Source organism: Salvelinus fontinalis, chromosome 28, assembly GCF_029448725.1.
Source record: "Salvelinus fontinalis isolate EN_2023a chromosome 28, ASM2944872v1, whole genome shotgun sequence".
In the NCBI taxonomy this organism is placed as follows: Eukaryota; Metazoa; Chordata; class Actinopteri; order Salmoniformes; family Salmonidae; genus Salvelinus; species Salvelinus fontinalis.
The window spans coordinates 29,686,407-29,827,819 of NC_074692.1; the positions used below are offsets into that span (position 1 = coordinate 29,686,407).

The 141,413-nt window shown below is 43.0% G+C and overlaps 2 protein-coding genes across 3 annotated transcripts; both read right to left on the minus strand.

The window, feature by feature from the left end:
• Window positions 1–31,307: 31,307 nt before the first annotated feature.
• On the minus strand, window positions 31,308–97,693 carry loxl2b (lysyl oxidase-like 2b). Its single transcript, XM_055887454.1, has 14 exons — window positions 97,233–97,693; window positions 94,108–94,498; window positions 93,558–93,733; window positions 67,567–67,778; window positions 64,585–64,801; window positions 51,226–51,409; window positions 49,166–49,317; window positions 48,826–48,993; window positions 37,867–38,032; window positions 35,966–36,206; window positions 34,346–34,461; window positions 33,922–34,058; window positions 33,515–33,626; window positions 31,308–32,781 (listed from the first exon to the last, which is right to left on the minus strand). The coding sequence occupies exons 2-14, from the start codon at window positions 94,466–94,468 to the stop codon at window positions 32,711–32,713; spliced, it is 2,313 nt and encodes a 770-aa protein (XP_055743429.1). The 5' UTR covers window positions 94,469–94,498; window positions 97,233–97,693; the 3' UTR covers window positions 31,308–32,710.
• A 1,063-nt stretch (window positions 97,694–98,756) lies between these two features.
• LOC129826569 (lysosomal membrane ascorbate-dependent ferrireductase CYB561A3) lies at window positions 98,757–119,794 on the minus strand. Of its 2 annotated transcripts, XM_055887455.1 has the most exons (7): window positions 119,636–119,794; window positions 117,961–118,111; window positions 117,041–117,248; window positions 105,706–105,914; window positions 105,365–105,519; window positions 100,115–100,283; window positions 98,757–99,768 (listed from the first exon to the last, which is right to left on the minus strand). In XM_055887455.1, exons 2-7 carry the CDS (start codon window positions 118,096–118,098, stop codon window positions 99,745–99,747), a joined length of 903 nt encoding a protein of 300 aa, XP_055743430.1. In that variant the 5' UTR covers window positions 118,099–118,111; window positions 119,636–119,794; the 3' UTR covers window positions 98,757–99,744. The 2 variants fall into 2 exon arrangements, with proteins under 2 accessions (XP_055743430.1, XP_055743431.1); XM_055887456.1 differs by lacking the exon at window positions 117,961–118,111.
• Window positions 119,795–141,413: the final 21,619 nt, after the last annotated feature.

The following is a 141,413-nucleotide window of genomic DNA, read 5'->3' on the forward strand; positions in this document are numbered from 1 at the left end:
CCTCCCTATCGTTGTCTGTGATCAGGCCAACTACCATCGTGTCATCAGCAAACTTAATGATGGTGTTGGAGTTGACTGCAGCCACGCAGTCGTGTGTGAACAGGGAGTACAGGAAGGGACTAAGCACACACTCCTGAGGGGCCTCGGTGTTGAGGATCAGCCTGGCGGATCTGTTGTTGCCTACCCTTACCACCAGGGGATGGCCTGTCAGGAAGTCCAGGATCCAGTTGCAGAGGGAGGTGTTCAGTCCCAGGTTCCTGAGCTAAGCGATGAGCTTAGAGGCCACTATGGTGTTGAACAATGAACAGCATTCTCACATAGGTGTTCCTCTTGTCCAGGTGGGATAGGGCAGTGTGGAGTGCATTAGAGATTGCGTCATATGTGGATCTGTTGGGGCAGATTTCGAATTTGGATGGCCCTGGGATGATGGTGTTGATGTGAGCCATGACCAGCCTTTCCAAGCATTTCATGGCTACAGATCTGAGTGCTACAGGGTGATAGTCATTTAGACAGGTTACCTTGGCGTTCTTGAGCACAAAGACTATGGTGGTCTGCGGATGGTGGTCTGCGGTCTTGTGAATGTTAACCCTTTTTAAAGGCCTTACTCACATCGGCTACGAGGAATGAGATCAAACAATCATCCGGAACAGCTGGTGCTCTTATGCATGGTTCAGTGTTGCTTTCCTCGAAGTGAGGATAGAAGGCATTTAGCTCGTCTGGTAGGCTCACGTCACTGGAAAGCTTGCGGCTGGGTTTCGTTTTGTAATCTGTGAAAGTTTGCATGCCCTGCCACATCCGTTGAGCATCAGAGCCGGCATAGTAGGATTCAATCTTAGTCCTGTTTTGACTTGTTGATGGATCGTTGGAGGTCGTAGTGGGATTTCTTATAAGTGTCCAGATTAGTGTCCCACTACCTTGAAAGCAGCAGCTCTAGCCTTTAGCTCAGTGTGGATGGTGCCTATAATCAATTTTATTTATTTTATTTTATATAGCCCTTCGTACATCAGCTAATATCTCGAAGTGCTGTACAGAAACCCAGCCTAAAACCCCAAACAGCTAGTAATGCAGGTGTAGAAGCACGGTGGCTAGGAAAAACTCCCTAGAAAGGCCAAAACCTAGGAAGAAACCTAGAGAGGAACCAGGCTATGAGGGGTGGCCAGTCCTCTTCTGGCTGTGCCGGGTGGAGATTATAACAGAACTATGCCAAGATGTTCAAAAATGTTCATAAGTGACAAGCATGGTCAAATAATAATCATGAATAATTTTCAGTTGGCTTTTCATAGCTGATCATTAAGAGTTGAAAAACAACAGGTCTGGGACAGGTGGCGGTTCCATAACCGCAGGCAGAACAGCTGAAACTGGAATAGCAGCAAGGCCAGGCGGACTGGGGACAGCAAGGAGTCACCACGGGCGGCAGTCCCGACGCATGGTCCCAGGGCCCAGGTCCTCCGAGAGAAAGAAAGAGAGAAGGAGAAAATTAGAGAGAGCCAAGATTTTCAAAATGTTCATAAATGACAAGCATGGTCAAATAATAATCAGGAATAAATCTCAGTTGGCTTTTCATAGCCGATCATTAAGAGTTGAAAACAGCAGGTCTGGGACAGGTAGGGGTTCCATAACCGCAGGCAGAACAGTTGAAACTGGAATAGCAGCAAGGCCAGGCGGACTGGGGACAGCAAGGAGTCACCACGGCCGGTAGTCCCGACGTATGGTCCTAGGGCTCAGGTCCTCCGAGAGAAAGAAAGAGAGAAGGAGAAAATTAGAGAGAGCCAAGATTTTCAAAATGTTCATAAATGACAAGCATGGTCAAATAATAATCAGGCATAAATCTCAGTTGGCTTTTCATAGCCGATCATTAAGAGTTGAAAACAGCAGGTCTGGGACAGGTAGGGGTTTCGTAACCGCAGGCAGAACAGTTGAAACTGGAATAGCAGCAAGGCCAGGCGGACTGGGGACAGCAAGGTGTCAGCATGCCCGGTAGTCCTGACGTATGGTCCTAGGGCTCAGGTTCTCAGAGAGAAAGAGAGAACGAGAGAATTAGAGAGAGCATACTTAAATTCACACAGGACACTGGATAAGACAGGAGAAGTACTCCAGGTATAACCAACTGACCCTAGCCCCCCGACACATAAACTACTGCAGCATAAATACTGGAGGCTGAGACAGGAGCGGTCAGGAGACACTGTGGCCCCATCCGAAGAAACCCCCGGACAGGGCCAAACAGGAAGGATATAACCCCACCCACTTTGCCAAAGCACAGCCCCCGCACCACTAGAGGGAAATCCTCAACCACCAACTTACAATCCTGAGACAAGGCCGAGTATAGCCCACAAAGGTCTCCACCACAGCACAAACCAAGGGGGGGCACCAACCCAGACAGGAAGATCACGTCAGTAACTCAACCCACTCAAGTGACGCACCCCTCCTAGGGACGGCATGAAAGAGCACCAGCAAGCCAGTGACTCAGCCCCTGTAACAGGGTTAGAGGCAGAGAATCCCAGTGGAGAGAGGGGAACCGGCCTGGCAGAGACAGCAAGGGCGGTTCGTTGCTCCAGAGCCTTTCCGTTCACCTTCACACTCCTGGGCCAGACTACACTCAATCATATGACCTACTGAAGAGATAAGTCTTCAGTAAAGACTTAAAGGTTGAGACCGAGTCTGCGTCTCTCACATGGGTAGGCAGACTGTTCCATAAAAATGGAGATCTATAGGAGAAAGCCCTGCCTCCCGCTGTTTGCTTAGAAATTCTAGGGACAATTAGGAGGCCTGCGTCTTGTGACCGTAGCGTACGTATTGGTATGTATGGCAGGACCAACTCGGAAAGATAGGTAGGAGCAAGCCCATGTAACGCTTTATAGGTTAACAGTAAAACCTTGAAATCAGCCCTTGCCTTAACAGGAAGCCAGTGTAGGGAAGCTAGCACTGGAGTAATATGTTCACATTTCTTGGTTCTAGTCAGGATTCTAGCAGCCGTATTTAGCACTAACTGAAGTTTATTTAGTGCTTTATCCGGGTAGCCGGAAAGTAAAGCATTGCAGTAGTCTAACCTAGAAGTAACAAATGCATGGATTAATTTTTCTGCATCATTTTTGGACAGAAAATGTCTGATTTTTGCAATGTCACGTAGATGGAAAAAAGCTGTCCTTGAAACAGTCTTGATATGTTCGTCAAAAGAGAGATCAGGGTCCAGAGTAACGCCGAGGTCCTTCACAGTTTTATTTGAGACGACTTTACAACCATCAAGATGAATTGTCAGATTTAACAGAAGATCTCTTTGTTTCTTGGGACCTAGAACAAGCATCTCTGTTTTGCCCGAGTTTAAAAGTAGAAAGTTTTCAGCCATCCACTTCCTTATGTCTGAAACACAGGCTTCTAGCGAGGGCAATTTTGGGGCTTCACCATGTTTCATTGAAATGTACAGCTGTGTGTCATCCGCATAGCAGTGAAAGTTAACATTATGTTTTCGAATAACATCCCCACGAGGTAAAATATATAGTGAAAACAATAGTGGTCCTAAAACGGAACCTTGAGGAACACCGAAATGTACAGTTGATTTGTCAGAGGACAGACCATTCACAGAGACAAACTGATATCTTTCCAACAGGTAAGATCTAAACCAGGCCAGAACTTGTCCGTGTAGACCAATTTGGGTTTCCAGTCTCTCCAAAAGAATGTGGTGATCGATGGTGTCAAAGGCAGCACTAAGGTCTAGTAGCACGAGGACAGATGCAGAGCCTCGGTCTGACGCCATTAAAAGGTCATTTACCACCTTCACAAGTGCAGTCTCAGTGCTATGATGGGGTCTAAAACCAGACTGAAGCATTTCGTATACATTGTTTGTCTTCAGAAAGGCAGTGAGTTGCTGCGCAACAGCTTTTTCAAATTTTTTTGAGAGGAATGGAAGATTCGATATAGGCCGATAGTTTTTTATATTTTCCGGGTCAAGGTTTGGCTTTTTCAAGAGAGGCTTTATCACTGCCACTTTAGTGAGTTTGGTACACATCCGGTGGATAGAGAGCTGTTTATTATGTTCAACATAGGAGGGCCAAGCACAGGAAGCAGCTCCTTCAGCAGTTTAGTAGGAATAGGATCCAGTATGCAGCTTGAAGGTTTAGAGGCCATGATTATTTTCATCATTGTGTCAAGAGATATAGTACTAAAACACTTAAGTGTCTCTCCCGATCCCAGGCCCTCGCAGAGCTGTGCAGATCCAGGACAGCTAAGCCCTGGAGGAATACGCAGATTCAAAGAGGAGTCTGTAATTTGCTTTCTAATGGTCATGATCTTTTCCTCAAAGAAGTTCATGAATTTATTACTGCTGAAGTGAAAGCCATCCTCTCTTGGGGAATGCTGCTTTTTAGTTAGCTTTGCAACAGTATCAAAAAGAAATTTGGGATTGTTCTTATTTTCCTCGATTAAGTTGGAAAAGTAGGATGATCGAGCAGCAGTGAGGGCTCTTCGGTACTGCACGGTACTGTCTTTCCAAGCTAGACGGAAGACTTCCAGTTTGGTGTGGCGCCATTTCCGTTCCAATTTCCTGGAAGCTTGCTTCAAAGCTCGGGTATTTTCTGTATACCAGGGAGCTAGTTTCTTATGACAAATGTTTTTTGTTTTTAAGGGTGCAACTGCATCTAGGGTATTGCGCAAGGTTAAATTGAGTTCCTCAGTTAAGTGGTTAACTGATTTTTGTCCTCTGACGTCCTTGGGTAGGCAGAAGGAGTCTGGAAGGGCATCAAGGAATTTTTGTGTTGTCTGAGAATTTATAGCACGACTTTTGATGCTCCTTGGTTGGGGTCTGAGCAGATTATTTGTTGCGATTATAAACGTAATAAAATGGTGGTCCGATAAGCCAGGATTATGTGGAAAAACATTAAGATCTACAACATTTATTCCATGGGACAAAACTAGGTCCAGAGTATGACTGTGGCAGTGAGTAGGTCCAGAGACATGTTGGACAAAACCCACTGAGTCGATGATGGCTCCGAAAGACTTTTGGAGTGGGTCTGTGGACTTCTCCATGTGAATATTAAAATCACCAAAAATTAGAATATGATCTGCTATGACTACAAGGTCTGATAGGAATTCAGGAAACTCAGAGAGGAACGCTGTATATGGCCCAGGAGGCCTGTAAACAGTAGCTATAAAAAGTGATTTAGTAGGCTGCATAGATTTCATGACTAGAAGCTCAAAAGACGAAAACGCCATTTTTTTTTTTGTAAATTGAAATTTGCTATCGTAAATGTTAGCAACACCTCCGCCTTTGCGGGATGCACGGGGGATATGGTCACTAGTGTAACCAGGAGGTGAGGCCTCATTTAACACAGTAAATTCATCAGGCTTAAGCCATGTTTCAGTCAGGCCAATCACATCAAGATTATGATCAGTGATTAGTTCATTGACTATGATTGCCTTTGAAGTGAGGGATCTAACATTAAGTAACCCTATTTTGAGATGTGAGGTATCACGATCTCTTTCAATAATGGCAGGAATGGAGGAGGTCTTTATCCTAATAAGATTGCTAAGGCGAACACCGCCATGTTTAGTTTTGCCCAACCTAGGTCGAGGCACAGACACAGTCTCAATGGGTATGGCTGAGCTGACTACACTGACTGTGCTATTGGCAGACTCCACTAAGCTGGCAGGTTGGCTAACAGCCTGCTGCCTGGCCTGCACCCTATTTCATTGTGGGGCTAGAGGAGTTAGAGCCCTATCTATGTTGGTAGATAAGATGAGAGCACCCCTCCAGCTAGGATGGAGTCCGTCACTCCTCAGCAGGTCAGGCTTGGTCCTGTTTGTGGGTGAGTCCCAGAAAGAGGGCCAATTATCTACAAATTCTATCTTTTGGGAGGGGCAGAAAACAGTTTTCAACCAGCGATTGAGTGCTGAGACTCTGCTGTAGAGCTCGTCACTCCCCCTAACTGGGAGGGGGCCAGAGACAATTACTCGATGCCGACACATCTTTCTAGCTGATTTACACGCTGAAGCTATGTTGCACTTGGTGACCTCTGACTGTTTCACCCTAACATCGTTGGTGCCGACGTGGATAACAATATCTCTCTACACTCGCCAGATTTAGCTTTAGCCAGCACCATCTTTAGATTAGCCTTAACGTCGGTAGCCCTGCCCCCTGTAAACAGTGTATGATCGCTGGGTGATTCGTTTTAAGTCTAATACTGCGGGTAATGGAGTCGCCAATGACTAGGGTTTTCAATTTGTCAGAGCTAATGGTGGGAGCCTTCGGCGTCTCAGACCCCGTAACGGGAGGTGTAGAGACAAGAGAAGACTCAGACTCAGACTCCGACTCGCTACATAATGGGGAAAACCGGTTGAAAATTTCTGTCGGCTGAATGAGCGACACCGGTTGAGCATTCCAACAGCATTTCCCTCCAGAAGCCATGAGAAAGTTGTCCGGCTGCGGGGACTGTGCGGGGGGATTTTTACTAACGTTACTATCTGTACTTACTGGTGGCACAGACGCTGTTTCTTCCTTTCCTACACTGAAATTACCCTTGCCTAACGATTGCGTCTGAAGCTGGGCTTGTAGCACAGCTATTCTCGCCGTAAGGCGATCGTTCTCCTGTATATTATGAGTACAGCGACTGCAATTAGAAGACATCATGTTAATGTTACTACTTAGCTTCGGCTGTTGAAGGTGTTGACGAACCATGTCCAGATAAAGCGTCCGGAGTAAAAAAGTTGAATGAGGGAAAAAAGTTGCGATGGAAAAACTAAAAATATAAACGGTAATTAAAAACAAAAACAAAACAAAAAACGTAAAGTTGTCAGCTAGCAAAGTAAAGTAAAGTTGGCAGCAAAACGCACAGCAACACGTCTGCAGATTCAACAGGAAGTGACGTCAGGAAGTGTGTCCGTCAGGAAATCCATGGCTTCTGGTTGGGATATGTACGTACTGTCACCATGCATTTATTAATGAAGCTCGTGATTGATGTGTTAAACTCCTTAATGCTATCAGATGAATCACGGAACATATTCCAGTCCACTAGCAAAACAGTCCGGTAGCTTAGCATTGGCTTCATTAGATCACTTCTGTGTAGAGCGTCACTGGTACTTCCTGTTTGAGTTTTGCTTGTAAGCAGAAATCGGGAGGATAGAGTTATTGTCAGATTTCACAAATGGAGGGCGAGGGAGAGCTTTCTATGAGTTTTTGTGTGTGGTGTAATCGTGATCTAGAGTTTTGTAGCCTCCTAAAACGAATTTCAGTTTCCCTGCTTTAAAATCACCGGCCACTAGGAGTGTAATCAAGGATAACTGTCTTGATAAATAGTATAGTCTGCAGCTTATCATGTGGTATTCCAAAACCTCAATACTTCCTTAACATTAGAAATCGCGCACAAGCTGATAACAAAGAGACACAAACCTCCCCCTTATAAACCTTACCCAAAGCTGCGGTTTGGTCTTGACAGGCCTGGACCGGATGGAGCGGTACGTCCAGAGCTTCCGACTCGTTGAAATCAAAATCTTAATCCAAATCAAGGTTAGTGATCGCTGTTTTGATGTTCAGAAGCTGTTTTTTTGGTTATAGGAAATGAGGGTAGAAATATTATGTAAAACAAAAGTTAAGATCAGTGTAAAAAAAAGACACAAAATGGCCAGTAGCCCATAAGACGGCAGCTATCCACTGCAGCTCCATCTTCATCGCGTTACAACATTTTTACGTTTGACGTCAATGTCGTAGTTGTACATTTTCGGTGAAAATCACTGCAATAAATGTTTTTTAGCTGTCACCCTGGCCTGATGTTGGCTACACTGCTACTTCCCTTTCCTTAGTGCTGCCAGTGGGAGCAAAGGACACTGCCGAGTGTTGTAGTGTTGTTGGCTTGCAGCGCAAACTCTCCACATTGAGCTGTGTAGACTGTATCACGGTGACAACAGATGGTTACTACCATTATTACAAGTTATTTTTCGTGAAGGCTGCTTTCCTACTAAAAATAAAATCAAGTGGGATGGAACAATTTGGAGATGGTGACCAAATCCAGATGGTGATCAATACTACAAGTTATTTCTCCCTCATCGAAAAATAAACATCACATTCTTGTGCAAGTTTCAACGAGCACCATGCTGTTGCCAGCTAGCCAGCATAAACTAGCTGGGAAGGGCAGCAAGGGCTTATCAGGACCGAATTCATTTCTACACTCACCTGCAGGCGTGTCCGTATAGCCTCTCCCCACCAGCATCTAACGGCGGGCTCTAAGCAGGGACGCTTGTGATTGACCAGCATGTGCATGCTATGCAAAGAGTGAGAGAGCTTGCTTGTGATTGGTCTGCTTCCTCTGTGCATGTAAAGAGTGAATGAACAGAGTCTAGCACATCTCATTGGAGGAGGTACCGTATAGTTTTTGTTGTATTTTCATTTATCAGACACTCTTATCCTGAGTGATTTACAGTAGTGAGCACATAGATTTTCATATTTTTCATACTGGTCCCCTATGGGAATCAAACCCACAACCCTGGCATTTCAAGTGCCATGGTCTACCATCTGAGCCACATTGGACCCTGGTATAAATTTAAAATAGCCCCCTTTTTTCAATTTTCGCCTAAAATGACATACCCAAATCTAACTGCCTGTAGCTCAGGCTCTGAAGCAAGGGTATGCATATTCTTGGTACCATTTGAAAGGAAACACTTTGAAGTTTGTGGAAATGTGAATTGAATGTAGAATAAAACACAATAGATTTGGTAGAAGAAAATACAAAGAAAAAAACAACACAACATTTTTCTACACCATCTTTGAAATGCAACAGAAAGGCCCCAACTCTAGCCATCACTCTGGTTGTAAGTCTGATGGTGTCCACAAGATGGAAGCAGTGTATGTCCAAAGTGTCAGACGGATAACTTGAAGTATGAGCAAACTACATGCCATTTAGTCTCCCAGGTACTCCCAGGTACATTTGGGCAAATCGTGAAGGAGACATTTACATTCACATTACATTTTTTTGCAAGAATATTGTCAAATCTGTATACTTGGACTTTGATTTAGCTTTCCAGTATTAGTAGCCATATTATAAGTTCAACATTTGCAAAACACCCAGTTTTCATAACTTCCTAACTCTCCATATTCGTATAATTTTTGTCCAAAAGGAAAAGGCTTGCTGTCGCACAAGGTTAGCAAAAACATTTTGTGACAGATACGGGGTTCCCATAAAGCCCAGCTTTTGGCTATCTAGCTATCATTGTTTGACCCCGATTGGTGCTTATTTGACAAAGTTACAGTCAATCAAGTGAAGTCCGCCCGCGTCATCGGCGTGCTATGAAGGCGTCGCTCTCTGACCAAATTTGGTGTCCTATAGGATATGCTACACTCCAAATGATATAGTGAAGTCTGGTTACGTTCTAGGATCTCTGAGATATAAATACGAAAATGATTTGACTAGTTGAAACAACGTTTAGGGTTAGATTTTCACAGATTCCTTTCTTTGCAAATTGAATGAGTGGAAATGCAAAATCAATCGTGCATGCTATATGGACCTTTTTAGGATATGAAAAAGGATTTTAACTAACAAAACGAGTCTTCATGTTATTTCTTGGACCCTTTGAATGATAAATCAGAGCAAAATTTCAGAATGTAAGTATACATTTCACCTTCAGAGGTGAATTTATCAAACCTATCGCAGTGTAAAAAGTGTTTTGTTGTTAGGAGCTCTCCTCAAACAATAGCATGGCATTTGTTTTCAGTAATAGCTACTGTAAATTGGACAGTGCAGTTACATTAACAAGAATTTAAGCGTTCAGCCGATATGAGACACTTATATAAACCGACATTTGCTTTTTCTCTAAAATCTGCAATCGTGACAAACAGCGTTGCAGGATTTACAACCTAATTAACAGGGATAGGCGTGTGTCAAAAAAATGAGAAAATCGCAGCCTCTTGCGAAATGGCTATTGCACATGTCAGTATAGCAATTTCGATCTGAATTCTATTAATCCTGTAGCCCTAGTGCACAATTGTCACGTCCTGACCTTAGTTCCTTTTTTATGTCTCTATTTTAGTTTGGTCAGAGCGTGAGTTGGGGTGGGCAGTCTATGTTCTTTTTCTATGTTGTTGTATTTCTGTGTTTGGCCTGGTATGGTTCTCAATCAGAGGCAGCTGTCGATCGTTGTCTCTGATTGAGAATCATACTTAGGTAGCCTGTTTTCCCACTATGGGTTGTGGGTGGTTGTTTCCTGTTTTTGTGTTTGTTTCACCATTCAGGACTGTTTCGGTTTTAGTTGTCATTCACTTTGTTATTTTTGTATTTTGTCGTGTTTAGTTATATTAAAATATCATGGACACTTACCACGCTGCGTATTGGTCCGATCCTTCATACTCCTCGTCTGAAGAGGAGGAAAGCCGTTACAACAATATAGGCGATAGGGTGCTATTTGGGACGCAACCTCAGTCTCTTCAATGGGCCTGCTCAGGAGACCAGATTGGAGACTCGCACCGACAGTCTTCACTACTTCCGGTGGTCCAACACCCCTTGGCCTAACCTGGCATGATGAGTTAATGTTAGCCACCCCTTACTTCCACTCTGTACGTAATTAGGGAGTGTGATTGCTTGAACTCTGTCAGAGCCACATTGCATCTCTCATATCAGCAACACCTATCATCACTGGTTTGATGGAAACCTTGGGAAAGTTTTTTTTACAATGCTAGTCTCTAAGGAGAGATTCGACACTAGAGGTTTTGGTGTGTCCTGCAGGGGTATGAAGTGAAAACATGTGGTGAGCACAAGGCCAAGGCATCCTAATTATTTTGGGGGCCTTGGCCAATAGTGTAGAGGGATTGCAGCATTCTCTGATTCAATAGATTCTGGGAATCAAGCTACTCATTTATCCCAAGGATGAAAATAATGGAAAAATTGTACTTGCCATTTGTTAGATATCTAAAACTCTATTTCATCATTTAAAATAGAAAAATACATCACTTGGTTACTAGCTTGATTGCCTTCCCTTAGAGCTCAACATATGTATCATCTTCAAGGGTACAGATTTTGATTTAACATGGGATGGGTTGCTTCCCAAATGGCTCCCTATACAGTGCCTTCGGAAAGTAGACCCTTTGACTTTTTCCACATTTTGTTACGTTACAGCCTTATTGTAAAATGGATAAAATACTTTTTTTCCCTCACCAAACTACACAGAATACCTCATAATGACAAAGCAAAAACAGGTTTTTTAGATTTTTTTTAAATGTAGAAATTTGCAACTGTATTAACAAGAAACAACAGAAATACCTTATTTACATATTATTCAAACCCTTTGCTATGACACTCAAAATTGAGATCAGGTGATCCTGTTTCCATTGAGATTTTTCTACAACTTGATTGGAGTCCACCTGAGGTAAATTCAATCGATTGGACATGATTTGGAAAGGCACACGCCTGTCTATATCAGGTCCCACAGTTGACAGTGCATATCAGAGAAAAACTAAGCCATGAGGTCAAAGGAATTGCCTGTAGAGCTCTGAGACAGGATTGTGTCGAGGCACAGATCTGGGGAAGGGTACTAAAAACTTTCTGCAGCATTGAAGGTTCTTCAAGAACACAGTGGCCTCCATTCTTAAAAGGAAGAAGTATGGAATCGCCAATACTCTTCCTAGAGCTGGCCTCCCTGCCAAACTGAGCAATCGGGGGAGAAGGTCCTTGGTCAGGGAGGTAACCAAGAACATGATGGTCACTCTGATAGAGCTCCAGAGTTCCTCTGTGGAGATGGGAGATTCTTCCAGAAGGACAACTATCCCTGCAGCACTCCAACAATAAGGCCTTTATGGTAGAGTGGCCAGACGGAAGTCACTCCTCAGTAAAAGGCACATGACAGCCCGCTTGGAGTCTGTCAAAAGGCACCTAAAGAATCTCAGACCATGAGAAGCAACATTCTCTGGTCTGATGAAACCAAGATTGAACGCTTTGCTCTGAATGCCAAGTGTCAAGTCTGGAGGAAACCTGGCACCATCCCTACTGTGAAGCATGGTGGTGGCAGCATCATGCTGTGGAGATGTTTTTCAGAAGCAGGGACTGGGAGACTAGTTAGGATTGAGGGAAGGATGAACGGCGCAAAGTATAGAGAGATCCTTGATGAAAACCTGCTCCAGAGTGCTCAGAACCTCAGACTGGGGCGAAGGTTCACCTTTCAACAGGACCATGAACCTTAGCACACAGCCAAGACAATGTAGGAGTTGCTTCGGGACAAGTCTCTGAAAGTCCTTGAGCGGCCCAGCCATATCCCGGACTTGAAGCCGATCGAACATCTCTGGAGAGACCTGAAAATAGCTGTGCAGTGACACTCCCCATCCACCCTAACAGAGCTTGAGAGGCTCTGCAGAGAAGAATGGGAGAAACTCCCCAAATACAGGTGTGCCAAGCTTGTAGCGTCATACCCAAGAAGACTCAAGGCTCTAATCACTGCCAAAGGTGCTTCAACAAAGTACTGAATAAAGGGTCTGAATACTTACATAAATATAATATTTCCTTCTCTTTTTTTGCAAAAATGTCTAAAAACCTGTTTTTACTTTGTCGGTATGGCGGTATGTGTAGGTTGATGAGGGAAAAAAAACTTGAATACATTTTAGATTAAGGCTGTAACGTAACAAAAGGTACAGTACAGTGCACTACTAACTACTAGCTGGTCAAAAGTAGTGCACTACATTATGAATAGGGTGTTTTTTGAGAAACAACTTTTTTTCAATTGTGGTTGGTGTTTGATGAAACTGTGAGGACATTGAACAACCTGTATGCTTTGGCAGAGATGCTGGGAGGCTCGTCGTATCTGGAGGGCTGTCTGGCCTGCCTCACAGCTTACACCATCTTCCTCTGTATGGAGACACAGTACAAGAGGGTGGGAGACCCTCACCTATCCACACAACTTGGGTTGCAAAATATGGTTACTTTCCCCAGATTCCCAGGTTTCCAGATATCGAGATTGGAAGTACAAAAAAAAGTATGAATGTATGCACTGACTACTGTAAGTCGGTCTGGATAAGAGTGTCAGCTAAATGACAACAACAACAAAAAGATTCCATGAATCAGAAGGGAATGAGAAGGAAATGTGGAATCCTTCAAGGATTTCTGGAAACCTGGGAATTTTGAGACACAAAACAGAATTCTGCAACCCTGCATGCAACTTAATGTATGCTGACTACAAAGCTCCACCAAGTAGAGCCAATGTACTTTAAAAAATGCTTTGAAGTTATCAAATTTAGGTTGAGGACAAACGGACTTAATAGATGTTATGCTAATCAGCAGCCCTATTTTGGAGTTGGAAAGAAAGCCCCCCTCATAGAAATTGCTTGAAATTAAAGGGTATTTTGTTCCCACACTGAAGGTCTTTATTGCTGTCATGTAACCAATCAAGAAATTTGATCAATGGCTTTATCTTCATGTTGCAATTTAGTAAGTCTGAATTAGGAGGGAGGAACCCAAACCAGTACAGTGAAGGGAAAATGAGATGTCAGGCATTGATATTAATATAATCACCTTTATGATGTACAGTCAGATAAAATGCAGCGAGCAGTGCAGCTCTAACAGTAGAACCCATACAAGCAGATATAGACGATCTAATTTTAAATGTGATGTACCTCTTTAGTAATTTAGCAGACACACTTATCCAGAGCGACTTACAGTATACTATTACTACACAAATGCCTTTCTCAGATCCAGCTCTACCAGTTGGCACAGACAACCATATAGGATTTGATTTATTCCTGTGATCCATTGATTTAGACTCCTCGTGGGAGTCATAAAGGAGCTTACATGTTAACGTCATCCTACCTGGAAATAATGTGGAGACTTGGTCATGTGCCTAAAGGAAATCCTAGTGGGAAAATAGATCATTGTAATTTAGGAGGATAAATGCTATTACTCTTGGCCAGTCCTTCGCATGTAATGGGACCCCAATTAGCGATATGTGTTACGTCCCAATAATCTCTCCATCCTCTTGAAGTGTGCACTCGTTTACTACACCCAACAAATATAAAAGTTTTAGATTGGTATAATGAAAGTGTGTGCCTGCCTGCCCCTGTACCTGTTTTGATGGGGCCTGCTGCCCCACGAGGTCTTCTCCTCACCGACCCTCTAGTGAGCCACTCTCTCTCTTTTCCCGGGGGAAAAAAATGCTCTGGGAAAAAACAAAGTATTCTGATTGTATAACAACGGTTGGAGAGAGGAGGTTCTCAGATTTCTGTAGGTATACATTGTATTTCACAACTCTAAATTTTGAGGTCAGAAGCAACTATTTTACAAATAAGATATTTGATATGGCGTTGAGATGCACTAGCACATGAGATACGCATTGGCCATGGCATTGGGCAGTAGGATACAACTTCAATGTTTTTTTTGGAACATTACATGTAATCCATGGCTACTAGCAGTGGGTATTACATTTAGAGTTAGTGATCTAGCTACTGTGTTTGAAGTTTCCACTTTCTCAGGTGGTGAATTAGCCCCAAATAAATTGGCCTATGATATTAGATCACATAAAGATGCAGGCAAATTCATCTCTATTAAAAATAGTTTTTAAAATTGGAAAATTCTAGGGCCCTATTTTAACAGTAAAATACAACAATACCTTATTTATTAAATACCATCTCGGTAGTCTATTACACTTTTTAATAAAGCACAGTGAATGACTTTATAAGACTATAGTAATAATGTACCATTTAGCAGATGCTTTTATCCAAAGCGACTTAGTCATTGCGTGGCTACATGTTATGTTTGGTTGGTCCCAGGAATCTAACCCACTATCCTGGCATTGCAAGCACCGTGCTCTACCAACTGAACTAATGATTATTTTCTATTGTCACACCGCATTTATTTTTTGGTGCAACCAAATCATGGGCTGGTGCCACCAACTGAAAACCAGGTGAAAATGTTAGTTTGGAGCCCTGGGCTAGCTAGAGGGAATGTCCATATGCCAGTCATTTTCTTTCAAATCCATGAAGTGAACAAGTGCACACTTTGGGAGAAAGGTGAGATTATTAGGAAGCAACCCATGGGCTCTCGTATATTGGTAATATATTGTTATGTATGTCCCAGCATTAAGACTCCTTTATGACCTATCAGATAGCTGGTTGCATAGGCCTACAGAGTACAGCCTACATCCCAAAAAGGCCCAATAAGGCTCATGATATTAGAGACTGTATCGCCCCTTAATGAAAATAAAGTGACAGAGACTTTGTGAAATCATCCATCACTGTTTTCATAGACGGAAAAGGAGTCTTAATGGAGAGCATCTATGCGGCTTGGATGTAAATCGACATTTGACAAAGTGATTTATATGAATTTGGTACCATAGAAAAGTTATAGTACACTATGTACAGGAATAAGTGTGTCATTGGTGTTCCAATCTCATCTGGATTTCTATTCGACCAGACAGGTTTGATATGGGATGATTTGAACCATTGGCTTGATTTTATATTTTATGAGGGCTCATAAAGATAGAAGTCAAGATTAATGATTTGAAATGACTTCTCAACTGAGCACACCCAAAAGATTAACTACAGTAAATTTGACAAATTGTACATCATAAGTTGATTATTATTATGTATTTTTTGCATTTTAGCTAACCCTAACCCTTTTCCTAACCTTAATCTGATTCTCCTAACCTGCTCTGATATTTAACCTAACCTGCTGCGTAAGTTCTCCTAAACCTGCTCCAAAAAGTCAAGTCTGACAAAAGCTTGATACAGTACCTTCTAGCCATGAACCTCCTTCCAGTCCACTTAGAACATGAGGGGATTAGGTCAAGGTTGAGAGAGACACAAGTCTGTCAGAAATGGTTTACCTTGCAGATGTAAACACAGAAATACAAGCTGCTTGTATTACAATAACAGCACAATGAGTTGCGTGATGCAGCCTGATATTAGATATTAAAGTCGGGGCTGGGCTAGCTCCATATTGATGTGCTGTGCAGTGCTAGCTAGAACAATGAAGTTTTACAGTGACCTGCTGACGATGTGCGACCGAGTGGTTATGTGGTATTACCACGAGTGCATCCCAAATAGCACCCTATTCTCTTTACAGTGCACTACTTTTGACCAGAGCCCCATAAGGAATAGGGTGCCATTTGGGATACATCCCCAGAGCACTGTGTGGTATACTCCCCTCCAGAACCCCTTCCTGCCAGCCTGTAAATGTAAACCAGGAGTCTGGTCAGCTCACAGGAAACCTAGTGGTACCCTGTAATAACACCAGATAAAAGTTATATTTAATCCATTTCATCTGCATTAAATCATAGGGTGCAGAAACCGTCTCTGTTCTCCAAGTGTGTGAGGTGCAGCCTGAGTGACTGACTCAACATCCAAATTATTTGTACAGAGGGCTGGGGCAGGCAGTGAAATATGACTGAAATTGTTTGCAGCTGAGGACCTCCTCCTCTTGTATGATTTCATCTGCATCCTAAATGGAACCCTAATCCCTATATAGTGCACTACTTTTGACCAGAGCTCCATAGAATCTGGTCGAAAGTAGTGAACTATAGGATAGGGTGTCATTTCTGAAATAGACCTTGGCTTTATGGAGACCTCCTGGATTATTTCTCCAGCACTGCAGAGCGTCTGATTTTGGCCTGGGAGCGGCAGGGATAGCAGAGTGGAGATGGACAGAAATGTCACACCTGCCCTGTTTTCCCTCCATGCCCTCTCAATGCACCCAAACAAATTAGATGTCTGCATTTTCTAATATCTGATATGAAGTCTTGACTATTGCTGCCCAAGTGCTTTACTCATAGCAATATGTGTCTGTTGATGTACATTTATAGAGGAATTTTGCATTGCCTTTAAACATTGTACTTTAACTGAACATAAGTAATCATCTTTGAAGACAGGAGCCTGGACAGATAACATCTACAGTACTGTGGTGAGTTTCAATGGAAGCATTTAGCTGCCCAAACTCAATTGGAAATTAAATGGGAAAATCACAAATCAATATCATGTTGGCAATTCCTTTTCCTAAATGTGTATGCATTTTCTGTGACAAAATTGTAATTGTAATGCAAAAGAAGAAATCGCATTATCATTTTCATGATTGAGTACGCATAGAGTCTGTTAATTTTGTTTGATATTTAATTTCCATGGTTGTCACGACTTCCACCGAAGGTGACTCCTTTCCCTGTTCGGGGGTGCTCAGTGGTCGTCGTCGCCGACCTACTAGCTACCACCGTTCCATTTCTCTTTTTCGTTTGTGTCTGTCTGTTTCTTGCACCTGTGTTCTAATGAGTTCGTTTCTGTGGGTTTATTAACCTCGTTGCCTGCCGTTATTTTGTGCGGGATAATTTTTGTGTTTGTTTGGTGCTAGATTGCGCCACAGGCTATTCTCACGGTCGTTTGTGCCATTGTGATTTGTTTAGGAGTAGATTGTTTTTTTCCCTCCCGTTGTCACTTCGAATTCCTGTTTTGTTGGGCGCCTTTGTTGGGTTTGTTTCCTGTTTGTTTCCCGTTTCCAGTTTTGTTGTGTTTTGGACTTCCAAAAAAACATTTTACTACTTGGACCTCAGTGCGCTCCTGGTCCTGACTCTTGCACCTACCTCGTCCTAGTAAGGCACCTTACAATTGTATTATCTAGTACAACACTGACACATTTAAAAATTAAATGTAAATGCTTAAATGACAAATACTTTCTCATGTTTGCCATTTCATTTCCCTGTTGTGATTGCATGAATAGTTATATCAATAATATATTTTCCCTACTCTGTGGTTTAAGACTGTCAATATTAAAATAATCAATTAAATGTTTAATATGCCATTTAGTTTCCTAATTTCCTCGTTCAACCTGTGTTGATTGTCAATTTTGTGGATTTTACCCTTTCCAAAGTAAAAAACAATTGCGTTCTTTAGAAGGAGTGCAAGGGCGAAATTAGTTATTGCAGTTAGAGTAGGCGTTTCCTAATAGAAATATGAAAATACATGATAGAATGCGCCAGTAGGATCTCACTAGCTCGTGCTTGGCTCTGCCACCCTCCTTGATTGTTCTGCCCACTGTGACACATGTTTTCCCATTGGAAACGTCAGGCTTTGGTCTGTCTATCTTGGTTTGTTATAAACAAATCTTTGATACAGAGAAGGAGCTACCAGATGAGTCATAATTGCCTGGAAGTAAAGGCACACTGGGAGCCACATTTTAAAGGAAATACATGGAGCAGGGTGGAAAAAATTGTATGAAAACACAATTTAAATGTATTTTTTTCTGAAGAGCTCACCATTCAATTAATACATTACATATATACAGTGCCTTTTGAAGTATTCAGACCCTTTGACTTTTTCCACATTTAGTAATGTCACTTTCTCCAGAGTCCATAGAATAGGTAAGGCCTCTGGAAATAGGCCACGGGCTATTGCATGTTTTGACAAATTTAAGCAAAAGGAAATGACGAAGAACATGGGCAGAGAACTCAGAAACACTGATTTTGGAATGAATGATCACTTCCCCACTGAGATCAATGAAAGGAGAAAAAAACTATATCCCATCATGAAAGAAAAGCGTTGCCTGAATCAACGAGTCTCCATGGTAATGGATCAACTCTATATCAACGGGCAATTGTATCGGGACTCTGGAGTAACTCCCTGGCTATTTTAATTTAAAATTCAAATCTGAGTTTGTGTGTTGTAGTGTATCATGACAACTTCAACTATAATGAATACAAGCTCTATTGATCTCCACTATAATGAATACATGCTCTATTGATCTCCACTTGATAAGGAAAGGGTTGCATATAGCTCAGGTTAATGTATGTAGCCTTCCTAACAAAACACATGAGGTTTTAAACTTGGTCAACATAAATAATATTCATATTTTGGCTTTGACCAAAACACATTTAGTGTCTGTAAATGATGGGCAAATTAACATTCATGGATATAGTCTACTGAGAAGAGATAGGAATAGGAATGGTGGGGGTGTAGCACTGTACATTCAGAATCATATACCTTTTAAGAGAAGGGATGACCTTAATGTACACTGCTCAAAAAAATAAAGGGAACACTTAAACAACACAATGTAACTCCAAGTGAATCACACTTCTGTGAAATCAAACTGTCCACTTAGGAAGCAACACTGATTGACAATAAATTTCACATGCTGTTGTGCAAATGGAATAGACAAAAGGTGGAAATTATAGGCAATTAGCAAGACACCCCCAATAAAGGAGTGATTCTGCAGGTGGTGACCACAGACCACTTCTCAGTTCCTATGCTTCCTGGCTGATGTTTTGGTCACTTTTGAATGCTGGCGGTGCTCTCACTCTAGTGGTAGCATGAGACGGAGTCTACATTTACATTACATTTAAGTCATTTAGCAGACGCTCTTATCCAGAGCGACTTACAAATTGGTGCATTCACCTAATGACATCTACACAACCCACACAAGTGGCTCAGGTAGTGCAGTTCATCCAGGATGGCACATCAATGAGAGCTGTGGCAAAAAGGTTTGCTGTGTCTGTCAGCGTAGTGTCCAGAGCATTGAGGCGCTACCAGGAGACAGGCCAGTACATCAGGAGACGTGGAGGAGGCCGTAGGAGGGCAACAACCCAGCAGCAGGACCGCTACCTCCGCCTTTGTGCAAGGAGGTGCACTGCCAGCGCCCTGCAAAATGACCTCCAGCAGGCCACAAATGTGCATGTGTCTGCTCAAACGGTCAGAAACAGACTCCATGAGGGTGGTATGAGGGCCCGACGTCCACAGGTGGGGGTTGTGCTTACAGCCCAACACCGTGCAGGACGTTTGGCATTTGCCAGAGAACACCAAGATTGGCAAATTCGCCACTGGCGCCCTGTGCTCTTCACAGATGAAAGCAGGTTCACACTGAGCACATGAGCACATGTGACAGACGTGACAGAGTCTGGAGACGCCGTGGAGAACGTTCTGCTGCCTGCAACATCCTCCAGCATGACCGGTTTGGCGATGGGTCAGTCATGGTGTGGGGTGGCATTTCTTTGTGGGGCCGCACAGCCCTCCATGTGCTCGCCAGAGGTAGCCTGACTGCCAATAGGTACCGAGATGAGATCCTCAGACCCCTTGTGAGACCATATGCTGACACATGCACATTTGTGGCCTGCTGGAGGTCATTTTGCAGGGCTCTGGCAGTGTACCTCCTTGCACAAAGGCGGAGGTAGCGGTCCCGCTGCTGGGTTGTTTTCCTCTTCCGTCCTCCTCCACGTCCTCTGATGTACTGGCCTGTCTCCTGGTAGCGCCTCCATGCTCTGGACACTACGCTGACAGACACAGCAAACCTTTTTGCCACAGCTCGCATTGATGTGCCATCCTGGATGAACTGCACTAACTGAGCCACTTGTGTGGGTTGTAGACTCCGTCTCATGCTACCACTAGAGTGAGAACACCGGCAGCATTCAAAAGTGACCAAAACATCAGCCAGGAAGCACAGGAACTGAGAAGTGGTCTGTGGTCACCACCTGCAGAATCACTCCATTTTTGGGGGTGTCTTGCTAATTGCCTATAATTTCCACCTTTTGTCTATTCCATTTGCACAACAGCATGTGGAATTTATTGTCAATCAGTGTTGCTTCCTAAGCGGACAGTTTGATTTCACAGAAGTGTGATTCACTTGGAGTTACATTGTGTCGTTTAAGTGTTCCCTTAATTTTTTTGAGCAGTGTATAATGGCAAGTTTGTGGGTGTACTATTTTTAGATTTCAGTGCAGCATTTGATTTAGTGGATCATGAAATAATTTTGACAAAATGAATGCATTATGGTTTAAGGATGTATCATTGAATTGGGTACAGTCATATCTAACTGACAGGAAACAGTCCACCTATATCAATGGTTCATTTTATTCCCCTCATGTGTTAAACTGTGGAATACCGCAGGGCAGCTGCCTTGGGCCACTTCTCTATTTAATATATACCAACGACCTTCCCTATGCCTTAGCTGAAACCCAAGCTACTATATTTGCAGATGATACTACAATTTATGCAGCAAGACAATCGGTTCAACAGGTACAGCAAGCTTTACAAGGAGATTTGGAGTATATTAGGGAGTGGGTTTGCCAAAACAAACTTGTTTTAAAGACCAAGAAAACCAAAGTTATGTTGGTCTGTTCCACTGGGAAAAGGCCAAAACAGCATGGGATACAATTAAGTATGGGAGGAGTACAAATTGAAGAAGTGGCAGAAACCAAAATATTTGGAGTGCAGCTAGACAACTGCTTATCATGATCGTCTCAAATAACTAATCTATGTAAAAATATATATATTAAAACAGCATGCATAATCAGAAGGATAGCTAAATATTTACAAGGGGAAATTCTTCAGCAACTAACACAAGCATTAATTGAGAGTCAGGTGAACTACTGTTCTGTGGTCTGGGGAAATGCATCATCAAGTGAAATTAGGAGGCTGCAGATTGCACAGAACAAAGCAGCAAGGACTGTTTTAAGGTGGAGATATGGTTCTTCTGTTGCAGTCATGCACAATGTTCTTGGTTGGTCATCAATCGATAAGATAATTGAAAGGAACATGCTAATTCTATTTCATAATTACATCATTTAAAATGGCCAAGTTCTATTCACAACGGTATTCAGTTGGTAAGAGACAGACATTCCGTAAATACTAGGAATAGATTGTCCACCATCTATGCATTGTCCAGACACAAAAGAGAAATAGGCAAAAGAACATTTCGATTTAGAGCAATAAAGAAATTGAATAAATTAACTGAGCAAACCAGAAACCTTTCACTATATACATTTAAACATTATTTTAAAATGATTTAAATATAATACATAGAAATGTTGTGGGACTATAGTAGATGAAGAATCAATATTTTTTTAGATTGAGTATTTATTGGGTCATTTTGTTAGTATATTATGTATGTTTGTAATAGTGTGTTATATGTGGAAATATGTTCGTATTATAAATTGTATTTGAATGTTTAAGGGCTCTTGGAAGATTAGTCCAAATGGGGACTAAAAGAGATCCAAATGAAGTTACGTTACAGCCTTATTCTAAAATGGAATAAAAAAAACATTCTCAGCAATCTACACACAATACCCCATAATGACAAAGCAAAAACAAGTTTTTAGAAATATTTGCAAATTTACTAAAAATAAGAAACTGAAATACCTTATTTACATAAGTATTCAGCCCCTTTGCTATGAGACTCAAAATTGAGCTCAGATGCATCCTGTTTCCATTGATCATCCTTGAGATGTGTCCACAACTTGATTGGAGTCCACCTGTGGTAAATTAAATTGATTGGACATGATTTGGAAAGGCACACACCTGTGTATATAAGGTCCCACAGTTGGCCATGCATGTCTGAGCAAAAACCACGCCATGAGGTCGAAAGAATTGTCCGTAAAGCGTCAAGACAGGATTGTGTCGAGGCACAGATCGGGGGAAGGGTACCAAAACATTTCTGCAGCATTGAAGGTCCACAAGAACACAGTGGCTTCCATCATTTTGAAATGGAAGAAGTTTGGAACCTGCAATACTCGTTCCTAACCCTGCCAAACTGAGCAATCGGGTCACTCTGACAGAGCTCTAGAGTTCCTCTGTGGAGATGGGAGAATCTTCCAGAAGGACAACCATCTCGCAGCATTCCACCAGACAGACGGAAGCCACTCCTCTGTAAAAGGCACATGACAGTCCGCTTGGATTTAGCCAAAAGGCACCTAAAGGACTCTCAGACCATGAGATTCTCTTGTCTGATGAAACCAAAATTGATTTCTTTGGCCTGAATGCCAAGCATCACATCTGGAGGAAACCTGGCACCATCCCTATGGTGAAGCATGGTGGTGGCAGCATCATGCTGTGGGGATGTTTTTTAGCGGCAGGGACTGGGAGACAAGTCAGAATTAAGGCAAAGATGACCGGAGAAAAGTACAGAGAGATCCTTGATGAAAGCCTGCTCCAGAGCGCTCAGGACCTCAGACTGGGGTGAAGGTTCACCTTCCAACAGGACAACGACCCTAAGCACACAGCCAAGACAACGCAGGAGTGGCTCAGGTACAAGTCTCTGAATGTGCTTGAGTGGCCCAGCCAGAGCCCGGACTTGAACCCAATCGAACATCTCTGGAGAGACCTGAAAAAAGTTGTGCAGCAACGCTCCCCATCCAACCTGACAGAGCTTGAGAGGATCTGCAGAGAAGAATGGGAGAAACTCCCCAAATACAGGTGTGCCAAACTTGTAGCGTCAGGAAGACTCGAATGTAATCGCTGCCAAAAGTGCTTCAACAAAGTACTGGGGAAAGGGTCTGAACATTTATGTAAATGTGATATCATTTTTTATAAATTAGTAAACATTTCTAAATCATGTTTTTCTTTGTCATTATGGGGTATTGTGTGTAGATTGAGTGAATAAAAACATTTGCACATCTGTGCCATTTGGGAGCGATGTTAGGCTGCATATAATTGTTTCCTCTTCAGAGCGTACTGTGCACAAGTAATATATTGTAGAATTTCGCTTGACCGTGAGTTCCACAAGTTCTGTTCCACAATTTTTTTTAAATAAAAATGATGTGTGGGTATTTACAGTATACACTCGTTGATGGGGTTGGACCCTCAAAAAAGTGGATCTCATCATGAGGTGGCTCATGGTTCTGCATACGAGGAGTGACAGCACATATACTGAAGAGAATTTATAAGATTGATTTGGCTTCATTCTCTCGTTGATAGATTTCACACCTTCCCAATCCAGACCAAAACACACATTTGAGTTACACACACGAGGACTCAGAAAATTGTAAAGTAATAACATTAGGAAACAAGAATATCAACCTACAGTGGTCAAATTATTTATAAGTAGAAGCAAGCAACAACAGCTTGATAAAATGTGTGAAACACACATGTGAAAACAGAATTATTATAATAATATTGGGAATACATCTATGATAAAAAAAGAGAAAGGAATATAATTGGATAAATAACCAAAAAGACAAGTTGAGTTGCAGCCACCAATCGTGTGTGGATCGCTATTTCTAAAATCAATATGGACAGCGCCTGGTGCTGAAAATTAAATTGGCAAATTTACTAACAAGGCTTTGTTGGAACACTAAGACATAAGAGGTAGGCTTACTTGTTTGACAGACTCAATTATGCCTTCCTAAAATTGAGTTGCACCCCTTTTTGCCCTCAAAACACTCAATTCCTCGGGGCATGAACAATACAAGGTGTCGAAAGCGTTCCACAGGGATACTGGCACATGTTGACCCCAATGCTTCCCACAGTTTTATCAAGTTGGCTGGATGTCATTTGGGTGGTTGACCATTCTTGATACACACGGGAAACAATTGAGCGTGAAAACCCAGCAACGTTGCAGTTCTTGACACACACCGGTGCGCCTGGCACCTACTATAATATCCTGTTCAAAGGCACTTAAATCTTTTGTTTTGCCTATTCACCCTCTGAATGGCACACACACAATCCATGTCTCAATTGTCACAATCCATGTCTCCTCCCCTTCATCTACACTGAATGAAGTGGATTTAATAAGTGACATCAATAAGGGATCATTGCTTTCACCTGGATTCACCTGGTCGGTCTATCTCATGGAAATATGTTTTGTACACTCGGTGTGTATAGTGAGTTGTTCAGTATATAGTACAGCTTCGCTTCTCTGTCACTGATCCATAAATACTTTAGAAATTAAGAGTATTTCTGTCTGTGCATAGCTAGCAAGACCAGGCAACCTCTTCTGCCTCACGTTATCAAAACCCAGCCCACCGTGTATAATTGACAGGTCAAACGCAGAGGAGCAATGAGGAAACTAAATAGCAAAATGAAGCATTGCGATTGATTTATCTAATTTGATTGATCATTCGAATTTGGACAGTCTTAAACCACACAGAGTATGGAAAATCATTTTCAATTGCAGTTGAGAATTCATTTTCTTTTTGTCACAATTCATGGTGTCACAACAAGGAAATGAAATGGCAAACATGAGAAATGTATGTGTTGTACTGGATAGTACCATGGCAATGACATTTTTGGGCATTTCAGTTTGAATTTTGTCACCTATTTAGGAAAAGGAATTGCAAAAATGATATTGATTTATCATTTAACCATTACAATTTAAGATTGAATGATGTCACTCAAGGCACAGTCATACCACACGGGATGTGTACAACAGATTCCATATGGGCAATTCTACGGGTAATAGAGGGATGCTGAGACTCAGATTCTTCACTTTAAAATGTTTGTCAAACAAAAAACAATGATTGCAAAGTTAAATAAACCATACAACTCTATGCACAAGGACTACTTTTAACAATTTACACTGACATTTTTTTATAAAAAACACAATACTTGAAGAAGAGTTGCAGATGAAAATTGTGCCTTCACTCTGTAACCAAACGTTGCATCTGCACTGTTCTTCAAGTAAATGTGTTTTTGTACTATTTTCTGTGGAAATTCTTAAAATTATTCATTGTGCATAGAATTGCCCATATGCCTGTCCTCATAGTCTTTCTGTACTGCGTACCAAATTACTCTGTAGCAATCGAATACCATCAAAAACTGCTCAATGGGAGAAATCTAAAAGTATCTGTGAGTAGTGAGACTGCGTGAGAGCAATTTCTGTAATCTAATGATGGATAGAAATATGTGGCATGTTATTGAATTGAAATATGGCTGGTCTTGCATTCCAAGACTGACATTATATTTTTCCTCGTTCACCCCATGCTGTAACTAAATCCAGAAAATCTTTGAGACCATGTCATTGCTCCAGAGCAATATGTATTTACTCTCCTGCTGTGCAGTTCCCATCTACTCTGTTTTATATTGGTGGAATCATATGACAGTATTACAGCCACTCTGACAGCACAGTGTTTTTGTCCCAAGATTTTCAAGAGCACTAAAAATCATGTCTTGAATCTATTTACCTCACTCAAGCACATCTTTACAGCTTGTGTAAGTTATTGCATATCACAAAAAACATAATTTTTCCATTGAGATCCCAACCCATTTTCATCAACAAGTGTTATGCTGTGAAATGTTTACTAACTCTTAATGACAACGTCTCAACTTAGTGTTTTTCAACACTCAGTCAGGCCTAACCCAAACTGTCTCTGTGAATTTTCTGCCTGTAGAGAGCCATTGTTTTTAATGGATCGGCTGAAGAACATACAGTAAACAGTGCTTTCGGAAAGTATTCAGACCCCTTTACTTTTTACACATTTTGTTACACACGGGAAACAGGCCATTTAGCAGACGCTTTAATCCATACGTATGGGTGGCTCTGGGAATTTAACCCACAATCCTGGCTTTTCAAGCACCATGCCTTACCAACTGAGCCATACAAGACCACATAGCCCTATTTGTTCATCGGGTGCTGGCGCAGCCCTGGTCCTGGTGGAACAAAGTGCATACACAGATTATTATTTTCATTAGAACTTCATAGAAACTATAAACCACTCTTAGCAAAGGGAATGTGTTCGTGCTGTTTCAGTCATACAGTCTTTTATGCCCACTGGACAGTGTTGCAATAGTGTCGTCCCGCTGCTCTGCTGCTTACTCGTTCCTGCTTCTCTAGCAGAGCAGAAGGCCCTCAGTGGACCTGCCGTGGAATTTCACAGTTTGGGGGGGAAGTGTGTGATGAACGGTCCTCTGGTGTAATTGCTCCAGACCGCAGTGTAGGAAAACAGACGTTGAGCAGTTAATGGTTGAAAAATGTGTCATTAACAGACGACCGTGCCATGTCTATTTCCACATGCTGCTTCTCCTGTTCCACCACAGTATTGTCTCGGAAAAAGACCAATGCCCTGGGTGTTTTCCTGGTGTCAACCTGCCAACATGCTGATCGCTTTAGAAAGCTGTCAGATGTGAATATGGTATGTAAAATAAAGATACATGTAATGAAATACTTGATAGTTGAGGATTTTTCTCAGAACAGCTTTAAAATAACCGAATGGCTTTGATATAACCAACATACATTTTTCCTTTTTGCACCTCAGTATCTCTACTTGCACATCATCATCTACACATCTATCACTCCAGTGTTAATGCTAAATTGAAATTATTTCACCTCTATGGCCTGTTTATTGCCTTACCTCCCTACTATTCTACATTTGCACACACTGTACATAGATTCTTTCTATTGTGTTATTGACTGTACGTTTGTTTATGTGTAACTCTGTGTTGTTGGTTTTGTCGCACTGCTTTGTTTGATCTTGAACAGGTCGCATAAAAAAATGGTATAATAGAGTGAGGTAATAAATAGTGGTTGAGCACGGTGATGTGTGAGGTGTAGTTGTGTGATGGTGAAGTCAATAGTGTGTGATTAGAGCCATAGAGATGAGAGTAGCTAGCTAACTGACATTTGTTTGACAGATCCCCAAAAAGATAGAACAATTTCACTACCTGCTGTTTAGGGGGCTTTTGTTTCACTGAGCTTTTCTTACATTTAGCAGATCCCAGGCTGTCTGGACTGGAGCTCTGAGGAGGCCGGGGCTGGTTTCATCTGGTTCTGTCACAGCATCACCTGGTCTTGGGTGGGTGGGTCCTCCTCCACACCTCCAGACTGAGGACCCCCTGAACCTTCAGCCAGCTGAACATCATACCAGCCCTCCTGGCTCCCATTCTGACTACTGTGTCTCTACAATCTCCCCTGTACTCTTCTCCCTTGCACTGTTCTATACTCCACTTTACTAACCCAGCTACAGTAAATGATGCTGGGGACATAGTACAGAACAACATTTAAATCTCACCTTAAAGTGAGAGAAAATGGGATTTGACAATTAGGATGTTTCTGTAAAGCATCCCCTTACTCCTACTCCTCTAGTTTTAAACTCGGTTTCCTATCATGTACAGTATCCTGTATTATGCTGGGGCCGTAGTACAGAACAAAATCTTAAATGATGTCCTAAAGTGAAATAAGATCAACTAGAATATGACAGTTAGGATGTTTTTTGTAATACGTCCCCTGACTCCTAATCCTCTAAAAGGTATTTTCTCTCTCTGTATTCATGCATTCTACTTGCATGTTGCGTCAATGCTCAGATGGTTATTTTGTAAAATGTACCTGTGCCATGCATAGTGTTTGTTTTGTGACTGCTGTTCAGTTTGCCATGCATTAATTGACTTGTGTGTGGGTAGGCTATGTATGCACATTTGGTTCCCTCAGCGTTAGGCTCAGAAGTGTTGTCTCCAATGCCTGTAGTTGCTGTGCAGATTGCCTCAATCAGTTCAGTGGGTTCAGGGCAGGTGCATCTTAGCATCACAGGTGGCACCTTAATTGGGGAGGATGGGCTCATAGTAATGGCTGGAACATAATTAATAGAATGGTATCAAGCATGGTTTCCATGTGTTTGATACCATTCCATTCTCTCCATTCCAGCCATTATTATGAGCCATCCTCCCCTCACCAGCCTCCTGTGCTTAGCATACTATCCTAGCATCCATCTTATTTAGATTATCCTAATTTGTGCTCACTTTACTCTATAAACTTGACAGCAAGCAAGTTAAAAACCTAAGATGATTATTAACATCCCCAACCTCTTGATTTCTTTGTTCTTGTATTGATCAAGTGTATGAAAGATGGACATTAGATTGATAATATTTTTGCTAATGATATAGAGATGCAATCACCGTAGGACGATTGAATATGACATTGCTCAGTGGAACTACATCCATTTCATAGCAATTCCTATAGAATGTTAAATGCTGAGGTTATTTAGTCAGACTGAAATCTCAACGTTTCCCTGTTAGTGCTATATTATTGATAATCTAACACTACAAAATTCTTTAACTCTAGATTTTATGCAATTTTTTGAGGGTAGGTAATAATGAAAGAAAGATATAACTAAGTCAATCACATGAACTATCCTCATTTATTGCAAATATCATTTAATTGTATTCTTAAAATGACAATGTTGACCAACATGAAAATGTATTGAATTTGTCCTTTTTAACTTTTCTGTTGTGTTTGATAAATTAGTATACGTTTTATATGATGTTTTTTTACGTTGAAATGCAAACTGTTTCTTAACTTGTGAATTGTATCACAATAAATCAAACGTGTACATCTTCTACACCTGGATGCTGCAGAAGTTCATCTGGACTTTTTTCACTTAAAGAAAATAAACCGTACACAAACTGTAATCTGTAATAGAAATGTTATCTGTAAATTGACATCACGTCGTTAAATAGATTTTGGGATAGGATATTGGTCTGAGATCAGCCCTCCTCTTCATCCATACACTAATAGCATACATGGACTAACACTGGTTTCACACAGACTGTGTGTGTACTGACGTCTGGTCAGAGTGTAATTTAGAGAGGAAAAGTTGCAACCAAGGGTTGGAAAAACATTAGGACTTTCCAGAGAGATGTTTTCAGTTCCAGGGAATATTTTCTCTTGTCCACAAGAGTTATGGAAGAGCACCAGCACTAATAAATCTCACTGAAAACAGTAGTATTTTTCTCTGTTAAACTAAACATTCACAGAAAAGTCATTCTGGGTATAACTAAGGAGGTGGAGAGAGAATTCTAGTAAGATTTGACAAAGGGACACAGCTACGGCTACGGTCAAAAGTAGTGCACTACATAGGGAATAGGGTGCAATTTGGGACGCAAACACAGAACTTTCCCATGAGCTCTGTGGTAACTCTTGACTAAGAGAAATAAGAGCCCATCACCTGTTCTGGTTCCCTGTCCTCTCCCAAGCCGAGCCAGAGAAAGAGACTGCTGAACCATATCCCCTCTGGTTTTAGCTCGCACATCCTCTATTCAGCCATGCCTCAAACATAATTCGATCTCCCTTCAACCTTTAATCACATGAATGCAGCTCTTTGTTACCTCATAGAGTAGAAGGAGATTTTCTCTTGCCCAAGCATGTCTAGTCAAATGAATGTATGTTGTTAGCCACTGAACTCAGTCTCAAGTTACCCGTGACATTCCCCTCCTGGTGGCATAGCATGGTAGGTGGTCTTCCCTCCCCGGCCACAAAACAAGACCCTCAGCTGTGTGAGGAGTGTGGTTAGTCTATGTGTCTTGTTGGACATGTGTGTGTCTATGTGGACTACAGTATATCAGGGGAATAGGTGGTCTTGGTAGTTGGAAGGGGATTAGACAAACACTTGGATACTAAAAACTAAAACAGTCAAAGGGTGATAGGTGTGGAGTTTATGGTCCTGGATGAATCACATCTTCCATGGTAGTAGGCTATGCATGGCTGGGGCTAAATTCTGTCTCTATAGTTGCGTCCCAAATGGCGCCCTATTCCCTTTTTAGTGCACAAGGCTTTTGACCAGGGCCCATGGAGCTCTAGTCAAAAGTAGTTAATTATATAGGGAATATATAGGGAACATTTGGGGCACAAACCTATGCTTGAGACCTGGAGCATTTGTCTTAACCTGACAAGCTGCTTCACAGTTTTCTTAACAGCCCTGTTCCTGGGGGTGCTGGAGATAAACCTTACTAGACCTGAGTAATGCCAGGCTGCTTACATTTGCACAGGAGACAGTCCTAACAAAGAGTAATGAGGCCTGGATTTACTCCGACCAATGTCAACGGGACGTCCATCTCTCTCTAGTTTTCCCTGAAAGCAGTTACCCAGTGAACAGCTCCAAACGAAATGCATACCATGCTCCTACAAGGCTTGTCATTTGGAGTAGCTTGCTGCAGAAAGTCCAGAACTTTTGTAGTACGTCAAACTCATTCTGTCATTTGCTTTATGGACTATGACAGCGTGTAATATAACTGTATTCCTCTCCTCTTTAGGTGTGGCACAATGCGCACATAACTCTCTAACAAATGGCAAGGAAGCATAAATGAAAGAGTTAAAATAGTTGTGAGAATGTTGCTGATGCCACACTAAAACAAAGTCACTCCCGTTGAAGAAATTCAGAATTCAGATGTTAAAGGACATCCCTTGGTCATACTGTAGAAATTATATTAAAGTCAACAGAGCAGTGAAGAACAAACTGTAATGACTATAAATGACCAGAGGGTGGAGATCATATATCATCTTTGAGAATGATAGAGGCCTCTAGTGGCCAAAAGGCCATATTAGTCCTCTCTATCTCTGTATATACCAAACAGTAGTAGACTACTGCTTTACGGTACATTGCCAAATCCCTACCCTAAAGTAAAAAAAACAGAAGATGGCAGCAAATTCAAGGACTGAGGAAATCAGCACAGCGTGTGATCATGAGGATGGTGGCATTAGGCATCATTTATATCTGGGTGGCAGATAGCAGTTAAGAGCACTGAGCCAGTAACAGAAAGGTAACTGGTTCGAATACCTGAGCCGACTAGGTAAAAAATCTGTCTGTGCCCTTGAGCAAAGCACTTAACCCCCATTGCTCCTGTAAATTGCTCTGGATAACAGCATCTGCTAAATAACCAAATATCTGAATATCCAACCAACAACTTAGATTTGTTTGCTTTAATATAGTTATCAAACAAAGGACATTATGGATTTTTACACTCCATTCAAGTATACAGTTAGCATAAGAAACTGTAGCCATTCAGCTGTCACTGTACTGTACCCTCATAAAACAGAGGATAACAGTTTGGTAGCACCATTCTTTTTTTAAAGTACAATACAATAATGAGACACACATTATTGTACAAAAAAATTGAAAGGAAAAGGGGAAAAAATGCAATTAAAATCCCTGACTTATACAACAATAAGTTACTAATATGATGTTTGCTTGAAAATATGAGATTATTTGTGAATGTTGAAAAGAAACATATGCATGAGAAAATAAAAAAAATACTTTATTTCTCTCAATATAAGGCACTGAGGGGCATTAGTTGTCTCCCTCCATTTTAACTACCGTACTAACGCCACTACTGTTGTGGCGTGGAGTAGACTAAGGAACTTCTCAGGCACTTGGGATGGGTACTGGGGTTGAATACAGATGTCAGAATGGGAAACATGACAGAATAACTTAAAGATAGAGTGTGTTGACCATAGAAATCTATACCACAGACTGAAAGATTGGTGAGGGTAACAACCTTGTACTTCAAAATAATGATGTCTAAATTTCCAAAGAAAAAGAAAATAGAAGACAGGTGAAATTACTACATCACAGGACATCTGTTTGTTAAACACTTCACAACAACAACGCACTTACTGGCAGTTAGTAATTGGATCCTATTGTATTGCATTGTATTATACTGTGTCCTCAATACTCATCTTCATTAAGCTACTTAGAGAGTAGCCTATATGAGGCCCTTACTTTATAAAGCCATACAAATCTATTTTTAGATAATGATCAATGAAGTCTGTAGTATTCCCAAATATGTCTTTGTTCATAGTTCAAGAAAGATTTCTTTGTCAGAGATATCCAACCTCTGCAGAAATGACCTTTGACCTTTGAATGTTTTATCATTAAAAAAATAAGAAAGTGCAGCAGGATTCACTTTCATTACTGTACATCAGAGAATTTACACAGCACCCAATAGTGCACTATATAGGGAATAAGGCGCTATTTGGTCCCATCATCACCTCTAGCGGGGAGAGTTGGGAATGTATATTTCATGTCTCTAACCCAGGGGTGTGAGAAACTGCATCAGTCCCTTCTTGATATGAACCAGAGAGCTGGGAGAAGCTGCCTGCTTTTGGGATAAACTAATGAGAGGGGATTAAATTTGAGATGACAGAAGGATACATCAAATTATCTGCCTAGGAAGGAGAGGGAATGTCTGAAAGAGGTGGGCAGTGGCCGGTGGGCAGCTTGTCCATATAGCATATAGTCTAGTGGTTGGGGACATTTTGGCAGTTTCTCTGTGGTGGTGATGGTTGCTCTGTTCTTCTCTTCCATCCTTTTACCTGTGGGTCACCTGGTTGTTCAGTAGCCCAGGGAAGGACTCCTCAGTCTCAGTGCTTAATGATCCACCTGAACACAGGAAAGGGACAAATGGTCACACATTGTTACAATTCAACATTTAAAAACGTCTCAACACTTTACACTTTCAAATCAAAGTTTGTCAGACGTTTTTTCGATTACTTAAGTAGTGTAATGTCAAGATGAAACCAAGTCCCATAACATCAGTTTTTTAAGGGCAACTACGCCACTTTTCAACCTCATTAATTATCTCCAGTACCAAACCAGTGTCTAAATATGTGAAAAGGGTGTATTTCTATGATCTGTAGTAAAATTATAAGAAGATTGGTCCAAAACAATGCTTGTCTGTGACATCATAGGGTAGGATTAAAAGTAAGAAAAGCAGTGATTTTCAAAACTTTCAACAAGTTTCTAGCCAGAGGGAGGGTATTTTATTGCTCCCCAAGTCACTGCGAATCTCATAGTGTTTGAAAATCACTCAAATGTTGTAACTTTTGATGATGTCATCTGGTAGAACTTATTTTTTTCTACAACACCGTTTTCACATATGTAGACACTGGTTTGGTGCTGGAGATAATGAATATGAACTTGCCCTTTAACATCCAGCAACTGTATATACCTCCTGCACAAATGAATGGCTGGATCTATACATATTAACATTAGTCTACTTGTGAGGTCTGCAAACATCCAACTTTCATTTATGAAAGTGGTTGCGGAGCAATGCAGTAACACAGAATTTCTGAGGTAAAACAGTCACACAAATTGTGGCACTCCATTGTCTTACCATTATGACAGCTGTACATCCATATACGGTGGCCGTCGTATCTACATCTACACTTCATTAAGTTGTTGGAGTAGTCGGACTCAGGCACCTCATAGTTAGGGTTAATAAAAACCTGTTGGAGAGAGCAAAATGCTGTGAATCATTATCCAACACAAAGAATGGAAATTAACATTGAATGAAACATCAGTTGAATGAAAAAACTCTATATGCATTTTACATTTGTCCAATGAAATTAATTAATTCACTTTATTAGACTTAATAGTGTAGAGGAATGACCTTGGTTGCGTCCCTAATGGCACTACTTTTGACCAGAGCCTTATGGGCCCTGGGATATATAGGCAATAGGGTGTCATTTAGGATGCACTCCTTCACTGGAAAGACCTTACGTAAGAAGAAAGGTAATTTACCTGGAATATGTAATCTCCGGGCTTGATGTCTGTGATGTCAATCCACTGGCAGTCAATATCATGTCTGTACGTATCCCAGCAGCCAACAGTGATGCCTTGCTCTCCAAAGTTGGCACACTCGTATCTTTTCTCAATACCTGTCAAGATGACAATAAATCAAAGTTAATCAAAGTACATACATTGGCACAGAATCTTTTGTGAGTGAAAGAGCATGTTGAGCTATTGCTCAGGCTGTATTATATATGTACTATGCAAGGAGTGAGGAACACTAGGTAAACAAGATAGTATACGTAGCTAGTCTGTCTGTGTCCCAAATGGAACCCTATTCATTATAGAGTGGACTACTTTTGACCAGGGCCTTATGGGCTCTATGTAAAGAATAGGGTGCCATTTGGGACACACATTTACTTATCCAGGCTCTTACCTTCTTCACAGTCAGTGTCCTCCAGACAGAAGCTTGCCTTGTGTCCCTCTGCCACCTTGGTGCCGTTGAGGCTGAGCAGGTCATAGTGGGTGAATACCTCCATGCTGTGGTAGTGCCTGGGCACAGCGAGAAAGAGAGAGACACTTCATTTATAAATAGATCTGCCATCTACTGTAGAGTCTATTATATTCTCTCTGAAGCAGATATGTTTGTATACCAGAGCTAGAGACTGATGAAACATATGGCACTAAGGCAGACACTAAGAAACCCATAATAAACATTTGCTTTCAAAATTGTATATGTTTAGCGATTCAGATTATATGCAAACTCCCACAGGCACTGAGGGTTTTATTTGTGTAAAACTGGTGACTGTGTGAAGCTGCTGACTTTGCTTAGTTCACCCAATGCCTTGACAGAAAACATCTGAGACGTTTCAGTCCGTGGCCAATTACAGGGCAGAGAATGTATGGAAATGGAAAATGGCTCAAGAGCGGAGTTATCTAGAGAGTTCAGTAGAACGTTCCCTTAACGTCAGTCACCTATAAAAAGACAACTAGGTAGTCATGGTGACCGACACAACTATGAGGTCAAATACACTCAGTGACCAGTTTATTAGGTACACCACCCAGTTCACGAAAATGGATCACTCCTACAGACAGTGAGTCACGTAGCCGTGTCTTGCTTTATTAAGCAAGCAGACAGGCATCGAGGCCAAGCAAGCAGACAGGCATCGAGGCATTCAGTTACGGTTTGATTAAACGATAGAACGGGCAAAACAAGTGATCTAAGTGACTTTAAGAGTGGTATGATCATTGATGCCAGGCGTGCCGGATCCAGTATCTCAGAAACGGGTGGTCTCCCGGGAGTTTCACACAGGACAGTGTCTAGGGTTTACAGAGAATGGTGCAACAAACAAAAAACATCCAGTCAGTGGCAGTCCTGCGGGAGACAACAGCTCGTTGATGAGAGAGGTCGAATGAGAACGGCAAGAATCATGGAAGCTAACAGGCGGGCCACAAACAGGTAAATAACGGAGCAGTACAACAGTGGTGTGCAGAACGGCATCTCGGAACGCACAACTCGTCGATGCTTGTCACGGATGGGCTATTGCAGCAGATGACCACACCGGGTTACACTCCTATCAGCTAAAAACAAGAAGCGGCTCAAGTGGGCACGCGATCACCAACACTGGAAAATTGATGAGTGGAAAAACATTGCTTGGTCCGATGAATCCCAGTTCCTGTTGAGTCAGGATTTGGTGCAAGTAGCATGAGTCCATGAATCCATCCTACCTGGAGTCCACGGTACTGGTGTGGGGAATGTTTTCCTGGAACGCTTTAAGTCCCTTGATACCAATTGAGCAACAAACATTTCCGACACCTTGTAGAGTCCATGCCCTAAAGAATTGTGTCTGTTCTGGAGAAAAAAGGGGGGTCCGACCCGGTACTAGATGGGTGTACCTAATAAACTGCTAACTGAGTGTATATCACCATATTAAACAAATAATACAATTCTAGCCTGGATAACATTGAGCATAGCCCTGGGCTAACAACATGCTGTGTGAACAAAGCATATCTTTCAATTTCACAAACAAACAGGAAGGGCCATGGAGCAACTTGCCTATGGCAGTCATGCCACACCCAGGAGTGGCGTCCAGCCTTGGGTCTGAAGTCTGACTGTCCGTTGTTGTGGATCTGGGAGGAGAAGCGCAGCAGGCGGCGGTAGGAGTTGGCAGGGGTCTTGCTGGAGGTGGTGGATAGGCAGTTCTCTTCATAAGCACACTGCAGCATGAACATGGGCCTGTCCTCCATATAGGTGGTCTGCTCCACTACCTGGGGGTTCAGGACCAGGTCAGGGGCCGCTGAGGGGGAGAGCAGGGAGGGAAGAGGGAGAGAGAGACAGTGGTTAAAAATGTGAGCATACTTCATCATTACAATATTACAGTTATTATAGTTCTTATGTTATAAAAAGGCCAGGACAGACAAATTCATGTTTTGGTATTCAACCATTATTATCAGCATTCAATGCAAGGCATCTAGTACTGGTAGACTACTGACAGGGAAAGCTGCAAGGCATCTAGTACTGGTAGACTACTGACAGGGAAAGATGCAAGGCATCTAGTACTGGTAGACTACTGACAGGGAAAGCTGCAAGGCATCTAGTACTGGTTGACTACTGAGAGGGAAAGCTGCAAGGCATCTAGTACTGGTAGACTACTGAGAGGGAAAGCTGCAAGCCATCTAGTACTGGTTGACTACTGAGAGGGAAAGCTGCAAGGCATCTAGTACTGGTTGACTACTGAGAGGGAAAGCTGCAAGGCATCTAGTACTGGTAGACTACTGACAGGGAAAGCTGCAAGGCATCTAGTACTGGTTGACTACTGACAGGGAAAGCTGCAAGGCATCTAGTACTGGTTGACTACTGACAGGGAAAGATGCAAGGCATCTAGTACTGGTAGACTACTGACAGGGAAAGCTGCAAGGCATCTAGTACTGGTTGACTACTGAGAGGGAAAGCTGCAAGGCATCTAGTACTGGTTGACTACTGAGAGGGAAAGCTGCAAGGCATCTAGTACTGGTTGACTACTGACAGGGAAAGCTGCAAGGCATCTAGTACTGGTAGACTACTGACAGGGAAAGCTGCAAGGCGGCATCTAGTACTGGTAGACTACTGACAGGGAAAGCTGCAAGGCATCTAGTACTGGTAGACTACTGAGAGGGAAAGCTGCAAGGCATCTAGTACTGGTTGACTACTGAGAGGGAAAGCTGCAAGGCATCTAGTACTAGTTGACTACTGACAGGGAAAGCTGCAAGGCATCTAGTACTGGTAGACTACTGACAGGGAAAGCTGCAAGGCATCTAGTACTGGTAGACTACTGAGAGGGAAAGCTGCAAGGCATCTAGTACTGGTTGACTACTGAGAGGGAAAGCTGCAAGGCATCTAGTACTAGTTGACTACTGACAGGGAAAGCTGCAAGGCATCTAGTACTGGTTGACTACTGAGAGGGAAAGCTGCAAGGCATCTAGTACTGGTAGACTACTGAGAGGGAAAGCTGCAAGGCATCTAGTACTGGTAGACTACTGACAGGGAAAGCTGCAAGGCATCTAGTACTGGTAGACTACTGACAGGGAAAGCTGCAAGGCATCTAGTACTGGTAGACTACTGACAGGGAAAGCTGCAAGGCATCTAGTACTGGTTGACTACTGAGAGGGAAAGCTGCAAGGCATCTAGTACTGGTTGACTACTGAGAGGGAAAGCTGCAAGGCATCTAGTACTGGTAGACTACTGACAGGGAAAGCTGCAAGGCATCTAGTACTGGTTGACTACTGACAGGGAAAGCTGCAAGGCATCTATTACTGGTTGACTACTGACAGGGAAAGGCAATAGGAGTGCTCTTATGCAGCATGAATGAGGTTTTGGCACACCACATCAAAGGCTAATTATAAAGATAGTAGTGAATCTGATGTTGAAGAAAGGTAGATATTACTTCACATATTTTGTTAGTGTAACAAGTCCCTTACTCTCTGAGCAGGAGACTCCGGCGGCGTTGCGTCCTCCTCCTTTAGGACAGGTGATGTGAGCTCCGTGGTGCAGGCATTGGGATAGGGACATCTCCGTGCCAGAACATCTCACCCCACTCATCACCACAGGGTCAGCACTCACCTCTCCAGGCCAGTACCACGTCTCCTAAAGGACAGGGACACAACATGACAGAGATCAGGGACGTTTTTTATCAGGCAGAGAATTTGTCCTCGGTTATGTGTTTGTTATGCAATTGTATTATTACATTTTATCATTATACAGTGCCTTCAGAAAGTATTCAGACCCCTTGACTTTTTCCAAATGTTGTTACATTACAGCCTAACTCTAAAATGTATTAAATTAAATGTTTTTTCTTATCAATCTACACACAATACCACTTAATGAAAGCGAAAAACTGGTTTTTGGACATTTTTGTAAATGTATAAAAAACAGAAATACCTTATTTACGTAAGTATTCAGACCCTTTGCTGTGAGACTCAAAATTGAGCTCAGGTGCATCCTGTTTCCATTGATCATCCTTGAGATGTTTCTACAACTTGATTGGAGTTCACCTGTGGTAAATCCAAATGATTGGCCATGATTTGGAAAGGCACACACCTGTCTATATAAGGTCACACTGTTGACAGTGCATGTCAAAGCAAAAACCAAGACATGAGGTCGAAGGAATTCTCCGTAGACAGGATCGTGTAGAGAAAAAAGGGAAGGGTACCAAAACCTTTCTGCAGCATTGAAGGTCCCCAAGAACCCCGTGGCATCCATCATTCTTAAATGAAAGAAGTTAGGAACCACCAAGAATCTTCCTAGAACTGACCGACCGTCCAAACTGAAAAATTGGAGGAGAATGTCCTTGGTCAGGGAGGTGACCAAGAACCCGATAGTCACCCTGACAGAGCTCCAGGGTTCCTCTGTGGAGATGGGAGAACCTTCCAGAAGGACAACTATCCCTGCAGCACTCCACCAATAAGGCCTTTATGGTAGAGTGGCCAGACGGAAGTCACTCCTCAGTAAAAGGCACATGACAGCCCGCTTGGAGTTTGTCAAAAGGCACCTAAAGGACTCTCAGACCAAGATTCTCTGGTCTGCAGAAATCAAGATTGAACTCTTTGGACTGAATGCCAAGTGTCACGTCTGGAAGAAACCTGGCACCATCTTTACGGTGAAGCACCATCCCTACGGTGAACATCATGCTGTGAGGATGTTTTTCAGCGGCAGGGTCTGGGGAAGATGAACGGAGCAAAGTACAGAGAGATCCTTGATGAAAACCTGCTCCAGAGAGCTCAGGACCTCAGACTGGGGCGAAGTTTTACCTTCCAACAGGACAACAACCCTAAGCACACAGCGAAGACAAGGCAGGAGTGGCTTCGGGACAAGTCTCTGAATGTCCTTAAGTGGCCCAGCCAGAGCCCGGACTAGAACCAGATCGAACATCTCTGGAGAGACCTGAAAAAAGCTGTGCAGCGACGCTCCCAATCCAACCTGACAGAGCTTGAGAGGATCTGCAGAGAAGAATGGGAGAAACTCCAAATACAGGTGTGTCAAGCTTGTAGCGCCATACCCAAGAAGTCTCGCAGCTGTAATCGCTGCCAAAGGTGCTTCAATAAGGAGTCTGAATATTTATGTAAATGTGATATTTAATTAATTCAGTTTTTTTTATATACATTTGCAGACATTTCTAAAAACCTGTTTTTGCTTCGTCATTATGGGATATTGTGTGTAGATTGATGAGGGGGGGGGGAAACAATTGAATCAATTTTAGAATAAGGCTGTAACGTAACACAATGTGGAAAAGGGGAAGGGGTATGAATATTTTCAGAATGCACTGTAAAATGGGGTTAGAACAATATACTGGTAGGATTCACATTCACAATGGATTCAATTGGAATAGCAACAAATATAAGCAAAACTATTTTTCTACTAACCACAAGAGGGCCTGTTCATTATCCCTCTAGCTATATTTAGTAGTGTCACTATTACTTTATTTTGTCCCTCAGACAGAGGCGTCATGCCCATCGGGGGCACAGATGTCCTGTTTAATTGATACTGTTTATATTATATATATATTATTATACTGAGTGTACTAAAAATGAAGGACACCTGATCCTTCCATGACTGACCAGGTGAATCCTGGTGAAAGCTATGATCCCTTATACACTGAACAAAAAATATACACGCAACATGTGTTGGTCCCATGTTTCATGAGCTGAAATGAAATGAAAGATCCCAGAAAATGTTCATATGCACAACAGACGTATTTCTCTCAAATTGTGTGCACAAATTAGTTTACATCCCGGTTAGTGAACATTTCTCCTTTGCCAAGATAATCCATCCACCTGACAGGTGTGGCATATCAAGAAGCTGATTAAACAGCATGATAATTACACAGGTGCACCTTGTCCTGGAGACAATAAAAGGCCCCAGCACAAATGAGCAGTTTTGTCACACAACACAATGCGACAGTCTCAAGTTTTGAGGGAGTGTGCAATTGGCATGTTGACTGCAGGAATGTCCACCAGAGCTGTTGCCAGATAATTGCATGTTCATTTCTCTACCATAAGCCGCCCCCAGTGTTGTTTCAGAGAATTTGGCAGTACGTCCAACCGGCTTCACAACCGCAGACCACGTGTATGGCGTCGAGTGGGTGAGCTATTTGCGAAGAGTGCCCCATGGTGGTGGTGGGGTTATGGTATGGGCAGGCATAAGCTACGGACAACGAACACAATTGCCTTTTATTGATGACAATTTGAATGCACAGAGATACTATGACGAGATCCTGAGGCCCATTGTGAGGCCCATATTTCTAAAGGTATCTCTGACCAACAGACGCATATCTGTATTCCCAATCATGTGAAATCAATAGATCAGGGCCTAATGAATGCATTTAAATTGACCGGATTCCCTTATATGAACTGTTACTCAGTCAAATATTTGAAATTGCTGCATGTTGCATTTATATCATTGTTCAGTATATACAGTACTAGTCAACAGTTTGGACACACCTACTCATTCAATGGTTTTGCTTTATTTTTACTATTTTCTACATTATAGAATAACAGTGAAGAACTAACACATATGGAATCATGTAGAAACCAAAAAAAGTGTTAAACAAACCAAAATATATTTTATATTTTGATTCTTCAAAGTTGCCACCTTTTGCCTTGATGACAGCTTTGCACACTCTTGGCATTCCCTCAACCAGCTTCACCTGGAATGTTTTTCCAACAGTCTTGAAGGAGTTCCCACATATTCTGAGCACTTGTTGGCTGCTTTTCCTTCACTCTGCGGTCCAACTCATACCAAACCAGCTCGATTGGGTTGAGGTCGGGTGACTGGGGAGGCAGCACTCCATCACTCTCCTTCATGGTCAAATAGCTCTTACAGCCTGGAGGTGTGCTTTGGGTCATTGTCCTTTTGAAAAACAAATTATGGGGCATCCCGAGTGGCAGAGTGGTCTAAGGTACTGGATTGCAGTTGCTAGCTGTGCCACTAGAGATCCTGATTCGAGTCCAGGCTCTGTCGCAGCCGGCCGTGACCGGGAGACCTATGGGGCGGCGCACATTTGGCCCAGCGCTGTTCGGGTTAGGGGAGGGTTTGGCCGGCAGGGATGTCCTTGTCCCATCACGCTCTAGAAACTCCTGTGGCGGGCCAGGCGCATGCACTCTGACAAAATCGCCAGTTGTACGGTGTTTCCTTCGACACATTGGTGTGATTGGCTTCCGGGTTAAGCAGGCATTGTGTCAAGAAGCAGTGCGGCTTGGTTGGGTCGTGTTTCGGAGGACGCATGGCTCTCGACCTTCGCCTCTCCCGAGTCCGTACGGGAGTTGCCACGATGAGACAGGAATGTAACTACCAATTGGATACCACGAAATTGGGGAGAAAAGGGGTAAAAGTTTTTAAAAAAAATATTGAAAAACAAATGATAGTCCCACTAAACGCAAACTAGATTGGATGGCATAACGCTACAAAATGCTGTGGTAGCCCTGCTGGTTAAGTGTGCCTTGAATTCTAAATAAATCACAGACAGTGTCACCAGGAATTCTAAATAAATCACAGACAGTGTCACCAGCAAAGCACACCCACACCATCACAACTCCTCCTCCACGCTTCACGGTTGGAACCATACATGCAGATATCATCTGTTCACCTACTCTGCGTCTCACAAAGACATAGCGGTTGAAACCAAAAATCGCAGATCTGGACTCATCAGGCCAAAGGACAGATTTCCACCGGTCTAATGTCCATTGCTCATGTTTCTTGGCCCAAGAAAGTCTCTTCATATTATTAGTCACCTTTAGTAGTGGTTTCTTTGCAGCAATTATACCACAAAGGCCTGATTCACACAGTCTCCTCTGAACAGTTGATGTTGAAATGTGTCTGTTACTTGAAGCATTTATTTGGCTTGAAATCTGAGGTGCAGTTAACTCTAATGAACTTATCCTCTGCAGCAGAGGTAACTCTGGGGCTTCCTTTCCTGTGGCGGTCCTCATGAGAGCCAGTTTCATCATAGCACTTGATGGTTTTTGCGACTGTACTTGAAGAAAGTTCTTGAAATGTTCAGCATTGACTGACCTTCATGTCTTCAGGTAATGATGGACGTGTCGTTTCTCTTCACATATTTGAGCTGTTCTTGCCATAATATGGACTTGGTCTTTTACCAAATGGGGCTATCTTCTGTATACTTTGTCACAACACAACTGATTGGCTCAAACACATTAAGAAGTTAAGAAATCCCACAAATTAACTTTTAACAAGGCACACCTGTTAATTGAAATGCATTCCAGGTGACTAATTCATTAAGCTGGTTGAGAGAATACCAAGAGTGTGCAAAGCTGCCATCAAGGCAAATGGTGGCTACTTTGAAGAATCTCAAATATAATATATATTTTGATTAGTTTAACACTTTTTTGGTTCCTACATGATTCCATATGTGTTATTTCATAGTTTTGTAGTCTTCACTATTATTCTACAATGTAGAAAATAGTAAAAAATAAAGAAAAACTCTGGGATGAGTAGGTGTGTCCAAACTTTTGACTAGTATTGTATATATAGAAGGTCAGCATACTGGAGTCGCCTCTTCACTGTTGATGTTGAGATTGGTTGTCACGCCCTGGCCTTAGTATTCTTTGTTTTCTTTATTATTTTAGTTAGGTCAGGGTGTGACATGGGGAATGTTTGTGTTTTGTTGGTTTTGGGTGTTTTTATGGTAAAGGGGTTGTTGGGTATAGTTTATGGGTTTGTGTGGAGTACATGTGTCTAGTGTTGTCTATGTATGTTTAGTTGTCTAGGAGAGTCTATGGTTACCTGAATGAGTTCCCAATTAGAGACAGCTGATTTCGGTTGTCTCTGATTGGGAGCCTTATTTAGGGTAGCCATAGGCTCTCATTGGTTGTGAGTAATTGTCTATGTCAGAACGTTTGTAGCCTGTTGTATGTGCACGACGTTTATTAGCTTCACGATCGTTTGTTGTTTTGTTAGTTTGTATTAAGTGTTTCGTGTTTATTTTTCGTCATCTTTAAAAATAAAAGAAGATGGCTTATTTTCCTAAAGCTGCGTTTTGGTCCATCAATCCTCCACACGATCGTGACAGAATTACCCACCAAAGGATCAAGCAGCGTGAATTGGAGCAGTGGCCTGCTACACAGGATTATTGGAGTTGGGAGGAAATATTGGACGGAGAAGATCCATGGGCACAGCCGGGAGAATATCGCCGTCCCAAAGCTGAGCTGGAGGCAGCGAAAGCAGAGAGGCGGCGATATGGGGAGGCAGCACGGAAACAAGGCTGGAACCCCGTAAGTCAAACCCAAACATTTCTTGGGGGAGGGCTCTCGGGTAGTTTAGTTGGGTCAGTCGGGAGACGTGAGCCAACTCCTCCTGCTTACCGTAAGGAGCCGGTGAGGGCGGATTTGGAAGTGAGCGACGCAGAGACAGTAAAGGAATTAATGGAGAAATTGGAGGAGAGAGTTATGAGGGATGTACTGGTTTGGTGCATGAGGCACGGCATCCGTCCGAATGAGCGTGTTGGTGAGTTAATGTCACCGGGAACAGCTCTCCATACTCGTCCTGAGGTGCGTGCTAGCCGTCTGGTTAAGACAGTGCCTACAGCACGCACAAAGCCTCCTGTGTGTCTCCAGAGTCCTGTGCGTCCTGTTACTGTTCCTCCACGTACTAGCCCTGTGGTGCGTGTCTCCAGCACATTACCACCAGTGCCTACACCACGCACCAAGCCTTCTGTGTGTCTCCAGAGTCCTGTACGCACTGTTCCTTCTCCCCGTACTCGTCCTGATGTGCGGGTCCTCAGCCCGGTACCACCAGTACCGGTACCACGCACAAGGCCTATAGTACGCCTTGAGAGTCCAGTATGCCCTGTTCCTTCTCCCCGCACTAGCCCTGAGAAGCGTGTTCCCAGCCCGATACCACCAGTGCCGGCACCACGCACTAGGCCTAATGTGCGTCTCCAGGGTCCAGTATGCCCTGTTCCTTCTCCCCGCACTAGCCCTGAGATGCGTGTCCCCAGCCCGGTGCCACCAGTCCCGGCACCACGCACCAGGCCTACAGTGCGCCTCAGCCGGCAGGAGTCTGCCGTCTGCACAGCGATGCCTGAACTGCCCGTCTGCCAAGCGCCATCTGACCCATCCGTCTCCCCAGCGCCATCTGAGCCATCCGTCTCCCCAGCGCCATCTGAGCCATCCGTCTCCCCAGCGCCATCTGAGCCATCCGTCTGCCATGAGCCTGCAAAGCCGCCCGTCTGCCATGAGCCTACTGAGCCGTCCGCCAGACAGGAGCCGCTAGAGCCGCCAGCCAGACAGGAGCCGCTAGAGCCGCCAGCCAGACAGGAGCCGCTAGAGCCGCCAGCCAGACAGGAGCCGCTAGAGCCGTCCGTCAGACAGGATCCGCCAGAGCCGCCAACCAGACAGGATCTGCCAGAGCCGCCAACCAGACAGGATCTGCCAGAGCCGCCAACCAGACAGGATCTGCCAGAGCCGCCAACCAGACAGGATCTGCCAGAGCCGCCAACCAGACAGGATCTGCCAGAGCCGCCAACCAGACAGGATCTGCCAGAGCCGCCAACCAGACAGGATCTGCCAGAGCCGCCAACCAGACAGGATCTGCCAGAGCCGCCAACCAGACAGGATCTGCCAGAGCCGCCAACCAGACAGGATCTGCCAGAGCCGCCAACCAGACAGGATCTGCCAGAGCCGCCAACCAGACAGGATCTGCCAGAGCCGCCAGCCAGCCATGAGCAGCCAGATCCGTCAGCCAGCCATGAGCAGCCAGATCCGTCAGCTAGCCTTGAGCAGCCAGATCCGTCAGCTAGCCATGAGCAGCCAGATCCGTCAGCTAGCCATGAGCAGCCAGATCCGTCAGCTAGCCATGAGCAGCCAGATCCGTCAGCTAGCCATGAGCAGCCAGATCCGTCAGCTAGCCATGAGCAGCCAGATCCGTCAGCTAGCCATGAGCAGCCAGATCCGTCAGCTAGCCATGAGCAGCCAGATCCGTCAGCCAGCCATGAGCAGCCAGATCCGTCAGCCAGCCATGAGCAGCCAGATCTGTCAGCCAGTCATGGGCCGTCCCTCAGTCCGGAGCTGCCATTCCTCAGTCCGGAGCTGCCATTCCTCAGTCCGGAGCTGCCATTCCTCAGTCCGGAGCTGCCATTCCTCAGTCCGGAGCTGCCATTCCTCAGTCCGGAGCTGCCCCTTACCCTGGTGCTGCCCCTTACCCTGGTGCTGCCCCTTACCCTGGTACTGCCCCTTACCCTGGTACTGGCCCTTACCCTGGTACTGGCCCTTAGTCCGGAGCTGCCATTCCTCAGTCCGGAGCTGCCCCTTAATGCAATGGGGTTAATGTGGAGGGGGGTCATTTGGAGGAAGCCTAGGAGGTGGTTAGGGACTGTGGTGACGTGGGGACCACAACCAGAGCCGGAGCCGCCACCGTGGATGGAAGCCCACCCAGACCCTCCCCTAGACTGTGTAATGGTGCGCCCGGAGTTCGCACCTTAAGGGGGGGGTTATGTCACGCCCTGGCCTTAGTATTCTTTGTTTTCTTTATTATTTTAGTTAGGTCAGGGTGTGACATGGGGAATGTTTGTGTTTTGTTGGTTTTGGGTGTTTTTATGGTAAAGGGGTTGTTGGGTATAGTATATGGGTTTGTGTGGAGTACATGTGTCTAGTGTTGTCTATGTATGTTTAGTTGTCTAGGAGAGTCTATGGTTACCTGAATGAGTTCCCAATTAGAGACAGCTGATTTCGGTTGTCTCTGATTGGGAGCCTTATTTAGGGTAGCCATAGGCTCTCATTGGTTGTGAGTAATTGTCTATGTCAGAACGTTTGTAGCCTGTTGTATGTGCACGACGTTTATTAGCTTCACGATCGTTTGTTGTTTTGTTAGTTTGTATTAAGTGTTTCGTGTTTATTTTTCGTCATCTTTAAAAATAAAAGAAGATGGCTTATTTTCCTAAAGCTGCGTTTTGGTCCATCAATCCTCCACACGATCGTGACATTGGTGTTTTGCAGGTACTATTTAATGAAGCTGCCAGTTGAGGACTTGTGAGGTGTCTGTTTCTCAAACTAGACACTCTAATGTACTTGTCCTCTTGTGCAGTTGTGCACCGGGGCCTCCCAATCTTTCTATTTCTGGTTAGCGTTGTACGAGATCTTCAGTTTCTTGGCAATTTCTCGCATGGAAAAGCCTTCATTTCTCTGTACAATAATAGACTGATGAGTTTCAGAAGAAAGTTCTTTGTTTCTGGCCATTTTGAGCCTGTAATCGAACCCACAAATGCTGATGCTCCAGATACTCAACTAGTCTAAAGAAGGCCAGTTTTATTGCTTCTTTAATCAGATCGACAGTTTTCAGCTATGCTAACATAATTGCAAAAGGGTTTTTTAATGATCAATTAGCCTTTTAAATTATAAACTTGAATTAGCTAACACAACGTGCCATTGAAACACAGGAGTGATAATGGGCCTCTGTACGCCTATGTAGATATTCCATTAAATTATATGCCGGAACCAGCTACAATAGTAATTTACAACATTAACAATGTCTACACTGTATTTCTGATCGATTTTATGTTATTTTAATGGACAAAAAAATGTGCTTTTCTTTCAAAAACAAGAACATTTCTAAGTGACCCCAAACTTTTGAACGGTAGTGAATATATTAAAAGATTTCGTTGATGTTGTTTCTCTGTAATACTACTAGCAACCTAGCAATTATGAATTTGGCTTTAGCTAGCCCAGTTAGGTTCCCAATGAGGTAGTAGAGTCACTATCAGCTGTGTCACTACTACCTCATAACTAGCTACCAAGAAGCCATTTCAGACTATCATCAAGTTAGAGTAGCTAGCTTGTCTAATTATCTTAGCTGGCATGCCTGCTGGCAAGGTTGGTAGACTTTAGAAAAGCAAGCAATAATTAAATGTACTGAATAAGACTCACATTCCTTTCAATCTTTTTCCCAGAGGCATAGAATCATATTTAGTTTCTTTAATAAAAAAAAAGAATCACCAGTCAGGAAGATACAGCCAGCTCAAGATGTAAGCTTAGATATGCAGAAATATATATATTAGCCCCCCTATGGACCACCCCCCCCAGCCATCCTCACGTACTTTGTGCACCCTCAGATTTTTTGGGTGCATGACACCCCTGCCCATAGATATCCTTGTAGTGTAGCCATCACAAATATTAAAACAACCTACAGTCTATGAAATAGATAAGCTTTAAATGTATTCATATCAAGCTGTTTTATTATGTTGTTATTCAGTAGTCATTCCTCTGCTTCGAGGTAAACTAGACAGCCTACAATAACACATTATCCCAACATTGCAATTTCCACTCATAAATCTCTGGTTTGAAAGCGATATAATTTCTACTACTCCAAGGTTTACAGATATTTTCCAAACCAACTATTACTATTATCAAGCAGTCTTGTAAAATCCATTTGCGCCAACAAATACTCTTGTCTGACTGGAAGGTCTCCTTACTGCTTTGCAGGTGGAAACAGTTTACAGAAACAGTTCACATAAAGAGTTCACAGTCCTACATCAGTGAGAGTTACTGTATATTTCACCCTTGGCAACTACAGACACACACAGACACACACTAACACATTTAGATTTACAGCACTGACTGAAGGCCCTAATTTGGAATGGCAATGACGTAAAAAAGATAATGGAAAAGTTTAGACTCACAACAGCCATAAATATTACCTCCTTGGCGATTATAATTGTCAGTACACAGAATTTTTTAAATTCCAAAATCTAATTCCAACCAAACTACTAAACACACCTTTCACAGAGTGAAGACCCACACTTTAATATCTTCCCAGTCTGATGTGACTCTGCTCAGAGCAGTCAGTACAGTTTGTGAGGTTGGTGATGTCAATAAAACATCAAGGAGCCAAGGAACATCATTAAAGTATCAATGATTCCTCTAATTATACGAGACTATAACGAACAACACGGGAACATTTTGCACTTAATCAAAGCAGATTTTTATTTGATTCTGTGTCTGGTGGGTAGTTGAGTGATCTTATTTTGACACACAGTTCTGGAACTAGCCCTTCTAAGAACCGTAATCTTATCTACCCTCTGCCTGTAACACTCCAAGATACTTCACCCCTGAATTACCACTTCCACCTCTGTTATGTCATAGTCTGGAATAGGATAGAAACACATTAACCTTTTTTCCCCTAGGGCCCAAACTTTTACGCACTGTAAACAGCAGTCATTATTTTGCCTGCTACAACCTGTATGTCTGTAGATCATACACGTAAGAGAGGCCTCCTATTCCATCCATTAATTAAATATGAATGTGTAACTGTCCTGTAATGCTGCTGAGAGACCTGCTGCATGTTTGGACAAGTCATCAAAGCAGGAATTTGTTCTTAATTGCCTTACCTGTATAAATAACTGGTTAAATAAATAAAGAAATGTTTCTCACCTGGAAGGCATTACTGGCGAAGCCCAGGCCTAGCTGTCTGCATACCACCATAGCCTCCATGGTTCCCCAGCCATCACTGCACACCGTGCCCCACACCAAGGAGCCGTTCCCCTCCACCAACGCCTCCACGCGCCCCTCGTATGGGTTACGCCCCCCACTCAGACGCAGCTGCACAGAGAGAGACACAACACGGGAGAGATCTTTAGCTACTATCACACATGGAGCAATAGGAATACTATAAGATTCTACATCATTATTCATCAACCAATGACTTTGAGACAAAAAAAGAAGAATAATGTTTATTGTCGATGATTTATGGTTTATCAAGTTGAGGACTCACCCTCTCCTGGAAGCCCATGGCTGGGACGTTACACGTGACGGCTGCATCTTCCTCATGGCTACAGCCCAAAGACTCCTTGTTGAAGAAACACTCTGTGATGGACTTCTCAAACCCAGAGCACTTCACCTCATTCATATGGACTGGGCCCATACCTGGGAAACAGGAACAGAGGAAGAATACTGGTAAGAGCTGGGCCGAGTAGGGTTAGGTTGCATTTACAACACATTTAGCACATTCTGTCTAATTACATTCATCTGTCTAATTCATAATGGAGCATGTTAACAGGGAATAAATGGAACCATAGAAAACCTAAGTCAGAGATTCAGTGTGTCAGTTCACAACCTCGTTACATTATGTTTTTATCTGTGTTCCATGATAGAACTTCTGTGACTTATTTTCCTGGAAGACTTAGTTACGGGGACAGTGTTCTTTCCTCCTTGACAGTAAATCATGTTGGAAATTATGATTTTTCCAAAAGGAACAACCAGTCCAGAATTCTTGCTATCTGCGTCCCAAAAAGGCACCCTATACAGTGCACTACTTTTGACCAGACGCAACATAGGGCTCTGGTCAAAAGTAGTGCATTACGTGGGGGAATAGGGTGTCATTTGAGACAGCCTCTGTCTGCTGTTTCCATGTTCCATAATGTGCCATTATCCTGGAATGTACTACTCCTTTCCAGTCTCACGCCTGGGTGGACTAGTTTGAAGATGAAACGATTAATAGCTGTACCTATTTGGAAAACAGCAGTGTGCAATTCCTTTCAACCCTGTTATAGGGGTATGTTATGAGAAACACAGTAACAAGAAAATATACCATCTACTTCAGCACATCAGACACTTCAATCTCACTCAAAACAGGTAAATTATTTAAACACACAGTGACTGTAACCTACATGCAGATCTGCTGACTACAAAGTTTTGACTAGAAGAGAGTCAGTGATACATATATGAGGGGGGGGGGGGGGGGTACATGCCTCTGTGCCTCAGTTATTGGTTAAGCCCTCCATTTGGCCCATACAGTAAAAGAAGAAACACCATGGAAACCAATATCCCCGTAGGTAACACTGTGAGTTAGAGGACATTTTACAGTCACACCAGGACTTACAGGAATGCACCCCATAATTAGGGAAACTGGTCAATAAAGTGCAGGTCCTCTTTTGGGCAGGGCCCATGTCCCTCGAGGGGAAGGCTAGGCCTTCCAAACTGATAAGGGAGTTGATACATTATGTACTCTTTAAATATAGTATTTCTCTCCAATACAGCCTTCCAATTACAGTACTGGAATATAGCAAGTATGGGCTTGCATTGTTCGTCTCACTGTGACTCTGGGCCTTTATTCAGAAAGCGTCAGAGTAGGAATGCTGATCTAGGAACAGGTCCCCCTTTTCCATGTTATCTTAGTCATTATGATCTCAAAAGCCAAACTGATCCTAAATCAACGCTCCTACTCTGTGAAGCTTTATGAATATATTACATTTCAATATCCCAGCCAGTTCCGGTCCTCCAGGGGAGTTCCTATTGTTCAAGTCAAGGTGAATTAGTGTGGGGCTTAAAGAGTCCGCAAAGAAGGGATAGTATTACAGAGTCTGATATCTTTTGGACATGTTCCCTTTGTAACATTTGGTGCGCAGATGTAGCTCAACACTACACAACTGAGCTGTTCATGTTCATTTTTCTTTATATTTCAGGAATTCAAGTGGTTATCCTATTGGTACTCAAGCTTTGTGCAGTTATGCCCATGTTTCTTGATTGACTGTTGATTGATAACGGTGAATCAAACCCAATATTTCTCAGACTACTGCTCGAAAAGAAGAGACCAGAAATACCTCCTTGACCTCAGTCAGTCCGATTTTGATTACTTCTGTAATAAGAAATATGTATCTTGTTAATCTATCCAAGGCCTTCTACACAGATGAAATATTCAAATAGTCAACTTCATCTTCAGCCAAGTCAACTGCAAGACTGACCAATATGTTGGCCTGCCCATCATGTACTTGTCCAGATGTAGTATTGTGAATGGCACTGTTGTTATAAGTAGGACTGAGTTCTAATCCCTACCCTGTCCAAGCCGACCACCAGACAGGGCCTCCTTGGCACTCCCGAAGCCCAGTTCTCGACACACCACTGTGGCTGACAGCAGGCTCCAGTTATCATCACAAATGGTTCCCCACTCGCCATTCTTCAGCACCTCCACACGACCTTCCCCTACGATGGCGCCACCTCGCAGACGCACCAACGGTTGCTGCAGGAACAAGAGAGAGATCACTCATAGTAAGGCTGAGTTATTCGAACACTCAAAGCAAGCTATTATGTTGCATTAACTCATAATGAAACATGAAAGACAATAGGTGGGTTTTCAAGACAATAGAGAGTCAGGTAATTATGCCTTACTTACTGACTTAATGACTCTTGAGCCGGAGAAATATATAACTAATATATAATTAGAGGGGGCCATCTATAAAGAGTTACAAACTCTGTTTTGAGTTGGCTCTTTCCAAGACGTTCAGAGAAGCTAGAAGGGTGGAGTGAAGACTGTGAGGCTACAGACTGGGTGGCTTCACATTTACACAGCAGGTAAATGTTACTCCCATTAATGGTTTTGGCAAATTGGAAGTGTTTAATTTAACAAGGGGATACAGTAGCATAACTGTATCTTATTTATGCGGATTTGTAATTACTAACTGTCACGACTTCTGCCGAAGTCGTTGCCTCTCCTTGTCCGGGCGGTGTTCGGCGGTCGACTTCACCGGTCTTCTAGCCATCATCGATCCATTTTTCATTTTCCATTGGTTTTGTCTTGTCTTCCCACACACCTGTTGTCAATCCCATTCATTACCTGTTGTGTATTTAACCCTCTGTTTCCCTTCATGTGTTTGTCAGAGATTGTTCGTTGTCAAGTGTTGTGTTGATTGTGTATAGGTGTGCGACGGGTCTTCGTACCCAGATTTGTTTTATATTTTTTCCGTGAGTGTTATGGAGCAGATTACTGGGACTTTAATTAAAGTACTCCATTCTACACTCTATTTGACTCTCCTGCACCTGACTTCCTCTGCCACTTATACACGCCATTGTGACAGAATCTCTGACCATAAAAAAATGAAGTCAGCAGGAGGAGGCACTTCGCTAATGGAGGTTGAGGAACGCGTCCTGGAACACGCGGCGGAGATTGACAGTCTGTGCGCTGCCATGGATCGCATTGTCCAGAGTATGGACCGCTGGGAGAGACAGGGAGCTTGTCCAGTACCTCCACCACCACCTGGAATTCCTTTGAACGTTTTTTATCCTCCGGAACAGAACAGGATCCAGTTATCCCTACCCACGGGATACAATGGAGATACTGCCAGCTGCCAGGGTTTTCTCCTAAAACTGAACTTGTATCTGGCCACGGTCTCTCCAGTACCATCAGACCGTGAGAAAAGCTTCGCCCTCGTCTCATGCCTTACCGGGAAAGCCCTGGAGTGGGCCAACGCTGTGTGTGGAGAGGATAAGGCGTTGGACCATTTTGAGGAGCTCATCTGCCATTTCCGGAAGGTATTCGACCACCCATCCGAAGGCAGAGCAGCAGGTGAGCTCCTCTATCATCTGAGGCAGGGGAAGAGGAGTGCTCAGGAGTTCGCGTTGGAGTTTAGGACTTTGGCTGCCGGCGCTGGATGGAGCGACAGGGCCCTGATCGACCACTACCGTTGTAGTCTACGCGAGGACGTCCGTCGGGAGCTGGCCTGTAGAGACACCACCCTCAACTTCGACCAACTGGTGGATATGTCCATCAGGCTGGACAACATGCTGGCTACTCGGGGACGTCTAGATCGGGGTCTGGTTGTTCCATCCTCCCGCACTCTCTCTCCCGAACCTATGGAATTGGGAGGGATGGTGCGCAGGGAGACCGGAGGGGGTACCCGCTCGAGCACCATCTATGATCGCAGAGATCACACTGCTGATCGGTGCCGGGTTGGTTCCTCTGGGAATAGAGAAGGCAGGCAGGGCACTCTGGCATCACCACAGGTAAGTAGGCACCATACTCATCCAGAGCCCTCTGCTGCACTTATGTTTGTCTCTGTCACCTTTCCGGATTTTTCCCTGCATTCCCAGTATAAGGCGCTAGTAGATTCAGGCGCGGCTGGGAATTTCATTAATAAAAATTTTGCTCATAGTTTAGGGATTCCTGTTGTTTCTGTGGATATGCCTTTCCCTATTCATGCCTTAGATAGTCGACCAATAGGGTCAGGGTTTATCAGGGAGGTCACCGCACCTTTGTCTATGATAACGCAGGAGGGTCACAAGGAGAAGATTAGTCTTTTCCTTATTGATTCCCCTGCGTATTCTGTGGTGTTAGGCCTCCCCTGGTTAACTACTCATAACCCCACTGTTTCTTGGCCACAGAGGGCTCTCACGGGGTGGTCGCGAGAGTGCTCAGGTAGGTGTGTAGGGGTTTCCGTTGGTGCTACTACGGTGGAAAGTCCAGACCAGGTTTCCACCGTGCGCATTCCCTCAGAATATGCCGATTTGGCACTCGCCTTCTGTAAAAAGAAGGCGACTCAATTACCACCCCATCGACAGGGGGATTGTGCGATAGATCTCCTGGTAGATGCTGCATTTCCCAGGAGTCATGTGTATCCTCTGTCGCAAGCGGAGACAGTGACTATGGATAATTATATCTCTGAATCCCTGCGTCAGGGGTTCATTAAGCCATCCATTTCACCCGCCTCTTCGAGTTTCTTTTTTGATAAGAAGAAGGATGGCGGTTTACGCCCGCGCATTGATTATCGAGACCTTAATAAAATCACGGTAAAATATAGTTACCCGCTACCTTTGATCAATACAGTAATGGAGTCAATGCGCGGGGCCCGCTTCTTCACAAAATTGGATCTCAGGAGTGCGTACAATCTGGTGCGTATTAGGAGGGGTGATGAGTGGAAGACGGCATTTAGCACCACCTCAGGTCATTATGAGTACCTGGTCATGCCATATGGGTTGATGAATGCTCCATCAGTCTTCCAATCGTTTGTAGATGAGATCTTCAGGGACCTGAACGGGCAGGGTGTAGTGGTGTATATCGATGATATTTTGATATACTCTGCTACACGCGCTGAGCATGTGTCCTTGGTGCGCAGGGTGCTTGGTCGCCTGTTGGAGCATGATTTATATGTCAAGGCTGAGAAATGCTTGTTCTTCCAACAATCCATCTCCTTCCTAGGGCATCAGATTTCCACTTCAGGAGTGGAAATGGAGAGCGACCGCATTACAGCCGTGCGTAATTGGCCGACTCCAACCACGGTAAAGGAGGTGCAGCGTTTTTTAGGGTTTGCCAATTACTACCGGAGATTTATCCGGGGTTTTGGTCAGGTTGCAGCTCCCATTACCTCACTGCTAAAGGGGGGACCGGTGCGCTTGCAGTGGTCGGCCGAGGCGAATAGGGCTTTTGGTAAACTGAAGGCTCTGTTTACCTCGGTGCCTGTGTTGGCTCATCAGGATCCCTCTTTGCCATTCATAGTAGAGGTGGACGCATCCGAAGCTGGGATAGGAGCAGTGCTCTCTCAGCGTTCGGGTGTGCCACCGAAGCTTCGCCCCTGTGCTTTCTTTTCGAAGAAGCTCAGCCCGGCGGAGCGTAACTATGATGTGGGGGACCGAGAGCTGTTAGCTGTCGTAAAAGCCGTGAAGGTGTGGAGGCATTGGCTTGAGGGGGCTAATCACCCTTTTCTCATCTGGACTGACCACCGCAATCTGGAGTACATCCGGCAGGCGAAGAGACTAAATCCTCGCCAGGCAAGGTGGGCCATGTTTTTCACTCGTTTTGTGTTTACACTTACTTACAGACCAGGCTCCCAGAACGTCAAGGCAGACGCATTGTCTCGGCTGTATGACACAGAGGAGCGACCCATGGATCCCACTCCCATACTCCCAGAGTCGTGTTTGGTGGCGCCAGTAGTGTGGGAGCTGGACGCGGACATTGAGCGGGCGTCACGTGCAGAGCCCTCTCCTCCTGAGTATCCAGCTGGTCGTCTGTACGTTCCGTCTGCTGTCCGCGACCGATTGATCTATTGGGCTCACACATCACCCTCCTCTGGTCATCCTGGGATAGGTCGGACGATGCGCTGTCTTGATGGGAGGTACTGGTGGCCCACTTTAGCTAAGGACGTGAGGATTTATGTTTCCTCCTGTTCGGTGTGCGCCCAGTGCAAGGCTCCTAGACACCTGCCTAGAGGTAAGCTTTTACCTTTACCCGTTCCTCAACGGTCGTGGTCGCACCTGTCAGTGGATTTTGTGACTGATCTTCCACCTTCACAGGGTTACACCACGATCCTGGTCGTTGTGGATCGGTTCTCTAAGTCCTGTCGTCTTCTCCCTTTGCCCGGTCTCCCTACGGCCTTACAAACTGCGGAGGCTCTGTTTACACATGTTTTCCGGCATTATGGGGTGCCTGAGGATATAGTGTCTGATCGGGGTCCCCAGTTCACGTCAAGGGTCTGGAAGGCGTTCATGGAACGTCTGGGGATCTCGGTTAGTCTTACCTCAGGTTTTCACCCCGAGAGTAATGGGCAGGTGGAGAGAGTTACCCAGGATGTGGGCAGGTTTCTGCGGTCCTATTGCCAGGACCGGCCAGGGGAGTGGGCGAAGTTCGTGCCCTGGGCAGAGATAGCCCAGAACTCGCTACGTCACTCCTCCACTAACCTTACCCCTTTTCAATGTGTATTAGGGTATCAGCCGGTTCTGGCTCCTTGGCATCAGAGTCAGACCGAAGCTCCTGCGGTGGACAATTGGTTTCGGCACGCTGAGGAAACTTGGGAGGCAGCCCACGTCCACCTTCAGCGTGCCATAAGGCGCCAGAAAATTGGCGCAGACCGTCGCCGCAGTGAGGCCCCGGTGTTCGTACCAGGGGACAGGGTCTGGCTCTCGACCCGAAACCTGCCCCTCCGCCTGCTCTGCCGGAAGCTGTGTCCGCGGTTTGTGGGGCCGTTTAAAGTCCTGAGGAGAGTGAACGAGGTATGTTATAGATTACAACTGCCCACTAATTACCGTATTAACCCCTCGTTCCATGTGTCTCTCCTCAGGCCGGTGGTGGCTGGCCCGCTCCAGGAGGCTGAAGTGCGTGAAGTTCCTCCGCCTCCTCTAGACATCGAGGGGGTCCCGGCGTACGCTATTCGATCCATTTTGGATTCGAGACGTCGGGCGAGGGGCCTTCAGTACCTCGTGGACTGGGAGGGGTACGGGCCGGAGGAGAGATGCTGGGTTCCGGTGGAGGACGTTTTAGATCCTTCCATGTTAAAAGAATTCCACCGCCTCCATCCGGATCGCCCTGCACCTCGCCCTCTGGGTCGTCCCCGAGGCCGGTGTCGACGCGCTGCTGGAGCCGCGCGTCAGGGGGGGTGTAATGTCACGACTTCTGCCGAAGTCGTTGCCTCTCCTTGTCCGGGCGGTGTTCGGCGGTCGACTTCACCGGTCTTCTAGCCATCATCGATCCATTTTTCATTTTCCATTGGTTTTGTCTTGTCTTCCCACACACCTGTTGTCAATCCCATTCATTACCTGTTGTGTATTTAACCCTCTGTTTCCCTTCATGTGTTTGTCAGAGATTGTTCGTTGTCAAGTGTTGTGTTGATTGTGTATAGGTGTGCGACGGGTCTTCGTACCCAGATTTGTTTTATATTTTTTCCGTGAGTGTTATGGAGCAGATTACTGGGACTTTAATTAAAGTACTCCATTCTACACTCTATTTGACTCTCCTGCACCTGACTTCCTCTGCCACTTATACACGCCATTGTGACACTAACAGCAATGCACAGGTGTTTTCATGCAGTTTAGGATTGGCTCTGCTTTGTGGTTTGTGTTCCTATTCCAAAAAAGAAAACTATAACATATATTTATTCCCAGTGCAAGAATATTCTAAATAGGTATCGAAAATTACATTTAAAAAATACCAAAACCATCATAAAATATGTACATATCCAAAAGCAGTAAGTATTTGGGTAAGTATTTGTTTTACGACTGTCACGCCCTGGCCTTAGTATTATTTGTTTTCTTTATTATTTTAGTTAGGTCAGGGTGTGACATGGGGAATGTTTGTGTTTTATCGGTTTTGGGTGGTTATATGGTAAAGGGGGTGTTGGGTGTAGTGTATGGGTTTGTGTTGAGTGCATGTGTCTAGCTGTGTCTATGTTGGTGTAGTTGTCTAGGAGAGTCTATGGTTGCCTGAATGGGTTCCCAATTAGAGACAGCTGATTTCTGTTGTCTCTAATTGGGAGCCATATTTAGGGTAGCCATAGGCTTTCGTTTGATGTGGGTAATTGTCTATGTCTGAACGTTTGTAGCCTGTGTATGGGCACAATGTTTATTAGCTTCACGGTCGTTTTATTGTTTTGTTAGTGTGTAAGTGTTTTTGTTTCATTTTGCCTTCGTATTCAATAAAAGGAAGATGGCTTATTTTCCTACTGCTGCGTTTTGGTCCGTCAATCCTCCACACGATCGTGACAACGACTAAATATTTCTTAGGTGAAACTGTGGCAGTTGAAAAAAGTTTTAGAAAAGGGGATTGACACAATCTGAACCCAAGCAAGGACAGGAATGTCATTCTGAAATATACACTACCGTTCAAAGGTTTGGGGTTACTTAGAAATGTCCTTGTTTTTGAAAGAAAAGCACAATTTTTGTCCATTAAAATAAAAAATTGATCAGAAATATAATGTAGACATTGTTAATGTCGTAAATGACTATTGTAGCTGGAAACGTCTTTTTTTATGGAATATCTACATAGGCATACAGAGGCCCATTATCAGCAACCATCCCTCCTGTGTTTCAACGGGACGTTGTGTTAGCTAATCCAAGTTTATAATTTTAAAAGGCTAATTGGTCATTAGAAAACCCTTTTGCAATTATGTTAGCACAGCTGAAAACTGTTGATCTGATTAAAGAAGCAATAAAACTGGCCTTCTTTAGACTAGTTGAGTATCTGGAGCATCAGCATTTGTGGGTTCGATTACAGGCTCAAAACGGCCAAAACGACCTTTCTTCTGAAAATCATCAGTCTATTCTTGTTCTGAGAAATGAAAGCTATTCCATGCGAGAAATTGCCAAGAAACTGAAGATCTCGCACAGCGCTGTGTACTACTCCCTTCACAGAACAGCGCAAACTGGCTCAAACCAGAATAGAAAGAGGAGTGGGAGGCCCCAGTGCACAACCGAGCAAGAGGACAAGTACATTAGAGTGTCTAGTTTGAGAAACAGACGCCTCACAAGTCCTCAACTGGCATCTTCATTAAATAGTACCCGCAAAACACCAGTCTCGACGTCAACAGTGAAGACGCTACTCCGGGATGCTGGCCTTCTAGGCAGAGTTCCTCTGTTAAGTGTCTGTGTTCTTTAGCCCATCTTAATCTTTTGTTTTTATTGGCCAGTCTGAGATATGGCTTTTTCTTTGCAGCTCTGCCTAGAAGGCCAGCATCCCGGAGTCGCCTCTTCACTGTTGAAGAAAGCAGGGAGGCAGGCAGGCCTACACTACAGCACTTGCTGTGCAAAATAGAGGTGGGAGAAAGGGTGAAATAGAGGAAAGAGACGAGAGAGAAGGTAAAATGGTGGTTGGAGAAAGAGGGTGAAATGAGAGAGAGAGAGGGTGAAATAGAAGATAAAGGGTGAAATAGAAGAGAGAGAGGGTGAAATAGAGGAGAGAGAGAGAGGGTGAAGTAAAGGATTAGATCACCGCCAGAGGAAATATCTGTTAGCGTGGATTCCCACAAGATGTTTTCATGGACGAGCATGAATTATCTACTACCCACAGATCCTGAGTCCATGATGAATCACTTGACAGCAAACATTCAAAACATCTGCAGATAGGCTTCACACAGCATTGAGTGTCAGAGCAACAGTAACGCATCTCAGAAAACCCCATTGTCTATCAATCTCCCACAGGATTCATCAGATCAGATATAAAATAGCCCAATCAGTTTGACAGTATGTAGTTAAACCCCCACAGCTACAGTACCAGTCAACAGTTTGGACACACCTACTCATTAAAGGGGTTTTCTTTATTTTTACTATTTCTACATTGTAGAAAAATAGTAAAGACATCAAAATAACACATATGGAATCATGTAACATTAGTAACCAAAAAAGTGGTAAACAAATCAAAATATATTTTATATTTTGATTCTTCAAAGTTGCCACCCTTTGCCTTGATGACAGCTTTGCACACTCTTGGCATTCTCTCAACCAGCTTCACCTGGAATGCTTTTCCAACAGGTTTGAAGGAGTTCCCACATATGCTGAGCACTTGTTGGCTGCGTGTTCTTCATTCTGTGGTCCAACTCATGTCAAACCATCTCAATTGGGTTGAGGCCAGGTGATTGTGGAGGCCAGGTCATCTGATGCAGATCTTCATCAATTACAGTGGGGAGAACAAGTATTTGATACACTGCCAATTGTGCAGGTTTTCCTACTTACAAAGCATGTAGAGGTCTGTAATTTCTATCATAGGTACACTTCAACTGTGAGACGGAATCTAAAACAAAAATCCCGAAAATCACATTGTATGATTTTTAAGTAATTAATTTGAATTTTATTCTCTCACAGTTGAAGTGTACCTATGATAAAAATTACAGACCTCTACATGCTTTATAAGTAGGAAAACCTGCAAAATCGGCAGTGTATCAAATACTTGTTCTCCCCACTGTAAGTGTGCCTTGAATTCTAAATAAATCACTAACAGTGTCACCAGAAAAACACCCCCACACCTCCTCCTCCATGCTTCACGGTGGGAACCACAGATGTGGAGATCATCCGTTAACCTACTCTGAGTCTCACAAAGCCATGGCGGGTGGTACCAAAAATCTAAAATTTGGACTCATCAGACCAAAGGACAGATTTCCACCGGTTTAATGTCCATTGCTCATGTTTCTTTGCCCAAGCAAGTCTCTTCTTCTTATTGGTGTCCTTTAGTAGTGGTTTCTTCGCTGCAATTTGACCATGAAGGTCTGATTCACTCAGTCTCCTCTGAACAGCTGATGTTGAGATGTGTCTGTTACTTGAACTCTATTATTTGGGCTGCAATTTCTGAGGCTGATAACTCTAATGAACTTATCCTCTGCAGCACAGGTAACTCTGGGTCTTCCTTTCCTGTGGCGGTCCTCATGAGAGCCAGTTTCATCATAGCGCTTGATGGTTTTTGCGACTGCACTTGAAGAAACTTGAACTTGAACTTTTCCGGGTTGACTGACCTTCATGTCTTAAAACCTGTTGGGGATGGGGGCGCTGTTTAGACTATTTATGCTAATTTGGCTAATTTTTTAAACGGCTTCCCACAAAATCCTTGATCGTACAATATGCATATTATTATTATTATTGGATAGAAAACAGTCTATAGTTTCTATAGGAGTTGAAATTTTGTCTCTAAGTGGAACAGAGCCCATTCTACAGCAATTTCCCTGACATGGAGTCAGATTTGAGAAATGTTGGCCAATCTTCTGAAGTCAGTTAAAAGGGCACTGTCGTTGCTATGACTATACGGACACTTCTTACGTCTTCCCCTGGATGCCTTTACGTGATGACGATTCCAACGGGGTCGATTGCGCGTTCACAGGCCCTACAAATGAAAAAACCCTGAAGCTAGTCATTCTTTGGGAGCTGCGTCATGAGCCTAGAGGACACCGGCGCGCACCTGTTCCAAGCGTTAGTTTAGCCTGTTATATTTCTCCGGTCATCTTTTCACTCGTTATAGGAGTTAAAAACATCATAAGGTAGTTAATTTAAAGCGTTTTATAGCAATTTATATCCGTTTAGTGCGATTTTGGGACATTTATTTTTGCAACGATGTGAAAAGTTGGGCACGCTTTTCAGTTCATCCCGAACGCAGTTGACATTTCCACATGGCAAGAGGACAGCTTTCCACCAAAAGACGATTTCTCCCAAGAAAGGATCCTTTGCCCAAGATACTGATGGAAGAACAGCTCAAGGTAGGACATTTTTATTATGATAAATCGTGTTTCTGTCGAAACATTTTAGTGGCTTAGGACGCCATGTTTTTTGACGTAGCTTCGCTTGGCGCAAACTGTATTGAAAAGTAAGGATAAATTAAAAAATGTAATAACGCAATTGTATTAAGAATTAAATTGTCTATCAATCCCTGTCCACCCTATATTTTTTAGTCACGTTTATGAGTATTTATGTATAAGAGTAGATCACTGTCTAAGTGGCGCAAGGACTTTTTCTTTACCAGCTTGTCTACATTTCACATTGTCTAACCATGATTTTGGTGGCTAAATATAAACATTTTCGATCAAACTGTATATGCATGTTGTAATGTGATGTTACAGGAGTGTCATCGGAAGAATTCTGAGAAGGTTAGTGAAAAAATTAATATCTTTTGGCGATGTTGACTTTTATCGCTCACTTTGGCTAGAATCAATGCTGGGCTGCTAATTGCTATGTGCTAAGCTAATATAACGATTTATTGTGTTTTCGCTGTAAGACACTTAGAAAATCTGAAATATTGTCTGTATTCACAGGATCTGTGTCTTTCGATTCGTGTATGCTGTGTATTTTTACGAAATGTTTGATGATTAGTAGTTAGGTAAACACGTTGCTCATTGTAATTATTCTAGTCCATTTGTGATGGTGGGTGCAATTGTAAACTATGCCATCTACCTGAAATATGCACTTTTTTCTAACAAAACCTATCCCATACCATAAATATGTTATCAGACTGTCATCTAATGAGTTTTTTTGTTGGTTAGGGGCTATAAATATCTTAGTTTAGCCGAATTGGTGATGGCTACTGGTGTTGGTGGACAAATAAAAGATGGTGGATTACGCTAATGTGTTTTTAGGTAATAGATGTACATCTTTACATATTGTGTCTTCCCTGTAAAACATTTTAAAAATCGGAAATGTTGACTGGATTCACAAGATCTGTGTCTTTCATTAGCTGTATTGGACTTTAATGTGTGAAAGTTAAATATTTAAAAAAAATATTTTTTTTGAATTTCGCGGCACTGGTTTTTCAGTGGGGGGGGGGGGGGTGTGCCGCTAGCGCCACGCTGATCCTAGACAGGTTAAAGTAATTATGGACTGTCGTTTCTCTTTGCTTATTTGAGCCGTTCTTGCCATAATATGGACTTGGTCTTTTACCAAATAGGACTATCTTCTGTATACCACCCCTACCTTGTGTGATTGGCTCAAATGCATTAAGAAGTTAAGAAATTCCACAAATTAACTTTTAACAAGGCACACCTGTTAATTGAAATGCATTCCAGGTGATTACCTCATGAAGCTGGTTGAGAGAATGCCAAGAGTGTGCAAAGCTGTCATCAAGGCAAAGGGTGGCTACTATTTCGTTTTTTGGTTACTACATGATTCCATGTTATATTTCATAGTTTTGATGTCTTCACTATTATTCTACAATGTAGAAAATAGTAACACGAAAAGAAAAACCCTTGAATGAGTAGGTGTGTCTATATCTATCCTACCCTGCCTTTCTAAGGTCTTCGAAAGCCAAGTCAACAAACAGATTACCGACCATCTCGAATCCCACCATACCTTCTCCGCTATGCAATCTGGTTTCAGAGCTGGTCATGGGTGCACCTCAGCCACGCTCAAGGTCATAAACGATATCTTAACCGCTATCGATAGGAAACAGTACTGTGCAGCCATATTCATTGACCTGGCCAAGGCTTTTGACTCTGTCAATCACCACATCCTCATCGGCAGACTCGACAGCCTTGGTTTCTCTAATGATTGCCTCGCCTGGTTCACCAACTACTTCTCTGATCGAGTTCAGTGTGTCAAATCGGAGGGTCTGTTGTACGGACCTCTGGCAGTCTCTATGGGGGTGCCACAGGGTTCAATTCTTGGACCGACTCTCTTCTCTGTATACATCAATGATGTCGCTCTTGCTGCTGGTGAGTCTTTGATCCACCTCTACGCAGACGACACTATTCTGTATACTTCTGGCCCTTCTCTTGACACTGTGTTAACAACCCTCCAGGCGAGCTTCAATGCCATACAACTCTCCTTCCGTGGCCTCCAATTGCTCTTAAATACAAGTAAAACTAAATGCATGCTCTTCAACCGATCGCTGCCTGCACCTGCCCGCCTGTCCAGCATCACTACTCTGGACGGCTCTGACTTAGAATATGTGGACAACTACAAATACCTAGGTGTCTGGTTAGACTGTAAACTCTCCTTCCAGACTCACATCAAGCATCTCCAATCCAAAGTTAAATCTAGAATTGGCTTCCTATTCCGCAACAAAGCATCCTTCACTCATGCTGCCAAACATACCCTTGTAAAACTGACCATCCTACCAATCCTCGACTTCGGTGATGTCATTTACAAAATAGCCTCCAAAACCCTACTCAATAAATTGGATGCAGTCTATCACAGTGCCATCCGTTTTGTCACCAAAGCCCCATATACTACCCACCACTGCAACCTGTACGCTCTCGTTGGCTGGCCCTCGCTTCACACTCGTCGCCAAACCCACTGGCTCCAGGTCATCTACAAGACCCTGCTAGGTAAAGTCCCCCCTTATCTCAGCTCGCTGGTCACCATAGCAACGCCCACCCGTAGCACGCGCTCCAGCAGGTATATCTCTCTGGTCACCCCCAAAACCAATTCTTCCTTTGGCCGCCTCTCCTTCCAGTTCTCTGCTGCCAATGACTGGAACGAACTACAAAAATATCTGAAACTGGAAACACTTATCTCCCTCACTAGCTTTAAGCACCAGCTGTCAGAGCAGCTCATAGATTACTGCACCTGTACATAGCCCATCTATAATTTAGCCCAAACAACTACCTCTTTACCTACTGTATTTATTTATTTTGCTCCTTTGCACCCCATTATTTCTATCTCTACTTTGCACCTTCTTCCACTGCAAACCAACCATTCCAGTGTTATTTTTTTTACTTGCTATATTGTATTTACTTCGCCACCATGGCCTTTTTATATATTTTTTTATTTATTTATATATATATTTTGTTTGCCTTCACCTCCCTTATCTCACCTCACTTGCTCATATTGTATATAGACTTATTTTCACTGTATTATTGACTGTATGTTTGTTTTACTCCATGTGTAACTATGTGTTGTTGTATGTGTCGAACTGCTTTGCTTTATCTTGGCCAGGTCGCAATTGTAAATGAGAACGTGTTCTCAATTTGCCTACCTGGTTAAATAAAGGTGAAATAAAAAATAAAATAAAAAGTGTCCAAACTTTTGACTGGTACTGTATTTTCCCTACCTATGTTTTATTTGCCATAACCAGGCAGTGGCACAACATAAATCAGTCCAATTCCAAAGAGGGTGACAGAATCATTGAAATAGAATCACTAGAACATGCATCCCCATTGAAGCCAATAGGTCTGGCTATATCTGCTCTATTGATTATATTTCTATGGACAGAATGCATTGGTTTAGTGAGTCCATGGTGCCTACCTCCTGCCTGAAGGCCTTCCTGAAGCCAGTCATGGGGGTTGGTGAGAAGGCTCTTCCTGGCACACAGCTGACAACAACAGGCGTGCCCCCTCCACATGTGCTGTTGGCCTTCGCTGCCACAGCATGGCCCAGCTTGCAGCTCGACAGGTGCGCCTCATTTCCAGTGCAGTTGACAGAGTAGTCCCAATAATTGGGCTTTCTCCTGCGAGCAAACATCCTGAGAACACAGGGAAAACATAAAGTAGTCAAATAATAACACATTTTAGACAGACATTTCATTTAATATTTACACAAGGCTGCTATCCCGTTTTCCCTAACACCTACTGTACATACTACACTACAGCATTAACTGTATGTAGTCAGCTAGTTGCTAAATACTGCCAAAGACTCATATCTCTCTCTCTCTAACTTTAAGCACCAGCTGTCAGAGCAGCTCACAAATCACTGCACCTGTACATAGCCCATCTGTAAATAGCCCATCCAACTACCTCATCCCCATACTGTTATTTATTTTTATTTTTTTTCTCCTTTGCACCCCATTATCTCTACTTGCACACTCATCTTCTGCACATCTATCACTCCAGTGGTTAATTGCTATATTGTAATTATTTCGCCACTATGGCCTATTTATTGCCTTACCTCCCTAATCTTACCTCATTTGCACACACTGTATATAGACTTTTCTATTGTGTAATTGACTGTATGTTTGTTTATTCCATGTGTAACTCTGTGTTGTTGTTTGTGTCACACTGCTTTGCTTTATCTTGGCCAGGTCGCAGTTGTAAATGAGAACTTGTTCTCAACTGGCCTACCTGGCTAAATAAAGGTGAAATAAAAAATAAAAATAAATAACAGCGCTAGTCCGATAACAAAGGGTTCAGTATTAGGCTACAGGTGTGCCTGTTTAGTCTGTGATGTGAACAACAGGTGAGGTAATTGAGGTCTTCCAGGCATGCAGGGATGTTAATTAATTCCTTTACTTTTCAATGGTGAGCCAACCAAAGTGTTTAATGAACGTTTAGGGCGGCACAGCCTGTCCTTGTCCTGTCTCTTCATCACGTCTTAGAGGTGTACATGAAAGCAGATTAAAGAGGACGGGAGGAGACACACACACACACAGCATTTGTTTTCCATTTGGAACCTGGATAAAAGAACATTGCTGATCACTGTCCGGAACCCATCCAAAGCCTGCGTTCTAAGCCTCTGAGTCTGCGGCGGGACATACAGAAGTTGTGAGTGACGGATGGATAAATAGAACTCAGGGAAAAAGCATCTTGATCCGTTCAAATGTGTTCAAGCAGCAGCTGTGAAGGTTCAACCAAGTAAAAACTGAACATGGACTGGCGGTAGGAGCTGTAAACTCAAAACATATTACATAAGTCACATTAGGCAATTGGAACCATGATCTATTGTTACTTTTCATCAGCTTGAAAGTTTGCGCGTGCTCCCATTTACTTTGAAAAATGTGCTTTTGAAATTATACATACCACAGCACACACATAAACCATTGAAAAGCACAGATGACATCTACTAAATCCAATGCTCTCCAAATAATTTGGAATATGCTAAGCGGGCATACAGAGGCATTTGAACAGAGACCAAGTTTGGATTATGAAAGAACTGTAGACCTTGGCTGTCTGCCGCCGCCTGGACCAAACAGCAGACTATAAAAACACATTCTGCACGTTTCATAAGTTTCATGGCGGCAGTCACGTAGATGGAAAGTAGGGTGCTGCTGTACTGTGGTTACCTAAGCAGAGGAAACTTCTCTCCCTCGCTACCCTGAATGAGACAGTTAATTCAAGGATGGCTTCAGAGCTAGAGACGAGGTCTCAGGTTTGAAGTGATTAATTAACTGCTGGCTATTCCTCTGCAGGTTTCCACGTGTAAATAAGAGTTAGATCCTTCCCCAGTCCAGTCAGTACCCCATTACAACTACTTTAAGGAATGCACTGATCCTGTATATATACATACGAAGGGGGGAGGGGTTACTTAAGTTCTATGAGAGTGTTTGATGTGAAGCAGAATACAGAAAGTTTCTGTATAATTCAGCATTATTGCTCTGTATTAGGGCAAATATGTTCTGTATGTAATATAGAAGTCAAACAGCAAAGATCTAAAAGATTTTTCCACCACGGTAGGGTAAGAAGCTCAAAGTTCTGGTGCGTTGTCAGTCTGTTGAATAACAGCCTGAACTTACAGTAGCATAGTGGGGTTAAAAAGTAACCACATCGGTTCATAATTTTCACAATGGGAGAACTCTGAGTTGACATCCCTCTCCAGAGTTTAAGAGTCAAGGTTTCTGTGTAATGTGTACCAAGAATGAATCTTGACTGAGATAAGGTATGGGTCTGTCAACGGCTTGTTGCCCTGGGCCTGGGAGAGTAACTGTCCATGGTACATGGCCTCCCCAGGCTTAATACATCTGAAGATGAATAAAGGGCTGTGCCTGACCAAACCAAACAAGTTGACATAATACGAATATGTACAGCAGAGGAGGCTGGTGGGAGGAGCTATAGGAGGAAGGGATCATTGCATTGGCTGGAATGGATTAAATGGAAGTCAAGCATGTGGTTTCCATATGTTTGATGTGTTTAATACGATTCCATCTGTTCCATTCCAGCCATTACAATGAGCCCATCCTCCTCTAGTTACTCCTACCAGCCTCCTCTGATATACAGTAGTGTCCTGTCCAGGGGGTGTACTTGTACATCCAGCTGCCTCACGCTACAGAAACAGGAGATAGACTCCTGCCCTATGTGCCATTCTGGCTTGGACTTACTTATGTTTACAGTAGTTCTGCTCCATAACACTGCAGTAAAATGGAGCTGCTGCTTCCACTGCCCATCCATAGAGACACATATAGTATTCCTTTCTACACTCTCATCCCTTTCATCGAAGAATGGCAGGAGCTCATTGTGGCCTTAATTCCCAATGAGGACCAAGAGGATTCAGTTAAACAAAGTCCCATCCCTCACTCACTTGTAGACTCTGGCATTGTACTTCCTTTCTCCGGGGAAACCGAACATGCCACAGATAACTCTGCTGTTGTGCTTTGTCCACTCCGCATCACAGATCTGCTTCCATTTCCCCCCGTCCTTCACCTCCACGTAGCCCTCTGTCACAGGGATGCGCTTGCGGTACGACGACAGAATGGCCCGGATACGCACATCCTCCACTTGAATGTTTAAACTCTGTGAATAAAAATGTGGTATGATTCATTTCACATGAATAGGCCAAGTCGTCTCTTCCTCTGCAGTCCTCTATGGTCCTCTCTTCCTCACTGCTCTCTTACTTATTTCTCTGGAAACAATCGCTCCAAATGTGTCTGCATTTGACAGTTTGCCCTTGTTATATAGCCATATAATGAATGTAAGGCCCTCACCCTCCGGCACCAACCCCACAAGACTGCATTCCCTTGTAAAGCCTCTCCAGCTTACCCAAACATTTTTACAATCCTATCACCTAGTGAATCACAGGCCAGACCCAGCTGTGCTGCAACTGCTTGGCTTTTGAACAAGGATATCAAAGGAGTGGCCATGGCAACTCATACAACACTTTCTAGTCATGTTTTAAAGGGTGTCACTGGACAGATGCTGGTAGGTGACGAAGATCCAGTTTAGGATCAAAAGTTGGCCTATTAAACACTTTCGGAGCATTATGCAAGATTTACTTTTTGATCCTAGTCATGAAAATCCAATGGCGGCTCTCAACCAAAGATACTTAATTTACTGTAATATCACAAGAATATTGTTGAACTTGCTGAATCGTCTGTGGTGGAATTGACATGCTGACTTGCCTGGGCTGTTATCTCATCTCCTGAAAGCATTACCTGATCAATACCATATAATTTCAAAGGCAATGAGTCTATCCATCTGTCTACATGTCTGTCTTTGTCAAAAAGTAATGTGGAGACCTTCCTCTGTGAAGCCTGATGGGGTTTGAACAAACAGCCTCTCTCCTAAAGCCCCAGCCCACATTCCTGTGCTACGTGACAGTGCAGGCCATGGGAGAAGAGAGGAGGCAAGATGAGAACTGACAGATGGATATTTGCTTGTCTCAGCAGATTGGTTGGCTGATGGGCTGGCTGAGACACATATCAAACCCAGCCCCTGTCCTGCCCTGTCAGACCTGAAGTCAATGGCTTTGTCTCAAATTGCACCCTAGACCATAGGGCTCTGAACCAAAAATTGTGCATTATATAGGGATTAGCGTGCCATTTGGGACAGAGACAGTGAGACCTCCAAATGTTCAATAATGAAAAGTAAGGTTTTCCTGAAATGGCATCATACATCAGTCCTAAGGATAAAAGCGAACCACAGAGAAACTGTAAATGTTCAGACTGCTCTTCCTTAACTATTTTTTTCCGCAGATGACCGCATTAACCATCGAGTGGAAGGATGAGATCCAGCGTGTTGAGCTATCTGGGGGGGTTCAAACCCTGGGACATGATCATTTAGAGAACTGTGGTGATAGTGATCTTGTCTGTAGAATACTCTCTAGTAGAATACTGTAGTGTACTTTGATAAAAAGTTTGCACAATAAAGACCAAATGAAACTGGGTGTGCTACAGTTGCGTGTTTCTTACATCATAACAGGGTCTTTCAGCAACAATGTGTTCATCTTATTCTTAACCTCTCTGGGATTTGGGGGTGCTGTTTCGACTTAGGGAAAATTGGTCTCCAAATTAAACTGCCTAGTACTCAATTCTTGCTCGTACAATATGCATATTATTGTTATTATTGGATAGAAAACACTCTCTAGTTTCTATAACCGTTGGAATTATGTCTCTGAGTGAAACAGAACTCATTCTACAGCACTTTTCCTGCCAGGGAGTGAGATTTCAGAAATCTTGGCCCCTGCTCCCAGGTCAGTTCATAAGTCCCTGTGAATGCTATGATGCTACAAACACTGCCTACGCCTTCCTCTAGATGTCAGTAAGCGGGGAGATTTTCAATGGAGTGGATTGCGCAATCCGGGCTCTATAAATAGACCCTGGAGCGGAAAGAACGTCCTTTTCAACAGTGCGCTCGACGCAGAGTGGTCGTCGGACTAGACCTCCTTCGAAGTTTTTTTTTAGCCACTTATATATCGGCGGTCATGTTTTTATTCGTTATAGGTGTTAAAGACATCATAAGGTAGTTAATTTAAACCGTTTTATAGCAATTTATATCCGTTTAGTGCGATTTTGAGGCATTTCTTTGTTATGCACTTTGAAGCGCTGGGCAAGTTTCCAGGACCGGTCGAACGTTAATGGCCATTTCGACAGGACAAGAGGACATCTTTCGACCAAAAGACGATTAGACCGGAGAAAGGATACATTGCCCAAGATTCTGATTGAAGATCAGCTCATAGTAAGAACTATTTTTGATGATAAATCGTTATTCTGTTGAAAAATGTCAAACGCATAAGCCGCCATTTTGTTTTGTGTAGCTTCGCTTGGCGAACCCTGTATTGCACAGTAAGGATAATTTTAGAAATGTAATTCAGCGATTGCATTAAGAACTAATTTGTCTTTCGATTGCTGTCCACCCTATATGTTTTAGTAAAGTTTATGATTAGTTATTCATTACGCTAGGTCACTGTCCAAAATGGCGCCCGACATTTTCAGCCCAGGTTGGCTACTATTCTCATTGTACAACCATGTTTTTTTGTGGCTAAATATGCACATTTTCGAACAAACTCTATATGTATGTTGTAATATGATGTTACAGGAGTGTCATCGGAAGAATTCTGAGAAGGTTAGTGAAAAAATTAATATATTTTGGCGATGATAACGATATCGCTCTCTTTGGCTTGAATCAATGCTCGGGTAACGTTTGCATATGTGGTATGCTAATATAACGATTTATTGTGTTTTCGCTGTAAAACACTTAGAACATCTGAAATATTGTCTGAATTCACAAGATCTGTGTCTTTCCATTGCTGTGAGCTGTGTATTTTTAAGAAATGTTTTATGATTAGTAATTAGGTAATACACGTTACTCTCTGTATTTATTCTAGTCGAGTTGTGATGGTGGGTGCAATTGTAAACTATGATTTCTACCTGAAATATGCACATTTTTCTAACAAAACCTATCCTATACAATAAATATGTTATCAGACTGTCATCTGATGAGGTTTTTTCTTGGTTAGTGGCTATCAATATCTTTATTTGGCCGAATTGGTGATAGCTACTGGTGGAGAGAAAAAATGGTGGACAAAGAAAAATGGTGTCTTTTGCTAACGTGGTTAGCTAATAGATTTACATATTTTGTCTTCCCTGTAAAACATTTTAAAAATCTGAAATGGTGGCTTTATTCACAAGATCTGTATCTTTCATTTGGTGTCTTGGACTTGTGATTTAATGATATTTAGATTTTCCTTTTTCATTGTGACGCGATGCTAATCAGTGAGGGGGGGGTTGGGGGTGCTTGTCAGTTGGGATGCTAGCGTCCCAACTATCCCAGAGAAGATTCTTAATGGTGGAAAAATCATAGCCTGGTTCCTCATAGCCTGGTTCCTCTCTAGGTTTCTTCCTAGGTTTTGGCCTTTCTAGGGAGTTTTTCCTAGCCACCGTGCTTCTACACCTGCATTGCTTGCTGTTTGGGGTTTTAGGCTGGGTTTCTGTACAGCACTTCGAGATATTAGCTGATGTACGAAGGGCTATATAAAATAAACTTGATTGATTGATTGATTGAAAAATACCATTCAGAGCAAGATCCCCAAAATGTAGACCTGGCTGCAAAGCAGGGTCTTTGCAATCAACACACATGCATTTTACTTATCATCTCCTCCAAAACCAGGGGCACAAGTTTCCCTGGGAACGGGAGGGACATGATTCCCCCCACATTCTGAAATTGCATTTTTGGCTCCCCCAGTTTTATCAATGCACTGTGATACAAAAAGTGGCATTGTGTGCTTTAGGATCATTCGGACGCCTCAGAGAGGTTAGGTAGGCTGTTTGGCGGTATCACCACCTGGTCTTAGGACCGTGCGGACACCACAGAGCATGCGAGCAGAGGCGGCTGTTGTCTGTGTGTGTTGTGCTTTTTCTCAGACTTGTAAAAGCAAGCAGAGCAGAAACTGGCTACTCTTTATTTAATTGATGTAGCTGACAAGGTAACTGCTGTTTAATAACTTAACAGGGGAAGAAAAGTATTTATTCACAATGTTGAGTTTGTAGTGTAACTGATATGAAATGTTAGCTAATGCATTACCTACATGTTTCATCCCCTCTCAACTGAAGTTCTGTCTGAAGTGAATGAACTAGCTAGCTAGCTAGTAGCTACCACAGCCAGTTCAGTTCTAGCCTCTAGATTTCTCTCAGGTAGCAGAATCTAACAAATCACATTTTATTTGTCACATGCGCCGAATACAACAGGTGTATGGAAATGTTTTGTAGACTGTGTTTTGTCCTGTTTCAACAGAAATAAATTAACTTGGCTAGTTTTCGCCAGTTGACAAACCATTAGCGCTAGACAGAAGTTGGCTAACGTTAGCGAGCTAGTCAGCTAGCTCACTAACTTTAGCTATTCTTTTTGCAACAATTACACTAGTCTAGACCTGAATCAAACGATGAAACCAGCGGCCAAACGATTGAAGACTGATATTCTGAAGTTTTTTGACAGCACAAGGTGATTTTTTTTCAATATACAATGTAACATTATTGGTCAGTTTCCATAGATAATTCCCTACTTTACACACTGACACGGTATAAACAGCTTGTCACGTTCCTGACCTGTTTTCCTTTGTTTTGTATTCATTTTAGTTGGTCAGGGCGTGAGTTGGGTGGGTTTGTCTATGTTTGTATTTCTATGTGGGGTTTTGTGTTCGGCCTGGTATGATTCTCAATTAGAGACAGGTGTGTATTGTTTGTCTCTAATTGAGAGTCATACAAAGGCAGCCAGGGTTTCACTGGTGTTTTGTGGGTGTTTGTTCCTGTGTCCTTACAGGACAGTTGAAGGTTAGTCACGTTTGTTGTTTTGTAGTTTGTAGTGTCTTGTTTGCTGTGTTCATTAAAAGATGGCTTATTTCCCTCAATCCGCATCTTGGTCCTATCCATGCTCCTCCTCGTCTAAGGGGGAGAACAACAATGACTGCCTTTACACAGCTCTACAGACTTCACTGTCATGGTGCACAGTTGCTACACAACTGTATGCTCATCATGCCTTACCATGATCAAATAGTGACAGGTGTCCCAGCAGGGTTAGCCAGTCAGGGAAGAGCAGTCTACAGAGCTCTGGGGAGTTTTACAGTATGTTATAACAACCAGTGAATGGATACAAAGTTCCATCTTGAGTTGATGGGTAAGCTACAGTCTGGGATCTGGGATCTAGGAATAATGGTTATTTCAATTATTGAACCATTGATTATATTCTTGGATAATATAATGTACATGAAGGTAATTATTAAGGTAATTATTTGTCATGCCTCATCTGAGCAGGATCTGATGGTAACTGGGGTCTCAGCAGGGTCAGGCAACCGGGTGGGGGGACCCCTAGGCGCAGGACGGGGCGATCCATCTAAATTGTTTGCAAATAAAAAGAGCTCTAGAGTACTTTTAGGTATATGATATGAATTACAGTTCACTCGGTAATTATTGGGACAGTTAAGCATTTGTTCTTCTTTTGGCTCTCTACTCCAAAAGTGTGGATTTGAAATCAAGTTAAAATGCAGAGTGTCAGGTTTAATTCATCCATACTGTGTGAACCTTTTGAAATTATAGCACTTTTTGTACATAGTCCCCCCCTCTCCATTTTAGGGGAGCAAAAGTATTGGGACAAATTCACTTAACTGTTTACTACTTTAATACACATATAAGTATTTGGTCCCACATTCATAGCATGCAATGACTACATCAAGCTTATGACTCTCCACATTTGTTGGATGCATTTGCTGTTTGTTTTGGTTGTGTTTCACATTATTTTGTCTCCAATAAAAATGTATGGTAAATAATGTATTGTCATTTTGGAGTCACTTTTATTGTAAATAAAAATAGATTGTTTCTAAACACTTCTACATAAATCTGCATGCTACCATGATTATGGATAATCCTGAATGAATCGTGAATAATGATGAGCAAGAAAGTTATAGACGCACAAATACCATTCCCCACCCCCAACAAAATGCTAACCTCCCCTGTTATTGTAATGGTGAGAGTATATAATCTCAGTATATATACACTTGTTCTGAAAGGCCCAAGAGTCTGCAAACACCACCAAGCAAGGGGCACCACCAAGCAAGAGGCACCATGAAGACCAAGGAACTGTCCAAACAGGTCAGGGACAAAGTTGTGGAGAAGTACAGATCAGGGTTGAGTTATAAAAACATATCAGAAACTTTGAACATCCCACAGAGCACCATTAAATCCATTATAAAAAAATGGAAAGAATATGGCACCACAACAAACCTGCCAAGAGAGGGCCGCCCACCAAAACTCACGGACCAGGCAAGGAGGGCATTAATCAGAGAGGCAACAAAGAGACCAAAGATAACCCTGAAGGAGCTGCAAAACTCCACAGCAGAGATTGGAGTATCCATCCATAGGACCACTTTAAGCCGTACACTCCACAGAGCTGGGCTTTACGGGAGAGTGGCCAGAAAAAAAGCCACTCTTGGGTAGGGGGCAATATTTTCACGTCCGGATGAAAAGCGTGCCCAAAGTAAACTGCCTGTTACACAGACCCAGAAGCTAGGATATGCATATAATGGTAGATTTGGATAGAAAACACTCTAACATTTCTAAAACTGTTAAAATTATGTCTGTGAGTATAACAAAACTGATATGGCAGGCGAAACCCCGAGGACAAACCACCCCCCCAAAAAAGAATGGCTTTTCAATGGCTGTCACTTTTATTATAAGGCAAAACCCTCCCAGATTGCAGTTCCTAGGGCTTCCACTAGATGTCAACAGTCTTTAGAAATAGTTTCATGCTGGTTTTAGGAAAAATTAGCCAGAAATTATAATTTTTCTAGATGGCTCTCATTTTGGCTGTAGTGTTTCCAAGCGCGTGGAAGAGAGCGCGTTCTTTGGTATTTTTCTCCGGTAAAGACAATAACGATTCTCCGTCTTAAATTTTATCGTTTATTTACGTATTAGGGTACCTAAGGTTTGATTATCAACATTGTTTGACTTGTTTGGAAAAGTTTATTAGTAACGTTTTGGATTCATTTTGTATGCATTTTGATGGAGGGAAACTGGGTGGATTATTGACTGAAGCGCACCAGCTAAACTGAGTTTTTATGGATATAAAGAAGGACATTATTGAACAAAAGGACCATTTGTGATGTATCTGGGACCTTTTGGACTACCAAAAGAAGAAGATCATCAAAGGTAAGGCATTTATTATATCGCTATTTTTGACTTTCGTGGCACACCGGCCTGGTTTAAATATGTTTTTCATGCTTTTGTATGCGGGACGCTGTCCTCAGATAATCGCATGGTGTGCTTTCGCTGTAAAGCCATTTTGAAATCTGACACAGCGGCTGGATTAACAAGAAGTTAAGCTTTATTCTGATTTATTACACTTGTGATTTTATGAAAGTTAAATATTTATAATTCTGTAGTTTGAATATCGCGCTCTGCAATTTCACTGGATGTTGGCCAGGTGGGAGACTACCGTCCCACCTGCCCATAAGAAGTTAAAGAAAAAAATAATCAAACACGTTTGGTGTTCGCCAAAAGGCATTTGGGAGACTATCCAACATATGAAGGAAGGTACTCTGGTCAGATGAGACTAAAATGTAGCTTTTTGGCCATCAAGGAAAACGCTATGTCTGGCGCAAACCCAACACCTCTCATCCCCCCCGAGAACACCATCCCCACAGTAAAGCATGGTGGTGGCAGCATCATGCTGTGGGAATGTTTTTCATCGGCAGGGACTGGGAAACTGGTCAGAATTGAAGGAATGATGGATGGCACTAAATACAGGGAAATTCTTGAGGGAAACCTGTTTCAGTCTTCCAGAGATTTGAGACTGGTACAGTGGTTCACCTTCCAGCAGGACAATGACCCTAAGCATACTACTAAAGCAACACTCGAGGGGTTTAAGGGGAAACATTTAAATGTCTTGGAATGGCCTAGTCAAAGCCCATACCTCAATCCAATTTAGAATCTGTGGTATGACTTAAAGATTGCTCTACACCAGCGGAAACCATCCAACTTGAAGAAGCCGGAGCAGTTTTTCCTTGAAGAATGGGCAAAAATCCCAGTGGCTAGATGTGCCAAGATTATAGAGGCATACCCCAAGAGACTTCCAGTTGTAATTGCTACAAGAGGTGGCTCTACAAAGTATTGACTTTGGGGGGGTGAATAGTTATGCACGCTCACGTTTTCTGTTTTTTTGTCTTGTGTCTTGTTTGTTTCACAATAAAAACTATTTGCACCTTCAAAGTGGTAGGCATGTTGTGTAAATCAAATGATACAAACCCCCCAAAAATCTATTTTAATTCCAGGTTGTAAGGCAACAAAATAGGAAAAATGCCAAGGGGGGTGAATACTTTCTCAAGCCACTGTACATGATGTACTTGTACAGATGAAATAGTCACTCTGCTGTAGTTAAACCTAAAAGACTTACACAGAAAGAACCCAGTCAGTATTCAAAATATTATTCTGAAAACCCCCTTTTAATGTGAAATAGAGGAGTGAACTTGTTTCACCAACTTAAATTCACATGGCAAACCAACCTCCCCATTCCCTCATTTCCACTTGGCATCCAACCCTTTCTAATTATTGATTTCCTGTTTAGAGTTCAGAACTACACGTGCATCGATGCCTAGTTCAAATGACTAGAAAATAAATGCCTGTTGATTGCAACGGTGGTGTGGTAGAAAAGTAGAAACACAGCAGCAGCCGGTGAGATACTTCTAACATATGTGGCTTGTTTCTATGCACTCTGGGGAAGGGGTTTCCAGAAATTGGCAGCAGGGGGAGGAAGGTGCAGAAGATGGAAAAGCCATTAGTGGGATGCATCTTTGAGGAGGTAGAGAGAGAAGCAGAGGAGAGGAAGCTGGTGGGCCCTCTTTCTGTCTCAACTAAGCCCTGAATCACTCTGAGACCACTTCTCCAGAAGGAGACATGGGTACAAGTGGTAAACCGATACCTTCTTATGGAAAACACTGAGGCAGTGGAACAGCATTACGTCATTGTTGCTGTCATCCAGAATCAATTAGGTCATCCATGATGGCTATATATCTATATACTGATGTTTAATTTGAATGTTAATGAGACAGGAATATCTACACGTTTATGTCCATAAAATATAACCTTTCTGCCCCTGACTGCTCCATGAAGTCAATGCAGTGCATTTGTAGGTCTACTATTGGTAGGTGAAGAGATTATGTCATTCAGCTAAACAAGTTAAAAAAGGTCCCTTGGAATGAGACCGGAGTCAGTGGGTCATTCTTACCCTCCGGGCTTGTATTTGAAGTTGAGCCTGTCAACGTATTTTCTGATGTTAAACAATGAGCTATCTATGTATAGACCACAGGACTGAAGAATCTGCCATGGTCCAGCTGGAAAGCAAAAATATCCCCACAATGGCTAACATTCATGATTCCCGTATGTGTGAGGTTTATTATGTAGGCTACAATAGTCCATTCCCAGAATCATACACTAGAAAGTGAGTTCTGGGAATTAGTTCTAAAATGCGCTGAAACCAAGAAGACATTGCAATGAAACATGACTAAAAATAAATGCATAAGTCATATTTCAAGTGTCACATGCACTGACAGTACTCAGGCGCAATACTCTTTATGACGTGGATGCCAGTTTGGAGCATTTGACAATGGTGTGACTTAGTGTGTCGACTTTAATGAACATACTTCTCATCATCTCAGGCCAGAATGTGACCTCAAGCCTCTACTAGAACACAGTACTAATGCCAGCAATAACAACGCCCACGGAGCCTACAGCATATGGTTCCAATAGAAATCATGAACTACATTCACGTCTAACAGAAATCCCCATAGATCCTAGTAGTCAAACTGGGTTACATAGAAATTCCAAGTGAGAGAACAAACCAATGGGGAAAAAATGGATGTGTCATCAACGTTGTTTTCACCTCATTTAAAAAAAAAATATGAAATGTGCTGACATTGAATCAACGTGGAAAACTGATTGGATTTGCAAAAAGTCATCATCGTTATTTTTTCACACAACTTTTAAACTAAATCCATTGTCATTGTCAATTTTTTTGTTGATTTCATATTAAATTCACGTTAGTTGACAACTCACTCAACCAAATGTAAATCAAATAAAAATAGTCATTGAACTGGCGTCTGTGCCTAATCATTTCTAGAACATCACAACAGTATTTTGCAGAAGTTACTTCCTGGGATAAAGTTTGCTATGTTTGTTGATATCATGTTTGCCACAGAGTGACCACTCCCTCCCTGGGCTTGTGTTTCGATACCACATGTGCTGTGCTCACCAGGCCAGCACTGTTTGGGTGCTGATAATTATTTGAGCCACAACACAAATGGATGATTATCTCTTTCCTGAAACAGTGTTTATAGTGTGGCAGTGAATGATGTCATGTACCTCATGTCTCTGTTCCACTTGTTTCTGCTCTTTAGAAGCCATTAAAAGAGCCTTTTGACAAAGTGGATACAGATGTTCCACAACACCTTCACAAATCCTGAAAAACTACAGTTTAACGTATTTGTCTATTAAAAGAAAGAAGGCTATTATTCTTTTTAGTTTAATTTAAGTTTCGGACTTGGCAGAAAATCTCCCTAACTATCATTCTGTGGCATGTATAAATTAGAGACACAGAAGTTCATGGTTTGTGCCAAATTGGCACCAACTCACACAATGACTAAAAACCACTTCTGCCGAGGCTTGATTTCCCTAGCAACGCGTTGTTAGAGACTGAGTGCTTTATAATATAATCTGTATTTCAGGAGGGTAAACTAAACATGCTATTCAGTTGAGTTATAATGTAGGAATGTAGTCCCCTGCAGGGTGTGGACTTATATCTGCAGTTGTGACATGACCACAAAACAATCTATCAGTTATGTGAGAAGTTAATTAAATTGTTCAAATTGAATCAAATTACTTTTTCAACCACACATTAGTCAAGTTCATGGTGCCTTTCCCATTAGGCTTTACATTGCACTTTATAGAACCCGACTATGATGACAAGGCTGATGATGACAAGGATATATGCCTATAGAGGAGAACGTGGATGGTTTGACCTTAAAGCTGGAATGCTTAATGGTGAAGCAGTCACGTCCATTTCCGATATTACAACACAGAAGTTTTCCGCTCTGACATCATTGCACACATGATAGAAAAGCGCAGTGTGTACCATGCTGTGTGACGCTTGGCAACAAAAACAATAACAACTGTGGTGGGGCGGCCAGTGGCGCTATTTACCTCTACAGCGGATTCCATCTATAAGCCTAAGGGGAAAAACTGAGAGGAGGAAGATAAAATAAACTATTACTGTGTGTGTGTGTGTGTGTGTGTGTGTGTGTGTGTGTGTGTGTGTGTGTGTGTGTGTGTGTGTGTGTGTGTGTGTGTGCGTGCGTGCGTGCGTGCGTGCGTGCGTGCGTGTGTGTGTGCGTGTGTGTGTGTGAGAGAGAGACAGTGAAAGAAAAAGAGAGAGACCGACAGACAGACAGACTTAAAGCCAGAGACAAGGGGAGAGACCTGCTCTGGCACAGTACCCCTGCCTCCCCCTAGACTCCCAGTTTCCCAGCCCCAGCTCATATAACAGGATGATAGGACATTCCTCCAAAACAAAAGAGTGAAAACTAATGAAGGTACATACATCAAAGTTGGGCAAGGCTTTGTTTCAAGGTGTGCTATCACATAAATCAACTACCTACAGTAAAGATCTTTTCATCTAAACTTTTCAAAAAAAGAGTACTGTGCCCCAGTCCTTTATAATGAAGCACCATTAAACCTTACTTTACCTGATATCACTTTAATAAACCTCAATGAACCACCTTTATGGTGATGTATTTACATGGATGTTTCAACAACAGATGTTCAATATTGAGCCCACAAATCTGAACCAAAGAATAAACTTATTTCAAGATGTGTTCTGTATAATTTCTAAGAGCCCACAGTATGCTGTTTGTTCCTCACCGAGGATGCAGAGAGATTAATAAATCTCAAATATTTCCTCCTGAAATTCTCCTGCAATGGAACACATTGGTGTCTACATAAAGTCTGCATTGATAAAAGCTGCTCGCTGGTTAGCCAAGAATGACCTGCATAAACACTGAGGAATGCTCAATGTTGAAAGTTGGTTAGAGCAGAATGTACCCTAATGCATGTGCTTGATCACAGGTCAGACAACCACACAAACCTCACTTCTAAATCATGTCTATACAGCCAACTCTATTTACAAGCTGAACTTATGTGAGAGGATATTACTAAGGATAATAGAGAGGGCAAGATGTTGCTCCTGACCTTTTCATGACCTAACTAGGAAAAACTCTAGGCACTAATCTTAAGATGCTCTATGCCAAAGAACCTTAAGGACATGACTGAAAAGAATGTGTGTGTGATAAACACATGAGGAACAGAACATTTATATTTATACAATAACAGTCTTAATGGAAAGCACACGGTAACTTCTCAGAAGAGCACTGGATGTCCTTTACTGTTGTTTTAAAGTGCAGATGACTGAGACACAATGCCACTAAAACTGCAATCCATACAAACCCATAAACTGCACGGCCCACAAAGAAAATTCTTGCTCAGTTCAAATGCTATGGAGTTATAGTTAACCTTGGTTACTTGAAACAGAAACTTAGAAAGAATGCAAGTGTACTAAAAACAAGGTATTCACAGGGGAATCGGTCAAACATGTCCTAAGAAGCCAAAGGTAGGTGACACATGCATGCAAGCTTCAGGTTTCAACAATAAGTCCTAAGTCTTTGAAACATTTCCTTTGTGGTTCCTTTGTGGTCGACTGGCCAGCAATTACCCTGAAGTCATCGCAAGTGTCCCACAATGAAAGGGAAACAGTCTCTAAAATGTCTCTAAAATGTAGGCGGAAATATTCTCACCCCAAGCACCTACTTTGAGTCCCCATACCTCTCATCATCCCCCACCACAGTGTCACACTAGTCTGTCGTCATGCCTAACATTATACAGTGTCAGTCCCAAGTGGCACCCTATTTCCCTCTATATGACACTACTTTTGATGGGCCCTGATCAAAAGTAGTGCACTATAAAGGCAATAGGGTGCAATTTGGGATAAAGCCAAGTGTAACCTCAATCTGAAGCTGTGAGTCACCACCACCATCAAATGACTGTTTCCAGATGATAAGTTAAAGTGAAGTCTCGATTAAGTCTGTGCCTGCGCTCAAATGTCAGCCTATTCAATACTCAGTGCACTACTTTTTATCAGAACCCTATGAGAACTGGTCAAAAATAGTGCACTACATAGGGAATAGGGTGTCATTTGGAACATAACATGTGTGTGTGGAGGGCTTTGCCTCAGCCTGGCTGTGTTTTACATTGCTTCTGTGTGGAGCTAACCCGGCGCGCCCCACATCTCAGTGAATGGAAAAGATGAGCCTGATATTCTCTCAGTGAATATCACAGCTTGAGACATCACAAAGGGCTGAAGGCGGACTCCAGATGTCTGGACCTCTACAGCGCAGCTCTTTGGAGCATTATAATCTCTACCTTTTGTCTTTATAAACCTCACCAGAGGAAGTGAACTGGAGCCATTCTTCCTCATCTTGTCCCATTACAGGAGTTGAATAGCATTGGAATTTGACTCAAACTTGTAAACTGTGTACGGTCACTTCTCTGAAAATAAAAATACTTATTGAGGATGTTATTGAGGATGTTCAGCTATGGTGTGGGCAAGAGGCGCAACTTTGGTTTTAGAAGTGTGGGGGACATAATATATAAATATATACAGTGGGGCAAAAAAGTATTTAGTCAGCCACCAATTGTGCAAGTTCTCCCACTTAAAAAGATGAGAGAGGCCTGTAATTTGCATCATAGGTACACTTCAACTATGACAGACAAAATGAGAAAAAAAAATCCAGAAAATCACATTGTAGGATTTTTAATGAATTTATTTGCAAATTATGGTGGAAAATAAGTATTTGGTCACCTACAAACAAGCAAGATTTCTGGCTCTCACAGACCTGTAACTTCTTATTTAAGAGGCTCCTCTGTCCTCCACTTGTTACCTGTATTAATGGCACCTGTTTGAACTTGTTATCAGTATAAAAGACACCTGTCCACAACCTCAAACAGTCACACTCCAAACTCCACTATGGCCAAGACCAAAGAGCTGTCAAAGGACACCAGAAACAAAATTGTAGACCTGCACCAGGCTGGGAAGACTCAATCTGCAATAGGTAAGCAGCTTGGTTTGAAGATATCAACTGTGGGAGCAATTATTAGGAAATGGAAGACATAGAAGACCACTGATAATCTCCCTCGATCTGGGGCTCCACGCAAGATTTCACCCTGTGGGGTCAAAATGATCACAAGAACGGTGAGCAAAAATCCCAGAACCACACGGGGGGACCTAGTGAATGACCTGTAGAGAGCTGGGACCAAAGTAACAAAGCCTACCATCATTAACACACTACGCCGCCAGGGACTCAAATCCTGCAGTGCCAGACGTGTCCCCCAACTAAAGCCAGTACATGTCCAGGCCCGTCTGAAGTTTGCTAGAGAGCATTTGGATGATCCAGAAGAAGATTGGGAGAATGTCATATGGTCAGATGAAACCGAAATAGAACTTTTTGGTAAAAACTCAACTCGTCGTGTTTGGAGGACAAAGAATGCTCAGTTGCATCCAAAGAACACCATACCTACTGTGAAGCATGGGGGTGGAAACATCATGCTTTGGGGCTGTTTTTCTGCAAAGGGACCAGGACGACTGATCCGTGTAAAGGAAAGAATGAATGGGGCCATGTATCGTGAGATTTTGAGTGAAAACCTCCTTCCATCAGCAAGGGCATTGAAGATGAAACGTGGCTGGGTCTTTCAGCATGACAATGATCCCAAACACACCGCCCGGGCAACGAAGGAGTGGCTTCATAAGAAGCATTTCAAGGTCCTGGAGTGGCCTAGCCAGTCTCCAGATCTCAACCCCATAGAAAATCTTTGGAGGGAGTTGAAAGTCCGTGTTGCCCAGCAACAGCCCCAAAACATCACTGCTCTAGAGGAGATCTGCATGGAGGAATGGGCCAAAACACCAGCAACAGTGTGTGAAAACCTTGTGAAGACTTACAGAAAACGTTTGACCTCTGTCATTGCCAACAAAGGGTATATAACAAAGTATTGAGATAAACTTTTGTTATTGACCAAATACTTATTTTCCACCATAATTTGCAAATAAATTCATGAAAAATCCTACAATGTGATTTTCTGGATTTTGTTTTCTCATTTTGTCTGTCATAGTTACCTATGAGGAAAATTACAGGCCTCTCCCATCTTTTTAAGTGGGAGAACTTGCACAATTGGTGGCTGACTAAATATTTTTTTGCCCCACTGTATATACAGTACCAATCAAAAGTTTGGACACACCTACTCATTCAACGTTTTTTCTATATTTTTACTATTTTATACATAGTAGAATAATAGTGAAGACATCAAAACTATGAAATAACACATATGGAATCATGTAGTTACCAAAAAAGTCTTAAAAAACAAAAAAGTCTAAAAAAAAAGTCTTAATTTAGTTTTTGAGATTCATCAAAGTAGCCACCCCTTTGCCTTGATGACAGCTTTGCACACTCTTGGCATTCTCTCAACCATCTTCATGAGGTAGACACCTGGAATTCATTTCAATTAACAGATGTTCCTTGTTAATTTGTAGAATTTCTTTCCTTCTTAATGCGTTTGAGCCAATCAGTTGTCTTGCGACAAGGTAGGGTTGGTAAACGGAAGATAGCCCTAATTGGTAAATGACCAAGTCCAGATTATGCCAAGAACAACTCAAATATGCAAAGATTAATGATAGTGCATAATTACTTGAAGATATGAAGGTCAGTCAATACGGAACATTTCAAGAACTTTTAAAGTTTCTTCAAGTGCAGTCGCAAGAACCATCCAGCGCTATGATGAAACTGGCTCACATGAGGACAACCAAAGGAAAGGAAGTCCCAGAGTTAACTCTGATACAGAGGATAAGATCATTAGAGTTACCAGCCTCAGAAATTGAAGCCCAAATAAATGCTTCACAGAGTTTGAGTAACAGACACATCTCAAGATCAACTGTTCAGAGGAGACTGCGTGAATCAAGCCTTCATGGTTTAATTGCTGCAAAGAAACCATTACTTAAGGACACCAATAATAAGAAGAAACTTGCTTGGGCCAAGAAACACAAGCAACTGATATTAGACCAGTGGAAATCTGTCCTTTGGTCTGATGAGTCCAAGTTTGAGATTTTTGCTTCTACCCGCAGCGTCTTTGTGAAACGCGGAGTAGGTGAATGGATGATCTCCGCATGTGTGGTTCCCACCGTGAAGCATGGAGGAGGAGGTGTGATGGTGCTTTGTTGCTGACACTGTCTGTGATTTATTTAGAATTCAAAGCACATTTAACCAGCATTGCTACCACAGCATTCTGCAGCAATACGCCATCCCATCTGGTTTGGACTTAGTGGGAGGATCATTTGTTTTTCAACTGGACAATGACCCAACATACCTCCAGGCTGTGTAATGGCTATTTGACCAAGAAGGAGAGTGATGGAGTGCTGCATCAGATGACCTGGCCTCCACAATCCCTCGACCTCAACCCAATTGAGATGGTTTGGTATGAGTTGGACAGCAGAGTGAAGGAACAGCAGCCAACAAGTGCTCAGCATATGTGGGAACTGCTTCAAGACTGTGAGAAAAGCATTCCAGGTGAAGCTGGTTGAGAGAATGTCAAGCGTGTGCAAAGCTGTCCTCAAGGCAAAGGGTGGCTACTTTGACGAATCTAAAATGTAAAATATAATTTGACACAATGTAGAAAATAGTAAAAATAGGTGTCCAAACTTTTGACTGGTACTGTGTATATATCTTTCTTTTTTTTATCCATTTGGATAAACAGTCCAAACAGTCTACCCGACCACTCGGAGGCGTCCGCATGGTCCTAAAGCACACCGTTGCCTCGTTATTTATCACATTCCAATGAAAAACAGGGCAGGGACAAAATTGCAATTTAAGAATGTTCCCCCTGTCCCCAGTGAAAGTTGCACCTCTGGTGTGGGCTGTCAACCAAGTAACCCAGAATCACCCTGAAACACCCAGTCCTGGTGGGGCCATACTTGCGGAAACTAAAAAAGTTTCAGTTCAAGGTTAAGTTTAGGAATCAGCCAATTAATATCATTGACATAGTGTCACGTGATAAAATGCTACATTGTAGTTGGTCCCATCAGATAAGCTGGCACACGTTAGCCCTAAGTTAACCTCACAAGGGGGCTGTGATTATTTCCTGTAACAAATTCCTCAGCAGCCTATCAAACTTTATCTCCACAAACCAATGTAATTTCTTAAAATAGGTCAACTCAACCACCAGAGGGATACATGTAAACCTTGAATTTGGAGGTGTCAGTCATCGCTGGAGTCAAATAGAGACATAATTTGAGCTGACTCTCCTGGAGAGTGCTGGTCTGCACTAACTCATAAAATTGGAATGTGAACTCTTGAGGGCCTGCAGTGAGTGAGCGGAACAACACATAACACTCTGCCTTTGGTGGCAATTAGCTGCAGGCATTTATACAAAGGGTAGGTGTAATCCTGAATGCTGATTGGTTAAAAGTGCATTCCAGCTGGTGTCTATTCCACAAGTTACCAACGGCTAAATCTATGACATTATAATGCCCTTTTTACACTGTTCCATCTGACTGCGCAATCCACTGTCTCATCAGCACAGGCAGATAATAAACTTCATCTCCACTATAAAAAGCACCTAAACATTATCTCCCATTTCTTTTAGACTAACATTTCGTTTTCAACAGTGGAGATTTGTATAAACCTCGCTGTCTGTCTGTCCGACATTTGCAACATTGTTTCAATACTCAAATTCGATCTCCAACTGTCCCATAGGAATGAACTTGTAGGGGTCGGGAGTCGTGACGAGGGAGAGAGGCAGGCAGAGTTTCTCAGCCAGTCGAAATTATGAATCAGCTGGCATCATTTTTATGGATATATACAAAGAAATGTCAAATGAAAAAAAGGTAAAAACGAAAGTCCGGCTAGTTTGCAGTCTTTTCAACTTCAGTTTGAAGTGATTGTGTTAGCTGTGTTGTTAGCGAGATCCACTGAAAAACAGTGTCCTGACGAGAGAGCACATTTCTATCCAATTTGTAAGTCGCTCTGGATAAGAGCGTCTGCTAAATGACTTAAATGTAAATGTAATGTAAATGTATGCCAGGTGAAATCGTGCCTCAATATCTCATTGTTATGGATGTATCCAAATAAATGTCACTAGAAAACAGCTTAAACAAATGCAGCTCCTGTTGTTATTCCGGCTGCACTGTTTGACGTAACTGTAAGTCAGCCATAGTTGGCTACCTAGCAAGCAAGGGATATTAACGTTGCCAGACAGATGGCAATGGAACATTTAGAACGAACGACTGGGTCGCGTCCATTGATACAGAACAAAAAGACTGAACGACTGGGTCCCGTCTCTGGCAACCGAACCAATAGAACGAACGACCAGCTGGTTGGGAAGCAAGCCTAGATTTGTTTCAGGACTATATCTTGAGAAAGGATGAAACAGTATGAATAAATTCATAAAAATAAAGTTTTTAATGAAAATATGTCAATCATTATCTAAATATGTTGGTAACTGCAAACATTACAGACTACAAAAGGAAGCACAGCCGAGAGTTGCCCAGTGACACGAGCCTACCGGATGAGCTAAACTACTTCTATGCTCGCTTTGAGGCAAATAACACTGAAACATGCATGAGAGTACCGGAAGACTGTGTGATCACACTCTCCACAGCCGATGTAAGTAAGACCATAACTTCTTATGGCTGCAGGGGCAGTATTGAGTAGCTTGGATGAAAGGTGCACAGAGGTGCCCAGAGCAAACGGCCTGCTCCTCAGTCATGGTTGCTAATATTTGCATATTATTATTAATATTAGATAGAAAACACTCTGAACACTCTAAAACTGTTTGAATTATGTCTTTGAGTATAACAGAACTCATATGGCAGGCAAAAACCTGAGAAGTTCCACTTCCTGTTTGGATTTTTCCTGGGGGTGGCAGATTTTCAACCAAGCTCTCTTTGAAATTACAGCAACATATGGATGAGGTTTCACTTCCTGCGGCTTCCACTAGATGTCAACAGTCAATAGAACTATGTCTGATGACTCTAATGTGAAGGGGGGCCGAAGGAGACAGGAATTAGTCACCACTGCCACAAGCTGACCATGCTTTCACCATGCGCGTTCACATGAGTAGGACCTCCGTTCCACCGCTCATCTGAACTCAATCTAATTCTCCGGTTGGAACGTTATTCAAGATGTATGTTAACAAAATTCTAAAGATTGATTCAGTACATCGTTTGACATGTTTCTACTGACTGTTACGGAACTTTTGGACATTTCGTCACGTTATAGTGGACGCGATTTGTGACTTTGGAATTGTTTACCAAACGCGCTAACCAAAGTAGGTAATTGGACATAAATAACGGACATTATCGAACAAATCAAGCATTTATTGTGGACCTGGGATTCCTAGGACTGCATTCTGATGAAGTTCATCAAAGGTAAGGAAACATTTATCATCTATTTTCTGGTTTCTATTGACTCCAAAATGGCAGCTAATTTTATTATATTTCTGAGCGCCGTCTCAGATTATTGCATGGGTTGCTTTTTCCTTAAAGTTTTTTTGAAATCTGACACAGCGGTTGCATTAAGGAGAGGTATTTCTATAATTCCATGTGTATAACTTGTATTATCATCTACATTTATGATGAGTATTTCTGTTGAAACGATGCTGCTATGCAAAATCACTTGATGTTTTTCGAACTAATGTATGTAACGCGCCAATGTAAACTCAGATTTTTTGATATAAATATGAACTTTATCAAACAAAACATGCATGTATTGTGTAACATGAAGTCCTATGAGTGTCATCTGATGAAGATAATCAAAGGTTAGTGATTAATTTTATCTCTATTTCTGCTTTTTGTGACTGCTATATTTCGCTGGAAAAATGGCTGTGCTTATTGTGGTTTGGTGGTGACCTAACATAATCGTTTGTAGTGTTTTCGCTGAAAAGCATATTTGAAATCGGACACTTTGGTGGGATTAACTTCTTGCGACTATAGGGGGTGCTGTTTCAAATTAGCATAATTGTCTCTACAGATGAAACGGCTTCCTACTCAATTCTTGATCGTACAATATGCATATTATTACTATTATTGGATAGAAAACACTCTCTAGTTTCTATAGCCGTTGGAATTTTGTCTCTGAGTGGAACAGAACTCATTCTACAGCAATTTCCCTGACATGGAGTCAGATTTCACACATTTTGGCCCCTGATCTGGAGTCAGTTTAAAGGCCACTGTGAACGCTATGAGATTACGGACACTGCTTACGTCTTCCCCTGGATGCCTTTACGTGATGACGCTTTGAATGGTATCGATTGCGCAATCACAGCCACTATAAAGGAAAAAAACCTGTAGGTAGGAACTCTTTTCCAGCTGCGCCGGACGCGCGGTGGACACCGCCCTGCTCTTTTTCCAAGCATTAGTGTAGCCAGTAATATTTCTCCGGTCATGTTTTCACCCGTTATAGGTGTTAACAGCATCATAAGGTAGTTAATTTGAACCGTTGTATAGCAATTTATATCCTTTTAGTGCGATTTTGAGGCATTGCTTTGTTGTACACTTTGACGCGCTGGGCACATTTCGGGCTGCCGGTCGTACGTTAGTGGGCATTTCGACGGACAAGTGGACATCTTTCGACCAAAAGAAGATTAGACTCAAGAAAGGATTCTTTGCCCAAGATTCTGATGGAAGAACAGCTCACAGTAAGAACAATTTATGATGATAAATCGTGTTTCTGTCGAAAAATGTTAAAGCTTACGCCGCCATCTTGTTTTGTATAGCTTCGCTTGGCGCAACCTGTATTGAAAAGTAAGGATAATTTAAAAAATGTAAATCAGCGATTGCATTAAGAACTAATTTGTCTTTCGATTCCTGTCAACCCTGTATTTTTTAGTCAAGTATATGATTAGCTATTGATTAAACTAGATCACTCAAAGATGGCGACCGACATTTCCAGGCTTGTTTTGCTACTATTTTCATTGTATAACCACGTTTTTTTATGGCTAAATATGCACATTTTCGAACAAACTGTATATGTATGTTGTAATATGATGTTACAGGAGTGTCATCTGAAGAATTCTGAGAAGGTTAGTGAAAAAATTAATATATTTTGGCGATGATATGATATCGCTCTCTTTGGCTAGAATCAGTGCTCGGGTAACGTTTGCGTATGTGGTATGCTAATATAACGATTTATTGTGTTTTCGCCTTAAAACACTTAGAAAATCTGAAATGTTCTCTGAATTCACAAGATCTGTGTCTGTCCATTGCTATGTGCTGTGTATTTTTAAGAAATATTTTATGATGAGTAAATTGGTAATACAGGTTGCTGTCTGTAGTAATTCTAGGAGCTTTGGTGAGATTTGTGATGCTGGCTGCAATGGCAAACTATGATTTATACCTGAAATATGCACATTTTTCTAACAAAACCTATCCTATACCATAAATATGTTATCAGACTGTCATCTGATGAGGTTTTTTCTTGGTTAGTGGCTATCAATATCTTAGTTTAGCCGAATTGGTGATAGCTACTGGTGTTGAGAAAAAATGGTGGACAAAGAAAAAGGGTGTCTTTTGCTAACATGGTTAGCTAATAGATTTACATATTTTGTCTTCCCTGTAAAACATTTAAAAAATCTGAAATGGTGACTTTATTCACAAGATCTGTATCTTTCATTAGGTGTCTTGGACTTGTGATTTAATGATATTTAGATGCTACTATTTAATTGTGACGCTATGCTAGCAATGCTAATCAGTGTGGGGGGGGTGGGGGGTGCTCCCGGATCTGGGGTAGATACTCGTGAAAGGTCAACAACAAGATTACCTTTAAAATGATATAAGACACATGTATGTTTGAGGAATTTTAATTATGAGATTTCTGTTGTTTGAATTTGGCGCCCTGCACATTCACTGGCTGTTGTCATATCGATCCCGGTAGCGGGATTGCAGCCCTATGAATAAGACAGGCCAACATTCACAAGGCTGCAGGGCCAGACGGATTACCAGGACGTGAACTAGCAAGTGTCTTCACTAACACTTTCAACCTCTCCCTGTCCAAGTTTGTAATACCAACATGTTTTAAGCAGACCACCATAGCGCCTGTGCCCAAGAACACTAAGGTAACCTGCCTAAATGACTACCGACCTGTAGCACTCATGTCTGTAGCCATGATGTGCTTTGAAAGGCTGGTCATGGCTTACATCAATACCATCATCCCAGAAACCCTAGACCCACTCCAATTTGCATACCGACCCAACAGATCCACAGATGATGCCATCTCTATTGCACTCCACAATGCCCTTTCCCACCTGGACAGAAGGAACCCCTATGTGAGAATGCTATTCATTGACTAGCCTCAGCGTTCAACACCATAGTGCCATCAAAGCTCATCAATAAGCTAAGGATCCTGGGACTAAACACCTACCTCTGCAACTGGATCCTGGACTTCCTGACGGGCTGCCCCAAGGTGGTAAGGGTAGGTAACAACACATCCGCCACGCTGATCTTCAACACAGGGGCCACTCAGGGGTGCGTGCTCAGCCCCCATCCTGTACTCTCTGTTCACTCAAGTCTGCACGGCCAGGCACGCCTCCAACACCATCATTAAATTTGCAGACGACGCAACAGTGTTAGGCCTGATCACCGACAACAACGAGACAGCCTATAAGGAGGAGGTCAGAGACCTGGCCGTGTGGTCCCAGGACAACAACCTCTCCCTCAACGTGATCAAGACAAAGGAGATGATTGTGGACTACAGGAAAAAGAGGACCGAGCACGCCCCCATTCTCATCGACGGGGCTGCAGTGGAGCAGGTTGAGAGCTTCAAGTTACTTGATGTCCACATCACCAACAAACTAACATGGTCCAAACACACCGTGACAGTTGTGAAGCGGGAAAAAACAAAACCTATTCCCCCTCAGGAGACTGAAAAGATTTGGCATTGGTCCTCAGATCCTCAAAAGGTTCTACCGCTGCACCATCGAGAGCATCCTGACAGGTTGCATCACGGCCTGGTATGGAAACTGCTCGGCCTCCGTCCGCAAGGCACTACAAAGGGTAGTGCGAACGGCCCAGTACATCACTTGGACCAAGCTTCCTGCTATCCAGGACTTCTAAACCAGGTGGTGTCAGAGGAAGGCCCTGAAAATTGTCCAAGACTCCAGCCACCCTAGTCGTAGACTGTTCTCTCTGCTACCACACGTCAAGCAGTACTGGAGCGCCAAGTCTAGGTCCAAGAGGCTTCTAAACAGCTTCTACCCCCAAGCAATAAGACTCCTGAACATCTAGTCAAATGGCCACTCAGACTATTCACATAGACTGCCCCCCCCCTCTCCACACCACTGCCACTCTCTGTTGTAATCTGTGCATAGTCACTTTAATTAACTCTACCTACATGTACATGCTACCTCAAATAATCGGTGCACCCTCACATTAACTCTGTACTGGCATCCCCCTGTATATATTGTTATTTTTTACTGCTCCTCTTTAATTACTTGTTACTTTTACCTCTTAATCTTATCCATATTTCTTGAAACTGCACTGTCAGTTAAATACTAGTAAGTAAGCATTTCACGTGACTAATACAATTTGATTTGATTTGATTTGATTGACCCGTTGTATAGAAGTGATAATGCCCTCGAAGCCGGTGTTTTAAGGACATATAGGCATATATACAGTTGAAGTCGGAAGTTTACATACACCTTAGCCAAATACATTTAAACTCAGTTTTTCCACATTTCCTGACATTTAATCCTAGTAACAATTCCCTGTCTTAGGTCAGTGAGGACCACCACCTTATTTTAAGAATGTAAAATGTCAGAATAATAGTAGAGAGAATGATTTATTTCAGCTTTTATTTCTTTCATCACATTCCCACTGGGTCAGAAGTTTACATATACTAAATTAGTCGTTGGTAGCATTGCCTTTAAATTGTTTAACTTGGATCAAACATTCCGGGTAGCCTTCCACAAGCTTCCCAGAATAAGTTGGGTGAATTTTGGCCCATTCCTCCTGACAGAGCTGGTGTAACTGAGTCAGGTTTGTTGGCATCCTTGCTCACACACACTTTTTCAGTTCTGCCCACACATTTTCTATAGGATTGAGGTAAGGGCTTTGTGATGGCCACTTCAATACCTTGACTTTGTTGTCCTTAATCCATTATTCCACAATTTGGAAGTGTGCTTGGGGTCATTGTCCATTTGGAAGACCCATTTGCGACCAAGTTTTAACTTCCTGGCTGATGTCTTGAGATGCTGCTTCAATATATCCACATAATTTTCCTCCCTCATGATGCCATCTATTTTGTGAAGTGCACCAGTCCCTCCTGCAGCAAAGAACCCCCACAACATGATGCTGCCACCCCCGTGCTTCACGGTTGGGATGGTGTTTTTCGGCTTGCAAGCCTCCCCCTTTTTCCTCTAAACATAACAATGGTCATTATGGCCAAACAGTTCTATTTTTGTTTCATCAGACCAGAGGACATTTCTCCAAAAAGTACGATCTTTGTCCCCATGTGCAGTTGCAAACTAGGACTCGTTTTACTATGGCTATAGATACGTGTGTACCTGTTTCCTCCAGCATCTTCACAAGGTCCTTTGCTGTTGTTCTGGGATTGATTTGCACTTTTCGCACCAAAGTACGTTCATCTCTAGGAGACAGAACGCGTCTCCTTCCTGAGCGGTATGGCGGCTGCGTGGTCCCATGGTGTTTATACTTGCATACTATTGTTTGTACAGATGAAAGTGGTACCTTCAGGCATTTGGAAATTGCTCCCGAAGATGAACCAGACATGTGGAGGTCTACAATTTTTTTTCTGAGGTCTTAGCCTAAAAGAAGCTTCTAAAGCCATGACATCCTTTTCTGGAATTTTCCAAGCTGTTTAACGGCACAGTCAACTTAGTGTATGTGAACCCCTGACCCACTGGAATTGTAATACAGTGAATTATAAGTGAAATAATCTGTCTGTAAACAATTGTTGGAAAAATTCCACAAAGTAGATGTCCTAACCGACTTGCCAAAACTATAGTTTGTTAACAATACATTTTTGGAGTGGTTGAAAAACGACTTTTAATGACTCCAACCTAAGTGAATGTAAACTTTCGACTTCAACTGTATTTAACACCAGTGCCAATATATCCTCCAAACACATGCTTCTCAGGCATTATCACTTAAATAAGACATACCACTCTGAGGTGCTGAATGAACCCTTTAGGAGCCCAGTAGGTATGAGGTATGAGTTAGTAGGTATGATTAGTTAGTTTGTTTCTGGTAGCCTCACTTTCACTGAAAAATGTATTGTGGGCTTCTGTACTTTGAAGTCATCATTGGGTTCAAGCTGTGATTTTGGCTTGACACTTTTTTCGAAAGCCACGTGTACTACTTATGTCAAAAGGTGTGTCTGCACTCTGCACAGAACAGCTCAATAATAAAAAGACCAGCTGTGAGGGCCTTCTTGGATGAGGAGTCAAGAGCCAAATGTTCTGGAACATTGCAGTGCAAGAATCTCAGTCAACAACAATGTCAACCAAAGCCTCTTCAGGGCCATTTCCTGGACACAGATTAAGCCTAGTCCTAGAATTAAAAAAAAATTTCATGCAACTTTTAACCTAAGTCCAATGACGTCGTGGCATTTTTGGTTGATTTCACATTGATTTCACGTTAGTTGACAACTCAACCAAATGTAAATCAAAAGTGGGTTTGTAGTGGGTTTGTAGTAGGCAGGTTGTTTACCTCCACATTATTGGCCATGGTGTTAATGAATTTAAATCCTGGAATCCTTTTATCGCTGCACACCACGCCCACGTCCTCTGTGTGCTTACAGTCGGAGACGCCGATCCCGTTGGACATGCACAGTGCCAGGGTCTTCTCTTTCCCAGTGCACTGGACATTGTCAAACCAGATGCGCCCTGAAAAAAAGCAGGATTCTCAACACATTGTAGAGACATCAAGACCTCCGTAGGGAGGAATCTTATTTCACCTGACCAGTGGTAGCTAGCGAGGCCAAACAGCCAAGCAAATTTGGCAAAGTGACTGGACACTGGCAGTAATTCTGCTGCTGAGTTGTACACTCACTCCCTTATCCCTACCGTATCTCTGCTATAGATGTGGATTATTCATTTTGGTGAAAGATGAGTCAGAATGTATTGTAAAAGCTTCACTGGGATAATTGCTTAACATTGGCCAATAAAAAACATCCCTGAAAATAGAGTCAATTATTTCCCCTTTTCCTTATCATTACACACATGCATAATGGGTTGAAGTGTAATAGCAGACATTTTACCTTCTCCTTTCCCATATTTAGAGGACGGAGACCAGGAGACGGCCTCCAGGTAGCCCAACTCCCTGCACACCACCTGGGCAGAGTGAATAGAGAAGTCATCATCACAGACCGTGCCCCACTCGCCATCATATAAAACCTCCACGCGCCCCTCGTTGTGCTTGCGCTTATCCCCCGCCAAACGCAGCTGTATCCTGGGTGTGTCAGGTGACAGCTCCGGGGCAGTGTACTGCTCCTGCTCTGGCTCTGGGTAGCCCTGTGGATAGCCGTGTGGGTAGCCTAGTTGTTCATACTGGGCCCGACAGAGCTTTAACAGGCCCAGCAGAATGGTGAGGCAGTAGGGGAGCGACCACGGGACCAGCATGGTGGTGTCTGTCAAGTCAGAAGAGGTTATCTGTGGGAGAGTAGAGAGTAGGAAAAGAACATTACTCATAAAAATAAAAAAATCCTTTGGCTACTTTGTCATATGTTTTTTTACTGCGAGACTGGTGGTTGGAATTCAGCTAAAGAAGTACCGTACATTCAAAGTATTACAGTGACACTGATTGAGGCCACTATTAAGTGGAGGAACAGAGTTGTGGCATGATGTCATCATGAGGCATGAAGTCACAGAGAAAAACACTGATTTAGAGCATGTCCTGACTCCTGCTCCGAGGTGCCCTTTGGAGCCTTGTGAGTCAGTAACAACGAGCATTTAAACACACAAATGTACATCTGTAGATCACATCGCCTATCCTCAGACCTGAGCAATATTGTCTAAATCAAGTTATGGTCTTATAACCAGTATCAATTACGTTCAAAGATATGTATGACAGATGGTTTTAATCAAACAGCATAACTCCTTTTAAGACTGCTGAAACATTTCACACAAAGCACTGAGCCATTGAACAATAAAGTGGCTTTCAAATTATGTAAACTAAAGGCTATGTCTGTCTGGAAGCATCTTTCTTTTTCCCTCGCTGTAACGTGGCAGTTGGTTACACAAGTTACAAAACATAGATGTTACAAAATCAAGCCCAACAGCTGGCATCAAGCCCACAGGGTGTGTATCTCCCCACAACGGCACATAGGCGTCATACCCAGGCTGATGTTTTCTTTAAACCACATAGATAAAGATCCACACATGTGATCTGGAATATAGGATATATGAACCGCAATCTTTCATTTAAACTCAATTCTGCTTCAGCACTCTAAGATTAATTTAGGGTCTCAAAGTGGAACACAGACAGTACAGAATCACAAAGAAGTTCCTAGAGCAAATATAAGTAAAGATTCAACAATACAAGATGGACCACCCCATGAAATGGTGACCTCTTGGATCAAACAGAAGTCTCCTGGCAACAGCCAATCAAACAAGGTATTCAGGAAGCTCTGGCTCCCTTTGGTCTTAAGTAAAAACCAATATGTCCAGGCAGAGAAACTCAACACATCAGCATCTATCAACAATCTAGAACGCTTCTTTTACTGCTTTAAAAAAAGAAAGACATTAATTCCATGATGAGACATAGAAGAATGGCATACTTGTCTTTTCTCCTCATGTTTCACCGTGAGACAGCTAGACACATAACTACCACTGACTAGGGATAGCAGGGCATCTGGGTCAATGGGGGGAGGTTCCGGGGTCAAGATGTCAGGTCAGAACAAAGAGTTAGAGCCTTCCTAATATCTTGCTCAGACCGTTAGACTGTTTAGAATGAACTGGATCATTCTAGATAGAAGAAGTCTGTCTTATCATGCATGGTTGGCGATCAAAAACTCTATACATGCATTATACATATGCAGCTCATAGAAAGTGTTACCAAACCATCAACTTGAATAGTTATTTCACTGTTCCTTCTAGGACAAGACAGTAAAGTAGAATCAAGTCAGAGAACTCCTGGCACATGCCATTTTTTTTTACAGGTAACTGCCAAAAATAAAGGAAACACCAAAGTGTCTTGATAAGGTGTTGGGCCACCACAAGCTGCCAGAACAGCATTGGTATAGATTCTACAAGTGTCTGGAACTATTGGAGGGATGCGACACCATTATTCCATGATAAATTCCATAATTTGGGGTTTTAATGATGTGGAAAAAGCTGTCTCAGGCGTATTCAATTGGGTTGAGATCTGATGACGAACACACACACACAAGTCACACACACACACACACACACACACACACACACACACACACACACACACGCACACTTTAAACCCCCTATGGTCCTTTGAGACCCCTCTTTCAAAGTTACTGAGATCTCGACTTCTAGCCATGGTAGCCAAAATAATGGGCAACAATCTTTATATGTGACCCTATTAGCATGATAGAACTCAGGAACCACACCTGTGTGGAAGCACCTGCTTTTAATATACTATGTATCCATTTAGTCAAGTGTTTCCTTTATTTTGGCAATTACCTGTATATGACAGAAGAGCACATCCATATAATAATACACAATATAGCCATATAACATTCTCTGCAACCTAATTACATAGCTACTATAGGCTATAGAGATTGAAAGCACTAATCGTCATTGGCAAGAGTGAGAAATCAGCTTGCAATCATGAAGTCCACAAAAGCAAAACACATGTATCTCCTCCTGTAGTCTACTGCATCTAAACTGTAGTTGAAAACACTATGCACCCAACAGCACACCTGGCTGTAGGGTGCACAGTGTTTTCAACTACAGTTTAGATGCAGTAGACTACAGGAGGAAATACATGTGTTTTGCTTTTGTGGACTTCATGATTGCAAGTTGAACATATCACAAACCCCACAACTATCCACACCTGGCATAATTTATATCAGAGATCCCACAATGATGACATCATCCTTGTTTGGGAACCATATAAAACAAACTGCGGTGAATTCCATCTCAGTAATATCCTACAGTATTACAGGCAAATAGAAACTTCTATAAGAATTTGGTACAAATAAGACATACCGTTCAAGCAGATCAACGTGTAAGCAAACTGCATTTGGTTATATGTGGTGTAGCATATAAGGATAAAGCATAAACACCTAATTTTACATGACAATCTCAAAGACAAAAAGTCAAACACATTTTTTCTAATAATATCCTTAAATAATTGTTGCATTAACAAACTTTTCAGGTTATTTCCAAATACTTTGAAAAAAGTTCTCACCACAGACGACTTTTTAAAAATCCTCTTGATCCTTTATTGAAGCCTATAGATGGCTGTCTAATATCATGCCCAAGTCCCAAAATCGTCGCTTTACTCCCCAAAGATTGCTATGTGCCTTCGGATGTTTTACTCAGCTAAACTTTCACTCCCACATGCAATTTCAATACCGCCTTCGACCAAATTACGCCTTGTGCAACTGCCCAGTAACGCCCACTGCTGAAATGACCTCATCGATGGCTCGAGCGCTGAAATTGGAATAGCCTGAATTCCTATGGATTTGGAGCAACACCGGGGACGCGATAGCATCGCAGAAGGGCAGCAAAAATGATCCTAGGTCAATAGGGTCCGGTGCAGCTCAACAACCACCTTGCTTTTGTGCCACATTGGTAATTTCGGCACACAGAACCAAAAAGCACACCCTTGTCATGAATTGAGTGTATACATGTATGGTAACACTGTGACATTCAGAAAGCAAAGATCCACATACTTTTTTTGTGATCAAATGTTTATTTTGTAATAATACTCCGCAAACATGAATACATACAAACATGAATACATAAAAACATGAATACATACAAACATGAATACATACAAAATTAAGCTACACCACCATCCCCTCATCCCAATCCCACCCCACCCAAGGACCAAATTAAATAACAGATCCACATACTTTGTATAACATTTTGCTCTTGTATAGCCTAGCCTACTGTATCTAAAATGTATTGTAGTCCGCTACACACAAATGTGCTATTGCGCATTACGCACGACTATCAATTTAGTGTGATATTTGCTCTCTACACTGAATCCTTGATACTGCTGCCACCATGTGAAAAACATATAGCTCACGTCATCAAATTAATACTTTGGAATTTTTATTTAACAAGGTAAATTGACCGAGAACACATTTTCATTTACAGCTACAACCTGGGGAATAGTTACAGGGGAGAGGAGATGAATGAGCCAATTGTAAACTGGGGATGATTAGGTGACCATGATGGTACGTGTGCCAGATGGGGAATTTAGCCAGGACACCAGGGTTAACACCCCTACTCTTATGATATGTTCAATGGGCTCTTTAGTGACCACAAAGTTAGGACACGCATTTAACAACCCATCCGAAGACAGCAACCTACACAGGGCAATGTCCCCAATCACTGCCCCGGGGCATTGGTATATATATTTTTTTAAACCAAAGGAAAGTGTGCCTCCTGCTGGCCCTCCAACACCACTTCCAGCAGCATCGGGTCTCCCATCCAGAGACAAACCCTGCTTAGCTTCAGAAACAAGCCATCAGTGGGATGCAGGGTGGTATGCTCCAGGCAAAATAGGCCTAGCTGTAGCTTTCTCTACCCATAAGAACACAACATATTGTTTGTGGCCAAACACTGAATGGTCAATATAAAGAATTGAAATGAGCATTGAACAGATTCCAAAATCCCAGACCGTAGCTTTAATGATGAGACTACAGCCTAAATTGCATGCACAACAGGAATGGCAGTCACAAAGAAATGCTGAAATACTGTGTTATCTTTGAGTATATCATACTTTATTCATTATTATATTCATAAAGAAACAAGGCAGCGATGTAAAATCTACTATTTAATACATTTATAAAAACGTATATCTTGATGGGACATATTATTGCTTACAACACTGTCATGACCAGGGCCAGCACTAGTCTTTTGGGGGCCCTAAGCAAGATTTGCTTGGGGGGGGGGGGGGGGCTCCACCTCGCAGCCAAAACATGTCCGTGGTCCCAGCTTGATAGCGGAGAGAAACTTTTTTAAGTCGAAAGTAAATTTCATGCAATTCTACTCATTTTGCCATGGGACGGAGAAACATTTGCTAGCATGCCAGCAGATACCCATAAACTTCCAGTTATTGTGCTAACGCTAGTTAGCATTGGCTTTCAAAACTACCTCTAGCCTGCCTCATACTGGACACAGAACCATACAAATGGTATCCACAAGTTCATCTGACTCTGGAGAAGTAGATAAAGGGCCTCATTGCCGAAATCCCGAAGTATCACTTCAATATGATATCTGAGTGAGAATGACTAACAAAATCAATGTAAGCGCCCTGGAGTTCAGGGCCCCTTGGCATGTGCCCTGCGTGCCGAGTCAGTAATTGGCCATGATGGCCATGATTACTACAAGGTTTAGATAGCTGCCTAGACTAACTTACCAATCAAAACATTTTTAGCTGACATGGGCTAATTCAGTGACTGTCAGTGTCTGACCTAAGAGAAAAATTGCTGATGCAATAACACATTTTGAAATTGTACCTAGTGTATTTTACTATATTAACTCTCAACAGTAAGTTCAGACCCCCAAGTGGCCAAGGGCCCTTATGCCCAGGGTTGGCTCTGGTCCTGACAGTGGCTAGGACATTCAGCATCTCATTATTTGCTTAAGGCAACTTTGGACCCAGCAGGGGCAGATAACATTTCTGGATAGCTTGCGTAGTATGGTTAGCGGCTGAGAGCAGGTTTGAAGCCTCCTCATCTCTTCCATTAGCTGTCGTCTTGAAGCAGTGGCTGCATGTGGAAACATTAAGGTTTGTTAAAAACACAACGGAGTTGAATACATCTGTGAATACACTTTCACCTAGTATGAATATAGTATTGGAAAATAAAAAAGCATTTTCAGATGTCATTCAAATAATGAATTTGTTTTAGACCAAACAGGGTTTATAACCATCTCACAACACACAATAATGTACTTATAAAAAAAAAATACAAACAGCTATGAAGATAATACAGCTCTATCTGCATACATAGTATGGGACAAATCTGTTTTGATTTTTACACATCATATTCAGTGCTGCATTCGGTCAGGACATCTGACTTGGCAACATGACATCAGAAGGTTTGTTGCACTCACACTGTAGCCCAGGTCTTCACTTCGAGGCTCTGGTCGCTGCCATTTCTGATTGGATAGAATCTTCAGGACGACCAATCCAAAGGCTACAATCAAGACTCCTAACGAGTTGGCGACCAATGCCTCAGGTGGCATTTTGCCATATGGCATTGTTCCATTGGTAGTTCCTTTCCTGAAGAAAGAATCAACACAACACTTTGTATACAGTTTGAATAATATTGTCCAACACAGGTTGATGTCCTTTTTGTCTTTAGCTATAATATGGAAGTATGTGTTTAAAGAGTGCAATGTTTCCTACTCAATAAAAAAATATAAAATGTTACCAATGGCAACCTATTCCCTAGTACAATATTTCTCAATACTGTTCCTTGGGATTCAAAGGGGTGCGTGCACATGTTAGTTTTTTCCCTAGCACTAACATACAGTGCCTTTGAAAAGTATTCAGACCCGTTGAGTTTTTCCACATTTTGTCACGTTACAGCCATATTCTAAAATGGATTAAATAGTTTCCGCCCTCATCAACCTACACACAATACCCCATAACACCAAAGCAAAAACAGGTTTTTAGAATTTTTTGCAATAGTATATATAGTGGGGCAGAAAAGTATTTAGTCAGCCACCAATTGTGCAAGTTCTCCCAATTAAAAAGATGAGAGAGGCCTGTAATTTTCATCATAGGTACACTTCAACTATGACAGACAAAATGAGAAAAAAAATCCAGAAAATCACATTGTAGGATTTTTAATGAATTTATTTGCAAATTTTGGTGGAAAATAAGTATTTGGTCAATAACAAAAGTTTATCTCAATACTTTGTTATATACCCTTTGTTGGCAATGACAGAGGTCAAACGTTTTCTGTAAGTCTTCACAAGGTTTTCACACACTGTTGCTGGTATTTTGGCCCATTCCTCCATGCAGATCTCCTCTAGAGCAGTGATGTTTTGGGGCTGTTGCTGGGCAACACGGACTTTCAACTCCCTCCAAAGATTTTCTATGGGGTTGAGATCTGGAGACTGGCTAGGCCACTCCAGGACCTTGAAATGCTTCTTACGAAGCCACTCCTTCGTTTTCCGGGCGGTGTGTTTGGGATCATTGTCATGCTGAAAGACCCAGCCACGTTTCATCTTCAATGCCATTGCTGATGGTAGGCTTTGTTACTTTGGTCCCAGCTTCTGCAGGCCATTCACTAGGTCCCCCCGTGTGGTTCTGGGATTTTTGCTCACCGTTCTTGTGATCATTTTGACCCCACGGGGTGAGATCTTGCGTGGAGCCCCAGATCGAGGGAGATTATCAGTGGTCTTGTATGTCTTCCATTTCCTAATAATTGCTCCCACAGTTGATTTCTTCAAATCAAGCTGCTTACTTATTGCAGATTCAGTCTTCCCAGCCTGGTGCAGGTCTACAATTTTGTTTCTGGTGTCCTTTGACAGCTCTTTGGTCTTGGCCATAGTGGAGTTTGGAGTGTGACTGTTTGAGGTTGTGAACAGGTGTCTTTTATACTGATAACAAGTTCAAACAGGTGCCATTAATACGGTAACGAGTGGAGGACAGAGGAGCCTGTTAAAGAAGAAGTTACAGGTCTGTGAGAGCCAGAAATCTTGCTTGTTTGTATGTGACCAAATACTTATTTTCCACCACAATTTGCAAATAAATTCATTAAAAATCCTACAATGTGATTTTCTGGATTTTTTTTCTCATTTTGTCTGTCATAGTTGAAGTGTACCTATGATGAAAATTACAGGCCTCTCTCATCTTTTTAAGTAGGAGAACTTGCACAATTGGTGGCTGACTAAATACTTTTTTGCCCCACTGTATATACACTGCTCAAAAAAATAAAGGGAACACTTAAACAACACAATGTAATTCCAAGTCAATCACACTTCTGTGAAATCAAACTGTCCACTTAGGAAGCAACACTGATTGACAATAAATTTCACATGCTGTTGTGCAAATGGAATAGACAAAAGGTGGAAATTATAGACAATTAGCAAGACGCCCCCAATAAAGGAGTGGTTCTGCAGGTGGTGACCACAGACCACTACTCAGTTCCTATGCTTCCTGGCTGATGTTTGGTTACTTTTGAATGCTGGCGGTGCTTTCACTCTTGTGGTAGTCTACAACCCACACAAGTGGCTCAGGTAGTGCAGCTCATCCAGGATGGCACATCAATGCGAGCTGTGGCAAGAAAGTTTGCTGTGTCTGTCAGCGTAGTGTCCAGAGCATGGAGGCGCTACCAGGAGACAGGCCAGTACATCAGAAGACGTGGAGGAGGGCAACAACCCAGCAGCAGGACCGCTACCTCCGCCTTTGTGCAAGGAGGATTAGGAGGTGCAACTGCCAGAGCCCTGCAAAATGACCTCTAGCAGGCCACGAATGTGCATGTGTCTGCTCAAACGGTCAGAAACAGACTCCATGAGGGTGGTATGAGGGCTCGACGTCCACAGGTGGGGGTTGTGCAGGACGTTTGGCATTTGCCAGAGAACACCAAGATTGGCAAATTCGCCACTGGCGCCCTGTGCTCTTCACAGATGAAAGCAGGTTCACACTGAGCACATGTGACAGACGTGACAGAGTCTGGAGACGCCGTGGAGAACGTTCTGCTGCCTGAAACATCCTCCAGCATGACCGGTTTGGCGGTGGGTCAGTCATGGTGTGGGGTGGCATTTCTTTGTGGGGCCGCACAGCCCTCCATGTGCTCGCCAGAGGTAGCCTGACTGCCATTACGTACCGAGATGAGATCCTCAGACCCCTTGTGAGACCATATGCTGGTGCGGTTGTCCCTGGGTTCTTTCTAATGCAAGACAATGCAAGACCTCATGTGGCTGGAGTGTGTCAGCAGTTCCTGTAAGAGGAAGGCATTGAGGCATTGATGCTATGGACTGGCCCGCCCATTCCCCAGACCTGAATAAAATTGAGCACATTTGAGACAACATGTCTCGCTCCATCCACCAACGCCACGTTGCACCACAGACTGTCCAGGAGTTGGCGGATGCTTTAGTCCAGGTCTGGGAGGAGATCCCTCAGGAGACCATCCGCCACCTCATCAGGAGCATGCCCAGGCGTGTAGTGAGGTCATACAGGCACGTGGAGGACACACACACTACTGAGCCTCATTTTGACTTGTTTTAAGGACATTACATCAAAGTTGGATCAGCCTGTAGTGTGGTTTTTCACTTTAATTTTGAGTGTGACTCCAAATCCTGACCTCCATGGGTTGATAAATTTGATTTCCATTGATAACTTTTGTGTGATTTTGTAGTCAGCACATTCAACTATGTAAATAAAAAAGTATTTAATAAGAATATTTCATTCATTCAGATCTAGGATGTGTTATTTTAGTGTTCCCTTATTTTAGTGTTCCCTTTATTTTTTTGAGCAGTGTATATATATATATATGAAATGAAATGTGAAATTTACGTTTCTTTTATATATATATATATATATATATATATATATATATATATATATATATAAAAGAAACGTAAATTTCACATTTACATAAGCCTTCAGACCCTTTACTCAGACCCGATTACAGCCTTGCGTCTTCTTTGGTATGACGCTACAAGCTTGGCGCACCTGTATTTGGGGAGTTTCTTCCATTCTTCTCTGCAGATCCTCTCAAACTCTGTCAGGTTGGATGGGGAGCGACGCTGCACAGGTATTTTCAGGTCTCTCCAGAGATGTTAGACCTTGTTCAAATCCGGGCTCTGGCTGGGCTACTCAAACACATTCAGAGACTTGCCCCGAAGCCACTCCTGCATTGTCTTGGCTGTGTGCTTAGGGTTGTTGTCCTGTTGGAAGATTAACCTTCTTCCCAGTTTGAGGTCCTAAGCGCTCTGGATCAGGATTTAATCAGGGATCTCTCTGTACTTTGCTCTGTTAATCTTTCCCTCAATCCTGACTAGTCTCCCAGTCTCTGAAAATCATCCCCACAGAATGATGCTGCCACCACCAAGCTTCACCGTAGGGAAGGTGCCAGGTTTCCTACAGAAGTGACGCTTGGCATTCAGGCCAAAGAGTTCAATCTTGGTTTCATCAGACCAGATAATCTTGTCTCTCATGGTCTGAGAGTCTTCAGGTGCCTTTTGGCAAACTCCAACCGGGCTGTCATGTGCCTTTTACTGAAGAGTGGCTTCTGTCTGGCCACTTTACCATAAAGGCCTGATTGGTGGAGTGCTGCAGAGATGGCTGTCCTTCTGGAAGGCTCTCCCGTCTCCACAGAGGAACTCTGGAGCTCTGTCAGAGTGACCATCGGGTTCTTGGTCACCTTCCTGACCAAGGCCCTTCTCCACCGATTGCTCAGTTTGGCCGAGCGGCCAGCTCAAGGAAGAGTCTTGGTGGTTCCAAACTTCTTCCATTTTAGAATGATGGAGGCCACTGTGTTCTTGGGGACCTTCAATGTTGAAGACATTTTTTGGTACCCTTCCCCAGATATGTGCCTCGACAAAATCCTGTCTTGGAGCTATACGGACAATTCCTTTGACCACATGGCTTGGTTTTTGCTCTGACATGAACTGTCAACTGTGGGACCTTATATAGACAGGTGTGTCCCTTTCAAATTATGTCCAATCAATTGAATTTACCACAGGTGGACTCCAATCAAGTTGTAGAAACATTTCAAGGATGATCAATGGAAACAGGATGCACCTGAGCTCAATTTCAAGTCTCATAGCAAAGGGTCTGAATAATTATGTAAATAAAGTATTTCAGTTCTTTATTTCTAATACACTTGCGAAACATTCTAAGAACCTGTTTTCTACTTTGTGTGTAGATTAATCAGGAACAAATGTAATTTAAGCAATTTCAGAATAAGTCTGTAAGGTAACAAAATGTGGAAAAAGTCAAGGGGTCTGAATACTTTCAGAATGCACTGTACATGATTCAAATCAAAGGCTTGAATGAAATGTTAGCGCTTCCAAAAACAATGTGAAACACTGCCCTAGTGTACTGCTTTTCACCTGTAGGGCCTAGTGAAAAGTATTACACTACACTCTTAGAAAAAAAGGAGCTATCTAGAACCTAAAAGGGTTCTTCGGCTGTCCCCATAGCATAACCCTTTTAAGTTCCAGGTAGAACCCTTTTGGATTCCATGTTCATTTCAACAGAGGGTTCTACATGGACCCCAACAGGGTTCTACGTGGAACCAAAAAGGGTTCTCCTATGGGGACAACCGAAGAACCCTTTTCAAACCCTTTTTTCTAAGAGTATATAGTGAATAGGGTGCTATTTGAGACGCAGACAATGTCTCTTACAGTGCAAAGAAGAGCTTCTCGTTGATCCCTGAGATGCAGGACACAATGCTGAGTATCAGTATGCAGCCTCCCATCCACACATGGGCAGGCTTAAGCAGCTTGCGGAATGACATGGGTGAGCAGGGCAGGAGGAAGCCAGCAAGGCCCATCACCCACTGAAAACAAAACATATGTCACCATCTCACAGCCATAGAAAGTGGCATTACGATTCTAACAATCACCATACATGCCAAGTACGACATAATACGTTTAGGCCATTATATGGCGTAATATGAGCTGACAATTGTTTTTAAGACCATGCCGTTTTAATTTGTGTGCTGGCAGTGGCAGATATACTAAACCTGAGTGGTGAAGAGTGCTGTAGTGCAAATGCCAATCCAGCTGTGCAAGGAGTAGAGGTTGGGAGTTCTGTTGGTGTTGTGGAAGTCAAACACAGCACAGAGGCCAAGGATGGAGCAGAGCAGGGCCAGGAGCATGACACCAGCATGCAGCAGTTTCCAGGGCAGCTTATTCTGCCCCCATGTGAGGGGAATGCGGTACAACACCGCTCCTAGAGATAAGACAGGTAAAGACACAAACATTTAAAAAGGTTACCACTCACTTTACTTGGATATAAGCTGCAATTGAAGCTTTGTTTTAATTGTCTTTCTCTCATGTATACAGTACATCAGGGCTATTCAACTATATTCTTACAGGGGCTAAAATTGCAGGGGGGCCAGACATTTTCCATAAGCGATTATTCTTTGGAAGAACTGTATAAAAAAGCAACACACACACACCAATAAAGCACTTATCTTAAAATGTAATGTTGCTAAAAGTAATTACGAAAGAAGTGGAAGGCGCTCAACCAACTAATCATTGAAAAGGAAAAGCACAACTAGGGCTGTGGCGGTCACGAAATTTCATCAGCCTGTGATTGTCAAGCAAATAACTGTCGGTCTCACGGTAATTGACAGTTAATTAACATAAACACATTTCACATCTCCGGGCTTCCAAATATAGCCTACAAGCCATTTTTAAAAGTCTAATAAATCCATGTAATATAGCCTACACCTTCACAATAATTCCAATATTTATTTTAGACAGGTCTAAAGAGGCATGATTTAAAAAAAAAAGTAGTCTATTTCAGAAGAAAAGAATAGCATACTCTGAGTTGTCCTTATGCTAGGTCCTGACATGGCTAAGCCAAATGGTCGTGGGCTACACTAGTTCATTTAGAAGACAAGATTTCCTTAAAATTCCGTTTCAATATCTTATAGTATGAAGAATACAATTGAACAAAGCTGAATAAAATATAAATATTTTCTCCAAACGATTTGAGGGAGTGCGCACATGCGGCTATTCTTCGTTGAGCGGTTAACAAATATATAGGTACCCCTTATATGCTACATTTAGAGTTATTAATGTAACTTTACTTGTTCTACAAACGTTGGGCTATATGTTTCAATGTTTTATTCATTGTAAGGCTGCACGATGAGACTCTAATGATGATTTGAAAAAAGTCACTTGAAAGGGATAAGCCCTGCTTAGTTTTTTTTTTTTTGCGCAGGCTGTACACACTCCAATAGTCTCTCATTCACAATTTCACAAGCACTTGATAATGCATCGAATTTCATGGCGGCATCCCTTTCTGGCCGTAATGCACTCTAAAAAAAATCCATGACTTTTGCGGCCCGGAGTGTGGCGTTGAGCCCTTCGCAATCCGAAGTGTCTCTCACTCACATGGCTCTCCATCACGTGATCGGGTCTTCACAGGCTACAAATAAGACACATCGGGGATGCAACTGTGCTAATTCCTTATCCAATTCCGAGGTGCATATTGAAAGATATTGGAAGAAATGTCCACATTTACTTTTCATCAGCCAACACGATGAGTAGGCCTAACGAACAGCAAAAGCACTAGCCTATATTAATTTACTATCCCCCATCGTACAAAAATCGACCTATTATATTATGTGCGAGAAATAAATATTCCACATAGTCTGGGACAGTTGTGGGATGAGATGGATCCCAAATTAATACAACCACTAGCATAAAAAAAAACGTGGCTGACGCAACAGATCAGAACGTTTAGCTTAAAATGTTGATAAACTATTTAGCTTAAAATGTTGATAAACTATGAGGTTATTTCTTCACATTACACACGCAGCAATACGCACACGGTAGTAGGCTATAAGTGCGAATGTTCCATTAGTGAAAAACACCATTATCAAAAGTGACCGCAAATATAATTCTGCACGTAATGCTTATATTATAAAGGTCATTTTTACAGTGAAAATTGTCTTCCTCAAACTTGAAACTCACGCTGGAGGAGATGGCTGCCGTTTTACTGTCTCCTAACCAATTGTGCTATTGTGTGTTTTTTCGTATTATTCTTAACTTATTTTGTACATACTGTTTCTGCCACCGTCTATTATGACGAAAAGAGCTTCAAGATATCAGGACAGCGATTACTCACCTCCTACTGGAAGAAGATTTTTTGAACAAGTCCAATGCGAAGGATTTACTTCAGACACACAAACAAGGCCCTCATCCCCATCATTCGCAGGAGAAAGAGACGAAGATATCGGGACGTAGGTCGGGGTGCCTTGTATGGATCCGACGGCAATTGGATAATCTACCTTTACCATCAGTCCTATTAGCCAACGTACAATCATTGGATAACAAAATAGATGAACTACGATCACATATACAGTGGCAAGAACAAGTATGTGAACCCTTTGGAATTACCTGGATGTCTGCATAAATTTGACATAAAATTTGATCTGATCTTCATCTAAATCACAACAATAGTCAAACACAGTGTGCTTAAACTAATAACACACAAATTATTGTATTTTTCTTGTCAATATTGAATACATCATTTCAACATTCACAGTGTAGTTTGGAAAAAGTATGTGAACACCTAGGCTAATGACTTCTCCAAAAGCTAATTGGAATCAGGAGTCAACTAACCTGGAGTCGAATCAATGAGACGAGATTGGAGATTTTGGTTAGAGCTGCCCTGCCCCCCAAAAAAGACTCACAAAATTTGAGTTTGCTATTCACAAGACGCATTGCCTGATGTGAACCATGCCTCGAACAAAAGAGATCACAGAAGACCTAAGATTAAGAATTGCTGCCTTGCATAAAGCTGTAAAGGGTTACAAAAGTATCTCTAAAAGTCAGTCCACAGTAAGACAAATTGTCTATAAATGGAGAAATTTCAGCCCTGTTGCTACTGTTGCTAGGAGTGGCCGTCCTGCAAAGATGACTACAAGAGCACAGCGCACAATGCTCAATGAGGTTAAGAAGAATCCTAGAGTGTCAGCTAAAGAATTACAGAAATCTCTGGAACATGCTAACATCTGTTCACGAGTCTAGAATACTGCTTACAAGCAAATTTAAAGCAGTAAGCACCAGTGACTAAGGTCAATAAAGAAGTGGTCAGATGACGCAGATACTAAGCTACAGGACTGTTTTGTAAACACAGACTGGAATATGTTCTGGGATTCTTCCGGTGGCATTGAGGAGTACACCACATCAGTCACTGGCTTCATCAATAAGTGCATCGATGACATCATCCCCACAGTGTACGTACATACCCCAACAAATAGCCATGGATTACAGGCAACATTCGCACTGAGCTAAAGGGTAGAGCTGCCGCTTTCAAGGAGTGGGACTCCAACTCGGAAGCTTACAAGAAATCCTGATGAAATCTAATGATAAATCCCGCTGTCACGTTCCTGACCTATTTCTGTTAGTTTGTTGTATGTGTTAGTTGGTCAGGACGTGAGTTTGGGTGGGCATTCTATGTTTTCTGTTTCTATGTTGGTTTAAGGGTTGCCTGGTATGGCTCTCAATTAGAGGCAGGTGTTTGGCGTTTCCTCTAATTGAGAGTCATTTTTAGGTAGGTTGTTTCACAGTGTTCGTTGTGGGTGGTTGTCTCCTGTGTCAGTGTTTGTCGCACCATACGGGACTGTTCTCGGTTTGTTTGTACATCGTTCTTTTTGTGTAGTCTATTTTCCCTGTTCGTGCGTTCTTCGTGTTATATGTAAGTTCGTATAGTTCAGGTTTGTCTTGATTTGTTTTGTTATTTTGTTAATTATTTTCAAGTGGTTTCGTTTCGTGTTTTTCCCGTCTTGTTTTATTAAAATTATGTCATATCAACCCGCTGCGCCTTGGTCGAATCACTACTCCTCCTCTTCGGTTGTAGAGGAGGAGGAATACCGTTACACCCGCTATGCCCTCCGACGAACCATCAAACAGGCAAAGTGTAAATACAGGATTAAGATTGAATCGTATTACACCGGCTCTGACGCACATTGGATGTGGCAGGGCTGGCAAACTGTTTACAGACTACAAAGGGAAGCACAGCTGCGAGCTGCCCAGTGACACAAGCCTACCAGATGAGCTAAATTACTTCGTTGCGCGCTTCGAGGAGAGCAACACTGAAACATGCATGAGAGCATTAGCTGTTCCGGACGACTGTGTGATCACGATCTCCGTAGCCGACGTGAGTAATACCTTTAAACAGGTCAACATTCACAAGGCAGCAGGGCCAGACGGATTACCAGGATGTGTACTCCGAGCATGCGCTGACCAACTGGCAAGTGTCTTCACTGACATTTTCAATCTCTCCTTGACTGAGTCTGTAACAACATATTTCAAGCAGACCACCATAGTCCCTGTGCCCAAGAACACCAAGGTAACATGTCTAAATGACTACCGACCCGTAGCACTCACGTCTGTAACCATGAAGTGCTTTGAAAGGCTGGTCATGGCTCACATCAACACCATTATCCCAGAAACCCTAGACCCACTCCAATTTGCATACCCCCTCAACAGATCCACAGATGATGCAATCTATATTGCACTCCACACTGCCCGTTCCCACCTGGACAAAAGGAACACATATGTGAGAATGCTATTCATTGACTACAGCTCAGCGTTCAACACCATAGTGCACTCAAAGCTCATCACTAAGCTCAGGACTCTGGGACTAAACACCTCCCTCTGCAACTGGATCCTGGACGTCCTGACAGGCCGACCCCAGGTGGTAAGGGTAGGTAACAACACATCCGCCACACTGTTCCTCAACATGTGGGCCCCTTAGGGGTGCGTGCTCAGTCCCCTCCTGTACTCTCTGTTCACTCATGACTGCATGGTCAGGCACGACTCCAACACCATAATTAAGTTTGCCGATGACACAACTGATCACCGACAACGATGAGACAGCCTATAGGGAGGTCAGAGACCTGGCCGTGTAGTGCCAGGATAACAACCTCTTCCTCAACATGATCAGGACAACGAGTGGACTACAGGAAAAGGAGGACCGAGCACACCCCCATTCTCATCGGCGGGGCTGTAGTGAAGCAGGTTGAGAGCTTCAAGTTCCTTGGCGTCCACATCACCAACAAACTATCATGGTGAAAACACACCAAGACAGTCGTGAAGAGGGCACGACAAAGACTATTCAATCTCAGGAGTCTGAAAAGATTTGGCATGGGTCCTCAGATCCTCAAAAGGTTATACAGCTGCACCATCGAGAGCATCTTGATTGGTTGCACCACTGCCTGGAATGGCAACTGCTCGGCCTCCGACCGCAAGGCACTACACAGAGGGTAGAGCATACGGCCCAGTACATCCCTGGGTTCAAGCATCCCGCCATCCAGGACCTCTATACAAGGCGGTGTCAGAGGAAGGCCCTAAAGATTGTCAAAGACTCCAGCCACCCTAGTCATAGACCGTTCTCTCTGCTACCACATGGCAAGCGGTGCCGGAGCGCCAAGTCTAGGTCCAAAAGGCTTCTTAACAGCATCTACCCACAAGCCATAAGACTCCTTAACAGCTAAATGGCTACCCTGACTATTTGCATTGCCCCCCAACACTGCTGCTACTCTCTGTTTATTATCTATGCATAGTCACTAACTCTACCGACATGTACATTTTACCTCAATTACCTCTACTAACTTTTGCCCCCGCACATTGACTCTGTACCAGTACCCTGTGTATATAGCCTCACTAATGTTATTTTACTGCTGCTCTTCAATTATTACTTTTATTTTTTATTAATACTTATTTTTCTTTAAACTGCATTATTGGTTAAGGGCTTGTAAGTAAGTATTTCACTCTAAAGTCTACACCTGTAGTTTCGGCGCATGTGACAAATAAATACAAATTGATTTATAATTGAGTGGCAACGCACGTGCTAGCAGTTGCTCCCGACGCCACTTGGGTACACTGCAGCATCCACCAAGAGGCTCTTGCTACCAAGGGAATACCTGACAGCTTGAAATACATTTTGGACACTACAGTGAAAATGGTTAACTATTGTTCAAGCAAGGCCCCTGAACTCTCGTGTATTTTCTGCACTATGCAATGACATGGGCAGCGACCATGTAACGCTTTTACAACATACAGAAGTGCGCTAGTTATCAAGGGGCAAAGTATTGACACGTTTTTTCGAATTGAAAGACGAGCTTAAAGTTTTGACCACCGCTTGCATAATAACGAGTTTCTCTCACAACTGGCCGATCTGGGTGATGTTCTTTCTCACCTGAATGATCTGAATCTAGGATTACAGGGACTCTCCGCAACTATATTCAATGTGCGGGATAAAATTGAGGCTATGATTAAGAAGTTGGAGCTCTTCTCTGTCTGCATTAACAAGGACAACACACAGGTATTTCCATCATTGTTTGATTTTTTGTGTGCAAATGAACTCAAGCGTTTGGACTAGAGGTAGACCGATTATGATTTTTCAACGCCGATACCGATTATTGGAGGACCAAAAAAAGCTGATACCGATTACTCGGACAATTTTTTAAATGTATTTGTAATAATGACAATTACAACAATACTGAATGAACACTTATTTTAACTTAATATAATACATCAATAAAATCAATTTAGCCTCAAATAAATAATGAAACATGTTCAATTTGGTTTAAATAATGCAAAAACAAAGTGTTGGAGAAGAAAGTAAAAGTGTGATATGTGCCATGAAAGAAAGCTAACGTTTAAGTTCCTTGCTCAGAACATGAGAACATATGAAAGCTGGTGGTACCTTTTAACATGAGTCTTTAATATTCCCAGGTAAGAAGTTTTAGGTTGTAGTTATTATAGGAATTATAGGACTATTTCTCTCTATACCATTTGTATTTCATATGCCTTTGACTATTGGATGTTCTTATAGGCACTTTAGTATTGCCAGTGTAACATTATAGCTTCCATCCCTCCCCTCGCCGCTACCTGGGCTCGAACCAGGAACACATCGACAACAGCCACCCTCGAAGCAGCGTTACCCATGCAGAGCAAGGGGAACAACTACTCCAAGTCTCAGAGCGAGTGACGTTTGAAACGCTATTAGCGCGCACCCCGCTAACTAGCTAGCCATTTCACATCGGTTACACCAGCCTAAGCTCGGGAGTTGATAGGCTTGAAGTCATAAACAGCGCAATGCTTGAAGCATTGCCAAGAGCTGCTGACAAAACGCTGACAAACCTAGTTAAATAAAGGTGTAAAAAAAAAAAATCATTTTTTTTTAAATCGGCGTCCAAAATTACCGATTTCCGATTGTTATGAAAACTTGAAATTGGGCTCTAATTAATCGGCCATTCCAATTAATCGGTCAACCTCTATTATGGACAATGTCAAATGTGATATAGCGAAGCACCTGAGTGAGTTGGGTGCACAATTACGCAGGTACATTCCCTAAACTGATGACACCAACAACTGGATTCGTTATCCCTATCATGCCCTACCTCCAGTCCACTTACCGCTATCTGAACAAGAGAGCCTCATCGAAATTGCAACAAGCGGTTCTGTGAAAATTGAATATAATCAGAAGCCACTGGCAGATTTATGGATTGGGCAGCGCTCAAAGTATCCTGCCTTGGCAAATCGCGCTGTTAAGACACTGATGCCCTTTGCAACCACGTACCTATGTGAGAGTGGATTCTCGGCCCTCACTAGCATGAAAACTAAATACATGCACAGACTGTGTGTGGAAAATGATTTAAAATAGACTCTCCCCAATACAGCCCAACATTGCAGAGTTACAGTATATCACAAAAGTGAGTACACCCCTCACATTTTTGTACATATTTGACTATATCTTTTCATGTGACAACACTGAAGAAATGACACTTTGCTACAATGTAAAGTAGTGAGTGTACAGCTTGTATAACAGTATAAATTTGCTGTCCCCTCAAAATAACTCAACACACAGCCATTAATGTCTAAACCGCTGGCAACAAAAGTGAGTACACCCCTAAGTGAAAAAGTCAATATTTGTCCCAATTAGCCTTTTTCCCTACCCGGTGTCATGTGACTCGTTACTGTTACAAGGTCTCAGGTGTGAATGGGAAGCAGGTGTGTTAAATGTGGTGTCATCGCTCTCACACTCCCTCATACTGACTGGTCACTGAAAGTTCAACATTGCACCTCATGGCAAAGAACTCTCTGAGGATCTGAAAAAAAAGAATTGTTGCTCTACATAAAGATGGCCTGGGCTATAAGAAGATTGCCAAGACCCTGAAACTGAGCTGCAGCACGGTGGCCAAGACCATACAGCGGTTTAACTGGACAGGTTCCACTCAGAACAGGCCTCGCCATGATCGACCAAAGAAGTTGAGTGCACGTGCTCAGCGTCATATCCAGAGGTTGTCTTTGGGAAATAGATGTATCAGTGCTGTATGAGTGCTGCCAGCATTGCTGCAGAGGTTGAAGGGGTGGGGGGTCAGCCTGTCAGTACTCAGACTATACGCCGTACACTGCATCAAATTGGTATGCATGGCTGTCGTCCCAGGAGGAAGCCTCTTCTAAAGATGATGCACAAGAAAGCCCGCAAACAGTTTGCTGAAGACAAGCAGACTAAGGACATCGATTACTGGAACCATGTTCTGTGGTCTGTTGAGACCAAGGTAAACTTATTTGGTTCAGATGGTGTCAAGCGTGTGTGGCGGCAACCAGGTGAGGAGTACAAAGACAAGTGTGTCTTGTCTACAGTCAAGCATGGTGGTGGGAGTGTCATGGTCTGGGGCTGCATGAGTGCTGCCGGCACTGGGGAGAGTTCATTGAGGGAACCATGAATGCCAACATGTACTGTGACATACTGAAGCAGAGCATGATCCCCTCCCTTCGGAGACTGGGCCGCAGGGCAGTATTCCAACATGATAACGACCCCAAACACACCTCCAAGACGACCACTGCCTTGCTAAAGAAGCTGAGGGTAAAGGTGATGGACTGGCCAAGCATGTCTCCAGACCTAAACCCTATTGAGCATCTGTGGAGCATCCTCAAACGGAAGGTGGAGGAGTGCAAGGTCTCTAACATCCACCAGCTCCGTGATGTCGTCATGGAGGAGTGGAAGAGGACTCCAGTGGAAACCTGTGAAACTCTGGTGAACTCCATGCCCAAGAGTGTTAAGGCAGTGCTGGAAAATGATGGTGGCCACACAAAATATTGACACTTTGGGCCCAATTTGGACATTTTCACTTAGGGGTGTACTCACTTTTGTTGCCAGCGGTTTAGACGTTAAAGGCTGTGTGTTGAGTTATTTTGAGGGGACAGCAAATTTACACTGTTATACAAGCTGTACACTCACTACTTTACATTGTAGCAAAGTGTCATTTCTTCAGTGTTGTCACATGAAAAGATATAGTCAAATATTTACAAAAATGTGAGGGGTGTACTCACTTTTGTGATATACTGTATGTGCATCCTTTCAAGCACACCCTTCTCATTATCCTGTGGCGAGTTATTCACAATTTTCGATGAACAAATAAGGTTTTATATGTAAGATGGTTAAATAAAGAGCAAAATTATTTATTATTATTATTTGTCACTTCCCACGACCCGGGTTGTGACAAAAACTCACACTCAATCTTATGTTTAATAAATGTATCTTATGGTGTGTGTGTGGCAAGCTTACAATGATGGCAAAAAACAACATTTGAGAGTGCGCTGACCCTAGTGCTAGAGGGGGTGCACAGCTGTAGGTTGAATGTTTGAAGGTGTATGGGACTATAAAACATTTGGGAACCACTGGGCTAGGCTACATGAGGTGTGCGACTATGATTAGAAAATGTTGGAAAAAAAGGCTTTGTTTCTTATGCTGGGTATCATTCACAAGTGATAATATATAATTCACCAGTGATAGGCTAATATTATCACCCATCAGGCTATTCTTGATTTAATCTTGTCTTTACATACACTAAGTAATATATGTGTGACATTTGTTTTGATTTAGAATGGACCATTATCATGCACCTGTATCGAAAAATACATGGAATCTGAGCACTTAGCGAATGGAGGATGCTTTTCCCCATTATTTATTTTTATGCCAGCCAGGTAAGATATACTCCTGTTGTAAATAGAAGCAATGTGCTTAATATTAGGAAGGTTTTGAAATAAATATAGTAGGCCTAGCCTATAGAAAGCTGATGGTATCTTCGTCTTTTTATTTACGGCCATCACTCTATAGAAATGTTGCGCAAAATGAGCTCATGGGCTCTCATGAAGTGTTTGATGGGATTTTGATTAGAGGGACAATAGAGTGCTGAGTACCAGACCGTTAGCAAGTTTGGTAGGCTACTAATGACCAGCAGCAGCATTAGAGCTTGGAGAAGCCTAATTACCGTGACTAAATGGTCATGTGGAATTTGACGGCCTTCATGACTTGTGACCGCCAGTGTGGCGGTAATACGGTCACCGCAACAGCCCTAGGCACAACGCTCGCGCTCACCATTTTTTAAAACAACCATTAAAAGCTTCTTAAAAGTAATTTGGTCATTTTAAAATGATCTGAAAACTATGCAGCTCAATAAATAACACAAGAATGTGTCAAATCAGGTAATGCCAAATTCCAGTCTGAAGGAAGTATGCTTTGAATTCATTTCCCCCAGTCATTAGATGTTTTTCTGTCACGCTACCTTCTAATGATTCCTTGTGAGCATCAGAGGGAAACAGAAGGCACGTATTTGTTCCTGAGAGTTGTAGCTTTTAGGAATGGGGTCATAATATTGTGTAGATTAAACTGTTCAAACGCTTGAGCCAAATTCATATGAAGAAAAAATTATCCACATAGGCTAGAGACTGCAAAGAATCTAATTTTGGCACTGAATGTCAGATTTTGTCAGGTATTTTTTTGCAGATCTTTTATTCATGTTCAGGATTGATCAAAGGGCCAGTCTAAATGAATAAACGGCACGGATCTGGCCCGTGGGCCTCCAGTTGAATATCCCTGCAGTACACTGTCAAAGTGGTTAAGTTCTTGACATGCCTACGGTGCAAGCGAAAGACGAGAAGGGAGCAGCGAAGGAAGTTAAGGTGACTTTATTTAGCTTTCTATATGCCGAAACACCAGCACAGAACATCTTCATATCCTACATATCATTATATATCCAAACATGAATCCTTCATTGCGATTTAAATGCTTTCAGTTCTTATTTCCAATTAATGTCTGAGACACATTCATCTGCATCAACAAGGGAAAGTGAAACCACTTGATTGTAGTTTCACTACAACTGACAAAAGCCACTCACCTACATAACAAACCCCCATACATAACACAAACTATCCAAACCTGAGAAAGTCATTGTAATTAAAAAATCTAAAGTTCTCATTTCAAAGGCTGAGACACATCTGCCTGCACCAAAGACTGGAAGTAAAAGCACTTCCTGAGCCACTCACCATTGCCGTAGAGCACGACGAGACCTGTGACCATCAGGACAGGGTGCCAGTTAAACTGAAGGGCCGAGCCATCCCAGGCAAAGCCACCACGCCACTTGGAGTTCCAGATGGACACAAACACCACACAGGCGATCCCCAGGCACAGGCACAGCAGGTAGCAGAAGTAGAAAGACACAATGGATCTCATCCTGGTAGAACAATCTGCAAGCTAGTTTGAGAACACAAGAAAAGAATGGAAAGAAAGTTATTTAATGGAATTGCATGGTTACAGAAGTCTGGACATTTTCAGAGTAGGAACAAACCTCCACTCTGAGAAGTGTGAATTAGGTGAAATGGACAATAATAAAAGCCTAGGCTATACAGTAAAAACATACATACAGTTTGTCCTCACTATCTTGTCTCACCGTCAACACAAAATGAGCAAGATAAGACAGTTCAAGTGTGATTCAGTTTCTGTTCCACTTCTGTGTCTGGTGGCTTGAAAAATCCCTAAATGGTTTCTGACCAAAATCAGTTGGGTCTAAATACCTTAATGTGGCTCCTACGAATGATGCTGCATTCATAACCAAGTAGGGTGGTGGTAATTACCAGTTGTGAAGTCGTAAATACGAGTTGGAGGTATTCACATGCTTTGAACTCATTGAGAAAAGTTGATTGGCTAATGTCAAAAAAGCTGCGTCAACATTAACTAAAAGTACAGCTATCATGCTCGCAAACAAATTATAGTGTTTCAAAAAAACATTAATAGATTGTTAAAATAATGTTTTGTTGTTGCATTTAACTGCCCGAAATACAGTTGAAGGCCATTTTCTTAATATGTGACGTCAGAGTTGGAGGGCCGTTCAACTGGATTCTTCCCAGTTGTATGTGGTAAATACCACCTTCCCACTTGGTTATGAACGCAGCATTAGGCTACTCACAATGGACCTTGATTTCAGTTCCTTTTTCATTGTGTCAACTGCTAACTCGCTTCCACATTCCATTGTCTCATTCCACTGGCTTAGGGGTAAGCACTCAGATGGGGTTGAACAGGTGTTAGGTGGGGTATAGTCATGCATCTGGTCAGGTGCCCTAAATTAAAATAGTAAGGTATCACACATTGACTTAGGTAGACATCGCATCATTGTATCTGTCCCATTGTGGTGTCTGTGAGAGCACGGGCAGCGTCATTTAGGCCATCTGCATTTTGAAATAATCTATTTTCTTCTTCTAATATTTCTATAAATTGGCAACAAGGGCCTGGGTTCCGGCCTAGAAGCACGGTTTCGACTGCTCCTACAGTTTTGCTTCGGTACGGCAGTTTAACTGACGCCCGGCCCAGAAAGACAATTTGCATAGACAGCAACATAGAGACGTCATATTTGAAAATTCCTAATCAGAAACTTTGGTCATCACCTTTGTACACAAAACTTCCCATGAATTATTAAAATAATCGTCGCTGAGGCTTATTTTTTTTCCCATCACACACATCCAAACATAATAACATTTTATATTCATCCAATGTCTGCCATGTTTTTGGATGACATCGTTTCTGCTCTCTGTGCGTATTGAGTGCTAGTGCGCATGTGAACCGGATGCAACCCAGATATAGACAGTCCATGAATGGACCGAGGTATAATTCATTATCATGAGTCGATTAACTTGAAAACAATGGTCGAACATATTGGTCACAATCTCCAGGTCTTATTATTCATCAGTGGTTGGCAAACAAACTGAAAAAGTGCACACTTTGAACAGGTATAAAGCCAAGGTTGGCGATTTACTGCCACCTGCAGTTATGGAATGTTTCCTCACGCATATAATTCATTATCTGATCCATCCTGATGACATAATGTGATCCTTTCTTAACCCATAGGAAATCCCACCCAGTTGATTACTTCAAAATGGTGAAAGTCCTCAATGGTGCTGCCCATGCTAACACAAGCTTTAGGGCACTAGAGTCCTTCATCTATCTCTATGGCATCACATCCATGATGCTTTGTGGGTAAATTGTGACGACTGACCTATAAATAATAAGTAGACCTTGCTAGTTATTTATGATGCAAGGTTATTTGAAAATCAGTTATTCAGCATTTGCCTGCACTGTCGAACAAGCCCACTTTTGACGAGAGACCGTACTTTCTAAAGAGCACAGGGATTTTTTTTTGGGGGGGGGGGGGGTCAGAATACACACGACCATGAAGATAAACATTGAGCATGGATTATGTCTAAACAAGACTAAGGGCTTTTTAACCCTGGGGATATCAAACAGGTCTCACGGGAAAAATACTAGCTAGCTATGCACCGTCACCCTGAGATTGCCTACCTTAGAATACAGTATGATACAGTGTGAATATTGTATGTAACACATGCAACAAGCCACATATGATATAAATCATAGTACACATATCGGTAAAAACTAAAAACGGGAAATATTCCTGGGAAAAAATTGTCAAAGCCACATATACCACAAACTGAACAAAAAAACATCCTAAATAGCTACTTAACTAGCTAGCTAACAAAGCTGTTGTTGATTGACCCGAGTTCATGAGTACACATAACGTTAGCTATAGTAAGTTAGCTAGTTCAAACTTAAAGCAATTAAGCACTTCCTACCTATCTTACGATTCTTCCATATCAGCTTAGATCGAGATAATTAAATACTACTTATAATAATTGCCAAATTTTGTAACGTTTAGAAATTAATTATATTCAATCGGCACTAAAACGTCTGCTGGTGTTTATTACGAGTCACATTTCCTTATTGACCTCGCAAGGCATGGTGGGAAATGTATTCTAGGCTACAAACGATAAACCGTGTGCCCGAACTGCCATAGTAGGCAACAACAGTACCATGTTGCATTGAAACTTTCTGTTGAAAATCTCTCTAGCTAACAAAACTGTTGCTTGTATTATGAAGCCAAGATCAATGATATAAATAATCATGACAAAAAACTTTGGAGAACTTTAAATAAAATTATGAGCAGAAAGACAAATTCAACTCCATCGTTCATCGAATCAGATGGCTCATTCATCACAAAAACATTTGATATTTCCAAATATTTTAATGATTACTTCATTGGCAAAGTGGGAAAACTTAGACAGGAAATGACAACAACGAACAGTTAACCTTTATTCATGAATAAAATTAAAGAAAGCATTGTAAATTTGAATTTTGTAAAGTTAGTACGGGAGAGGTGAAAAAGTATTGTTATCGATCAATATCTAAAAATCTCCAGGCATTAGCAACTTAGATGGAAAGCTACTGAGGATGGTAGCTGACTCTATATCCACTCCTATACAGTTGAAGTCGGAAGTTTATATACACTTAAGTTGGAGTCATTATTAAAACTTGTTTTTCAACCACTCCACAAATTTCTTGTTAACAAATTATAGTTTTGGCAAGTCGGTTAGGACACCTACTTTGTGCATGACACAAGTAATTTTCCCAACAATTGTTTACAGACAGATTATTTCACTTATAACTCACTGTATCATATTTCCAGTGGGTCAGAAGTTTACATACACTAAGTTGACTGTGCCTTTAAACAGCTTGGAAAATTACAGAAAATGATGTAATGGCTTTAGAAGATTCTGATAGGCTAATTGACATCATTTGAGTCAATTGGAGGTGTACTTGTGGATGTATTTCAAGGCCTACCTTCAAATTCAGTGCCTCTTTGCTTGACATCATGGAAAAAGCTAAAGAAATCAGCCAAGACCTCAGAAGTGTTTTTTTTTTTAGACCTCCACAAGTCTGGTTCATCCTTGGGAGCAATTTCCAAATGCCTGAAGGTACCACGTTCATCTGTACAAACAATAGTAAGCAAGTATAAGCAACATGGGACCATGCAGCCGTCAAACTGCTCAGGAAGGAGATGGAAGGACTTATTGATGGAAGGTTGTGGAAGGCTACCCTAAGTGCTCTGTCTCCTAGAGATGAATATACTTTGGTGCAAAAAGTGCATATCAATCCCAGAACAACAACAAAGGACCTGCTGGAGGAAACAGGTACAAAAGTATCTATATCCACAGTAAAACAAGTCATATATCAACATAACCTGAAAGGCCGCTCAGCAAGGAAGAAGCCACTGCTCCAAAACCACCATAAAAAAAAAAGCCAGACTATGGTTTGCAACTGGACATGGGGACAAAGATCGTACTTTTCGGAGAAATGTCCTCTGGTCTGATGAAACAAAAATAGAACTGTTTGGTCATAATGACCATCCCAACCGCGAAGCACGGGGGTGGCAGCAAAATGTTGTGGGGGTGCTTTGCTGCAAGAAGGACTGGTGCACTTCACAAAATAGATGGCATCATGAGGAAAGAAAATTATGTGGATATATTAAAGCAACATCTCAAGACATCAGTCAGGAAGTTAAAGCTTGGTCGCAAATGGGTCTTCCAAATGGACAAACCACAAGCATACTTCCAAAGTTGTGGCAAAATGGCTTAAGGACAACAAAGTCAAGGTATTGGAGTGGCCATCACAAAGCCCTGACCTCAATCTTATAGATATTTTGTGGGCAGAACTGAAAAAGCGTGTGCAAGCAAGGAGGCCTACAAACCTGACTTTATTACTTCAGCTCTGTCAAGAGGAATGGGCCAAAATTCCCTCAACTTATTGATGGAAGGTTGTGGAAGGCTACCCGAAACGTTTGACCCAAGATAAACAATTTAAAGGCAATGCTACCAAATACTAATTGAGTGTATGTAAACTTCTGACCCACTGGGAATGTGATGAAAGAAATAAAAGCTGAAATAAATCATTCTCTCTACTATTATTCTGACATTTCACATTCTTAAAATAAAGTGGTGATCGTAACTGAATTAAAACAGGGAATTTTTACTAAGATTAAATGTCAGAAATTGTGAAAAATTGAGTTTAAATGTATTTGGCTAAGGTGTATGTGTAGCAGTGTGATATTGTTCCCCTAGATTACGCACCAAATTGCAAACAAGGACCAATTCAAATAGGCCAGGTCAAGAGGGGATGTTAATAATCTGATAATAATAATAATAATTCAGTGTATTTTTTTATTTAATTACAGCTGCATAGCTAATGTTTTTATTTGGTGTACAAACACTTTTTCATACCAATATTGTACATACAAGTGATTGTAAAAGTTTTGTATATTTTGGTTTGGCCCATCGCGGGTTATCTGTATCCCCATACCACTTTATCGTTCTCTTTTGCCTGACCCTCGGTTAGCAAGGTGCCGGAGAGCTGTGACTGCACCAAGGGTAACGTGTGTGTTGTCTCTTCGTGTGCAGGTATGTCTTTTATTTTGTCAGAATTATGTTCTGTATAGTTTTACTTGTATATGCTGTGGTGCAGCGAGTGTGTGCACGCAGCACCTGTTAATTCCTTTTGGCGCTCTTTTGCCTGACCTTCGGTTAGCAAGGTGCCGGAGAGCTGTGACTGCACCAAGGGTAACGTGTGTGTTGTCTCTTCGTGTGCAGGGCAAATAAAAAGATTTCAACGAGCAGACCATCAGTTGTGGCAGCGTCTTCATTAAGAATTACACAACGCAGAATGAACCACGCTACAAACTGGTGCCGCGACCTGCCGACTGGTTAGCTCAAGCTGACCACCGGAGCTGTGCATGTGGAGGAGATGCGCGATCCGCGCATGCGCACTTGTTGATGGTTTGCTATAAGTGAATGTATACTGTAAATAGTGAAGGTGAATGTAGCATATTCACTAGATAATTGTATTGGTGTTTATTTGCATGTTTTGAGGGAATTTGTTTATTGCATTTTTTTTTTTGTATTTGTATGCAGTAAATTACATTGTAGTTTAGTTCTCTATTGAGCCATGGAAGACTCTCAAGTCCATAAGATGAGTTATGCTGGGGATTTTGGTGTGGTTAGTGTGGGTAGAGGGAGGGGTGTCCATGCATTTACACCATTTGTACAGTCAGCTCCTGGGAGTAGAGTGTTTGCTAGTCCTGAGTTTACAAGCACTGGGAGGGGTAGGCTGTTTACTCCACCTGACCAGGGTATCCCACCTCTGTCTCATGATGTACCATCGTCCCCAGTCCTCAGTAATAATGGTACACCGAGTCAGCTTAGTGACCTTATAAAGCAGATTGGTTCAGAGATAGGAGAATCTATCAGGGCGAGTTTACTGCAGCCTGGGGCTTCAAGTCTTTCTCCTGCCCATTCCCCTGACCAATCCCAGCAGTTTCCCCGGCCTGAACAATGTGGGTCAACTTTTATTGATGCGTCCAAGCTGAATCTGGTTGTGAAGTCAGAGGTTAGTGCTCCACCTTTCTTCAGGGGTGATGGCTCAGATGAGTACTCTGTCCTGGAGTGGGAGGAGCTAATGGGAGTCTACCTAGAGAAGAGGGGTTACACTGGGTCTGAGAATGTTGGGGAGGTGATGTCTAGGCTCATGGGGAGGGCACGGGATGTGACCAAAGTCTGGATGCGTAACAACCCTGTTGTCACAGATGTTAAGGCAGTGTTCAGTGTTCTCATGCAACACTTTGGGGATACTGTCTACTCAGGTATGCCATTAGCTGATTTCTATTCAATGAAACCATATGCTAATGAGGGTCCACTAGATTTCTGGATTAGGCTTAACAAAGCTGCAGACGCAGCTGAACAGTATCTTGTAGGTGAGGGTAGAACTTTGCCCAATCAGCGCTCAGAGTTGGCAGTCATGTTTGTGCGCAACTGTCCCGATAAAGAGTTGGCCCAAGTGTTCAAATGCAAACCCCTTCGTGACTGGACAGCCAGTGAGGTACAGGATCGTTTGGATGAACTGTTAAGGGAGCGTAAAGCATGTAGAACACAACTTTCACAGCAGGTGGCTGCTGTCTTCGACTCCCCCCAGGAGGAAGTGGATCCTGAGAGCAGACCTAATGTGTCATCTTTTTCTCGATGTGGCCGTGAACCAGAACAGGCCCAATCTGTATCTGAGGGTGGGACATTAGAGAAAGTTTTGAGTATGCTAGAGAAGGCTCTTCTCAGCAATACTCAGTCTGTGAACAGAGGGCCCCGTAAACAGTTCCCCAAACGTGAGCGTGAGTGCGATGTCTGTGGAAGCACTAATCACTGGACCAAAGCTCACTGTCAGATGCACCAGCTGTGTTTCAAGTGCTTCTCTACTGGCCACATGAGCTTTGACTGTAGTGAGACTGGGAAGCGAAAGAGCCCTGAATGTGGACAGACTGGCAGGTCTGGAAAACTAGAAAGCCTCCATTCTGAGGAAGGCAATGTGGGGCAGGCTAATTTTTCCTCTACTGATGATGATGATATCCAATCTGTTTATTCTTATTTTTGTGAGTCAGTACCCAAGAACAACACAGTAATTTTTCAGAACACAATGAGAATTTCTCAGAATGACAGTTTGTTTTACACCACCGTGCTAGTACAGGATAAAGTTGAGCTGAAGGGGATGTTAGATAGTGGGTCCATGGCTACTACTCTGCGCGCAGATATTGTACCTCGGTTGAGGGAGGCAGGAGTGGTAGAGGGGAACTTTCTAGCTCCTTCAGACATCATACTGGTGGGTTGTGGTGGGACGCAAACTAGCCCAGTGGGCATGTGTGACTTGAAACTACAGCTTTATGGCTTCAGTTATGTAGTCCCAGTGCTGATTGTAGATGGGCAGGTTGATGAACTCATTGTTGGCACTAACGTGTTGAAGTCTCTGATTAGACAGTTCAAATCAAATGACAGCTACTGGCGGGTGGTGGGTACGCCAGGTCCCTCTGGCCAGTGTGAGGACAGCCAGTTCCTGCGTCTCCTATCAAATCTGGAGAGATGGAGAGGAGACTCCATCCCAGATAAAGTGGGCACCATTAAGTTGAAGAGGGCAGTAACGCTCCAACCCATGAGTGAGCATCTGGTGTGGGGCCGCTTACCCCCAAAGACAAAACTCTCTGTGGGCAGTACTGTTGTTGTCGAGCCCAGCACGTCTCGTTGTGTGAATCGACACATACTAGTAGGGAGAGTAGTTACGCCTCTGTGGGGGGATGGATGGCTCCCTGTGAAGATTGTGAATCCAACAACTTCGCCAGTTACCCTGAGACGAAATGCTAAAGTGGCAGATGTGTACCCTTGTATTGCATTGGAGGATTTTGAGGATGTCAAGCAGCAAGCTGCTTACCAGAACGTGGCAAAAGTACAATGTGACAGCTCACATGGCAGTCTTACAGCTAAGAGTTCAGTTGGTGGCAGTGTAGTTAATGACAACAGTACACTGAGCAATCTTGGACTTCAAGGCCTGTCTGTTGAGGAGTGTCCAGTCTCACAGTTCTGGAAAGACAAACTTGTCGGTTTAATTGAGAAGTATGACACGGTGTTCTCTAGACATAGCCTGGATTGTGGAGAGGCAAAAGAGTTCTGCCATCGCATACGGCTGACTGATGACCGCCCATTTCGATTACCTTATCGTAGGCTTTCTCCAGCTGATTACCAAAAACTCAGGGAAACACTGGATGATATGGAGGAAAAGGAAATCGTCAGAAAATCCAGCAGCGAGTATGCCTCACCATTGGTGCTGGTATGGAAAAAGAATGGGGACTTGCGTCTATGTACTGACTTTAGGTGGTTAAACGCCCGCACAGTGAAGGATGCTCATCCACTGCCTCATCAGGCTGATGTACTGGCGGCGCTGGGAGGTAATGCCTTCTTCAGCACAATGGACTTGACATCAGGGTACTACAATGTGCCACTGCATGAAGAGGATAAGAAATACACTGCCTTTTCCTCTCCTTTAGGTCTGCACGAGTACAATCGTTTGCCTCAGGGCCTTTGCAACAGCCCGGCTACGTTTATGAGAATGATGCTGACCATCTTTGGGGACCAAAACTTTCTAAGTCTCCTTTGCTATTTGGATGATCTGATGGTTTTTGCTAAGACGGAGGAAGAGAGTCTGCAGAGACTTGAGATGGTTTTCCAGCGGTTGCAGGAGCACAATCTTAAACTGTCTCCGTCTAAGTGCAAGTTTTTGAGGAGGTCTGTTAAGTTTTTGGGCCACATCATTTCTCAGGAGGGCGTAGCCACTGATCCTGCTAAGATTCAAACCATTTTGAATGTGACTGAGATTGAGATGATGGAAGCTGATGGTGTCACTCCGTCTTCTAGCAAAATCCGTTCTTTCCTTGGTATGGTAGTATACTATCAACACTACATTGAGAATTGTTCCATGGTTGCTAGGCCATTGTTTCAGCTGACTACAGGTCAGAAGAAGCCTAGGAGAGGCAAGGGCAGAAAGATGCCTGGTCCCTCTCGCAGGCTCACTGCTGCAGACTGGACTGCCGAGTGTCAACTCGCTTTTGAAGCTTTGAAAGCAGCACTAGTTGACCAGGCACTGCTGGCTCATCCAGATTTTTCTCAGCCATTTTTGCTTTCTGTTGATGCATCTACTAGTGGTTTGGGAGCTGTACTATCCCAAGTGCAAGATGGGAAGGCCATAGCCAGGCCAATAGCTTTTGCTAGTAAATCTCTTAATCATGCACAATCCAAGTATCCTGCTCACCGGCTGGAATTTCTAGCCATGAAATGGGCCATTCATGATAAGTTCAGCCATTGGCTGCGAGGGCATAAGTTTACGGTGTGGACCGACAACAATCCACTCAAATATATTCTTACAAAGCCGAGACTTGATGCATGTGAGCAGAGATGGGTTGCAAAGCTGGCACCTTTTGATTTTGATATCCAGTACATACCAGGGCCCAAGAATGTCGTTGCTGATGCTTTGAGCAGAGAGCCATTTGTCCGCCCCAAAGTTCTGCACCGACTGACAAGAATTCCATATGATGTCCTGCTGGAGGAAGCCAGAGGTCTTCGACTGGATGATGTACAAGACATGTTCCGTCTCTCCTGTGAGCAGCCCGAGGCTGGCTGTGGAACGTCTATGGCTCCTGGGAGTGAGTTGAGTAGAGCTGGAGACGATGTCAGTGGGTTGGTTTCCTGTGAAGAGGTGTCTGCTGTCCTCCAAGCCCATCGCCGATGGGATGATGGTGCCACAGTGAGGTCCGTTTCACATGTGCAGCACCTTGAGAAGTTGATGTCCATGGGTCAGAGCCCTTTACCTGTCCTTACACACAAGGAGCTGTATGATAACCAGTCACTGGATCCTATCATCAGCAGAGTAATGTTCTTTGTAGATAGAGGCCGGCGCCCATCTAGGAGAGAGCGAGTCTTTGAAGCTAAAGAAACAGTTTATACTCTAAGACAGTGGGGGAAACTCACCACGCGGTTAGGGATTCTGTATCGTGTCTCAAAACACCCAGTGAGTAAGAAGAAAATATTCCAGTATGTCGTACCTGTGTCTTTGAGAGGCCTTGTGTTGAAGGGAGTTCATGATGATGCTGGTCATCAGGGTCAGCAGCGCACATTGTGGCTCACGAGACAGCGGTTTTACTGGGAATCTATGGAGAAGGATGTCAAGGAATATGTGGCCCACTGTAAGAGATGTGTGTTGAGTAAAGCACCTGAGCCTGAAGCAAGAGCTCCACTTGTCTCCATTGTGACAACGGCACCTTTAGAACTTGTGTGTATTGATTTCTGGACTGCCGAAGATTCAAACAACAAGTCTATTGATGTGTTAGTAGTGACTGATCACTTTACTAAGCTGGCCTGTGCGTATCCATGTCCAAACCAGTCTGCTAAGACTGTTGCTCGTGTTCTCTGGAATAATTTCTTCTGCATTTATGGGTTCGCTGATTGCATCCATTCTGACAGGGGTGCAAACTTCGAGAGTTTACTTATTGCAGAATTACTTCAGTTATCTGGTGTTGAAAAGTCCCACACCACACCTTATCATCCCATGGGTAACGGTCAAGCAGAACGTCTGAATCGCACACTGGGTGGGATGATTAGAGCTCTGCCAGCTAGGTCTAAGGCTAAATGGCCTCAGATGTTGAACACATTGACATTCTCCTATAACTGCACTGTTCATGAGACTACTGGGTTTCCACCCTTCTTCTTGATGTTCGGACGCACCCCTAGGTTGCCGGTAGATGTTATGTTTGAAAGTGTGCTGTTGGATGGGGACACAGTAGATGTGGATAAGTATGTCCAGTCTCTGGGTGAGGATCTGAGAGAGGCCATGACATTGGCCCAGCAGCATGCCAGTAAGCAACAAAAGAGACAAGCCGAGGTCTACAACAGACGGTCTAAGGGTCACTCGGTGCAGAAGGGAGATAGAGTTCTACTTGCTAACAAGGGGGAGAGGGGCAAGAAGAAACTGGCTGATCGCTGGGAGAGTGTGGTGTACATAGTGGTTGCAAAGAACAGCTCACTGAACACATATCGTATCCAACACCCTACCACTGGACGCATCAAAACTGTGCATAGGAACCTGATTATGCCAGTCAACTTTCTGCCTTTACCTTCGTGGGAGGAACCTGAGGGTCACGGATCTCTATCGAGTGGTGACGTGATCTCTGAGATGTCTGCAATGTCCAGCCAAATGGATGGGAGTGACGCCAGGACTGTCCACTGGGTAGCAGGCTTTCCTGAGTCTTCTGGGAGGATACTCCAAGAGGATGGTGAAGTCCCGGCTGATGGAAGTGAGGTGGAACAACCGTATGAAGTCCCCTTAAGTGAGGTGTGCTCAGCAGAAGTGGACCAGAGAGATATCCCCGAAGCCTACAAGAGTTCTGATTGCGAAACTCCATTCAGTGTGGATGATGTTACCTTGGTTGAAGATGCTTCGTCAGTGTGGTCTGTGACAATCTACCAGGATTCTGATCAGTCGTCTGACACTACTAGTGTTGAGTCGGTAACTGAAAGTGTGCTGGCTCCGGAGATGCGGATCTGTAGTACTCCCCATCCTGAGGTTAGACCTCTGAGCAGGGTTAGTGCTGTCTGTGACATTCCTGCTAGGTTTGTGGGTGAGGGTGTTCGGACTAGACTGGGTAGACTTATTAAGCCAGTGGATAGGTTAATCCAAACTATGTCTACACAGGAAATGAAACAGTTCTTGGTTTCTCAGTGACGGTAGGATATTGCCTACCTTTTCTTTTGTAGGAATGTAGGAAATCTAAGCATGTCTTAGAATGATTTGTGGGTTTGTCTAATATATTTGACAATTCATGTAACTTTGTGTGTAGTCCATCGGCATAAAATGTATATGGCATTTTTCGTATACGGTTGAATAAGGGATTAGCTACCCCTTATTTTTCCTAATCCTTCGCGGGATAGCTTTTCAGCTGATCGACCATTTGTGGGTCTAGAATTAAGGGACTACACTGGGTTACTCTGTCGCCCTGTGGGTGTGAATTTTTTTTTCTTTCTTTGCTTTGTTACCTTTGAGGTAATGTGTTTTGTTTTGGGTCTATAATCTAGTGTAAAACAGTGGGGGTGAATGTAGCAGTGTGATGTTGTTCCCCTAGATTACGCACCAAATTGCAAACAAGGACCAATTCAAATAGGCCAGGTCAAGAGGGGATGTTAATAATCTGATAATAATAATAATAATTCAGTGTATTTTTTTATTTAATTACAGCTGCATAGCTAATGTTTTTATTTGGTGTACAAACACTTTTTCATACCAATATTGTACATACAAGTGATTGTAAAAGTTTTGTATATTTTGGTTTGGCCCATCGCGGGTTATCTGTATCCCCATACCACTTTATCGTTCTCTTTTGCCTGACCCTCGGTTAGCAAGGTGCCGGAGAGCTGTGACTGCACCAAGGGTAACGTGTGTGTTGTCTCTTCGTGTGCAGGTATGTCTTTTATTTTGTCAGAATTATGTTCTGTATAGTTTTACTTGTATATGCTGTGGTGCAGCGAGTGTGTGCACGCAGCACCTGTTAATTCCTTTTGGCGCTCTTTTGCCTGACCTTCGGTTAGCAAGGTGCCGGAGAGCTGTGACTGCACCAAGGGTAACGTGTGTGTTGTCTCTTCGTGTGCAGGGCAAATAAAAAGATTTCAACGAGCAGACCATCAGTTGTGGCAGCGTCTTCATTAAGAATTACACAACGCAGAATGAACCACGCTACATATGTAAACTTCCGACTTCAACTGTACATGCACAGTATCTGGGTAGGCGAAGTAGAAGTGGAGAAGTGAAGCATGTCTAGTTTTATGGTGATGATCCAGCATGGTTTTAATCAGATTTTCATATTCAAAGTCGAGAAGTGAATGATAATTCAGGGATACAGTAGAGAGATGCGTGTCTGTTTCTTTTTTTTCTTTTGACCCCTTTTTCTCCCCAATTTTGTGATATCCAATTGGTAACAAGTAGCAACAGTTTAATACTTGCTAATTGTGTAATGAACCTCCAGTGGCTAGTGGTTTCTGGCAACCTTTTTCCCAATGCAACTCCATGGCAAGGATAGAAAGGGGGGAACATGCCTCCCAAGTGTCGCAGCTGTCTAAAGCACGACATCCCTGGGTTCGATATCAGGCTGTGTCACAGTCGGCTGTGACCGGGAGACCCATGAGGTGGCACACAATTGGCCCAGCGTCGTCCCGGCTAGGGGAGGGTTTGGCCGGCCGGGATTTCCTTGTCCCATCGCTCTCTAGCGACTCCTTGTGTCAGGCAAGGTGCCGGCAAGCTGACTTCAGTCGCCTGCTTTACGGTGTTTCCTCCGACACATTGGTGTGGCTGGCGTGTGGTTTGGCAGGGTCGTGTTTCGGAGGACGCATGGCTCTCATCCTTCGCCTCTCCCGAGTCCGTACGGGAGTTGCAGCGATGGGAGAAGTCTGTGACTACCAATTGGATATCACAAAATTGGAGTAAAAAGAAAAAAAAGAAAGGGGCAACAAATGGCATGTTCCATCAGGATGATTGTAGGGGGCATTTATCAATAGGAAGGAACCTTGTTTGCTTGGTTAATCACCTGTTCAAATATAATTTGATTGCCGCTGTTTTGGGAATGTCTGCTTTTATGTGGCTGATGATCTAGAAACATCCTCATATACTGGGTTTACAGGATTGAAGAGAAGTGGTCTACAGACATCTCAATCGAAGAATTGCAGAAGAAAATGGCAGGCTGCTATGAATGCAACAGGAAGTAATGATATCTATAGAGAGATATCTGCATGGCTTTACATCAATTAAACATGCTCAAGGATTGAAGATTGTGTCGTGACGTTGTATTAGTTAATGTGACGAGTGTTGCTTATCGAATTATTAAATGTTTCTAATTGCGTAATTAAATGAATCAAGCAATTATTAACTCATTAACCTGAGCCACCATGGGAAAATTTGATTTATTGAGTTACTATTTCCCAAATTAACTCAAAGAATATCAGAATATCGATTTTACAACAGTCGCTAATTAATCAGTTTCCTCTACAATTTCATTCTGAACGTCGCATAATCCGGGAATCTGCAAGGACCCGGGTCTCACCAATGAGTTCGTACCACACCAATCTTAGTTGAGTATTTATTTATTAGAAAGCTAAAATGATGATAAAAGATACACATACACAAAAACACAGTCTAGGCTATTGATTAGAATTTAGTATATCGGGCCAACACACTATGGCGTGTGTTACCCAAAATGGGGATTTAAAAGAGAGAGAAAAAGAGAAAGTACACGAGAGAAATATACATTTGGGTGCATTTGTCAGCTATGCTTATTTTAACCCGAGCCTTGCCCCCGAACTGCCACTCTTATGGGTCAGAATATAATGATGTAATTACGTGTGGGAGGTCTCAGATGGGAAGCTCCGCGTGGGTCGTTTAGGCTTCTCAATGACCTACTTCTCCGCCGCAAATCTCTGGTCGTCCTCACGATGTCAGTGTAATTTTGGTCTGATTCCTCGCCCTTGCTCTGGGAGGGGTCTTCTGAGGACAGACAGCTCTGTAGCTCAAGGCTCACAGCGTAGGAATGAAACAGTGTAGATGCCACAATTCGATGGAGAGTGGAGGTTAGGTGGTCCGGCTAGAATTCACCCGCTTAGACACAGCTACTCATCAGTAGCATGGGTAGAAAAATATTTCTTTGTCTTCAACCTTGGGTTGAGTTTCGGGTTCGTTAACTTTTAAGACCTTGGCTACAGCTTGGGTCACTTAATCTGATCTGTTCATTCTTAGCTCTCATGTCTTATACCCTCGGGTCAGAAGTGGGCGTAACCGCCTTTAGGGCAATTCTCTGGGCGTACCAAGTTAAGAGGCAAGGTCTAGATTTTACTCAAATCCAATTTTAGACAACTAACTTCACATTTTATCTTTACCAAAACATTCTCTTTGGACATTTTCCACAAAACGTACAATGTATAAACACCAAGCATATCCTAGGAAAACTGTTACAGTTACAATGTTTTCGTAATAACGTCATCTATTAACCTTTAATAACAAAACAAAAATGACATACATTTTCATATTCCATCTATCGTCATGACCACCATTGTGGCTGACGGAAACCATTGTTCCAAAGTCCCTTTATTGCATGTTTAATGTTCTGAGGTTGGTTCTCCATAGTAAGAGGACAAAGGAATGTTGTCTGTGGCCTAAGATTTACCATGGGCGTGAGGGGTCATAAAAAACCCACATCTTCAGACCCCTAGAACTCTCCTCCTCTGTTGGGGGTGAGAGATAATCTATAGGGTTGTGGTCTCCTGTAACCTGACCTGATCAGGACAGTCATGACAATTGTATTGTAAGCTAAGACCACTAAATTGTAATTACAAATGAGTAACAGTCAAAAATCAACAAATTGAGGTTATGAGCACTAGCTGTTCAGGAGGCTTATGGCTTGGGGGTAGAAGCTGTTAAGAAGCATTTTGAACCTAGAATTGGCGCTCCGGTACTACCTGTCGTGCGATAGCAGAGAGAACAGTCTATGACAAGGGTGGCTGGAGTCTGACAATATTTATGGCCTTCCTCTGACACCACCTGGTATAGAGGTCCTGGAAGGCAGGAAGCTTGGCCCCAGTGATGTACTGGGCCGTACACACTACCCTCTGTAGTGCCTTGCTGTTGGAGGCTGAGCAGTTGTCATTACAGGCAGTGATGCAACCAGTCAGGATGCTCTTGATGGTGCAGCTGTAGAACCTTTTGAGGCTCTGAGGACCCATGCCAAATCTTTTCAGTCTCCTGAGGGGGAATAGGTGTTGTCGTCGTGCCCTCTAAACGACTGTCTTGGTGTGTTTGGTTATGTGGACACCAAGGAACTTAAATCTCTCAACCTGCTCCACTACAGCCCTGTCGATGAGAATGGGGGCCTGCTCAGACCTTGTTTTTCTGTAGCCCACAATTATCTCCTTTGTCTTTGTCTTGATCACTTTGAGGGAGAGGTATTATCCTGGCACCACACTGACCTCCTCCCTGTAGGCTGTCTCATCGTTGTCGGTGATCAGGCCTACCACTGTTGTGTCGTCGGCAAACTTAATGATGGTTTTGGAGTCGTGCCTGGCCGTGCAGGCATGGGTGAACAGGGAGTATAGGAGGGGACTGAGCACGCACCCCTGAGGGGCCCCAGTGTTAAGGATCAGCATGGCAGATGTGTTGTTACCTACTCTTACCACCTGGGGGCGGCCCGACAGGAAGTCCAGGATCAAGTTGCAGAGGGATGTGTTTAGTCCCAGGATCCTGAGCTTAGTGATGAGCTTTGAGGGCACTATGGTGTTGAACGCTGAATTGTAGTCAATCCTCACGTAAGGGTTCCTTTTGTCCAGGTGGGAAAGGGCAGTTTGGAGTGCAATATAGATTGCGTCATCTGTGGATCTGTTGGGGTAGTATAAAAATTGGAGCTGGTCTAGGGTTTCTGGGATAATGGTGTTGATGTGAGCCATGACCAGCCTTTCAAAGCACTTCATGGTTACAGATGTGAGTGCTACGGTTCGGTAGTCATTTAGGTAGATTACCTTGGTGTTCTTGGACACATGGACTATGGTGGTCTGCTTGAAACATGTCGTTTTTACGGACTCGGTCAAGGATAGATTGACAATGTCAGTGAAAACACTTGGTCAGCGTCAGTTGCCAGTTGGTCAGCGTATGCTCGGAGTACACGTCCTGGTAATCCGTCTGGCCCTGCTGCTTTGTGAATTTTGACCTGTTTAACTTCTTTGGACAGGGGGGCAGTATTGAGTAGCTTGGATAAAAAGGTGCCCAGAGGAAACGGCCTGCTACTCTGTCCTAAATCCTAGAATATGCATATTATTAGTAGATTTGGATAGAAAATACTCTGACGTTTCTAAAACTTTTTGACTGATGTCTGTGATTATAACAGAACTCATATGGCAGGCAAAAACCTAAAAAAAAATCCAACCAGGAAGTGGGAAATCTTAGGTTGGTTGTTTTTCAACTCATTCCCTATTGAAGATACAGTGGGATAATGGTCATGTTGCACTTCCTAAGGCTTCCACTAGTCTCAACAGTCTTTAGAACCTTGTTTGATGCTTCTACTGTGAAGTGGGGCCGAATGAGAGGGGACTGAGTAAGGTCTGCCATGACCTGAACATGCGCTGACCATGCGCGTTCACTTGAGAGCGAGCTCTGTTCCATCGCATTTCTGAAGACAAAGGAATTCTCGAGTTGGAACATTATTGAAGATTTATGTTAAAAACATCCTAAAGATTGATTGTATACTTCATTTGACATGTTTCTACGGACTGTAATATGACTTTTCGTCTGAACTTTTGCCTGGACCTGCCCGGGCGTCGTAAGTTTAGATTGTGTACTGAACGGGCGAACAAAACTGAGTTATTTGGACATAAATGATGGACATTATCGAACAAAACAAACATTTATTGTGGAACTGGGATTCCTGGAAGTGCATTCTGATCATCAAAGGTAAGTGAATGTTTATAATGTTATTTCTGACTTCTGTTGACTGCACAACATGGAGGATATCTTTTTTGTCTTGTTTGGGCTCTGAGCGCCGTACTCAGATTATTGCATGGTTTGCTTTTTCCGTAAAGCTTTTTTGAAATCTGACCCAGCGGTTGCATTAAGGAGAAGTGTATCTAAAGTTCCATGCATAACACTTGTATTTTCATCAACATTTATATTGAGTATTTCGGTAAATTGATTTGGCTCTCTGCAAAATCACCGGATGTTTTGGAAGCAAAACATTACTGATGTAAGGGCTGTCGTTCTCCTCTTCCTCGGACGAGGAGAGGAGAGAAGGATCATCAGACCAAAATGCAGCATTCGGGAAATAAGCCATCTTTTATTTAAACACGACGATGGCAACACGAAAAACAAAACACTTTCAAAATTACAAAACAAGAAAACGACGTAGACGAAAAAACCTGAACATGAACTTACTTAACTAAAACATAAAACTCACGGACAGGAACAGACTACATCGAAACGAAACGAACAACTGAACAGTCCCGTATGGTGCAAGACATAACACAGATACGGAAGACAATCACCCACAAACAAACAGTGAGAACACCCTACCTAAATATGACTCTTAATTAGAGGAAAACGCAAACCACCTGCCTCTAATTAAGAGCCATACCAGGCAACCCAAAACCAACATAGAAACAGAAAACATAGACTGCCCACCCAAAACACACGCCCTGACCATAAACACATACAAAAACAACATAAAACAGGTCAGGACCGTTACAGAACCCCCCCCTCAAGGTGCGAAACGCCGGGCGCACCAGCACAAAGTCCAGGGGAGGGTCTGGGTGGGCAGTTGACCATGGTGGTGGCTCAGGCTCTGGACGCTGTCCCCACACCACCATAGTCACTCCCCGCTTCTGTCTTCCCCTCCCAATGACCACCCTAAAACTAACATCCCCTAAATGAACGGCCAGCACCGGGAGAAGGGGCAGCACCGGGACAAGGGGTAGCACCGGGACAAGGGGCAGCACCGGGACAAGGGGCAGCACCGGGACAAGGGGCAGCACCGGGACAAGGGGCAGCACCAGGATAAGGACCAGCACCGGGATAAGGGGCAGCACCGGGACAAGGGGCAGCACCGGGACAAGGGGCAGCACCGGGATAAGGGGCAGCACCGGGACAAGGGGCAGCACCGGGATAAGGGGCAGCACCGGGACAAGGGGCAGGTCCCGGCTGCGATACTCTGGCAGATCCTGGCTGAGGGACTCTGGCAGATCCTGGCTGAGGGACTCTGGCAGGTCCTGGCTGGGGGACTCTGGCAGGTCCTGGCTGAGGGACTCTGGCAGGTCCTGGCTGAGGGACTCTGGCAGGTCCTGGCTGAGGGACTCTGGCAGGACCTGACTGGACGGCTCTGGCAGGTCCTGGCTGGACGGCTCTGGCAGGTCCTGGCTGGACGGCTCTGGCAGGTCCTGGCTGGACGGCTCTGGCAGGTCCTGGCTGGACGGCTCTGGCAGGTCCTGGCTGGACGGCTCTGGCAGGTCCTGGCTGGACGGCTCTGGCAGGCCCTGGCTGGACGGCTCTGGCAGGTCCTGGCTGGACGGCTCTGGCAGGTCCTGGCTGGACGGCTCTGGCAGGTCATAGCAGGACGGCTCTGGCAGGTCATAGCAGGACGGCTCTGGCAGGTCATAGCAGGACGGCTCTGGCAGGTCATAGCAGGACGGCTCTGGCTGGTCATGGCAGGACGGCTCTGGCTGGTCATGGCAGGACGGCTCTGGCTGGTCATGGCAGGACGGCTCTGGCTGGTCATGGCAGGACGGCTCTGTAGGGAGGAGAAGGAGAGACAGCCTGGTGCGTGGTCTAGGCACTGGCTGCGCTGGAGAGGAGGAAACAGCTGGAGAGAGAACCCGGAGAGACAGCCTGGTACGGGGGGCTGCCACCGGAGGACTGGTACATGGAGGTGGCACCGGGTCTACCGGACCGTGAAGGAGGACACGTGCTCTTGAGCACCGAGCCTGCCCAACCTTACCAGGTTGAATGGTGCCCGTAGCCCTGCCAGTGCGGCGAGGTGGAATAGCCCGCACTGGGCTATACTGGCAAACCGGGGACACCACTCGTAAGGCTGGTGCCATGTATGCCGGCCCGAGGAGACGCACTGGTGGCCAGATGCGTTGGGCCGGCTTCATGACATCCAGCTCGATGCCCAACTTAGCCCTCCCAGTGCGGCAAGGTGGAATAGCCCGCACTGGGCTAAGCACGCGTACTGGGGACACCGTGCGCTTTACCGCATAACACGGTGTCTTACCAGTACGACGCCTTCTACCTCCACGGTAAGCACGGGGAGTTGGCTCGGGTATCCTACCCGGCTTTGCCACACTCCTCGTGTGCCCCCCCCAAGAAATGTTTGGGTCTGACTCACGGGCTCCCAACCGCGTCGCCGCGCTGCCTCCTCATACCAGCGCCTCTCAGCCTTCGCTGCTTCCAACTCCTCTTTGGGACGGCGATATTCCCCTGGCTGAGCCCAGGGTCCTCTACCGTCCAGGATCTCCTCCCAAGTCCAGGAGTCCTTGTTGCTCTGTTGAGCATTCCCTTGCCGCTTGGTCCTCGTTTGGTGGGTGATTCTGTAAGGGCTGTCGTTCTCCTCTTCCTCGGACGAGGAGAGGAGAGAAGGATCATCAGACCAAAATGCAGCATTCGGGAAATAAGCCATCTTTTATTTAAACACGACGATGGCAACACGAAAAACAAAACACTTTCAAAATTACAAAACAAGAAAACGACGTAGACGAAAAAACCTGAACATGAACTTACTTAACTAAAACGTAAAACTCACGGACAGGAACAGACTACATCGAAACGAAACGAACAACCGAACAGTCCCGTATGGTGCAAGACATAACACAGATACGGAAGACAATCACCCACAAACAAACAGTGAGAACACCCTACCTAAATATGACTCTTAATTAGAGGAAAACGCAAACCACCTGCCTCTAATTAAGAGCCATACCAGGCAACCCAAAACCAACATAGAAACAGAAAACATAGACTGCCCACCCAAAACACACGCCCTGACCATAAACACATACAAAAACAACATAAAACAGGTCAGGACCGTTACAACTGAACGTAACGCGCCAATGTAAACTGAGATTTTTGAATATAAATATGAACTTTATCGAACAAAACATACATGTATTGTGTAACATGAAGTCCTATGAGTGTCATCTGATGAAGATCATCAAAGGTTAGTGATTCATTTTATCTCTATTTATGCTTTTTGTGACACCTCTCTTTGGCTGGAAAAATGGCTGTGTTTTTCTGTGGCTATGTACTGACCTAACATAATCGATTGGTGTGCTTTCGTCGTAAAGCCTTTTTGAAATCTGACATGTTGGTTGGATTCACAACAAGTGTAGCTTTAATTTTGTGTATTGCATGTGTGATTTCATGAAAGTTAAATTTTTATAGTATTTTATTTGAATTTGGAGCTCTGCATTTTCACTGGATGTTGGCCATGCGGGATGCTAGCGTCCCACATATCCCAGAGAGGTTAAATGTATTACTCATGTCGGCTACGGACAGAGTGATTACACAGTCATCCGGCACAGCTGGTGCTCTCATGCATGCTTCAGTGTTGCTTGCCTCGAAGCGCGCATAGAAGTAATTTAGCTGGTCTTGTAGGCTTGTGTCACTGGGCAGCTCGCAGCTGTGCTTCCCTTTGTAGTCTGTGATAGTTTGCAAGCCCTGCCTTATCCGACGAGCATCGGAGCCGGTGTAATAGGATTCAATCTTAGTCCTGTATTGACACTTTGCCTATTTGATGGTTCGTCGGAAGGCATAGCTGGATTTCTTATAAGGTTCCAGGTTCGAGTCCAGCTCCTTGAAAGCGGCAGCTCTTCCCTTTAGCTCAATGTGTACAATGCGTAGATACCCCAAACATGGCTTCTGGTTGGGGTATGTACGTACGGTTGCTGTGGGGATGACGTCATCGATGCGCTTAGTGACGGAGCCAGTGACTGATGTGGTGTACTTCTCAATGCCATCAGAAAAATCGTAGTATATATTCCAGTCTGTGCTTGCAAAACTGATAGGTGGCCATATACATTTTCTGGCCTTTTATAGTTAAAATCTGCAATTGACTCCATGGGTGAGTGATGTAGCAAATAAAAAATCACCATGATCCACTGTGTCCAGATTTTTTAAAGGTACTTGCTGAGGCCTGCATATAGACAATGTTGCCATAATCCAGCACTGATAAAAAAATCTAGATTTTTTACTAAAATATAAACCCAATTTCAACTTCAGTCAAGTTATTAATGTATTGTTTAAAATGTAGCATTTCATCTAACCAAATCCCAAGATACTTATTGGAGGTGACTATATCAATTTGCTGGCCTTTTATAGTTACAATCAGCAAGTGACTCCATCTGTTTACTTTCAGAGAAGAGAAAACGATATCATTTGTTTTCCTTGCATTAAGCACAAGTTTCAATTCGAAAAGCTGCCTTTGAATAATGACAAAATCCAACTGTAAGTCCTGAAAGCCTTCTCAATATTAGATGCACAAAAATAAATAATTGTCATCAGCATACAGATGGAGATTTCAGTCTTCCTTAAATCATTTATATACAGTGTAAAAAGGATCAGATGTAAAATTGAGCCCTGGGGAACTACTGTTGTTAGCCTTCAAAACGCCGATGTCATACCCTCCTGCGCTACACACTGCGTTGGTTGCACACACATACCAGTCAAAAGTTTGGACACACCTACTCATTCAAGGGTTTTTCTTTATTTTTCCTATTTTCTACATTGTATAATCATAGTGAAGACATCAAAACTATGAAATAACAAATATGGAATCATGTAGTAACCAAAAAAGTGTTAAACAAATCTAAATATATTTTAGTTTTTAGATTCTTCAAAGTAGCCACCCATTGCCTTGATGACAGCTTTGCACATTCTTGGCTTTCTCTCAACCAGCTTCATGAGGTAGTCACCTGGAATGCATTTCAATTAACAGGTGTGCCTTGTTAAAAGTTAATTTGTGGAATTTCTTTCCTCCTTAATGTGTTTGAGCCAATCAATTGTGATGTGACAAGGTCAGGGTGGTATACAGAAGAAAACCCTATTAGGTAAAAGACCAAGTCCATATCATGGCAAGAACAGCTCAAATAAGCAAAGAGAAACTACAGTTCATAATTTCTTTAAGACATGAAGATCAGTCAACACGGAAAATTTCAATAACTTTGAAAGTTTCTTCAAGTGCAGTCACAAAAACCATCAAGCGCTATGATGAACCTGGCTCTCATGAGGACCACCACGGGAAAGGAAGACCCAGAGAACAAGTTCAGTAGAGTTAGATTGCTGCCCAAATAAATGCTTCACAGAGTTCAAGGAACAGACACATCTCAACATCAACTGTTCAGAGGAGACTGCGTGAATTGGTATTTCGTATTTTTTCGTATTGTTATAGGTATTTTATTAGGATCCCCATTAGCTGTTGCAAAAGCTTCCTGTGGTACACACGAAACATGAAACAGAATGGCATAATAAATGTGTTGTGCCGCGAGGTGTTGCTTTATATGTTTTTTGAAACCAGGTTTGCTGTTTATTTGAGCAATATGAGATGGAATGAAGTTCCATGTAATAAGGGCTCTATATAATAATGTACACTTTTTTGAATTTGTTCTGGATTTGGGGACTGTGAAAAGACCCCTGGTGGCATAGGTGTGTGTGTTAGAGCTGTGTGTAAGTTGACTATGCAAACAATTTGGGATTTTCAACACATTAATGTTTCTTATAAAAAGAAGAAGTGATGCAGTCAGTCTCTCCTCAATTCATGCATAGTATTTATATCAGCCTCTGATTACAATTAAGAGCAAATGTGCCACCCTGTTCTGGGCCAGCTGCAGCCTAACTAGGTCTTTCCTTGCAGCACTGGACCACACGACTGGACAATAATCAGATTAGACAAAACTAGAGCCTGCAGAACTTGTTTTTTTGAGTGTGGTGTCAAAAAAGCAGAGCATCTCTTTTTTATTGCTAGACCTCTCTCCATTTTTACAACCATTGCATCTATATTTGTTTACCTGACAGTTTACAATCTAAGGTAACGCCAAGTAATTTAGTCTCAACTTGTTCAACAGCCACACCATTCATAACCAGATTCAGCTGGGGTCTAGCACTTAAGGAATTATTTGTACCAAATACAATGCTCTTAGTTTTAGAGATGTTCAGGACCAGTTTATTACTGGCCACCCATTCCAAAACAGATTGCAACTCTTTGTTAAGGGTTACAGTGACTTCATTAGCTGTGGTTGCTGATGCGTATATGGTTGAATCATCAGCATACATGGACACACGTGCTTTGTTTAATGCAGGTGGCAGGTCATTGATAACAATAGAAAAGAGTAGAGGGCCTAGAGAGCTGCCCTGCGGTACACCACACTTTACATGTTTAACATTAGAGACGCTTCCATTAAAGAAAACCCTTTGAGTTCTATTAGATAGATAGCTCTGAATCCACAATATGGCAAAGGTTGAAAAGCCATAGCAGATACGTTTTTTCAACAACAGGTTATGGTCAGTAATATCAAAGGCTGCACTGAAATGTAACAGTACAGCTCCCACAATCTTCTTATTATCAATTTCTTTCAACCAATCATCAGTCATTTG

What these genes read in the sequence shown, in the direction of transcription:
- loxl2b (XM_055887454.1), bottom strand. Translation starts at nt 94,468, where the DNA reads ATGCTGGTCCCGTGGTCGCTCCCCTACTGCCTCACCATTCTGCTGGGC. An exon ending in TACAATGCCAGAGTCTACAA is followed by an intron (nt 64,802 to 67,566) that starts GTGAGTGAGGGA and finishes CTGTGTTCTCAG; the next exon opens with GATGTTTGCTCGCAGGAGAA. An exon ending in CCATGGGCTTCCAGGAGAGG is followed by an intron (nt 48,994 to 49,165) that starts GTGAGTCCTCAA and finishes CTCTCTGTGCAG; the next exon opens with CTGCGTCTGAGTGGGGGGCG.
- LOC129826569 (XM_055887455.1), bottom strand. Translation starts at nt 118,098, where the DNA reads ATGCATGACTATACCCCACCTAACACCTGTTCAACCCCATCTGAGTGC. An exon ending in CGTCGTGCTCTACGGCAATG is followed by an intron (nt 105,915 to 117,040) that starts GTGAGTGGCTCA and finishes TCTTATCTCTAG; the next exon opens with GAGCGGTGTTGTACCGCATT. An exon ending in GAGAAGCTCTTCTTTGCACT is followed by an intron (nt 100,284 to 105,364) that starts GTAAGAGACATT and finishes TTCTTTCTTCAG; the next exon opens with GAAAGGAACTACCAATGGAA.